General features: G+C 41.3%; 4 protein-coding genes across 9 annotated transcripts; 2 read left to right on the top strand and 2 right to left on the bottom strand.

Annotated features, from left to right (window-relative positions):
• The first annotated feature begins 357 nt into the window (after positions 1–357).
• On the top strand, positions 358–57,572 carry LOC124040665 (sickle tail protein homolog). Its single transcript, XM_046357744.1, has 20 exons — positions 358–933; positions 25,992–26,296; positions 29,502–29,699; positions 29,961–30,157; positions 30,774–30,870; positions 36,736–37,541; positions 38,376–38,503; positions 38,665–38,834; positions 39,638–39,822; positions 41,456–41,592; positions 41,832–41,979; positions 42,071–42,513; positions 42,764–42,786; positions 42,864–43,155; positions 43,361–43,617; positions 43,883–44,050; positions 48,672–48,791; positions 52,237–52,320; positions 52,915–54,546; positions 55,177–57,572. Exons 1-20 carry the CDS (start codon positions 708–710, stop codon positions 55,327–55,329), a joined length of 5,769 nt encoding a protein of 1,922 aa, XP_046213700.1. The 5' UTR covers positions 358–707; the 3' UTR covers positions 55,330–57,572.
• Positions 57,573–62,736: 5,164 nt separating this feature from the next.
• LOC124041832 (PAX-interacting protein 1-like) lies at positions 62,737–72,928 on the bottom strand. Of its 3 annotated transcripts, XM_046359891.1 has the most exons (20): positions 72,697–72,928; positions 71,682–71,816; positions 71,517–71,560; positions 71,335–71,398; positions 71,103–71,213; positions 69,926–70,561; positions 68,967–69,765; positions 68,666–68,760; positions 68,445–68,540; positions 68,000–68,137; positions 67,670–67,791; positions 67,281–67,465; positions 67,039–67,150; positions 65,436–65,538; positions 65,080–65,248; positions 64,553–64,653; positions 64,229–64,363; positions 64,046–64,121; positions 63,871–63,931; positions 62,737–63,127 (listed from the first exon to the last, which is right to left on the bottom strand). In XM_046359891.1, exons 1-20 carry the CDS (start codon positions 72,775–72,777, stop codon positions 63,112–63,114), a joined length of 3,279 nt encoding a protein of 1,092 aa, XP_046215847.1. In that variant the 5' UTR covers positions 72,778–72,928; the 3' UTR covers positions 62,737–63,111. The 3 variants fall into 3 exon arrangements, 1 of the variants encoding a protein (XP_046215847.1); XR_006839994.1 differs by lacking the exons at positions 62,737–63,127; positions 63,871–63,931; positions 64,046–64,121 and having other exon boundaries at positions 64,315–64,363; positions 64,553–65,250; XR_006839993.1 differs by lacking the exons at positions 62,737–63,127; positions 63,871–63,931; positions 64,046–64,121; positions 64,229–64,363 and having other exon boundaries at positions 65,080–65,250.
• LOC124041833 (homeobox protein engrailed-2b-like) lies at positions 72,240–87,202 on the top strand. 2 transcript variants are annotated; one of them, XR_006839995.1, is made up of 4 exons: positions 72,240–72,311; positions 74,569–74,615; positions 75,048–75,204; positions 84,623–84,753. XR_006839995.1 is itself a non-coding variant. In XM_046359892.1 (2 exons), the coding sequence occupies exons 1-2, from the start codon at positions 82,211–82,213 to the stop codon at positions 84,949–84,951; spliced, it is 798 nt and encodes a 265-aa protein (XP_046215848.1). In that variant the 5' UTR covers positions 82,165–82,210; the 3' UTR covers positions 84,952–87,202. The 2 variants fall into 2 exon arrangements, 1 of the variants encoding a protein (XP_046215848.1); XM_046359892.1 differs by lacking the exons at positions 72,240–72,311; positions 74,569–74,615; positions 75,048–75,204 and adding an exon at positions 82,165–82,679 and having other exon boundaries at positions 84,623–87,202.
• Positions 87,203–87,275: 73 nt separating this feature from the next.
• LOC124041830 (protein canopy-1-like) lies at positions 87,276–108,778 on the bottom strand. Of its 3 annotated transcripts, XM_046359889.1 has the most exons (7): positions 108,657–108,778; positions 108,446–108,548; positions 101,900–102,002; positions 98,995–99,110; positions 95,178–95,387; positions 94,171–94,267; positions 87,276–93,281 (listed from the first exon to the last, which is right to left on the bottom strand). In XM_046359889.1, exons 3-7 carry the CDS (start codon positions 101,991–101,993, stop codon positions 93,241–93,243), a joined length of 558 nt encoding a protein of 185 aa, XP_046215845.1. In that variant the 5' UTR covers positions 101,994–102,002; positions 108,446–108,548; positions 108,657–108,778; the 3' UTR covers positions 87,276–93,240. The 3 variants fall into 3 exon arrangements, with proteins under 3 accessions (XP_046215845.1, XP_046215844.1, XP_046215846.1); XM_046359888.1 differs by lacking the exon at positions 108,657–108,778 and having other exon boundaries at positions 108,446–108,648; XM_046359890.1 differs by lacking the exons at positions 108,446–108,548; positions 108,657–108,778 and adding an exon at positions 108,202–108,312.
• Positions 108,779–121,896: the final 13,118 nt, after the last annotated feature.

Below are 121,896 nucleotides of genomic sequence, written 5' to 3'. Positions count from 1 at the left end.
GCTGGGGAGGGCATGCAGATTTCCAAGAGGCAGCCTATCAGAGAGCAGAGCTCACTCCTCTACAGAATATATCTGCCTCTGTGTTAGTGAGGCTGTAGCTGCCTGCCTGCGCTGGAATCCATGCCTTCCCAGCAGAAGCATTACAACTGTCAACTGTAATCATCTGTGCTGTTTGCAGCCTTGTGAATTAATATGGTGTAGGCTAAACATTCTGCTCTGAGATTACCTTCATATTGATGATGGGTTTAACTTTTACCCCTGGCAGCCGTCTCACTAGATTAGGGGTCATTTGTTAACAGTGTGGGATCATTTAAGGATCGTTTACTATAAGCATGTGAAGAGATTAACAGAGAGAGAGAGAGAGAGAGAGAGAGAGAGAGAGAGAGAGAGAGAGAGAGAGAGGGCTTGTGCCTCTCCCAATGCAGACCGTACTGCAAGGCACAGCACAGCGCGGGAGAGTGCACACGTGGAATCGACTCTCAGCTGATGAACTACAGTCTATCTAACTAAGGAGCTGGGCTTTGTCTTAAAATACATTTTTCTTGTAGGCGACAGACAGCTCAGCTTTCGCGTCCAGTCAATACTTGACACTCACCCAGAGAGTTTGATTACCAACTGGATTGACTGACTGACAGAAGTGTGTGAGAGAGAGAGGAGCAAGCCGGAGGGATATACAAGACGCCCTGGAGTATCTGACCGGTGGAAAGATGACATCCAAGTCATCCAGGCAGGGCAGACCCTCCTCGGCAGGGTCCAAGCAGCCCTCTCAGAGGAAGGAGTGCCCGGCAGGTAATCGCTCCTGTATGCTGCGGGTCGGGGAGAGGCTTATGAGGGCTGGGAGTGAGGGGAACCTACATGCTGTGAGACCCAAACCCGCCCAGCAGACACCACTGGAGGGGGGACACCAAAAGTCTGGCTCCATCACAACCAAAGGTAGGAAGTCTTAAAGGTCCAATTCAGCTGATTTTATTTCAACAACAAAACATTTTTGGCTAACAATTCAATTCCTTACTGTGATTATTTTCAATTAAAATTTAAATTAAAACAAAAATATCTTAGTAAAAAGCATTTTCTCAAGCAAGAATTTTGTTCAACTGTCTGGGAGCGGTCTGTGTGGGGAGGGGAAAACTTATTGCAGAAAAGGTTTGGAACTCTCTTACTTATTGTTCTATTAACTCATTTACCACCTGGTGATGTCACCGTGGAGGTTAAAACTCCATCCCACCAAAAATGGAGAGAAAAAAGTATTACACATACACTACCGTTCACAAGTTTGGAGTCACTTAGAAATGTCCGTGTTTTTCAAAGAAAAGCAAACATTTTGTCCATAAAAATTACATCAAATTGATCAAAAATACAGTGTAGACATTGTTAATGTTGTAAATGACTATTGTAGCTGGAAACGGCTGATTGTTTATGGAATATCTACAGAGGCCCATTATCAGCAACCATCACTCCTGTGTTCCAATGGCATGTTGTTTTAGCTAATACAAGTTTATCATTTTAAAAGGCTAGTTGATCATTAGAAAACCCTTTTCCAATTATGTTAGCACAGCTGAAAACTGTTGTGTTGATTAAAGAAACAATAAAACTGGCCTTCTTTAGACTAGTTGAGTATCTGTAGCATCAGCATTTGTTGGTTTGCAAACTGGCTCTAACCAGAATAGAAGGAGGAGTGGGATGCCCCGGTGCACAACTGAGCAAGAGGACAAATACATTAGTGTCTAGTTTGAGAAATAGACCCCTCACAAGTCCTCAACTGGCAGCTTCATTAAATAATACCTGCAAAACACCAGTCTCAACGTCAACAGTGAAGAGATTGCTGGCCTTCAAGGCAGAGTTCCTCTGTCCAGTGTCTGTGTTCTTTTGTCAATCTTAATCTTTCCTTTTTATTGGCCAGTCTGAGATATTGCTTTTTCTTTGCAACTCTACATAGAAGGACAGCATCCCGGAGTCTGTTTCTCAATATAGACACTCTAATGTACTTGTTGTCTTGCTCAGTTGTGCACCAGGGCCTCCCACTCGTCTTTCTATTCTTGTTAGAGCCAATTTGCACTGTTCTGTGAAGGGAGTAGTACACAGCATTGTACAAGATCTTCAGTTTCTTGGCAATTTCTCACATGGAATAGCCTTCATTTCTCAGAACAAGAATAGACTGACGAGTTTCAGAAGAAAATTCTTGTTTCTGGCCATTTTGAGCCTGTAATCAAACCCACAAATGCTGATGCTCCAGATACTAAACTAGTCTAAAGAAGGACAGTTTTATTGCTTCTGTCACAGTCGTCTGAATAAATATCAGACCAAGCTGCAGAGCGATATGGTTTCCACATATTATTTATTAGAAACGCAGAAAACAACAAAGAAAGAACGAAACAAACAACAAACCGTAACAAAGAGGTGTAACACACTAACTCAAAACAATATCCCATAAAACACAGGTGGAAAAATGCTGCTTAAATATGATTCCCAATTAGAGACAACGATAGCCAGCTGAGGCAGGGGAATTATTTGGGAATTATACCAAACACCAACATATAAAAACTAAACTAGAACCCCACATAGAAAATAATAACTAGAAAACCCCCCAGTCACGCCCTGACCTATTCTACCATAGAAAATAAGGGCTCTCTATGGTCAGGACGTGACAGCTTCTTTAATCAGCTCCAGAGTTTTCAGCTGTGCTAACATAATTGCATAAGGGTTTTCTAGTGATCAGTTAGCCTTTTAAAATTATAAACTTGGATTAGCTAACACAACGCGCCATTGGAATACAGAAGTGATGTTTGCGGATAATGGGCCTCTGTACGCCTATGTAGATATTCCATTAAAGATCTGACGTTTCCAGCTATAATAGTCATTAACAACATTAACAATGTCTACACTGTATTTCTGAACAATTTGATGTTATTTTAATGGACAAAAAATTTGCTTTTCTTTCAAAAACAAATACATTTCTAAGTGACCCCAAACCTTTGAATGGTATTGTATATATATAAAACTGCACTGGTCCTTTAATGTCTATAGACTTAAACTGAGTATACCAAACATATACCGGACAAACACCCCTTTTTGCCCTCAGCCTCAATTCGTCAGGGCATGGACTCTACATGGTGTCGAAAGCGTTCCACAGGAATGCTGACCCATGTTGACTCCAATACTTCCCACAGTTGTGTCAGGTTGCCTGAATGTCTTTGGGTGGTGGACCATTCTTGATACACACAGGAAACTGTTGAGTGTGAAAAACCCAACAGCGTTCTGGTTCTTGACACAAACTAGAGCACCTGGCACCTACTGCCCTACCCTGTTCAAAGGCACTTACATGTTTTGTCTTGCCCATTTACCCTCTGAATGGCACACAATCCATGACTCAATTGTCTCAAGGCTTAAAAAAACATATTTAACCTGTCTCCTCCCCTTCATCTATGTTGATTGTAGTGTATTTAACAAGTGACGTCAATGAGGGATCATAACTTTCCCTTGGATTCACCTGGTCAGTCCATGTCATGGAAAAAGCAGGTGTTCTTAATGTTTTGTAATACTCAGCATGCAGTCTAAGGCGCTCACTGCTGTACTACAAGCCTTTAGTGGCAATTTACTAACTCTTTGTTTTCTGTTGATGTACTGTATCAATCATAGGATGCTGTATCGGAGTTCTGTAGAACTTTCTCTGCACCACAAATTAATAATAGATCTGATGATGTACAGCCAGTGTTACAGTGCTACGGTAGCCGACAGTACAATCGTGGCCAAAAGTTTTGAGAATGACACAAATATGAATTTTCACAAAGACTGCTGCCTCAGTTTGTATGATGGCAATTTGCATATACTCCAGACTGTTATGAAGAGTGATCAGATGAATTGCAATTAATTACAAAGTCCCTCTTTGCCATGCAAATGAACTGAATCCCCCAAAAACATTTCCACTGCATTTCAGCCCTGTCACAAAGGGACCAGCTGACATCATGTCAGTGATTCTCTCGTTAATACAGGTGTGAGTGTTGACGAGGACAAGGCTGGAGATCACACTGTCATGCTGATTGAGTTTGAATAACAAACTGGAAGCTTCAAAAGGTGGTTGGTGCTTGGAATCATTGTTCTTCCTCTGTCAACGACGGTTGCCTGCAAGGAAACACATGCCGTCATCATTGCTTTGCACAAAAAGGGCTTCACAGCAAGGATATTGCTGCCAGTAAGATTGCACCTAAATCAACCATTTATTGGATCATCAAGAACTTCAAGGAGAACGGTTAAATTGTTGTGATGAAGGCTTCAGGGTGCCCAAGAAAGTTCAGCAAGCGCCAGGACTGTCTCCTAAAGTTGATTCAGCTGTGCGATCTGGGAACCACCAGTACAGAACTTGCTCAGCAATGGCAGCAGGCAGGTGTGAGTGCATCTGCACGCACAGTGAGGCAAAGACTTTTGGAGGATGACCTGGTGTCAAGAAGGGCAGAAAAGAAGCCACTTCTTTCCAGCAAAAGCATCAGGGACAGACTGTTATTCTGCAACAGGTACAGGGATCGGACTGCTGAGGACTGGGGTAAAGTCATTTTCTCTGATGAATCCCCTTTCCGATTGTTTGGGGCATCCGGACAAAAAGCTTGTCCGGAGAAGACAAGGTGAGCGCTACCATCAGTCATGTGTCATGCCAACAGTAAAGCATTCTGAGAACGCTCATGTGTGGGGTTACTTCTCAGCCATGGGAGTGGGCTCACTCACAATTTTGCCTAAGAACACAGCCATGAATAAAGCATGGTACCAACACATCCTCTGGGAACAACTTCTCCCAACCATCCAGGAACAGTTTGGTGACGAACATGCCTTTTCCAGCATGATGGAGCACCTTGCCATAAGGAAAAAGTGATAACTAAGTGGCTCGGGGAACAAAACATTGATATTTTGGGTCCATGGCCAGGAAACTCCCTAGACCTTAATCCCATTGAGAACTTGTGGTCAATCCTCAAGAAGCGGGTGGACAAACAAAAACCCATATATTCTGACAAACTCCAAGCATTAATTATGCAAGAATGGGCTGCCATCAGTCAGGATGTGGCCCAGAATTTAATTAACAGCATGCCAGGGTGGATTGCAGAGGTCTTGAAAAGGAAGGGTCAACACTGCAAATATTGACTCTTTAAATCAACTTAATGTAATTGTCAATTAAAGCCTTTGACACTTATGAAGTTCTTCGTAATTATACTTCTGTATTCCATAGTAACATCTGACAAAAAAATTCTAAAGACACTGAAGCAGTAGACTTTGTGAAAATTAATATTTGTGTCATTCTCAAAACTTTTGGTCACGACTGTACATGACAATGTGCCGTAGCAGTCATACACCCCCCCCCCCTTCCCAGTTTCATTCACACACCCACACACAGCCACACACACACACACACACACACACACACACACACACACACACACACACACACACACACACACACACACACACACACACACACACACACACACACACACACACACACACACACAATTACTGTACTTACTGTCATTTTGTATTGTCATGCATTCCTGGGTGAAGCACATGAGTCTGACCACATTGTTCTGCCTAGGCCCCCTCAGCGGCCAGCGGATTAAGCCCTCGGGTCAATCCTTGTAGCTCTCATTGTGCTGATTAGTTACATTTGCCCTCTTATCATCACATTCCCTTTCAGTAGAGTTGAGCTAATCTCCTGCCCCTGTTCAAAAGCAACTGCTGCAGCAGACCGTCTGGTTGCAAATTGAATTTGACTTTGCCAACTCTGCAGCTGAAATCAGTCACAAAGATAAAAAAACATTTCTCACACTATCCAGGGTACAAATGAGGGTGTGAGAGAATTCAACTCACAGGTGCATGTGGCCTATTCACACTCATAGAAGTAGAAAAGTAGAAAAGTAGAAAAGTATTTTTGCTTTCCACTTTCATTTTTTATTTTCCTTTTCTTTGCAGCTTTTTATTGGGATGTTTTTAGTCAAGTGGGATGTTCCAGAAACATCCTAACAAAGTCATAGGAAAACTCGCTCAATGTCATAATTCAGCATTTAAGGAACTTCCTCTTGGAGTTCTGAAAATATTACTAGACTTCCAAGCCCAGTTGTCAGTGTATTTAATTCTGGCTTCATGCATGCATGGAGAGGCTACTCCCCAGGTTCCCTAGGTCGTTTGAGCTGACGAATAATGGCTGCCATACATGTCCTATGACTAACAGATTACATTTGTTGTGGCTGTCTATCTATCGTCAGCTGCTGCCAGTGGCAGACTTAACACCATCGGCCAATGAATTCGGAGAAAGATCTGAACACTAATCCTCTGTTCTCCTTTCGGGACATGATACAAGACTGTTGCGCTAAACCACCCTTAAACCATTGCTATTCAAACTTTTTCAATGGGGACTCAATTTTTTCTTCCAGAATTTCTGGGTACACCATTTTTCCCCCAATAATTTCACCCCGCTGAAAATCTAATGACACAACCTTAAAATCTGTCATTTTTCATTTTTACATCAATAATTTTTACTCAGTGAAATTGTATCTTTCCAATTATATTTCTCAAAACGTTTGTATATTGACTCATACAATAATCTATATGTACAGTGCCTTGCGAAAGTATTCGGCCCCCTTGAACTTTGCGACCTTTTGCCACATTTCAGGCTTCAAACATAAAGATATAAAACTGTATTTTTTTGTGAAGAATCAATAACAAGTGGGACAAAATCATGAAGTGGAACGACATTTATTGGATATTTCAAACTTTTTTAACAAATCAAAAACTGAAAAATTGGGCGTGCAAAATTATTCAGCCCCTTTACTTTCAGTGCAGCAAACTCTCTCCAGAAGTTCAGTGAGGATCTCTGAATGATCCAATGTTGACCTAAATGACTAATGATGATAAATACAATCCACCTGTGTGTAATCAAGTCTCCGTATAAATGCACCTGCACTGTGATAGTCTCAGAGGTCTGTTAAAAGCGCAGAGAGCATCATGAAGAACAAGGAACACACCAGGCAGGTCCGAGATACTGTTGTGAAGAAGTTTAAAGACGGATTTGGATACAAAAAGATTTCCCAAGCTTTAAACATCCCAAGGAGCACTGTGCAAGCGATAATATTGAAATAGAAGGAGTATCAGACCACTGCAAATCTACCAAGACCTGGCCGTCCCTCTAAACTTTCAGCTCATACAAGGAGAAGACTGATCAGAGATGCAGCCAAGAGGCCCATGATCACTCTGGATGAAATGCAGAGATCTACAGCTGAGGTGGGTGACTCTGTCCATAGGACAACAATCAGTCGTATATTGCACAAATCTGGCCTTTATGGAAGAGTGGCAAGAAGAAAGCCATTTCTTAAAGATATCCATAAAAAGTGTTGTTTAAAGTTTGCCACAAGCCACCTGGGAGACACACCAAACATGTGGAAGAAGGTGCTCTGGTCAGATGAAACCAAAATTGAACTTTTTGGCAACAATGCAAAATGTTATGTTTGGCGTAAAAGCAACACAGCTCATCACCCTGAACACAACATCCCCACTGTCAAACATGGTGGTGGCAGCATCATGGTTTGGGCCTGCTTTTCTTCAGCAGGGACAGGGAAGATGGTTAAAATTGATGGGAAGATGGATGAAGCCAAATACAGGACCATTCTGGAAGAAAACCTGATGGAGTCTGCAAAAGACCTGAGACTGGGACGGAGATTTGTCTTCCAACAAGACCATGATCCAAAACGTAAAGCAAAATCTACAATGGAATGGTTCAAAAATAAACATACCCAGGTGTTAGAATGGCCAAGTCAAAGTCCAGACCTGAATCCAATCGAGAATCTGGAAAGAACTGAAAACTGCTGTTCACAAATGCTCTCCATCCAACCTCACTGAGCTCGAGCTGTTTTGCAAGGAGGAATGGGAAAAAAATTCTCTCTCTCGATGTGCAAAACTGATAGAGACATACCCCAAGCGACTTACAACTGTAATCACAGCAAAAGGTGGCGCTACAAAGTATTATCTTAAGGGGGCTGAATAATTTTGCACCCCAAAAAAGTTTGAAATATCCAATAAATGTCGTTCCACTTCATGATTGTGTCCCACTTGTTGTTGATTCTTCACAAAAAAATACAGTTTTATATCTTTATGTTTGAAGCCTGAAATGTGGCAAAAGGTCGCAAAGTTCAAGAGGGCCGAATACTTTCGCAAGGCACTGTACTTCTATATTGTATTTTTTTTAAACATTTTGGAAACCCCAATGCAGTTCCACCGCTATGGGTAGAGGCCACTGCCTTAAACCATCCTATTTTTTAAATGTCTTCCCTTTCTCCTTACTTTGTGAGAACTATCTTTCTCACACTGAGCCCTCGGCTTAAATATTCTCACACATCTTCTTGCACTTGCTGTGAAATGCAAATGACATACAGTAGAGTTAAAATAGGATACAATAGAATAGTACTGGTCTTCTATTGTGAGTGATACGGTATTTTGCTATTTAGTTTAGAGTAAATAACCTGTTGCGTTTCTTGTGTGTATGATTAATTGTCACAGATGTTTGATGTTTCACAGTTATTAGAGCATAGTTAATATAATTGTATCTCTAAATGGTGGCTTGAGGCTCGTACCTGCCCATTTCTAATTGTTTGTCCGGCCTCAACACTCCCAGTAATCTGTGAATGGTGTATATAATCATAGCTGTCGTTTTCACTTTTAATGTACTTTTTTTTTGCGCCTCACAAAGACTTGCAGTGGACACCGTCTGGTGGAAATCATTCCTGCAGTTCAAGTGTCTGTTTCTGATGTCAGAAAGGGGGGTTTAAGTGAATCTCTAAACCACAAGATCACCCAAAACTGTAGTATTAAAGCAAAAACAGATCTCAAAACTCTTTCACGGGTTTCAGCTTCAAAGTGATGCCTTTTTTTCTCTATAAAGTTGATGTTGTCCTTATCAACACCTTGTTTCCAAAGATAGAGATCTGTTTTTAAGTATTGACGTGTGAAAGTTTATGCTTTTAAACAGCAACAGTCAGTAGGCTAGATTCAATTGATGGCCACATCTGATGGTATCACTATCAGATTAATGATCCACATAATGAGCAAATTGTACCCAAATGCTCTCTGTCAATGGAAACATGAAGAACGTTTTTTATGATGTGGGGTAGAAATGGATTCAGGATGTGAATAATATTCTCTGCAAGACATTACATTGTATACCTTATTGCCCTCAAAATGACTTATCTGTGCCTAATTAGACATAACAGACTTTTTTTCATTTGGACTAAGTCACTTCATTTTCAGTTATGTAACCCTTGTGAGTGTGCTTCCAAAATTGTTTAAAATGTTCATTGCAGGCAGCAGCCTAGCTAGCAGTCCCTGATTTGCTCTGACAGCTGCGTGATTTCAGATCAGACGGAATTCCGCCCCATCCTATCCCGTCAGTCCCAACCCCCACCTCCCACTGCTACAACCTCTACACTACAGGTCCAATGACATTTGTCTTTTTATATAGTCACAAACTGTGATGCGTGCTTCGATGAACACAATACAAAATCTGAAACAGCTGCATAGTCCATTTAGACTTCATGTTGATCCCTTGTTGAGAATGATTTAGGTGATACTGGCATGACATGGCTATTTCTGTGGCTTTGGTGTAGTCTTGGGATGAGATGCATACAGTTGGCATCATGGATGCCAGTGTCCCCGTAAACAATATAAATCGTTCCTGCTCTCCCATTTCATGCTCTCCCACATTCCCATCCTCAATTCTCCAAATGACGCACATATCACTGGAACTCCTCCTCCTCTCTTCCAAGTTGATGGTTGACTCAGATTGATTTGCAGTAGCTACCCATCTAACCTGCAGATATGTACCTATTTAACTTGAAAATAACCCTTTTGAATGAAAGTTGTCTTTGGCGTTTGTTTATCTTTCCTCTGGTAGATTGACAGGCCAATAGAGGAGCATAGACACAGCCTTTCATTATCTGTAGCTACAGTGCCTTGCGAAAGTATTCGGCCCCCTTGAACTTTGCGACCTTTTGCCACATTTCAGGCTTCAAACATAAAGATATAAAACTGTATTTTTTTGTGAAGAATCAACAACAAGTGGGACACAATCATGAAGTGGAACGACATTTATTGGATATTTCAAACTTTTTTAACAAATCAAAAACTGAAAAATTGGGCGTGCATAATTATTCAGCCCCCTTAAATTAATACTTTGTAGCGCCACCTTTTGCTGCGATTACAGCTGTAAGTCGCTTGGGGTATGTCTCTCTCAGTTTTGCACATCGAGAGACTGATATTTTTACCCATTCCTCCTTGCAAAACAGCTCGAGCTCAGTGAGGTTGGATGGAGAGCATTTGTGAACAGCAGTTTTCAGTTCTTTCCACAGCTTCTCGATTGGATTCAGGTCTGGACTTTGACTTGGCCATTCTAACACCTGGATTTGTTTATTTTTGAACCATTCCATTGTATATTTTGCTTTATGTTTTGGATCATTGTCTTGTTGGAAGACAAATCTCCGTCCCAGTCTCAGGTCTTTTGCAGACTCCATCAGGTTTTCTTCCAGAATGGTCCTGTATTTGGCTTCATCCATCTTCCCATCAATTTTAACCATCTTCCCTGTCCCTGCTGAAGAAAAGCAGGCCCAAACCATGATGCTGCCACCACCATGTTTGACAGTGGGGATGGTGTGTTCAGGGTGATGAGCTGTGTTGATTTTACGCCAAACATAACGTTTTGCATTGTTGCCAAAAAGTTCAATTTTGGTTTCATCTGACCAGAGCACCTTCTTCCACATGTTTGGTGTGTCTCCCAGGTGGCTTGTGGCAAACTTTAAATGACACTTTTTATGGATATCTTTAAGAAATGGCTTTCTTCTTGCCACTCTTCCATAAAGGCCAGATTTGTGCAATATACGACTGATTGTTGTCCTATGAACAGAGTCTCCCACCTCAGCTGTAGATCTCTGCAGTTCATCCAGAGTGATCATGGGCCTCTTGGCTGCATCTCTGAACAGTCTTCTCCTTGTATGAGCTGAAAGTTTAGAGGGACGGCCAGGTCTTGGTAGATTTGCAGTGGTCTGATACTCCTTCTATTTCAATATTATCGCTTGCACAGTGCTCCTTGGGATGTTTAAAGCTTGGGAAATCTTTTTGTATCCAAATCTGGCTTTAAACTTCTTCACAACAGTATCTCGGACCTGCCTGGTGTGTTCCTTGTTCTTCACAATGCTCTCTGCGCTTTTAACGGACCTCTGAGACTATCACAGTGCAGGTGCATTTATACAGAGACTTGATTACACACAGGTGGATTGTATTTATCATCATTAGTCATTTAGGTCAACATTGGATTATTCAGAGAGAGATCATTCACGCCCAATTTTTCAGTTTTTGATTTGTTAAAAAAGTTTGAAATATCCAATAAATGTCGTTCCATTTCATGATTGTGTCCCACTTGTTGATTCTTCACAAAAAATACAGTTTTATATCTTTATGTTTGAAGCCTGAAATGTGGCAAAAGGTCGCAAAGTTCAAGGGGGCCGAATACTTTCGCAAGGCACTGTATATATTATGGCTAATCGTGCCATACAGTCGGAGATACAAAATCCCCCCCCCCCTCTGTGCTTTCATTGTTGTTGTAAAGTTCTGCTGCACGCCACATGCTTGACAGCCCCCACCAAGCCAGTTATTGAAAACACTCCCCCGCACATTAGTACATTAGTACTGAGTACTGATAATATGAGATGTAAATCATGCAACAAGGGTGTCTAAGCTAGGGGGAGAAGACGTAAGCGCATTCTGTATGAGCTGATGCTAATAACCCATTAGATTAGTGTACCCTAAAGCCATGTTGGGGCAAGTTCACACAAGGTTACTGAAACTATTGTAATTAACCTAATCCTTCTTGATAGCATGCCAAATGACCTTATATGCAACAAAAGCACAGCAAAAGAAGAGCAGTCATTTGGAAACGGTTGTTGGCTAAGTTAATAAAAGCGGATATTGAGCATAATAGGGCATGTCTTATTATTAAACAGTACATAACCAGTTTAGACTTTAATTCTATTTATAGTACCCTGAACCAAGCAACAGGTTGCTGTCATGTGAGGCAGCTATTATTGTGAAAGTCTGTCTGTGATATTAGGTGTTTTATTGCTACAGGATGCCATCAGTGTTATATATAGGCCTAGTAGGCTATACCAGGCAGCACATTAACACCACCCTCTCAACATCTTTCAAAACTGACTGAAGGGTCAAGTTAATGACTTTGAACACAGGTTTTGATTTCAAGTGGGTGAGGTGTACCTCCCCACATCTTTACATGAGATGGATACAGGGTTTAGGTTTTTTGATTAAGTTGCTGGGCAATCTAGATACTTAAAAGATAAGTGAATTTTCAGTGTCAGCTCTTAACAGACACGCCACCGTCCTTCAGGAGTTTCAAAAGGTGGAGGGGGAGCGACATAACTTCTGTTATTGAGTCAGTGAGGAGGGCTGGGCTGTATTCTTGACAGAGCGAGGTAGTGTCCCAAATGGCACCCTATTCCCTACATAGTGCACTACTTTGACTAGTAAATGAGGAGTCTGAATATGATGGCATTGTAGTCTTAGGAGCAGATAGAAATGGAGAGTAAAACATTATTACAGTATGGCTTTGCTCTCCCAGGACTCCTTCACAATCGTCACATTTTTCTTTTCTAGCTCATGAGGTCATATGAACCTTGTCACATACCATATCATAGCATACTTCCGACTCCGTGAAGTGCATTATATAAAAAAAACATCAACAATATGTGGTCTTCCTCCTCTAGACCGGACACTTTTATCACCACCTCCAACTCTGATTGTCGTTATACCCTCTAATGTTTAGTGCTTTTTCATTTTTACCTTGGATTTATTTAGTTTGGAAGTCCACATTTGTGAGTGAAGTGTCCATGTGTTATTGTCTTGGAATATGACATGCTACTCAACACATTGAGAGTTACTTTTAAGAAAATCTGTGTACTTCTGCCCACCAATAGGGATCTTTTGCCAGAGCAAACCATCTCATATTGTGCAGGGACGGCCACGGGCTCTGGGGGCCCCCACCCAATGGTTTGCCAGTGCTGTGATAAAATATTGCGTTAAAATAATGAATTTGAATAATTTATCTGTACTGTATATTTGTTAGCTAGCTAGGCAGGCAGTTTTAGAGGAAAAATTCCATACCTTTTTATAATTAACTGCCAATGTGCCAACATTCTATTCAAACAATGCTGTCCATCCACAGTCATACACTGGCTGAAATCAGGACTTAGACAAGTTGTAAAAGAAACTAATACTGATATTGTATCATATAATAGCATTCTCAGCCTTCCAAGAAAACAAAAATGTTGACATTTTGGTCTGTTTGCATATATTTTAGAGGCTATAGAGAAAATGTGTATAAAACCCGCATAAACTGTATTTATGATTATATGACAATATTTTAGGTTACAATAAATGTATTTCATCAGTTCTGATATATCACATGCCTTTGTTGTATTTTCCTGCATAAGTAGAATCAGGGTTATGCCTCTACTGCCATTCATTCCAATGAGACTGATTTGGAATTCTCCCTGACCAATATGGCTCCCATTTTCACCCCATTCTGGAACTTCGAGGCAAAAATCTGAGGGGGCACAAACTACATGAGGATGGTCTGTAGGGGGGCTAGACTTCTAACCCCTGAAACAGCCATTTAAATGCAATATAGAGCCATAATCATTATGTTTAATCAATTATTTGTTTAAAAAAATGTACAGTATCTTTTTCTGCATATCTGAGCATACATCTTGAGCTGTCTGTATCCTCTTATATATGCCATTTAGCAGACGCTTTTATCCAAAGCGACTTACAGTCATGTGTGCATACATTCTACGTATGGGTGGTCCCAGGAATCGAACCCACTACCCTGGCATTACAAGCGCCATGCTCTACCAACTGAGCTACAGAAGGACCACACTGGTGGTTCTTTTTTGAAAGAAACTAAATATGCTTCTCTCCATCTCTGCTAAAATCTGGGTAAAAGATTGAAAGGACTGTGAGTCTTATTCAGTATATCTAGTTATTGCTTGCTTTTCTATGGTCTATTAACCTTGCCAGTAGGCATGCCAGCTAGCTGGTCTAACTTGATGGATAGCCTGAAATGACTTATTTTATTTATGTGTTACATTTTTTATTGTACCCTTATTTAACCAGCAAAGTTAACTGAGAAAGCATTCTCATTTACAGCAACAACCTGGGGAAGTTACAAGGGGGAGGAGAGATGATAAATGAGCCAATTGGAAACTGAGGATGATTAGGTGGCCATAATGGTATGAGGGCCAGATTGGGAATTTAGCCAGGACAGTGGAGTAAACACCTCTACTTGTACGGTAAGTACCATCTTTAGTGACCACAGAGAGTCAGGACACCCATTTACCATCCCATCCAAAACACATATTACAGGCTTCTTGGTAGCTTGTTATGAGATTCTGAACCTATCTGGGCTAGCTAAAGATAACTTCATAACATTGCTAGATGGCTAGTAGTATTACAGAGAAACAACAAAAACTGAAATGAAATTAAAACAAATAAAATAAAATAAATACAAATATTTGTTAAGCATGAACTGCCTCTGTGCCCCCTATGGGCATGACACCTCTGCTTCGAGGGTTTATGACATAGCCCCTCTAGTATGTTCAAGCCTAATAGGGGCCCCACAAAAAAAACTGCAGTACGCCACTGGCATTGAGATGCAAATCTCAGAATGTTCATGGTTGTGCCACACGACCCTAAGATAAGGATACAAAAACCCATCCAGAAAAAAATCCTCCTTATAACCATAGTGGCATTTTCCAGCATTGTACAAAGCGATATGTAGTTGAAGCTGAAGCATTCGCTTGCTGGCAGTGTAGAGTGTAGTCAGTGAACCAATGCAGCATGGCAGACCAGAGATCCACCTTCGGGGCTGAAGTGAACTAGATCAATCAGCTCAGCTTTGTCAAAAGGAGAGCGAAAGACTAGGCTTCCTCTCTTCTTCGCAGCTCTATCTGCTGCTTCCCTTACTCTCTCTCTCTCTCTCTCTCTCTCTCTCTCTCTCTCTCTCTCTCTCTCTCTCTCTCTCTCTCTCTCTCTCTCTCCCTCCCTCCCTCCCTCTCTGTCTCTGCCTATCTCCACTTGTGCGGACTGTCACACAGTGGACCTTAAGTGACACATTCACTTGGCAGGCTTTTCATGTTGAATCAATTCAACTGCTGAACAAAATGTGTCAGTTTTTTCTATATATTTTTTTGTTTTTTTTGTTACCATATACAGAATGTGTTAGCTGAAATATCAGATGTTCTGCTATAGGATAATTAAATATTATTTATGAACATATAGGCTACATTTCCAATCATCATGATGATGTGATTATAGTCATTTGAGCTTTTTAAATAACCTAATACAGTACACACGTATATAAGCTTGTTTACCATGCAAAAGCATTACTATATGAAATTATACATTTTATAATGTCGAATTTTGTTCTGTTCTTATGAACAGTCAAATATTAAATGTGACACATCAAATATCATAGCCTGATGCTCAGTCTTGGAAAAAGTACCCAATTGTCACACTTGAGTAAAAGCAAAGACACCTTACTAGAAAATGACTCAAGTAAAAGTGAAAATCACCCAGTAAAATACTACTTGAGTAAATTCGAAAAGTATTTGGTTTTAAATATATTTAAGTATCAAACGTAAATGTAATTGCTAAAATACAGTGTATTCGGGAAGTATTCAGATCCCTTGACTTTTTACACATTTTGTTACATTACAGCCTTACTGTAAAACATGTTTTTTTAAATGCAAAAATCTACACACAATAACCCATAATGACAAAGCGAAAACAGGTTTTTAGACATTTTTACAAAGGTATTAAAATAAAAAACAGAAATAACTTATTTACATAAGTATTCAGACCCTTTGCTATGTGACACGTAATTGAGCTCAGGTGCATTCTGTTTCCATTGATCATCCTTGAAATGTTTCTACAACTTCATTGGAGTCCACCTGTGGTAAATTCAATTGATTGGACATGATTTGGAAAGGCACACACAGTTCACAGTGCATGTCAGAGCAAAAAGCAAGCCATGAGGTTGAAGGAATTGTACCTAGAGTTCCGAGACAGGATTGTGTCAAGGCAAAGATCTGGGGAAGGGTACCAAAACATTTCTGCAGCATTAAAGGTCCCCAAGAACACAGTGGCCTCCATCATTCTTAAATGGAAGAGGTTTACAACCACCAAGACTCTTCCTAGAGCTGGCCACACAGCCAAACTGAGCAATTGGGGGAGAAGGTCCTTGGTCAGAGAGGTGACCAAGAACCGTATGATCACTCTGACAGAGCTCCAGAATTCATCTGTGGAGATGGAATTACCTTCCAGAAGGACAACCATCACTGCAGCACTCCACCAATCAGGCCTTTATGGTGGCCAGATGGAAGCCACTCCTCAGTAAAGGCACAGTCCGCATGGAGTTAGCTAAAAGGCACCTAAAGGGCTCTTAGACAATGAGAAGCAAGATTCTCTGGTCTGATGAAACCAAGATTGAACTCTTTGGCCTGAATGCCAAGTGTCAATTCTGGAGGAACCCTGGCACCATCCCTACGGTGAAGCATGGTGGTGGCAGCATCATGCTGTGGGGATGTTTTTCAACGGCAGGGACTGTGAGACTAGTTAGGATCGAGGGAAAGATGAGCGGAGCAAAGTACAGAGAGATCCTTGATGAAAACCTGCTCCAGAGCACTCAGACTAGGGCGAAGGTTCACCTTCCAACAGGACAACGACCCTAAGCACACAGACAAGACAATGCAGGAGTGGCTTCGGGACAAGTCTCTGAATGTCCTTGTGTGGCCCATCCAGAGCTCAGACTTGAACCCCATCAAACATCTCTGGAGAGATCTGAAAATAGCTGTGTAGCGGCAGTCCACATCCAACCTGACAGAGCTTGAGAGGATCTGCAGAGAAGAATGGGAGAAACTCCCCAAATACAGGTGTGGCAAGCTTGTAGCGTCATACCCAAGAAGAGTCGAAGCTGTAATCACTGACAAAGGTGCTTCAACAAAGTACTGAGTTAAGTGTCTGAGGACTTGTGTAAATGTGATATTTTATATTTTTTATGTATTAGCGACATTTTCTGATAACCTGTTTTTGCTTTGTCATGAAAAAGTAAAAGTCAAGAGTCAAGTCTGGAACATGTTATGTTGTAAATATATGTACAGTTGTAGTTGGAAGTTTACATACACCTTAGCCAAATACATTTAAACTCAGTTTTTCACAATTCCTGACATTTAATCCAAGTAAGAATTCCCTGTCTTAGGTCAGTTAGGATCACCACTTTATTTAAAGAATGTGAAATGTCAGAATAATAGTAGAGAGAATGATTATTTCAGCTTTTATTTCTTCCATCACATTCCCAGAGGGTTAGGAGTTTACATACACTCAATTAGTATTTGTTAGCATTGCCTCCAAATTGTTTAACTTGAGTCAAACATTTCGGGTAGTTTTCCACAAGCTTCCCACAATAAGTTGGGTGAATTTTGGCCCATTCCTCCTGATAGAGCTGGTGTAACTGAGTCAGGTTTGTAGGCCTCCTTGCTCGCACACACTTTTTCAGTTCTGCCCACAAATTTTCTATGGGATTGAGGTCAGGGCCTTGTGATGGACACTCCAATACATTGAATTTGTTGTCCTTAAGCCATTTTGCCACAACTTTGGAAGTATGCTTCTGGGGTCATTGTCCATTTGGAGAGCCATTTGCGACCAAGCTTTAACTTCCTGACTGATGTCTTGAGATGTTGCTTCAATATATCTGCATAATATCTGAATAATTTTAAATTCCTCATGATGCCATCTGTTTTGTGAAGGGCACCAGTCTCTCCTGCAGCAATGCACCCCCACAACATGATGCTACCACCCCAGTGCTTCACGGTTGGGATGGTGTTCTTCGGTTTGCAAGCCTTGCCCTTTTTTCTCCAAACATAACAATGGTCATTATGGCCAAGCATTTCTATTTTTGTTTCATCAGACCAGAGGACATTTCTCCAAAAAGTGTGATCTTTGTCCTCATGTACAGATGCAAACCGTAGTCTGGGTTTTCTATGGTGGTTTTGGAGCAGTGGCTTCTTCAATGCTGAGCGACCATTTCGGTTAGGTCGATATAGGACTCGTTTTACTGTGGATATAGCTACTTTGTACCTGTTTCCTCCAGCATCTTCACAAGGTCCTTTGCTATTGTTCTGGGATTGATTTGCACTTTTCGCACCAAAGTACATTCATCTCTAGGAGACAGAACACGTCTTCTTCCTGAGCGGTATGACGGCTGCATGGTCCCATGGTGTTTATGCTTGCATACTATTGTTTGTACATATGAATGTGGTACCTTCAGGCGTTTGGAAATTGGTCCCAAGGATGAACCAGACTTGTGAAGGTCTACAATGTCTTGGCTTTTGATTTTTCCATGATGTCAAGCAAAGAGGCACTAATTTTGAAGGTAGGCCTTGAAATACACCCACAGGTACACCTCTAATTGACTCAAATGATGTCAATTAGCCTATCAGAAGCTTCTAAAGCCATGACATAATTTTCTGGAAGGCACAGTCAACTTAGTGCATGTACACTTCTGACCCACTGGAATTGTGATACAGTGAATTATAAGTGAAATCTGTCTGTAAACAATTGATGGAAAATTACTTGTGCCAGGCGCAAAGTAGATGTCCTAACTGACTTGCCAAAACTATAGATTGTTAACAAGAAATTTGTGGAGTGGTTGAAAACGAGTTTTAATGACTCCAACCTAAGTGTATGTAAACTTCCGACTTCAACTCTATATTAATTGGTTCAGCCAAGTATTCTCCAACACGCAGGCAAGGGCTGGAAAAAAAGGTGTCTGGAAAAAGTGAGGACAGCTTTGCAATGGAGCTTCCTCAGGAACACACACAGACACGTTTTAACCATAACTTTCCATGTATGTACTTACACAACAGAAAGACCTGAACACCGTGTGCTCTGTCAATGTAGACTTCATATTGTTTAAGAGAATAGGGCACAAAGTAATGGAGTATCATGACATCAAACATCACTGGAGAGGGAGAAGAGGTAAGGCCGTAGCGTCATATAATCGTGGTGAAGACTAAATGTTCTTTTCATGATTTTACTTTCTCTGCTGATTCGTCTCTTGCTGCGTGTGGTCTGTGCAATATTCTTCTGGTGGATGTGTTTTGATACTGTCACTGTCATGTTAGGGAATAATTATCCAAGGTGTCATTGAGGAATCACCAGTAAACTAAACCTGAACAAAAGCAGCAGCCAGAGGTTGCTATAGTTATAGAGATACTTAATAATATTCCAAGTATTAGCTGACTAACACCCAGTTTTAGCCTAATTAAACACTCTCAAGTGGGGACCGCTAAGCTTAAATATTTGAAACAGGATAAAAGACAAGGGGGAGGACAAGGTTCTCGAGTGGTATTACTATATAAAACGCTATTACATAAGTGGATTACAAACCCATTTCTCGTAAACTCATCAATTAGTCAGCAGAGAAGATGTCTGAACTCTGAAGTGTTTAAGTCTTACAACAAACACTAAGCATATTTCCTGACAACTATGACTACATCATGATGAACTGTAGGTCTGGGCTATAATCCAGAATTACATACTATACACTATAGTGTCAGATTATATTAGGCTATGTGTGGACTTTCTGTATCGTATTTTGTTTCTTCAAGCAGCTGCACATCGAAGTAATAACATCATGTGAGCTGAGATTTGATACAGCACACACCCCCTAGTGAATAACAGGTGAATAACTTGATACCAACTGACCTAGGGTCTATTTTGGGTTTAGGAGCTACTGTGCACTCAAATGATACAGCAGAAAAAAAATATTCCTGCCTATTTAACTGGTTATGATAAATCAACAATGAATAGGTTTCAAATCCAAGATAGAAGCACTTGGGTGAAATTCTCAACAGCTGTGTACATGTGCATCCCTGCCTTCCCCGCCCTCCTCCTGAGGAGGCTTCACAGCACATTGCACATGCCAGAATGGGTTCCCTCTCGCCCTTGGCTCCTCTTACCTAATTCCAGTAAGGTAAATAGTCCAGCTTCACTACAACAGGACTCGTACGTGTACATGGGTCTCTGACATGCCACTGTCTCTGCCTCCTGTCTCATGCTTTCTTCCTTTATAACCTGACTATAATAGGACGTCTTGCTGATTTAAACTCACACACAGTTGATATCTAACTGGGTTGAAATTAGAAAAGCTGTTGTAGAGAGGACCTGAATTAGCTATATTCTGGTTACAAGCCCAGCTTTCCTCTGGAATCAAAGAAGGACCCTCCATGAACTTAGTCTGTGTCACACCCTTTGTTGATGTATTTTTCCTCCATGCTGGGTAGAGGACATCCTCTGGGCTATGCTGCTTGTATACCCTTTGTTTAAAATCTGAAAAGGTTAGGGGACCATTTCCGGACTTGCTCCGGACTTGGCTGATTACTGCTTTCGGGCTGCCTGTGTTAGATTGGAAAGATAGCAATCATCTCCCAGCAAACATCACATGCATATGGGAGTCTGTTTTCCAGCAGAGCCTTAACCAACGAGGGATGGCTTTCTCGTTGGATAGGCATTGTTTAGAGCAGGAAGGAAATATATGTTGAACATAACCTATAAGAGTCTTCTCTTGGTGATGCTTTTGTCCCATCATTGAATTCTTTCCTATATAAGATTTGCAATTATACTACAACAGGTATGTTCTTACAACACTGCAGCTTTGTGTAAATCTATGCCACTTGTTTCCTGTGACATCATCTCCCGTACAACCCGCGCACGCACACTCCGCCCTTCTAGCAGAATTCTAAAAGTCATTTCTGCTTAACCAAAATGGCCTTCATCAAAGGCATACCTTTAGGTCCACTTAAAATGTCAACTTCAATGTTTCACAGCATTCTTTGCCTGAAGTTGTGCTAAATACTACACAATAATGTGGACAGGGCATTAGTCATTAGTCAGGATGAAGTAAACACAGCTTTTGCATGTTCTGATTAAAGCATTTAAAGCATTGTAAGTATATTTATCATTTTGTCAAACTGCTCACCTACACAGCCTGCAATAACAGAATGTTATCTACCTTACAACAATCTCTCTAGAGACGTTCCAAAGTCGAATGCCTGATGTAGGGCAAGTGTTCCGTTTTTACTCAATCATAAGAAGGATATTTGCTATTGATAAGTAAACCTATTGCATTCACATTTTGTCAACTCACAACCAATGAACGTGGCATATTGACCATTGCATATCATAATACTGTGGAGTGCTGCAGAGATTTTTGTGGAGTGCTGCAGAGATGGTTGTCCTTCTGGAAGGTTCTCCAATATCCACAGAGAAAATCTAGAGCTCTGCCAGAGTGACCATCGGGTTCTTGGTCACCTCCCTGATCAAGGCCCTTCACCCCCGATTGCTCAGTTTGTCAAGGCGGCCAGCTCTTGGATGAGTCTTGGTGGTTCCAAACTTCTTCCATTTAAGAATTATGGAGGCCACTGTGTTCTTGGGGATCTTCAAAGCTGCAGAAATGTTTTGGTACCCTTCCCCAGATCTTTGCCTCAACACAATCCTGTCTCGGAGATCTACGGACAATTCCTTCGACCTCATGGCTTGGTTTTTGCTCTGACATGCACTGTCAAATGTGGGACCTTATATAGACAGGTGTGTGTCTTTCCAAATCATGCCCATTCAATTGCATTTACCACAGGTGGACTCCAATCAAGTTGTAGAAGCATCTTAAGAATAATCTATGGAAATAGGATGCACCTAATATACATTTTTGAGTCTCATAGCAAAAGGTCTGAATACTTATGTAAATAAGGTATTTTTTTCTGTTTTTTTTAAATGTGTTTTCACTTTGTCATTATAGAGTATTCTGTGTAGATTGATGAATCCATTTTAGAATAAGCCTGTAATGTAACAAAATGTTGAAAAAGTCAATGGGTCTGAATACTTTCCGAAGGCACTGTAAGCAATATAACAATTGAGATGTACAAACCACGGCATAAGGCCGTAATTTAATAAACCGTCATTTAGATTAAAACTTTAATGAGCGAGCGGTCGATATAAATACTTATTCATCACTTTTGAAATGTACAGCGACAAAATTGATAACACATGTTAATCTTACTGTACTCTCCCTGTACACCAAGTCAAAACCGTAGGATAAATTCTGAGGGGGAAAGGGACCAAATTCTTAGGTTAAGACACATGGGCTGCTAACAGTTTGCTACACAACATACACTTAGTCTTTCTTTATTAGCTACTGATCACCCTGGCATAATTCATTTAGCAGAATACAACACATATTTTTGGACTCACCGTTGTTGTACTGTGCTCAGTTGAAAGTGGCGCGGCGGTCCTTCTTGTGTGCAAACTTTGTCATCAAAGTCTTAGATTATCTGGTGCTTTCAAGACAACTGGGAACTCGGAAAAAAACAAAGTCGAACCATGTCGTCAGTGATCTTCAGATCGGAGCTCTAGAAAAAGAACAGAGTTCCCGACTTGGAATTCCGAGACGGAATTTTCCCAGTCCAAGTTTTTTTTCTTTCACAGTTGTCTTGAAAGCACTGAAGTCTAAGATTTCCCAGTTCAGAGTTTCCAGTTGTTTATAATGCTGCGTGTGAATGTTTATCCTTTAAGCTTGGAAAAGCGACCCTTTCAGACACGTTTTAAATCCTTAAACCCAGACTTGGACCACATACCCTCTCCACCAAATAGCAATCAGGGGAAGCAATATAGTGATTGCTTGCAGTTAGCCATTGTTTCCTTCCAAACCCTTCATTGTTGAATTTGCGATTTCCGACTTGTTGTGTAATGTTTATGTCCAATTGACAATAAGCACAGATACATTTTACTCATAACTTCTCTTCATCTGGCAAGGATTGAAAATTATTTGCCAGTAGATTGTCAATGTGATTCATGATGATAATTGCTTGTTTAGCTTGCTAGCTAAGATTGTGAAAGTATGATGTTGACATGATCAGTCCAATCAAAGCTATGGTAGATATAATGTGATTGGAGGTCATATTATCTGCAGCCAATGACCTTGAGCCTTCCTGGATGGGCACTTCTATTGTAAATCTATGGCAGCACCCAAGAGTGCTTGAACTGCCTAGCTTGCCCTGTAGTTTCTGCGGTGACGTTTTGTCCCCATGAGTGACAGAACACTGAGCCAATCACGGCGCAACTAAAGAAGATTATCAATGCCTCTGCTATGTATTTTGGCTGGCTGACCTTTTACCACAAAAAGCACTGAGCTAGGCTAAAACACCTGCATTTTGGAGCTACCTTACTCACGAAAGACCACATTTGTATGCGGCTTTATTATCTCAAGTATTTTATTTTTGTTTTACATTGTTTGCAAACTGATATGTGACACAAATGAATGTCTTGCAAAACAGGTAGGGCTCTGCCTACAGACAGTCTGACTCCAGACTAAATCAACACTGAGTGATATAATGAATAAAGTGGATTAGCACTGCTCTCTCATTGGGGCTGCCTGTTTTGAGATTCTAAGCCCTCATATTCAAAATGTTTAGGTGATAACACCTTTCATAAAATCAAACTCCATGGTAGCCTTATCATTCTTAAGCCATACATAGTCAAATGTTTTCTTTTTCTATCCACATTTCTGGATTTACAACATATGTAGTAAGGCACATGCCTGAGTTCAGAGTTATGTGTTGTGCATCTTCAGGCTTCTTGCTGATGGAGGTAATTTAGGTAACATATATACATACCAATGCTGAAGTGGTCTGTACTGCATCTTTGAATACAGTATACAGGGACAGTTAATGTTGCTTTTGTATTCGTGTGCTCGCTGCATGAATAAACAAATGTGCTGAGTTTTGAACTCATGACCGGAGATGAGTGCAGCTTAGACTGTCACCCATTGAATTTTTCAGGACAAAACAACTTTCTGAAGGTTCATGGAACAAGACAGCTATGATTACTCATCACGTTAAATACTGTTGTACACATCATGCATGATCATCAAAATCAAATCAAAGTTAATTGGTTGGTTACACAGATTTGCAGGTGTTATAGCAAGTGCAATGAAATGCTTACAGTGGGGAAAAAAGTATTTAGTCAGCCACCAATTGTGCAAGTTCTCCCACTTAAAAGAATGAGAGAGGCCTGTAATTTTCATCATATGTAAACTTCAACTATGACAGACAAAATGAGAAAGAAAATCTAGAAAATCACATTGTAGGATTTTTAATGAATTTATTTGCAAATTATGGTGGAAAATAAGTATTGGTCACCTACAAACAAGCTAGATTTCTGGCTCTCACAGACCTGTAACTTCTTCTTTAAGAGACTCCTCTGTCCTCCACTCGTTACCTGTATTAATGGCACCTGTTTGAACTTGTTATCAGTATAAAAGACACCTGTCCACAACCTCAAACAGTCACACTACAAACTCCACTATGGACAAGACCAAAGTGCTGTCAAAGGACACCAGGAACAAAATTGTAGACCTGCACCAGGCTGGGAAGACTGAATCTGCAATAGGTAAGCAGCTTGGTTTGAAGAAATCAACTGTGGAAGCAATTATTAGGAAATGGAAGACATACAAGACGACTGATAATCTCCCTCGATCTGGAGCTCCACGCAAGATCTCACCCCGTGGGGTCAAAATTATCACAAGAACGGTGAGCAAAACTCCCAGAACTACTCGGGGGGACCTAGTGAATGACCTGCAGAGAGCTGGGACCAAAGTAACAAAGCCTACCATCAGTAACACACTATGCTGCCAGGGACTCAAATCCTGCAGTGCCAGACTTGTCCCCCTGCTTAAGCAAGTACATGTCCAGGCCCGTCTGAAGTTTGCTAGAGAGCATTTGGATGATCCCGAAGAATATTGGGATAATGTCATATGGTCAGATGAAACCAAATTATAACTTTTTTGTAAAAACTCAACTCGTCGTGTTTGGAGGATAAAAAATGCTGAGTTGCATCCAAAGAACACCATACCTACTGTGAAGCATGGGGGTGGAAACATCATGCTTTGGAGCTGTTTTTCTGCTAAGGGACCAGGACGACTGATCCGTGTAAAGGAAAGAATGAATGGGGCCATGTATCGTGAGATTTTGAGTGATAACCTCCTTCCATCAGCAAGGACATTGAAGATGAAACGTGGCTGGGTCTTTCAGCATGACAATGATCCCAAACACACCGCCCGGGCAACGAAGGAGTGGCTTCGTAAGAAGCATTTCAAGGTCCTGGAGTAGTCTAGCCAGTCTCCAGATCTCAACCCCATAGAAAATCTTTGGAGGGAGTTGAAAGTCCATGTTGCCCAGCAACAGCCCCAAAACATCACTGCTCTGGGGGGAGATCTGCATGAGGGAATGGGCCAAAATACCAGCAACAGTGTGTGAAAACCTTGCAAAGATTTACAGAAAACGTTTGACCTTGTCATTGCCAACCAAGGGTATATAACAAAGTATTGAGATAAACTTTTGTTATTGACCAAATACTTATTTTCCACCATAATTTGCAAATAAATTCATTAAAAATCCTACAATGTGATTTTCTGGAGAAAGAAAATCTCATTTTGTCTGTCATAGTTGAAGTGTACCTATGATGAAAATTACAGGCCTCTATCATCTTTTTAAGTGGGAGAACTTGGACAATTGGTGGCTGACTAAATACTTTTTTGCCCCACTGTATGCTACGAGCTCCAACAGTAGAATGGCTCACAAATACACAAATAATCAAAAATTGAAACAGGAAATCAAGAAATCACAGAATGAGTCCAATTAACAATCCAGGGGTAGATATATATATATTAGTGAGCATGTGTCAGAATCCATGTAAGAATGGTTGATGTTGTTTTTTTACCTTCATAACAACATAATGTGTTTGGTGTGTTTCAATCCAGATATCTTCATATTTAATATCTGTTTTACCAATAGAGTCAGGAAACAACAACCGAAGACTGTCATCACCTGAGGATGTAAAGCGCCTCCACAGACATCAGAACCTAGAGAACCAGAACCACCACTCTGAGCCACACTCCCCTAGCACTGTCCCCAGGAGGTACACCATCGGAGGGCAAGGGCACCGCAGCACCAGGGACCCCCTGACCATGCAGCACGCTGACATAGAGAGGAAGAAAGAGGTGTTCCTGGAGCACCTGAAGCAGAGGTATCCTCACCATGCTGCTGTCATCATGGGCCATCAGGACCACCTCATGGGCCATCAGGATCGCCTCAGAGATGTAAGTGAATATGTTACAAAAAAATGTGTTGGTTCTGATTTCCCTGCATGTAAATTATGTAAATAGACAGGGGAATAAACATTCTCAGTACTGACAGCATAAACAGCATAAAGAATGGACCATAGGATTAGCCTATTGTCCATCCTACCTGAAATAGCAGACGCTCTGTCTGTATACATAACCGTTGCCGCGTCAGGGGGGAGGTGCCGTCATGCACTCTCCCATGTGGTAAAAATAAACTTTGACTGTTCTGCAAGTTTGACGGGTAAATCCAGACCCGCATGTGGGCTAGGTGGGGTTTGTTTCCATGGCCACTTCATGGAAGTGCAAGTTCAAGGAGAGCTCATTTTACAAACGAACGCCGTTTTGTTGGAGTCATTGCGAAAGAAGCCTCCTATTTTGTTCGGAATTAAGTAGAAGGGCGCATCGCATGTAGCGCGCTCTCACCTTGACACATTTCAAATCAAGAGTCGACATTTTAAAGATGGATGTTAATCGTTTCTGAATGAGGCTTTGATATTTACGTTCAGGTAATTTATCATTGAAAGTACATAAGACTACTTTACCTACTTTACTATTAGTTGTGCAATTATAGTAGGTATAGTGCATATGTTTTTACAGTAGGCTAGTGATAGCTTGTTGGTGGTTTGCAGATTAACGTAAAACTTGTTCGATATGAGGATAACAGATACCCGCAATGGCCTGCCCTACACATTTCCTAGTCAATGTAGCATTTGCTACCAGTAGCGTAGATCTATTATTTTGTATTTTGTATTTTTCCCCCATTTCAATTTAGTCTAGCGCCTGTATTGTATAACTGCCTTAATTTTGCTGGACCCCAGGAAGAGTAGCAGCAGCTAATGGGGATCTATAATAAATACAAATACACCCCAAGCACATCACTGTATATTTGCATTAATTGTTTCAGCTGCTGATTGGCTGCCCGCCATTGTTTCGTTAAAAGCTGAGGGATGAGGCTGTACAAATGTAACCGCTCTTACAATTAATAGACAGAGCTATGGATGCAAGGACTGACCATCCGTGATATACTAATTATAGTTTTAACCATGTTTTGAGTCTCGTTTGTCTATATTTACTTTGTTTACAAACATTGGAGTAAAACAGGTACCACAGTTGAACTAAGCTCATAAGGCATTTATAAATTATGTTCAAGAGTCAATGGGTACATATTATAAAGTCCAAAAATTGAGCAGTGTAACCATAGCCGTCTTCTTATGTGGGAAAGTCAACATTGCTGTGGGACTAAAATCATCCACCTGTTACCCAGTGTGATCATTCTAGTGGTTTGCACTAAAAGGGAGGGGTTGAGGATAAAACGTTTTTACAATTGCATTCAAGGACCTGGCATCTCACCAAAGCAGATGGATCATGGTCTGGTCTCTCAGAAGCCCGTGCTTCTGCCACTGATTAGAGGAGATCAAAGTGGGCCATTTGAGCAAACTAATGCTTGGACCCAGCTTTCTTCCCTTAGTGGGCTCACTGTGCTGCGTTCTCCCCACTTCACTATTAGTAACATCTTGAATAGTAACTGAGTGCTACCTTATGGTGGAAAGGTATGCAATTGTAGATGGGGTCCATATGTTTTGGGGGCACACATGGAAGTGTTTTGTTCTAATGAACTCTTGACAGGCTGAGTCCATCTTGGTCTGAGAGGCTTTGTAGCTGAACAAAGTGGAGCCTTTGTTTTCACCCCTCAGAAATGGCAAGGTCCTTCTAGAGGGGACCTTTTACAAGCTTTAATAATCAGATCGGTGAGTCCCACTTTAGTGACACTGGCTTTAACATGTACTAGCTACAATGTGCTACATTTACTTTGTTGCATTATTGTACAAGCTGTAAGCACTATCACAATGTGAACCTGTCATTACACTGTAGTTACACTGTACCTGTCTGTAGTTATTATGTGTGATACATGGTTTTAAATCAAATCAAATCAAATGTATTTATATAGCCCTTCGTACATCAGCTGATATCTCAAAGTGCTGTACAGAAACCCAGCCTAAAACCCCAAACAGCAAGCAATGCAGGTGTAGAAGTGTGTTTTACTCCCACTTTTGTTATTTTTTTATTTAAAAAAAATGGAACCTTTATTTAACTAGGCAAGTCAGTCAAGAACAAATTCTGTAATTCTGTAATGTAATGCTTATTATGCCAGTCAAAGTGAAGTGGACACTCTCATTTTGGATTATTTATCTCGATCCTTTGATAGAGTTCTAGCCCCAGACCCATTGACCGCTCTGTTTGGTACAATTGATGGGAATAACCACGAAGGGAAAGCTGTCTCTCTGTGTACTGTATTAGCCAAAAGGCTCATATTGCAATTTTGGAAACTGGAGACTGTACCCACCTTTGAAATGTGGTTACGGGATTTAGGGAATGTAATACATATGGAAAAGATTCGATACAATACCTCCAACAGAAGTCCAATGTTTTACAAAATATGGCAGCCGATACTGGATAAATGGTCTAGTCCCGCTTCATAACTGGGTTGACGATCTGCTGCTACTCTGTGCTGTACTCCACTCAATATCTATTTTTGGCTTAACTACACTGCTTGTAATGACTATATGCTGTCTTCTTATACATGTACCACCTAATAGGATTTTGTTTTATTTTGTGTATGTGTGAGTTAAGTTTTGTTTTGTCCTCTAAATTGGCCATCCCATTCATCAGTACAATGAATGTCATTGTTAGTATTGCTGTCTTTTTTATTTGATTTTTTATTGTAAAATAATAAACATATTATAAAAAATAAAATAAAAAGTGAAGTGGACAGGGCGCTCTGATCCATAGAGCTGCCTGAGGTGGTTATTCACCAGTGTGTCACCATAGCCCAGTCAGTGCCAAGCATAAAATGTAAATGCAGTGAGTGACTCAGTGTGTGTGTGTGTGTGTGTGTATCAGGTTGCAGATGTCCCCAAAAGTCCCGCTACAGATGCAGGATGCATCAGGGACACATTCACATCACACGTGATTATATCTGGGGGGGTTTTTGTTGCAAGAATTTCAAATTTGTAGTTGACTTAAAGACTTACTGTGTGTGTGTCTGTGCATGTTTCACAGTCATGCAGTGGAAGTAGACATTGCTTAAGGTTGAATACACCACATCTTTGACTACAGGATTTTAGTGAGTGTGTGCTGGTGACTGATCCTCAATTTTTCATTTCTCCTTCTGCCTCTCCAGGTCAGGAGCCCCCCGCATTCTGTCAGCCCCCCGCCCGGTGTAGGGGAGCAACTAGAGCACCTCTCCGTGGTCTCTCTGGAGTCTAAGGAGACCATGTCAGAGGGAGATGGTCCTGCTGCCTTCACCCGGGGCTGTCGGGCACGGGCCAGCCTGCCGGTGGTCCACTCTGCCAACCAGACCAGGGACAGATCACTAGGTAGGTACTATGGAGCTGTCAGGACTTGTCTTTCTTGCAAGCTCTGTGTCACACAGGCTCTCAGTGTGTGATGACATGCTTTCTCTATCACTCAATTTCTCACACAATCACTCTCCTTGAGCACTCACATGTTCTCTCTCTCTCTCTCTCTCTCTCTCTCTCTCTCTCTCTCTCTCTCTCTCTCTCTCTCTCTCTCTCTCTCTCTCTCACTCTCACTCTCACTCTCACTCTCACTCTCACTCTCTCACCCTGACCTCTCCAGGGTGCTGTACCTGCAGTACGCAGAGGAGACCAAGCAGATCCGGATGCCCAATGAAATCACCAGTGGAGACACCGTCAGGGCTCTGTTTGTGAGTGCCTTCCCCCATCAGCTCACCATAAAGATGCTGGAGTCTCCCAGTGTGGCCGTCTACATCAAGGATGACACAAGAAATATATACTACGAGCTAACTGATGTCAGGTGAGTTCATCTCGCTATATTTATGACTTTACTTTTTTTAATGACTTTTCCCCTCCAATAAGCATGTTATGCTAGTCTATAGTGCAACACTGGAAGGATTACAGGGTACAGTAATATGATACTACCTAATGCTACTCTATGTTGAGGTTGGGCAAAAAAGGGATTGTCAAGATTTGTGTACAGCACCATGTATACTACTATATAGTAATAGAGTAAATTATGTCCTATCTATGCTGTTAAAACAATCCATCTTTTAGTATGGATCTTAAAATTACAGGGGAGGCTTGCAATTCATTTTGTCTCTACTTTGGCATTTCAGCGTCCAAAGCGCTGCATGAATAATACTCCACCTCCTGCTCTTTCAGTTTAGGCAGGGAGGCATTAAACGTGGTATTGTTGAGGAAATTAGAGAGGAGGCCAATGTCTGAGCGTGTGCTGCTGATAACAGGGTGTCTGTCTTGACCACACCCTAATCTGCACAGACACTACAGTAGACTGATGAATATAGTACCGGAAGGGTTTCCAGTTATACAGTGGAGTGGAGTTCGCTGTTAGATGGCGACGACCTGTGTTTACTTCAACCAGTGTAACTTTGACGTGTCTTTCTTCTTTCCAGAAATATCACACCTGGCTGCTGTCTGAAGGTGTACCACAAAGACCCTGCACACGCCTTCAATCGCAGCAACGCAAGGTCCAACAATGCCGACGGCGGGGTTAGTGAAGCCTGACCTTGCACGGCAACACAGCCAAGCGCACAACCTCCCCTAAGTCGCCTAAATCTAGCTGTCTATATATTTTGCACCAAGGAAGCTTCCTCTCCTAAATCCCTAACCAGGGGACAGTGGTGGAAAAAGTACCCAATTGTCATACTTGAGTAAACGTAAAGATACCTTAATAGAAAATGACTCAAGTAAAAGTGAAAGTCACCCAGTAAAATACTACTTGAGTAAAAGTCTAAAATTATCGGAGGACAAGTACATTAGAGTGCCTAGTTTGAGAAACAGACGCCTCACAAGTTCTCAACTGGCAGCTTCATTAAGTAGTATCTGCAAAACACCAGTCTCAAAGTCAACAGTGAAGAGGCGACTCCGGGATGCTGGCCTTCTAGGCAAAGTTGCAAAGAAAAAGCCATATCTCAGACTGGCCAATAAAAATAAAAGATTAAGATGGGCAAAAGAACACAGACACTGGACAGAGGAACACTGCCTAGAAGGCCAGCATCCCGCAGTCGCCTCTTCACTGTTGACATTGAGACTGGTGTTTTGTGGGTACTATTTAAGGAAGCTGCCAGTTGAGGACTTGTGAGGTGTCTGTTTCTCAAACTAGACACTCTAATGTACTTGTACTCTTGCTCAGTTGTGAACTGGGGCCTCCCACTCGTCTTTCTATTCTGGTTAGAACCAGTTTGCGCTGTTCTGTGAAGGGAGTAGTACACAGCGTTGTACGAGATCTTCAGTTTCTTGGCAATTTCTCACATGGAATAGCCTTCATTTTTCAGAACAAGAATAGACTGATGAGTTTCAGAAGAAAGGTCTTTGTTTCTGGCCATTTTGAGCCTGTAATCAAACACACAAATTCTGATGCTCCAGATACTCAACTGGTCTAAAGAAGTCCAGTTTTATTGCTTCTTTAATTAGCACAACAGTTTTCAGCTGTTCTAATATAATTGTAAAAGGGTTTTCTAATGATCAGTTAGGCTTTTAAAATGATAAACTTGGATTAGCAACGTGCCATTGGAACACAGGAGTGACGGTTGCTGATAATGGGTCTCTGTACGCCTATGTAGATATTCCATAAAAAATCTGCTGTTTCCAGCTATAATAGTCATTTACAACATTAACAATGTCTACACTGTATTTATGATCAATTTGATGTTATTTTAATGGACAAAAAAATGTGTAAGTGACCCCAAACTTTTGAACGGTGTTGTACGTATCAAAAGTAAAAGTCTAAATAATTTCAAATTCCTTATTTTAAGCAAATCAGATGGCACCATTTTATTTTTTATTATGGATAGGCAATGGCACACTCCAACACTCAGACATTATTTACAAACGAAGCGTGTGTTTAAACACATGCAGAGGAAGTAGGGATGACCAGGGATGTTCTCTTAATAAGGGCATTAATTGGACTATTTTCCTGTCCTTCTAAAGCATTCAAATTATAACAAGTACTTTTAGGTGTCAGGGAAAATGTATGGAGAAAAATGTACATTCATTCCAATTTGTAAGTCGCTCTGGATAAGAGCGTCTGCTAAATGACTTAAATGTAAATGATTTATATAGGAATGTATTGAAGTAGAAGTAAAAGTTGTCAGAAATATAACTAGTAAAGTACAGACACCCAATATAACTAGTAAAGTACAGACACCCCAAAGAACTACTTAAGTAGTACTTCAAAGTAATTCTTCTTTGCACCTCTGCAGGGGCCCGTAGCTCATCATGTTGAGACACACAGGGATAAAAGCAGCCTTGTTTATTCTCGACTGTAGCAGAAGCAGGATCAGAAGCAGGGTTTTTCTTCTGTGTTTGGGTATACCCTGATAAGCAGTTATGATGCCCCTCTGCATTGGTTTCCTGCTGATGTTCAGATTCCTAGTCAGAGGAACCAATATCCTGGAGCCTATAGAATCCACTGGGCAGACGATCTTGATTAAATTTGATCCTTTTTAGGAAATGTCAGTCTTTTTACTATTAGCATTTTTTTTTCTCGTTTTTACTCTGAGGTAACACGATCAAGATTTCTGTTTTCAGGAACTCCTCTCTCACATGACAGGAATCCCCTGTAGTACCAGTCAGTATACCATGATCCTGGTAATATGATAAACTCACTCTTCTCGTAACTGTCTTTTATCCAATAATCACATTAGCCATGTTATAGGATCACTACATTGGACTGAATTGAAACCATGCTACATGTACTAATGTAATATCTACTACGTTGATCCTTTCGAGGCAAGCTCCCATTCTGGATTAGAAATTACAAGTATTTACAGTAGAATTGTCTGTACTTCTATTACAGCAACAAAATGTCAACATTAGGATATTATTGACCACCACTGATTTAGTTAATATCATATAGAAAGAAAGCCAGAGTAAAGTAATACCATAGCCACATAAGATGTGTCTCAACAAACTGTTGAAAGTCATATGATATTGTATCTTGATTCTTTCTCCAGATAGTGGCTGTCTACAATATAGTGACATAGTCCATATGTACATATTACCTCAATTACCTCGACTAACCGGTGCCCCTGCACATTGACTCTGTACCGGTACCCCCTGTATATAGCCTCGCTATTTTTACCTTACTGCTGCTCTTGAATTATTTGTTACTTTTATTTAATAGTTTTTTTTGGTATTTTTCTTAAAACTGCATTGTTGGTTAAGGGCTTGTGAGTAAGCATTCCACTGTAGTATTCGGTGTATGTGACAAATACAATTTGATTTGATTCGATTTGAAGCTGTGTTTGGATATGTCTGACAAAGAGTACCGTGTGTTATTCATATCCTGCTGCGTTACACAATGGCATATTTGCATCATATTTCTCAGCAGCTGTCAGGGACTGGGCACTGGATGGGGCCGTAGAGGCTTGAGAAGAGTCTTTCTTTTCCAACTATCAGCTTTATCACAGAGCCAGGGTGCCATGAGGATTGGGAGGCATGTAATCCTACTGGGAAAGCGCTCAAATTCCTTCGGTGGGTGTTGTTTTCAGCACGTTGTTTTGTGGTCTGAGGAGAAGTAATGCCTAGGGATCCGATGTCCTGTTGCTCTGCTGTTTCCAGAGCGTCCTGTTAGATTGATGGATAGACGTACCGCGTCGAACCTCCACCAGAGGAAGAGCCTGCCTGATCATCCTCAGATTGATCCTCCGATCTACTTGATTTAACTCGCACCTTAAATCAGGCTCACCTCACTGTATGATCAGAGTATTTATGTGAGTTTAGTGGTAGCGCAGATCTTCCTCTCCTATGAGAGATCACCTCAGATATAGATAGACAGAGACCGTTAGGCCCCATGGATGAAAGATGATTCACTTTTGCACTGGTCTGGAATGCATCGCAACTTGAAAATGTGGCTTTGTTTAAGTTTATTACTGTACCCACTGGTGGTCAGCCTAGCATGTTGTTCCATAGATGGGGTATGTGTTTTGGGGTATTTCTGAGCAGATAACATTGATAATGCCTTGCTCTAAAAATATTGTTGTTGTTTTATCACAAGACGAGCAAAGGTTAATGGGGGAAACAAGATAGAACATATTTCCATTGTAGCAGGCCTACAGGGTTTTTCAGCTGTCCCCGTAGGAGAACCCTAAGAAGAACCCTTTTTAGTTCCAGGTAGAACCCTTTTGGTTCCAGGTAGAACCCTTTCCACAGAGGGTTCTACATGGAACCCAAAACAGTTCTACCTGGAACCAAACAGGGTTCTCCTATGGGGACAACCTCAGAACCCTTTTGGAAACCTTTTTTTATAAGAGTATGTTAATTGTCTATGTATGTGTGCTTTGTTGTGGAAATATTGTGGTATCAATGTTAAGCTCAAAAGGTCATGAAGATAATTCTGCCAGAATTATGCACAAAATACTATAACTATAGCAAACATAGCAGATGGCTTGTTGTGTATGAATGTGCTGCTCTCTTATTTGCATAAAAATACAATCGGTTTAATACTCTATTTCACTTTATTTGCGGTCGTTGTAAATGAGGTCACCTCTTTGACTCTAGGGTTAATACTGGAATATTCAAATTGCAGTTGTATCTGTTATGACACGCCACCTTATGAAGGGGGAATAAACAATCCCTATGAAATAGCAGAGAGCCAAGTTAGCCCACACCTCTCTTGCATCATGCAACCATTGTAGAACTCTCTTATCTCTGTTCAAATCTGCTGAACTGCTGAAGGTAAAGCATGTAGCACGAGGACTAAGAAGAGTGTGAGTACTATAAGAAGTATATTCTTGAGACTACAGTCAACTATCAGGCTACTGTACTTTTGCTTAGATTTGCTACAGTACATGATCTGAAGTGTATGTACACTCTTTAAAAAAGGTGCTATCTAGAACCTAAAAGGGTTTTTCGGCTGTCCCCATATGAGAACCCTTTGAAGAACCATTTTTGGTTCCAGGTATAACCCCTTTGGTTCCAGGTTTAACCCTTTCCACAGAGGGTTCTATATACATACAACCTAAAAGAGTTCTACCTGGAACCAAAAAGGTATCTACTGAAGAACCCTTTTTAAACCCTTTTTCTAAGAGTGTACAAAAGAAAACTCAAATATTAGCCTACATTTGCTTAGATTAGCTGCAGTAAGTACTCCCGGGTGGCGCAGTGGTCTTAGGCACTGCATCGCAGTGCTAGCTGTGCCACCAGAGATTCTGGGTTCTAGCCCAGGCTCTGTTGCAGCTGGCCGTGGCTGGGAGGTCCATGGGGCGATGCACAATTGGCCTAGCGTTGTCTGGGTTAGGGAGGGTTTGGCCGGTAGGGATATCCTTGTCTCATTGCACACTAGTGACTCCTGTGGCAGGCTGGGCACAGTGCACGCTGACCAGGTTGGTGTGGCTGGCTTCCGGGTTGGATGCACGCTGTGTTAAGAAGCAGTGCAGCTTGGTTGGGTTGTGTTTCGGAGGAAGCATGGCTCTCGACCTTCGTCTTTCCTGAGCCCGTACTGGAGTTGTACCGATAAGACAGTAACTACTAACAATTGGATACCATGAAATTGGAGATAAAAGATTAGCTGCAGAGGGCTCTACAGTGCAACCATTTTACTCGCATATGTGCCTATTTAAAAATCACCCAGATGATAATTGTTACAATGATTACTTCACTGTACCGCAGCCCGTGAGTGCCATGAAGAATACACTGAGCGCAGATTCATGATTGCCATGCTTGCACCATTACTACAAAGATTACTGTGTGCTCTTACATTTTTCAACTTTGGCACACACTTGCTCCTTGTAAAAAAGGTCATCGTAAAGCCGTGCTGTATGTTTAAACATCAAGATTAATTGACTGTTTCACGGAAAGGAGTCCATTTTATTTGACAGTATGATGATGTAAACAATCTTTTTGGATTGTTGTTGTGAAAAGGATCGGAAGTGAGTACAGACAAAGAGGCAGATCAGGGAGAATTATATGTCAATGCAATGGTCATGTTAGGAGTTCCTCATACTGCATATTGATCTTGTCCTGCACTCATAGTGAACACAACAAACGCTCTGTGTCTGCTCTGTACATGGCGAGGCATGACAGTGTTGTTTAGCTATGGTACCATTCAACCTTTGTGGATGTGATTTTCCTCTCTGTTTCTCTCACACCCTGTATATGGCCTTTGTCAGAACAGATCCTCGTTCTGTCTGTGATTTGTCATTTTGAAGGTAATATTTTGACATGTATGACAGTCAGGGAGGGACAACAGAAGATGTTTTTTATAGATTAATTGTTGAGGACACAGACATACCGCTAACCTAATGACTGAGAATCTCTCTGCATAGCTCATCAAGTTTTGTATTAGCAGGCTTTTCTGGTCTCTTTCCATTGACTTTAAGATGATATGTTCTCTGAATTTCCTCCTGTCTACAGATACCAAGAGAGATACTGTATGGAAGTCATAGCCCTGTCCACACTTTACAATCCACCCGCATTCCTACCCACGCCATTCAGGGGTCCATGTCTCCCCCCATGGCCCGCTCCATGCCCTCCTCCCCCTCCAGGATCCCCTATGGTCGCCAGGCTGGGGGAGGGGTGCCAGGCAGTGCCACCCTCCCCAGGGCCAGCATGTCCAGCGGGCCACCCAGCAGGTCCGTCACCCCCTGCCCCAGCGCCATCCTGGAGAGAAGAGATGTCAAACCTGATGAGGACCTGAGCAGTAAGAGTATGGCGCTGGTGCGTGCCGGCGGGTTGTATGTCAACGTCACTGACCCCTATGCTGTCCAGGAGGGCCGGCTGAGTATCGCCTCCTCACAGGGGGGCAGCCACATGGGGGACGTGGTCGACATGGGTGGTGGCCTCCTCCGGGCTTCGGGCAAGTCCACAGCTTCCTATTCAGAGAACCCAGAGCAGCAGCACTCCCTCTACAGGCAGAAGTGCCGGAGATATGGTGAAAACCAGGGACTACCGACGTTCGGCACCAAAACGCCACCACCTTCCCCTCACAGAGTGAATGAGGTCAGGATGATTGACAACCATGGCCCTGTGGCCCCGGAGAGAGGGTCTCCTATTCGCCGGTCCCTGCGGAGGGAGAGTAATGGTAATACTGTGGAGGTGGTGAACAGGACCAGGGGTGGTGTGTCCTCTGTGTCCTCTCCTGTGTTCCTGGAGTTCCCCCCAGGGCACCATGGCGACAAATTGTTCCAGGGTCCCCTCACCCCCAATGACCCTCAGACCAGGTGAGACAAAAAAACAGAGAGAAGGGCTGGGCAGTCTGAGGCAAACTACCACTTGAACTTGGGGTTTTATGAACATAGCACATAGCACAGTACTACATAACACAATATTGTTATACACTAGCACAGTATTATGAACTACATAGCACAGTATTATGAAACTACATAGCACTGTATTGTGAACTACATAGCACAGTATTATGAACTACATAGCACAGAATTATGAACTACATAGCACAGTAACGAACTACATAGCACAGTATTATGAACTACATAGCACAGTATTATGAACTACATAGCGCTGTATTGTGAACTACATTGCACAGTATTATGAACTACATAGCGCTGTATTGTGAACTAACGACACAACACAGTATTATGAACTACATAGCACTGTATTGTGAACTAACGACACAACACAGTATTATGAACTACATAGCACTGTATTGTGAAGTAAATAGCACTGTATTGTTAACAATGTATTGTAGTTAGGCGAGTGGTTAGAGCGTTGGACCAGTAACCGAAAGGTTGCTGGCTCTAATCCTAGAGCTGAGATGGTAAAAATCTGTTGTTCTGCCCCTGAAAAAGGCAGTTAACCCACTGTCCCTAGGCCATCATTGTAAATAATAATTTGTTCTTAACTGATTTGCCTAGTTAAATAAAAAATAAGAAAATTATAATAATTACATAGCACAGTATTGTGAACTACGTAGTTGCCTAGTTGAATAAAGGTTAAATAAATATTTTTAAAATTATAATAATTACATAGCACAGTATTGTGAACTACGTAGGTAGCACCGTATTGTTTTGGGCCAAACATGTATTGTTTTTTGGCAGTGAGAGAATGAAGGCCATGGAACAACAGATCGCCAGTCTTGCTGGCCTTGTTCAGCATGCACTTTTTATTGGGCCAGCTGAGAGAGATGGGAGGACTGCTTCTCCTTTTCATGTAAACAACAGTGCAGGTAACTGTTATTACACAACTATATTAGTGTTACAAAGTCAGTGTTGTATTCGTTTTTTTGTTGTTCCATACATGGTTAATCAAAGTTATTTTGTATCTTCCCTATTTTAATCCCACATTACAGTTACTCATAGAGTTGTGTCTAACTGATCTGATATGTAGGAGTGTCACCAGTTCCTGCAGCCAGAAGCCCTGCCCTCCTGGCAGACGCCGCCAGTGCTCTAGTCTCTCAGGCCCATCCCCCTGATCCCGCCCTGCAGGTCACACTGACCACTGTCAGGAGGAACGTCACTGATCTGCGACAGCAGCTGCACCATCTCAGACAGCTACAGGTAGTCAAGCCACCTGCACATTACATTAATCCGTTATCTGCATAGATACAATGTACAGGTAACTCTGCCAAAATAAAGGGAACTCCAAAATAAAGTGCCTTGATGAAGTGACAGAACAGCTTCAATGCACCTTAGCATAGATTCTACAAGTATCTGGAACTCTATTGGAGGGATGTGACTCCATTATTCCACCATCATTTGGTGTTTTTTTGATGGTGGTTGAAAACACTGTCTCAGGCGCCAGTCCAGAATCTCCTATAAGTGTTCAATTGGGTTGAGATCTGGTGACTGAGACGGCGATGGCATATGGTTAACATCGTTTTCATGTTCATCAAACCATTCAGTGACCACTCGTGCCCTGTGGATGAAGTCCTTGTCATTGTATAGCCATGGTAGCCAAAATAATGGCCTGCCCAGCATTTTTATACATGACCCTGAGCACGATGGGATATTAATTGCTTTATTAACTCAGGAACCACACCTGATTGGAAGAACCTGCTTTGTTTACTCAAGTGTTTCCATTATTTTGTCAGTTACCTGGACATGTACACAGCATATTTTTATGAGGTGTATTTTTGTATGTGATCAACAGATTTGGGTACTCAAGCCACACATCACGATCATCCAAATCTGCATATATACAGTACATCTTAATTAGGTTTTTATGTCGTCCTCCAAAAACAAGTTCAGCCATTACATTCATCACATTCATCCATCAAATAGCTGTATATAAGTCATTAGATATACTGTTTGTAATACCACTGAGAGTCCTGAGACCAGTGGGTGTGATGATCCATCCACAGATGCAGAACCAAGACAGTGTGAGGGTGATGCTGAAGAGAGCGGAGCAGGAGCTGACTGGGGTTATGTCTGAGACCTTACAGAGACAGCAGCATGAGACAGAGCCTGCCCAGAGACAGAGGACCACAGTGGATGAGGAGAGACACAAGTACCTGGCCATGGAGGAGAGAGTACTAGCCCAGCTCAGGTAAGGGTTTGGAAGTATTGTAGAGCCCCACAAACTGATTGACAGGATAGACATTTAATGAGGGCATTGACTTTATTTTGCCTATCTTACTTTTGCATACTCTTTGGTGCTAGTCAAAAAAGAGTAAATAATATGATCTTAGTTTCCAAGTTCGAGTTTCAAGTGTTATTAGTCGTATGAACAGGATACACATGGTATACACCGACCAACCAAATGCTACCTTGCATACTTAAATATTATGATTTTAAGGCATTGGATTAGAATTCTAATTTGATGTGCTATGGTAGCCTTTCAACATTCACAATTGGAACAATAAACAGTAATCAGACGATAGCAATCCGCTCCAGATGCCATATTTGTTTTTTTATGTGGCAAAACTGCAGCTGCTGAAACTAACATTGTGAACTAACTGCGTTATCTCATGTTGAAATGTGAAGTAATATAATTACGCAATTAGTTTCAGCTAAAGTGGGATTAATAAATCAACTGTGGTTATGCAATCGGTTTCCAGTGATATAACAAATGTTATGCAAAAATGAGTCATCCTCCTATAGCTCCTCCCACCAGCCTCCTCTGACCCGGAATGTGGTACATACAGTATCCCAGCTATGGAATGAGTCATTGGTGTTCTGCCAAAAATGTCTAATAATGTTGCACAATGTTTAAATATGCAAGTGAGGCTGTTTCCCTTGTGATCTGGGGGGACTGTGTTACAGACTGTGATAGGAGAGATAAATAATGGAGTCAATGTCAGCTCATTGGACTAAATTCATCTTGGAGATAGGCTCACTGGGGGCGTTAGAAAAAACCTGTTGAACAACTGTTATCATATACTGTATGTAGCTGTTATGTAATCTTGAGAGCACTTTTTGGATGGGAAAACAGATATTGGGAAACAGCTATTTGTCACACTTTGTCACGCTTACCGTAGTTATTTTGGATAGTGAGTCCCTTTTAGGTCCAGACACGCATGTACTTGCTGTGTGACTTTGGATGAAGCATTGTTGCTTCAGAAGAATCCAACCGCTATGGTCATTTTACATTCGACCATTTCAGCAGGAATTTAATTGACTAAAATAAGTTTACATTAGTCATGGTCATTGTTCTGCATCTGGTTGTTAAACACCTGTTTTGAGTATTTTGATTGCAGCAGCTGACACAGAGACTGCGCTTGTCAGACTGTTGTCAACAAATAGCTTCTGACTGAGCATGTCAAACAGGTTTCTACTCTGTCAGCAACACTGTACTGTATCTTTATGTTTGAACTTCCCTCCTGGCATAACATCAGGGCTAGCTTAAAACTGTATCGAAGGGTAATGGGAAGCTTAGGTTTTTAAACATGATCTTATCTATAACATTATACTGCAAAAGTTTGAAATCAATTGCATGTCATGAACTCAATGTTTTCTGCCATCTTGTCTATTGCTGGTTATTACATTAAGAGAAATCACCATGCAAAAACTACGGAGGCTATGAGAAGTGAAAAACTGAACTATTTATTTGTTGCGCGGTGAACACAATCACAGCATTGGGCCAGGCCAATCTCCAATGTCTTTCCTTGTCATTCCAAGCATGACAATTATTTTTACTGTAATGTAATGGCCAGATGTGTAACCTAACCTATGTCTCTCAGGGAGCTGGAGGAGTACGTAGACTGTCTGAGAAGAGACGTGTCCTCTTGCCCAGGTCAGCTGTCAGTCACCCTCAGGGATGTGGAGGAGGGAGCTGTCAACCTCAGGAGGGTGGGAGAGGTCTTGGCTGGGCTTAAAGGTGAGCACTGTCTGGGGCTGCAGCTAGAGGTTAGCACATCACTGACCACAGGTAGAAGATGTTGTGCAAGCAATTCAGAGTTACCAATAGCAGGAGTTATTCCACAGCCACAGTAGCAGCATTAATCAAATCCAATAGTTATTCACAGCCAGTTATGTCATGTTTTAAGGTAAGGGTTAGCTGATGCCTCTTTGAATGTGTGACAACATTTGGATTGATGGCCCAACTTCCTTCGTCAGGTGAGTTTCCTAGCCTCCAGGGGAAGATGCGGACAGTTCTGCGTGGGGAGGTAGAGGCAGTGCACTTTCTGAAGGAGGAGCCTCACAAGATGGACAGCATGCTTAAGAGGGTCAAAGCCTTGACAGAAGCTCTCAGCGGTCTCAGAAGGTACATGCTGCCCCTGTATATCCTCCATAACATGTAAGAGGATGATTGATGATCTGAGTAGTCGAATAAAGTCATGTTGCGTTCCCTTCAGATGTGTCACAGAGAATCATCCTCACGATCCCGAGCCTGGAGCAGCCAAAGCATTCATAGAGGGGGCTGTAGTAGAGCCTGCCATTGCCCAGTCCGATCCCCCACTGAGGAATCGCCCCACCGTGGAGTCCCCCAATCCCCAGCCCAGGTCCTCTGTCAGACCGCCCCTACCCCAGCTTCAGGGCCAGAACCCCGCAGTCAGGCCAGACATGGCCCCCACGTCTCCTGTCGTCATCCACCGTGTGAAGAGCTCTCCCGTCGATATGCAACCGTGTCAGCACTCAGTGGCCCTGCCGCACCACCACCACCCCAGCCCCCCCGCTGACCCCCACCCATGGCCGAGACTCCCCCACCGTGGCCAAGGTCAGTCCCCGCAGTCGGGAGAACAGCCCAGCCCTGCAGAAGAGAATGATCACCTGGTGCGGAGATGGACCGGCCCCCACGGCTAGCAGCACTGAGACCACCACACAACCACCTGGCTCAGCGGAGAACCAAACCAACAGGGGCAGCATCAAAAACAAATTCATGGACATTGAGGTAGTCATCCGTCTGTTATATATTCTCAGCAATTATCTAATTGACTTCAATGAGACAAAGTGTCTTAGGTTGAACTGGAGAGTGTCTATAAACCACAGTGGTCTGTTACTTACTGTGTAATATAATCATAGAGCATAGTATAACTGATTAATCATAGGCTTCTGCCAGTTCTCTCAGAAAGTAATCTCAGCAAAGTGCGTCTAAATTTCAGATTGGTATGAGTTGAGATGTCTGGGCCTCTCTCTCCCACCATATAGGCTGCAGAGAGAGAGGGGGACCTGGATGAGGGGAGGCCACCACAGAGATCAGCCACCCCTGCTGGGAGTCAGTTTGAGCAGATTCTCCAGGAGGCCAAGGCCAGCCTAATGATGGCCATCCCTGACTTAGAGTTTTCCGAGACGGGGAGGAGTGAGTCTCAGTCTCCCAATCCACACCTAGCTCCAGACCAGCCATCTATCCCCCAGACCCTCCCAGACCCAAAGATGCCCCTCAACACTCCACTGCTAGACAAGATGGATGTTCCTGAACCTACTGAGGCATCTCTTCCAGGTAAGAAACTTTGGAAGTTAATAGATCCATTAAAATGTTGGAAACTATGGAAGGACATGTGTTCTGTTTTATTTGGGTTCAGTTTAGGATTAGTATCTTAACTAAATGCGAAGATATATCAATATTATTTTCTGTTTTGTAAAGTACAGTACATTCTATACAGTATACAGTACATTGTCTGTGTCTGTGTGTCGTCATCTGACAGAACCCACTGAGCCAGCTAATGTGGCTTCTGAGATGACTGTTCAGGGCAGCCCTGAGCGACCACACAGGCCTATGGTTGAGAAGCCTCGCAGGCCCAGTGTGGAAAGAGAGATGAGGAACAGCCCAGAGAAAGCAGGGAAGTCCCCTCCACCGCCCCCACCACGGAGGTTCTTCACCTCACCATCAAGCCCAGGGCTGACCACAGGGAGGTCTGGAGAAGTCGTCTTTACTACCAGGAACGAAGCTGCCACCACACGGGTGTGTGACTAATTTGTTTGGCAGTTTCCCTAGTCAAGCAACATTCCAAGACATTTGTCTTCAAAAGGATAACCTCAGTGTCTAGAAATAAGCATTCAACATGTGACCCAACATTCATATACATAATATTTGTAACACTGCAAGTCAAATGGAATCTTTAGTAGTGAATGCAGACTATGCACATATGACCTAGTGGGGGATAGAATGTCAATTTATTCAAGACAGTTTTCAAGTTTCCAAGTCAATGTTTTACTATCCCCTTCAGGACGATGAAGAGGAGGTGTTCCTTCAACCCAGTCCCAAACCCACCAGACAGCCCCCAGAGGTCAAGCCCAAGCCCCAAACCACATCTGTTATCACAGCCTCAGCTGAGCCAGAGGAAGAGGAGGATGAAGAAGAGGATGAGGAGGATACATTCATGAAGGAACTACAGGTAAATAAACACTCTGTCAGATACAGAGTGACATTTCCTGACATTTAATCCTAGTAAAAATTCCCGGTCTTAGGTCAGTTAGGATCACCACTTTATTTTACGAATGTGAAATGTCGGAATAATAGTAGAGAGAATTATTTATTTCAGCTTCATCACATTCTCAGTGGGTCAGACGTTTATATACACTCAATTAGAATTTGTTAGCATTGCCTTCAAATTGTTTAACTTGGATCAAATGTTTTGGGTAGCCTTCCACAAGCTTCCCACAATAAGTTGGGTGAATTTTGGACCATTCCTCCAGACAGAGCTGCTGTAACCGAGTCAGATTGGCAGGCCTCCTTACTCTCACATGCTTTTTCAGTTCTGCCCACAAATTGTCCATAGGATTGAGGTCAAGGCTTTGTGATGGCCACTCCAATACATTGACTTTGTTGTCCTTAAGCCATTTTGCCACAACTTTGGAAGTATGCTTGGGGTCATTGTCCATTTGAAAGAGCAATTTGCGACCAAGCTTTAACTTCCTGACTGATGTCTTGAGATGTTGCTTCAGTACATCCACATAATTCCCCTGCCTCATGATGCCATCTGTTTTGTGAAGTGCACCGCTCCCTCCTGCAGCAAAGCAACCCCACAACATGATGCTGCCACCCCCGCACCGTGCTTCACGGTTGGGATGGTGTTCTTTGGCTTGCAAGCCTCCCCCTTTTTCCTCCAAACATAACGATGGTCATTATGGCCAAACAGTTCTATTTTTGTTTCATCAGACCAGATTATATTTCTCCAAAAAGTACAATCTTTGTCCCCATGTGCAGCTGGAAATGGTAACCTGGCTTTTTTATGGCAGTTTTGGAGCAGTGGCTTCTTCCTCGCTGAGCGGCCTTTCAGGTTATGTTGATATAGGACTTCTTTTGCTATGGATACAGATACTTTTGTACCTGTTTCCTCCAGCATGTTCACAAGGTCCTTTGTTGTTGTTTTGGGATTGATTTGCACTTTTTGCACCAAAGTACATTCTTCCTGAGCGGTATGAAGGCTGCGTGGTCCAATGTGGTTTATACTTCCGTACTATTGTTTGTACAGATGAACGTGGTACCTTCAGGCATTTGGAAATTGCTCCCAAGGATGAACCAGTCTTGTGGAGGTCTACCATTTTTTTCTGAGGTCTTGGCTGATTTCATTTGATTTTCCCAAGCAAAGAGGCACTGAGTTTGAAGGTAGGCCTTGAAATACATCCACAGGTGACTCAAATTATGTCAATTAGCCTATCAAAAGCTTCTAAAGCCATGACATCATTTTTGGGAATTTTCCAAGCAGTTTAAAGGCACAGTCAACTTAGTTTATTAAACCTCTGACCCACTGGAATTGTGATACAGTGAGTTATAAGTGAAATAATCTGTCTGTAAACAATTTTTGGAAAAATGACTTGTGTCATGCACAAAGTAGATGTCCTAACCGACTTGCCAAAACTATAGTTTGTTAACAAGAAATGTGTGGAGTGTTTGAAAAACTAGTTTTAATGACTCCAACCTAAGTGTATGTCAACTTCCGACTTCAACTGTACATACCACAAATACACTACATGACCAAAAGTATGTGGACACCTGCTCGTCGAATATCTCATTCCAAATTCACGGGCATTAATATGGAGTTTGTCCCTCCTTCGCTGCTATAACAGCCTCTACTCTTCTGGGAAGGCTTTCCAGTAGATGTTGGAACATTGCTGCAGGGACTTGCTTCCATTCGGGGACTTGCTTCCATTCAGCCACAAGAGCATTGGGGAGGTCGGGCACTGATGTTGGGCATTTAGGCCTGGCTCGCAGTCAGCGTTCCAACTCATCCCAAAGGTGTCCGATGGGCTTAAGGTTAGGGCTCTCTGCAAGCTAGTCAAGCTCTTCCACACTGATCTCAACAAAGGGGCATTGTCATGCTGAAACAGGAAAGGGCCTTCCCCAAACTGTTGCCAAAAAGTTGGAATCACAGCATCGTCTAGAATGTTATTGTATGCTGTAGTGTTAAGATTTCCCTTCACTGGAACTAAGGGGCCTAGCCCGAACCATGAAAAATTGCCCCAGACCATTATTCCTCTTCCACCCAACTTTACAGTTGGCACTATGCATTTGGACGGGTAGCGTTCTCCTGGCATCCGCCACACCCAGATTTGTCTGTTGGACTGCCAGATGGTGAGCGTGATTCATCACTCCAGAGAACGCATTTCCACTGCTCCAGAGTCCAATGGCGGCGAGCTTTACACCACTCCATCCGACACTTGGTATTGCGCATGGTGATCTTAGGCAGCCCGGCCAAGGAAACCCATTTCATGAACCTCCTGACAAATAGTTATTGTGCTGACGTTGCTTCCAGAGTAGTTTGGAACGCTGTAGTGAGTGTTGCAACTGAGGACATACAATTTTTATGCACTACATATTTCAGCACGGTCCCATTCTGTGAGGTTGTGTGGCCTACCACTTTTCGGTGCTGAACCATTGTTGCTCCTAGATGTTCCCACTTCATAATAACAGCACTTACAGTTGACTGGGGCAGCTCTAGCAGGGCAGAAATTTAACAATGACTTGTTGGAAAGGTGGCATCCTATGACGATTCCATGTTGAAAGTCACTGAGCTCTTCAGTACGGGTCATTCTACTGACAATGTGTGTCAATGGATTTCATACACTTGTCAGATATGGGTGTGGCTGAAATAGCAGACGCTGTCGTACAATCTACTAATATGAAGTGTTGTCCACATACTTTTGTCTATATAGTGTATGTACAAAGCATTTGTCCATTTTGGACCTTTTTAACATAAACATTAACACTAGTGTACATGCATTACTACACTGAACAAAAATTGAAATGCAACAATTTGCATGTTGCAATCTTTCCTTCTATATTTCTTTATCCTTTATTTAACTAGAAAAGCCAGTCTATAACCAATTCTTATTTACAATGACGGCCTAGGGACAGTGTGTTAACTGCCTTGTTCAGGGGCAGAATGACAGATTTTTCGGTTACTGGCCCAACGTTCTTAACCACTAGGCTACCTGCCACCCCAGTTACAGTTCATATAAGGTACTGAGTCAATTTAAATAAATTCATTAGGCCCTGACCTATAGATTTCACATGACCGGGAATACAGATCTGTATCTGTTGCTCACAGATACTTCATGCAGAGCGACACATCTCCTTCGCATGAAGTTGATCAGGCTGTTGATTGTGGCCTGTGGAATGTTGTCCCACTGCTCTTCGATCCCTGTGCGTAGTTGCTGGATATTGGCGGGAACTGGAACACGCTGTCGTACATGTCGATCCAGAACATCCCAAACATGCTCAATGAGTGACATGTCTGGTGAGTATTGGGGCCATGGAAGAACTGGACCATTTTCAGCTTCCAGGAATTGTGTACAGATCCTTTCCACATGGAGCTGTACATTATCATGTTGAATCATGGAGCTGTGCATTATCATGCTGACACATGGGGCCGTGTATTATCATGCTGAATCATGGGGCCGTGTATTATCATGCTGAATCATGGGGCCGTGTATTATCATGCTGAATCATAAGATGATGACAGCGGGATGGCATGACAATGGGCCTCAGGATCTCGTCACAGTATCTCTGTGCATTCAATTTGCCATCGATGAAATGCAATTGTGTTTGTGGTCCGTAGCTTATGACTGCCCATACCATAACACCACCATGGGACACTGTTCACAATGTTGATATCAGCAACACACTCGCCCACATGACGCCATACGTCTGCCATCTGTCCAGTACAGTTGAAACCGCAATTCATCAATAAAGAGCACACTTCTTCAGCGTGCTAATGGCCATCGAAGGTGAGCATTTTCCCACTGAAGTTGGTTACGACGCCAAACTGCAGTCAGGTCAAAACCCTGGTGAGGATGACGAGCACACAGATGAGCTTCCCTGAGCCGGTTTCTGACAGTTTGTGCAGAAAGTCTTTGGTTGTGCAAACCCACAGTTTCATCAGCTGTCTGGGTTAGCGACAATCCCGCAGGTGTAGAAGCCGGATGTGGAAGTCCTGGGCTGGCGTAGTTACACGTGGTCTGCGGTTGTGAGGACGGTTGGACGTACAGCCACATTTTCTAAAACGACGTTGGAGGCTGGCTTATAGTAGATAAGTTAACACTAAATTCATGTCAAATGCACACTCCCTCAAGACTTGAGACATCTGTGGCATTGTGTTGTGTGACAAAACTACATGTTTAAAATTGGCCTTTTATTGTCCTCAGCACAAGGTGCACTTGTGCTGAGTTTAATCAGCTTTTTGACATGCCACACCTGTCAGGTGGATGGATTATTTTAGCGAAAGAGAAATGCTCACTAACAAGGATGTAAACAAATTTGAGCACAACATTTGAGGTAAATTAGCTTTTCGTGCATATGAAAAATTCCTGAGATCTTTAATTTCAGCTCATGAAACATGGGACCCACACTTTACATGTATGTCACCTTCTGTTGTTCAATGAAGGAATGTCTGTGTGAACAAGAATAGCCAAATACATCAGATAGTGTGATATTTAACTCAGCATTTGTTGTACAGAGCCCTTGTCATGCAATCTGGAATCTGTGATCTAATCAGTGCACTTTGACCTCCTCAGGTGTTTCAGAAGTGCACTCTTAGAGATGTAGGCACAAAGTGCGTTGTAGACCTCACAAGCACTGCATCACAAGTCAGACAGATAGAACCAGAGCTCTCCCTTTCACCCAAAGTCCCTAAGGTAACAGATGCCTTATTACTAACCCCTTGTGTGTGGTGTGCCTATGGTCTGACCTGAGGCCTGCACTCATTGCTTATATAGTGCATTTGGAAAGTATTCAGAACTCTTGATTACGCTACAGCCTTATTCTAAAATTGAGTCAATTGTTATTTTTCCTCATCAATCTACACACAATTCCCCATAATCACAAAGCAAAAACATTGTGTTTTTTATTTTAGCAAAACTGAAATATCACATTTACATAAGTATTCAGACCCTTTACTCAGTACTTTGTTGAAGCATCTTTGGCAGTGATTACAACCTCAAGTCTTCTTGGGTACTGAGGAGTGGCTTCCATCTGGCCACTCTACCATAAAGGCCTAATTTGTTGAGTGATATAGAGATGGTTGTCCTTCTGGAAGATTCTCCCATCTCCAAAGAAGAATTCTGGAGCTCTATCAGAGTGACCATCGGATTTTTGGTCACCACCCTGACCAAAATCAAATGTATTTATATAGCCCTTCGTACATCAGCTGATATCTCAAAGTGCTGTGAGAAACCCAGCCTAAAACCCCAAACAGCAAGCAATGCAGGTGTAGAAGCACGGTGGCTAGGAAAAACTCCCAAGAAAGGCCAAAACCTAGGAAGAAACCTAGAGAGGAACCAGGCCATGAGGGTTGGCTAGTCCTCTTCTGGCTGTGCCGGGTGGAGATTATAACAGAACATAGCCAAGATGTTCAAATGTTCATAAATGACCAGCAAATAATAATAATCACAGGCAGAACAGTTTAAACTGGAGCAGCAGCACGGCCAGGTGGACTGAGGACAGCAAGGAGTCATCATGCCAGGTAGTCCTGAGGCATGGTCCTAGGGCTCAGGTCCTCCGAGAGAAAGAAAGAAAGAAAGAAAGAAAGAAAGAAAGAAAGAAAGAAAGAAAGAAAGAAAGAAAGAGAGAAAGATAGAATACTTAGAGAGCATACTTAAATTCACACAGGACACCGGATAAGACAGGAGAAGTACTCCAGATATAACAAACTGTGGATCACTTGTCCATCACCTGGGGACATGCCCTCCAGGACACCAGATGGGAATATTGACGAATACGCTGACCTTAGCCCCCCGACACATAAACTACTGCAGCATAAATACTGGAGGCTGAGACAGGAGGGGTCAGGAGACACTGTGGCCCCATCCGATGATACCCCTGGACAGGGCCAAACAGGAAGGATATAACCCCACCCACTTTTCCAAAGCACAGCCCCAACACCACTAGAGGGATATCTTCAACCACCAACTTACCATCCTGGGACAAGGCCGAGTATAGCCCACAAAGATCTCCTCCACGGCACAACCCAAGGGGGGGCGCCAACCCAGACAGGAAGATCACATCAGTGACTCAACCCACTCAAGTGATGCACCCCTCCTAGGGACGGCATGAAAGAGCACCAATAAGCCAGTGACTCAGCCCCTGTAATAGAGTTAGAGGCAGAGAATCCCAGTGGAAAGAGGGGAACCGGCCAGGCAGAGACAGCAAGGGCTCCAGAGCCTTTCCGTTCACCTTCACACTCCTGGGCCAGACTACACTCAATCATATGACCCACTGAAGAGATGAGTATTCAGTAAAGACTTAAAGGTTGAGACCGAGTCTGCGTCTCTCACATGGGTAGGCAGACCATTCCATAAAAATGGAGCTCTATAGGAGAAAGCCCTGCCTCCAACTGCTTGCTTAGAAATTCTAGGGACAATTAGGGACAATTAGGAGGCCTGCGTCTTGTGACCGTAGCGTACGTGTAGGTATGTACGGCAGGACCGAATCAGATAGATAGGTGGGAGGAAGCCCATGTAATGCTTTGTAGGTTAGCAGTAAAACCTTGAAATCAGCCCTTGCCTTAACAGGAAGCCAGTGTAGGGAGGCTAGCACTGGAGTAATATGATACAAAACATTTGGTTCTATTCAGGATTCTAGCAGCCGTATTTAGCACTAACTGAAGTTTATTTAGTGCTTTATCCGGGTAGCCGGAAAGTAGAGCATTGCAGTAGTCTAACCTAGACCAACGCTAGACCTGTCACGTCTAATCAAGGTGGGTGGAATCAGGCGCAGAGAGCAGATAGCGATAATAAAGTTTATTCTCAGGTGAACAAAATAAACACGGACAACCCAAATACACACAGGGTGAAATTATCCAACACAGGATAACAGACTAACCCGAGAATAAGAAACACAATAACACCGACAGACGAAATGAATGACAAAATAAACAATTCCGCACAAAACAAGGGCGGGACAACCTACATTATATACAGACACTAATTAACTAAACAACACACAGGTGAAACCAATCAGACAAAACCAACAGATACACGAAAAGGGATCGGTAGTGGCTAGTAGGACGGTGACGACGACCGCCGAGCACCGCCTGAACGGGCAGGAGAGCCAACCTCGGCGGAAGTCGTGACAAGACCAAGGCTCTTCTCTCCCGATTGCTCAGTTTGGCCAGGCGGACAGCTCTAGGACGAGTCTTGGTGGTTCCGAACTTCTTCCATTTAAGAATGATGGAGGCCCCTGGGTTATTGGGGACTTTCAATGCTGCAGAAATGTTCTGGTACCCTTCCCCAGATCTGTGCCTCGACACAACCCTGTCTCAGAGCTCTACGGACAATTCCTTCGACCTCATGGCTTGGTTTTTGCTCTGACATGCACTGTCAACTGTAGACAGGTGTGTGCCTTTCCAAATATTGTCCAATCAATTGAATGTACCACAGGTGGACTCCAATCAAGTTGTAGAAACATCTCAAGGATGTTGAATTGAAACGGGATGCACCTGAGCTCAATTTCGATTGTCATAGAAAAAGGTCTGAATACTTATGTAAATAAGGTTGGATTTTTAATTCAATGCTTATCTAGGCCTCTAACACTAATTTGATCTGGGGCCTGACTGTTTGTGCTTTCAGCTTCATCAGCCTCTGAATCTGTTCTAAGCTTGGATCTAGAGCTTGCTTGTGATTGAATGTGCTTCTGAATACTGGTCTGACTGCCACTCATTGCTGTGTTTTGCTATTGCTTCTGGAATGGCCTGGGGGCGGAGGTTTGGTGTTTCTCATGTTTTCTTCTCATGAAAATGTTATCTCTGCTTTTCAAAGAATTGACTGATGTCTCATATAAAAGATGTATGGTGTCTCTTGGTGTTGGAAAATATTTGCTCTTGATTTCCAGTTCCCTTCCACTTTGAGATTACGGACTAATCATTCACACTGTGCAGTGTGCTTGCCTGGCTTTGTGAATGAATCTGCATCTGATATTTTGTTCCCTTATCACATTCGTATCACATTGTGCTTGACTCTATTTCCCTTAGTGTTCTACGCATGATCTCTTGGCTGCCATGGCTGGTCTCGTCACTGTAAATGAAAGTGTAAACTGAATTCAAAGAGCTGTTGTGCAATGATGTTATCCCCTAAACTGTCCTAGGAGAGTCAGGAGAACCAGGGTAAAGACAAATGTGTGCTCAACACCGATGAAAACAGATTTGACACTGTACCAAAGTGTACCAGGGTAAGTCTTTCATCCCCATATTACCCATGTTCCTCAGTCTGAATACAGTATATACAGGTAACTGCCAAAATAAAGGAAACACCAACATCAAGTGTCTTAATAGGGCATGGGACCACGAGTGGCCAGAACAGCTTCAATGGGACTTGGCATAGTTTATACAAGTGTCTGGAACTATATTGGAGGGATGCGACACCATTCTTCCATGAGAAATTCCATCATTTGGTGTTTTGTTTATAGTGGTTGTGGAAAACATTGCCGCAGGAACCGCTCCATCTCCCATAAATGTTGAATTGGGTTGAGATTTGGTGACTGAGACACACAAAATGTCTTTAAACCCTCTATGCTCCTTTGAGACCCCTTTTTTAATGTCACTGAGATCTCTTCTTCTAGCCATGGTATCCAAAATAATGGTCAACTGACCCTAAGCATGATGGGATGTTTTATTTCTTTAATTAACTCAGGAACCACACCAATGTGGAAGCACCTGCTTTCAATATACGTTGTATTCCTAAATTACTCAGTGTTTCCTTTATTTTGGCAGTTACCTGTATATATTTTTTAATGTTAATAGATATTTCCCTCCTTTTTTCCCAGGTCATGTATTATGTTATGGGACAGATATCCAATGAAAAGCTTCCATCGGGAAGAACAGACCAATCGGAAGGGAGAGAGGGAACAGTGTCCCCCTCACAGGTGGCAAACACAAATATGCTTGACTCCCAGCAGCTAGAGTTACTAACAGCAGATGAGTCACCTCTAGTGGTGGAGTGCGAAGATTGTCCTCCTGAAACACAAAAGATAGCAGTTGGAGAAGATAGTGAGAAGGCGAGCCTCGTAGATGAGAATGAGCTGAAGGATCCTGTTGAGAGTCAGAAAGAGGAGGTGGCTGAACCTGTGTGTTCTACAATACCTGCAGAGAAGAAGGACTTACCTGCACCTACCGAATTCAGCACTCATCCTGCTAACAGTATACCATCATCTCCACCAGTACCAGTAAATCAGTCTATGACTATTATAGCTCAGGAGGGTTCAGGTAGTCCAGTGTCTCCTCCACCAGTAGAGAGTGTGAACCTGGATGACAGCCAGAGCCAGCAGGTAGTATTTAGGTCATCCAGAGGCAGAGCACCACGGTATGTAGAGGAGAGCAGCAGCCTGAGCCCTGACCTCCCCGACGAGGAGGGCTCTCCTCCCCCTGAGAACATCTCCTTCATGATGATTACCAGCAACAGAGTGCAGGCTCTGTCCACCAGGCAGTACCAGGAGATAGTAAGTAGGACCAACGGGTCCGAGGTTCAGACCGTCAAGGTGGGGAACGACACCACTACCAGCGTCAGCCAGGAGGAGCACTGTGGCTTCGATAGGAAGCCTGTGATCATCATATTCGATGAGCCCATGGACATCCGGTCGGCCTACAAGCGTATGTCCACCATCTTTGAGTGTGAGGAGGAGCTGGATGTGATGCTGCACCAGAAGAGCATTGAAGAGGAGAACGAGGAAGCAGAGAAGAATGTACCTCAGGTAAAGCCTAACACTGATCTCCAACAGGCAAATAAGACAGCAGTGACAGAAAACACTGCAAACGGTCACAGTAATTCTCCTGCTGTGGTTGCGCAACAGACAAGTACATCAGAGTGCTCATCGCCAGAACAGTCTAAAACAGAGTCCTCAAATGACAGCAAACCAGAGTCCAAAAATAAGTTCAAATTCAAGTTCCCAACAAAAAAGCTGGCGGCCATCAGCCAAGCGATTCGCACTGGGACCAAAACAGGCAAGAAGACGCTCCAGGTGGTGGTCTATGAGGACGGGGAGGACGGACACATGAAGGAGACCAAGAGGTTTGAGATCAACAGCAGCAAACCCCAAACTGACTCCAATCACCTCACCACTGTGAATAACGTAATGTCATCAAGCACTCTCGCCTGGTCAAACTCTAAACACAGAACAGAGGCGATCTGTAAGAACACCTACGAGTCCAGAAACAGTTTAGATGAGACCATTAAAAAGCGGGAGATCATCGTGGATAATATAAGCCCCTCTGCACTTAAGATAGACTCCTGTGAAGAGTCTCCATCCACTATGAAACTCAAACAAGAGAGGGAGGGCAGTCCCTCCAAGAGGTCTGCCCCTCCTCAGGTCTCTAAGTCCCTTAATCCTCAGAGTAAGAAGTCCAAACCACAACTTCCACAGCTTCCCAGACCGTCCATCACGAGCAGCTCCAAGAAACAGGTCTCTCTTAAAGTTGCTTCCCTCTAACTGCACTGGTGGCTGGGTCCCTGGTAGATTTCCAACCTCTAACCAATAAAGATTAACATGTTTTTCAGGTGTTGCTGGGGATACAACTGGGATCTACCTCTGCTTATAAGCTGTCTTTGTGGTGTCAGCTGACATGATTGTTGTCCCTTGGGATCTGGATTGCTATGATGTGTTTTTGTGAACTTTGAACAGTTAACTTTGTCTGGGTTAAAGTGACAGGCTTTAAAATGACTGGCTTTATACTGTACTTGTGGTTCTGTTGTGCATGCTCTGCTCTCAGAGTTGGTGCAGGTTGGTCAGTGGTTCCCAAACTTGGAAAAAAGTTGTGTACTCATAAATTGACCCACCAGCTCCCTACATATACAAAATAAAATACAGGTGAACACAAAATCCACCATTACAGATAATGTATCAGGCTATGCCCTAGAGCTACCCCTGCTTGTACCCCAGTTTGGGAAACACAAACCTACTGTAAGCATGCTGGAATCTTATTTCTGGATACAGGTTTTTCTTTGTTGCTTCGGCTCTTAGGTGTTTTCACAATCCGTCCCTAAAATACAGTATCATTTTTGTGTTTCTTTTTGTCTGTTTGAATATTTACAGAATACCAGTGGCTCTCCTTCTTCAAGTCAGATGTCACGTTCTGCATCTGCAAAGTCCTGGCAGCAACCAGCCGGGTCAGCTGACAAACCAGGAGGAAAAGCTCAGAAGCTCCAGGGCAATCAGAAGCAGTTTCGACAGGTAGTTTTACTATAAGATGGCCTGTGTCAGGAAGTATTGGAGCAACCACTTTCATGATGTAGAGAAGTGCGTTCATGTAAAGCATTGGAAACTGTACAATTATGAGATGTTTGTTGAATCCATGCGTTCTCTGTCTTGTTCTCCTATGTCTTCAAGACCTTTTGACTTACCATATGTACCCTCTTCACGTCTATATGCTCCATGAGCATGCTCAGCATGTAACTTTCAGTCCCTTGGAGATGGAGACAAGGATAGAAGATTGCCAAGGACATATTTACTTCACTTTTTGAAGATCTCCTTGAATTAAGCATTTTCATTTTTTTGCAAACAAATGCGATTCTCTAAACTTAAACTAAAGCAACTCAAATGATCCATGTAAATTCACCCTTTGTCAGCTATCCAAGTATTCTTTAACCCTCTTCATCTCACCCTGAGTAGCATGATATTTATGTCATAAACATTGCGTGTGCTTGATGAGTAAGTGCATTTAATTGGTTAATTAGTGGGCATCATTAACCCTTCAGATCATTTCCTGACTTCATCTGTTTCCCTGTGGTTGTTTATATTTTCAATTAATCATATATTTTTTTGTGTATTTTAGTGCCATCTGTTTGCTTTGTAAAATTGTTTATTTATCTTTGTATAATAACACTTCTTTTGCCTTTCTTGACATTCCATGTCTCCTGCCATCTTTGTTTCGCAGGCCATCAGAAGTACTAAGAAAGCAGGTGGGGATAGTAACCATTCTTTCCTTGCTTTACCTGCTTCTAAGATCCCAGCCTTTTGTCATAGCTCTGGAAAAAACACGTCATCCCCAGATCCTAACTCAGTGCCTAACCCTATTAAATCACCTTCATCCTTCCCATCCTCCTCACACAAGTCTTTCATCCCGTCTCTTAATCTGAGTCGTCTCGTCCCTCCTAGCCCGTCTCTCAATGACAGACGTCAAAATCTTTCCCTCTCGTCTCAAACCCAAAATGGCCGACCCAGCCATTTCTCTTACTGCTCATCTTCCTCTTCCTCCTCCAACTCCCCCTCTTCCAACTCATCCTCTTTGTCCCCCACATCCACGTCCTCCACCTCATCCTCCCCTCCCTCCTCTCCCCGACTGCCATGAGTCAAGGTGCAAGGAGTATCCACCGCATTGCACATATACCCAGCTTCACCGGTCACAAGATGCAGTGTGGACACAGCGGCAAAACCACACAAACACCAGCAGCTTCTTTATCCAAGGACACATCATGTTCTTTTTATATCTATAAATTACAGTGGAGGGAAATGCTGTTTTCATGGCAACATAATACAATTGCAGGGCAGTCTTGTTTCTCTCTATCTCCATACGTTTTTGATAATGAACAGTTTGAAAAAGAAAATACATTGACCTTGTTTTCATTCAAAACTCACTTTGAGCAAGAGGATCTTTTTATTTCTGCCTCAGCTTTTGTATGATGATAACCATATTAACAAGATAACTACTTTGCATTACAAATGATCAACACAAAAAGGTGCAAACATTCTAGAATTAATGCTAATGCAGTTTAGTGGTGCTGGAAATCTGTATTTTATTTTTATTGCTGTGAGAAATCTTTGGTTTAATTGATGGTGTTGAATATAATGTATATTTTATAAGAATTTGAGTGACAGATAATATGCAGATTTGATCTAAAATAACAATTTATTATATAAGGAAATCAAATGATTTTGGGGATAGATATAGTATATTGCATCTAGCATCTGTCATTCGCTTGTCATCTGTCAGAATCTCTTCTATGCAATGATCTTAGATTTGTAGAGTGTGAGTGGAACTTGGTGATTTCTTAAGCTTCCTATGCACTGCCAAATTGTTTGAGCTAACAAGATAGCTATAGAGGACTTTTATGGCAGTAGATGTGGTAAATGCCAAAGTATTTGGTTTTATTTGGTTTTACAGACCATGTATCTAAGACATGCACTGTGTGGATGTTGTAATGTTTTCCTTTGGGATGGCACCTACTTATTTTAACCAAATAGCTTACTGTGATACTCTTATATTCATATCAGTAACTGGTGTTTACATTCATACTTAGTGACAGAAGTTTACATACAAGTACATTATAGAGATTTGACATATTTATCTGTAATATTAGAGAACTATTGTGTTTGCACAATCTATTTAGTGTTCTCTGATTTTGTAAAGCTGTAAACCATGTTGTAAAAATGTATTGTGGAATGAAATACTTGTGAGGTTGAAAAACTAATAAAGGGCTTTCTGTTAGTGATTTGCTGTAGGCTTCTATTTGTTCATGTTATATTCATTTGTTATATATTCATTTCATTTGTATAATTGTATGAGAATATGTTTACTGGCGTAGGTATTGATGCAAAATAAGTTTGCACTTCCTATTATTGCCCAAAAGAGGGCAATGTACACATGCAATTTTACACAGGAAAGAGGGCAGCCAGACAGCTTTTGCGTAGCAGTATTTTTCAAATGTTCAGAATAATTTACATAAAATAACTATACATAAATGTAATACAGATTTCAAACAGATTTTGAAGCAATTATTTTCTTAAAGTCCAAAATAAATGTGTGAAATTCTAAAAGAGCTGAAACAATAGATCTTAAATATGGTCTCTGATTAGGTCATGGATATTGCTCTGACAAAGAAAGAAACATTACATAAAAACACATTTAGACTTGACAAATATCTGAGAGAATGTCATTAACACATTTATCACAGAGGGAAAGAAACATAATGAGATATATCATCCTTTTAATTAGTAAATTATTAGTAATTAGTTTCATTAAATGATAATTAGCTCATATGTAAATTCCAGACATAATGAATCCCAATGCCCATCTACTGTAATTAGCATATCATCATTCTGCATCATATTTAACACAGGAAAGTTGAAGAGAGTCCAGATTGTGAGATGCAACTCAGAGGGAGGGATGGCTGGTAATTAAAAATAACTCATTTTAGCATCATAGGGTTAATTATTATATCTCCCAATACATTATGGTAGAGCTACATCAACAGCACACGTCTAGGAGGACATCCACAAACCAACAAGGAACTTTCTGTCAGTTAATCAAAGATGTGGCTCCCTAATTTGCATTTCTAATTGGAATTACTGTAATGAGGATGTGAATTAGTATGCTTGCCAAATTAGCCAAGTAGTTTTCTGTAAGTAAAGTGGCTTGTAATACTAGAATTGTGAATTGGTTTGCCATGTTGTTAGATCTTCAGCAAAGGTAGAAGGCATGATAGAGGAGAAGTCAAGCTGTTAACCCAGTAAGAATCTGTATTTACAAATACCAACATATCCAGTACTGCCAAGAATGACAATTAGCCTATTAAATCACACCATAGAGCAGTGGACACTAACCCTGGTCCTGGCATGTACAGGCTTTAATTCCAATCATCAAGGGCTTGATCATTAGTGGAATGAAGGAAAATGTTAAAGTATTGCTCTTTGGCACAAACAGAAGTCTACATATGACCCTGTAGCTCCCCAGGACAAGTGTTGGTGACCAGTGTTGTGTAAAGAAATGTTTCCTATGGTCGGGCACAGTCAATGGCCACCATCTATTATTGTGGCTAAACATAGATTAGGGTAGAATATGTTAAAAACTCTATTGTCTTCAGTTTTAACACTGTTGCCCTAAATCAATAGAAGTGCATCACGTGTGTGGTGGACTTTTTTGGTATAAATCCATATCGCGGAAGTTCAGCATTAGAGCGTGATTGAAATTTAAAGGCAATATTCCCGCGTTATCAGAGACTGAATTCCCGGTAAACGGTGCATATCTTGGCTCAATCGGAAATGACATATACATTTCTATAGCACAATCTGAAAGGTTTAAACGATGCAGATTAAATAGAGCCTTTAGATGGGTCATCATAGCAAAGTTTAGTAGCTAAAGGGCGTATTCATTATGCAGATACTTTTGCAAGACGTTTCTTAAAAAGGAAGCAAATGTGACAAATATTTCCAATATAAACTCTCGTTTTAGTTGCAAAACACAACTGTTTGGACTAATGATTACACACCAGTACTGCAAGGAGCATACAAATAATCATTTGGGGGGGTGACAGTAAGTGACACTAAGTTGTAGTGGGACACTTAAGTAGATGAAGTGGGGCACTATTTTCTCGTTAGAAATACATTAGTGTCCCACTTCACCTGGCACATTAGAGTATCAATGAGATTTTGTAGAGGTTTATAGATAACACAGTGTTTTTACCATTTTGGGGACATTCCAAGCTCCTGATGAAAATATAACTAAAGGAGTCTGCACAGCTTTTACACCTCTATTATTCCCTAAATGCTGTCCCCTTTCACAAATTGAGCATATTTTCTATCCTAAGTTTCATTCAGTGTCCTTTCTTTCCTACCCTTGTTATTTCCTTCCACTGTCATCCTATACGGTTTATGTGTTATTTAGACTCAATTTTGAAATGTTATGAACAACATAATTCAATGTACAGTACTTTAGAATATTGATTAAAGGTTTATTTTGTGAATTTTTATAGCTTGAAAGGTCCCTGTCCCACTACTGTAACACCATTCAGGGGAAGAGAGACAGTACTATCAATCTAAATGTCATAAAATATAAAAGCTGTTAACATGAATGGTTATCATATTTTAAAACAGTCTACTATTCATTCTAGTACCAAAAGCTAGATTGTTAAACTATAATTGACAGAATGACAGCCTTAACATTCTAGTGCAAGGTTTCATAGTATGTCGGTTTTTCATGATTTTCAACGGGTCACCCCATCTAAGAAACCTGTACACAAACATACACTACAGTAAGGTCATACTAACCAAACCAATTTTTTTAATTCCAGAACACATGCAGCAACAACCCAATAACATTTGTTGTGGTTAGTTATTAAAATGACCATAGTACAGTACCCTCATACACAGATGTGCCACAACACCTGATGACTTAAATCAATAATGAAAGTGTGTGCAATATACTTTAAGTCCAGAGGCTTTATGCAATTCATTTCAGGAGGGCACTGATGGTAAGCTCGGGCTTATAGAGACATGTATTTTAGTTCAATAATAGCTACTAACTATTCATCAAACTGCAGGTACCCTCTGTCTTTGTTCTTTTTTTTTATTCAATGGACTTTCCTCTTGTAGCCTAATTCCGTTGTTACTGATTTGGTACATCCTTTGTTCGATTAGAGCTAGGTTTATTTTTAGATTACTATGAATCCCTGTACAGTGCAAGATTTCATCAAACCCAAGGGTCTCAAGAAAGAGGGTCTCCTGTCCATAGTTACACATGGGTCCAGACAACAGGCATATCAAGGTTATTATTATACAAGTATGAACAAATGAAGGTTATTCAAAAGAGAACGATATAGTCAGTAGAAGATAATACCATTGTGTAAGTCGCTCTGGATAAGAGCGTCTGCTAAATGACTTAAATGTAATGCAATGTAATGTGTACAGTACAGGATATCTAATATGACACAAACCATATTTATAAACCAAAAACTAAAATCAACAATGCACCAAAAATTACTTGGTTCCAGATTCCCAAACTTCAACTTCTATGGAAAAAAATGTACTATACATGCTCAGCTCCCCAAAAGCGTTTCTGGCACACGACCTTGGCTGTGGCATTAATTCAATTGAGTCTTTTTGAGGGCATCACCTCAGGCTATTCACTCACCAGAGGGGCCAAGAGATAACTCCCGGCACTTGTCTGACAGCAAGCAATTTTTATCACCATTAACTACTTTAATACTTCATTAACAATTAATTAAATCAAGTCTTTGAGGAATTATGTCTTAAAAGTAAGATCAAGAATAAAGACCATGTTCATTTTCAGAATTACCTGTATTCACCAAGTACTGTACATTTACGCATACCCAGAATTTGCTTCATTGTGAAGGTGCTGCCAGCAATAGACAATATACAAACAAAATAGACAAGTCCACATAAACATCATACAGCATATACAGTATCGGTACAGTAAACATAACACTGGAGTTTAGGCTGATCGCAGTGGGAATATATATCTATATAAACAGAGGGATTTACACAGTGCATATACAGCGTTGTGAGGAAGACCAGAGGTGTACATAATGAAAATGAAGTATAGTGCAGATTGGTATTTGAGGTCATTGATGACAAGGTGCAGTAATCGTCCCAATGCAGTCACTTAATCCCCATGAGCCTGGTTGATGAGGGCCACAGCAGGGAAGAAACTGTTCAGGGGGAGGGCGGTATTGGTCATGATTGGCCTAACCTGTCTGCCAGAGTGGAGTCTTTGAAAGATGGGGGGTCTGGAATGGGCAGGGTAGGAAATTATCGTACCTGCATGCTTCCTAGTCCTGGAGCTCTGCAGGTCCTTGATGGTGGGCAAGTGACAGCCTACGAACTTCTCCGCAGACCGAACAATGCGCTGCAGTTTGCACTTGCAGCACGCAGACCCAAACCAGATGGTGATAGAAGAGATGAGGATTGACAATGATGGACGTATAGATCCGAACCAGAAGAGTTTGTCCAAGAGTTTGTTTCCTCAGCTGTCGCAGACAGTACATCCTCGGTCGAGCCTTCTTGGTCACCACTGTGATGTTGTCCTCCCAGTTGAGGCTGAGAGATGATGGTCCCCAGGAATTTAAATATGACTTGGCTGTGCTGACAGCTGAGCAATCAATCTCGAAAGGGGAGATGGTGGAGGGGGGGGCATTTCCTGAAGTGTACCACCATCTCCACGGTTTTGACTATGTCGAGTTCTAGGTCGTTGCGACTGCACCAGGCCACCAACCTTTCTACTTGGATGACCAGGTTTACGTCATCAGCAAACTTTAGTGTTTTGACAGATGGGTCGTTGGAGGTGCAGTCATTGGAGTAGAGGGTGGAGAGCATGCAACCCTGTGCTGACAGGGATTCTGAAATATGTTGTCCCATCTTAATGTGCGGTGTCCTGTTGGTCAGGAAGTCAGTGATCCACGAGCAATTGGGAGTCCGATACGTTCAGCTGGGGGAGTTTTGCTGTAGCAAGTCCAGGATGACTGTGTTGAAGGCTGAGCTAAAGTCCACAAACAATATCCTCTTGCATGTCCTTGGGACAGCGTCGTCTACACAGATCTATTGGCTCTGTAGACGAAGGAGGGTGTAGATGGTGGTTTTGAGATGGGACAGGAAGAGATGCTCAAAGGTTTTCATGATGACCGAGGTGAGCGATGCAGCACTGTAGTCATTCAGGCTGACTGAATATGTCAGTGAAAACAGGGAAAGCTGGTCAGTGCAGTGGTTTTGGTAGTCAGTGCTGTTTGGTTCAATACATGAAACGAACAAACTCCGCTTCTAGTTTTGCGATTGTAAATTTGCCACTGACATAAGAGTTTCAGCGCTGTGCCATGAATATCTAAAGAGGTATATTTGTGAGAAAGCAAAGAAATCTAAGATTCATTTTGACAACAAACTTCTGATTTTATTCCAAAAGTGTTGAATAATTGCTAGAAACCTTAATACAATTTTTAAAAATTAAAACCAATCCATAATTTAAACATTCAGTACACAAAAATAACATCAATTTATGTATGCATTATTAGCGATTGTTACAAAAACCTACAAAACAACGATTATCTATTCACAGGGTACAAAATCTTGCAAAATATCAAGAGCAGTGTGACTGTACAGCAGTGTGACTGTACATTGCAACTTGTTTCAGTCGTCTTCATTGTTTCCTCCGGTACAGGACCTCAGTCAATGGAAAAATGCACTTCACTAAAACCCTCATCTTCACCGGACTTCTTCTAGTCTTCTCCTCCTTGGTCTTTGCCATCATGTGAATTTATTTGTGAGATTGTTAAGGAAAGTGGTGAGCAGGGCTTTAAATATAGAATCCTTAATGGCTACATGCATTTTTTGACTTGTAAATTAAAGATATCTATTCTTGAAGAATAGAACTTACAAATGACTCATGAGGTTAGTTCAACTGTCGTACCTCAGAAAGCAAAATATACACTTGTTTTACTCTAATGGTAAATAAAATACTAAAATCACAAGGAATTCAGTAAAACATTTGTTAAATTTAAGAAATCCGTTCCCAAGTATTCCCACAAACAAACAAAAAGGCGTATGTGATCATGCCAATATAATCAAAGTATGATATTATTGTATTTGAAAAAACACTCTTTTTGGGATTAGTTGTTGTCAATTTGCAGTCTACAAATTATAATTGTTTTCTGTCCCCCCAGACAAAAATCGTCCCGCAGCTGAATCTAGTGACCTACCCCTGCCGTATAACCTCAAAACATGGTTAAAATGATCATTTTGACCTCATGGAGGGTCAGTCCTGAAATTGAAGGTGGTAACATTTTACCAGGCCCATCACTCAGCAGAGGTGGGGTGGACACTTTGTTATGGTTTCAATTAATCACAATAAGAATCATTACAATCAATTGACACTCTTGTTTTTGGCTGTGCTTGGTGGAATCCGAAAGGCAATCCCCTGTAAAGCATGAAAAACACAGAATCTCACTGCTGATAGGTACTTATCACAGTGGGAGACTGTTCCTTCTCTTGCATTTAAAAGGATATGATTCATAATCCAAGTTCTGTGTCAATACTCCAGTCAATATAAACTCAGCATTGTGAACATCTGTAAGGAAGAAACAGGGGAGACAAGAGGCAGGTTTAGCCTCGAGTCAAAACAGGATGCCATAACAATCAGCCATATTCATAGCACATGTCCACATTGACAGGTTCCTCTTACCAATGTTCTTCAAGAAGTACTCTCTACATAGATGAAGATCATTCTCACAGGATATCAGAATGATCTCAGGAAGGTTCTGAAAATAACAGAAAACATTCCATGAGTTCAGTAATAGAAGATCACCTCCGTCATTCTTCAAGTACAGTTATAACAGTTATGTGACTACATGGAGATGACCAGTACCTTATTCTGCTTGTGCTCCATTATTTTGCGGAAGGAGGGCTGCTTGGGAAGCACCTTGCCTCCTGCGCTCTCTATGATGGCTTTCATAGTGGTAAGGCTGGGACAGATCCCAGGGGTAATATAGAAATATTTGCCCTAGGGAGGGAGAAGAAAACAGAAGATGTTTAATTGGGAATCTAATGCATCCAATCAGACAAATGGACTCTTTATCACAATCTGACTCAACAGAACAATTAAATATTTCCAAATATCCACACATGGGTGTCCACTAACCAGGCAGATGGATATTGGGGATAGATTCCACAAGTGTATGGGATCACTAACCTTGAAGAGTGGTGCAGCGTGGGCCCTCTTCAGTGACTCTTCCAGACTGAAGCCGAACAGCACCTCTGCTTCTGCATCTTTTAGCATGTAGTTCTGCTCATCTGAATGAACAAACACACACATACTCTAAAGCCAAACAGACTCCCTCTAAGAACATACACACAAAAAGGATGACCTCTCAACAGTATCCTGCAACATGGAACTCCCTCCCACAGATCGCTTATTTAATAACTGAATGCCAACTTAAAACAAGAATCCTTAGTTGCTACATACATTTTTGGACGTTATGATATGTACCCATTGATTCTTCAACAACATAACTTATAAATGCCTTATGCGCTTAGGTGAATTATCATATAGCCTTAAAACATGGTTAAAACTATATTTGTCCTTGCATCAATAGCTCAGTCTGCGAATTTGAGAGTGGTTACATTTCTTCAGGCATATCCCTCAGCTTTTTTTACTAAAGCAGAGGCGGGGTGACCACTTTGTCATTGTTTCGATTAAGGATTCTCGCTTTAAAGTACCAACAAACTTCTGGCTCTTCCAGCTCTCTTCTAACCACTCAGGGGTGACGATGTGCTCGACAATGGACATCGCCGTGAGGAACTTCACAGTCCTCGTCACCTTGTTGGCCACCAGATGGGTGCACTTTTGAGCACTCTTTGCGATCTCCCCCCCCCAAGGTTGTGCAGCCTCTGAACAGACAGAAAGGGACATTGGATGCATTGTTAGTGGCAGAGTGATGCGAATCGGATGTGAGCCTGTAAAAACTTTTACCTAAATATCGGTGATTGATATTCTTGCCAACAGTAATTCACAACAAAGGCTGTTTCCTGCAGACTCTTGCTCAGCTGTGCACAAACATAGAAATAACAATTACCTTCATGAATTGTTGGACCTGTGTTGGCTCAAAGCCAGTGAAGAAAATGTACGGTGTGGATTCTGTTGGAAGCTTCTTGGTTGGGGCTTCGATCTCCTCAAGTCTACAATTGAGAGAATATTTGGGTCATTGGGAGATAAACTTTGAGTTGTATCTGTCATGACTGTCCTGTGAGGATCCGAATGGGTCAGATCAGCTTGGCAATGGCTGACAGTAACCAGACCTTCTCCCACCCACAGAGGGGGGAGGAGGGAGCTGCCGCCGGGGTGACGGCTCACACCCTGTCTTAAATTAAAGGAGAGGAGATCTAGAGGCTCCCTCGCCAGTATTGACCAAAGGATTGTCTTTGTTAACAGACTTTCCCCGACGAAACTAACACGTTCAAAAAGTGAATAGTGGAAAAATATTTGTAACACAAGAATGTGGGGAATGGTCAGTGGTGATCTATAGAAAACTAATGTCATATGGGTTGATATTTTGTAATGTCATTAAAATGTTATAAAGGAAATAACAGTACATGTGCGAAGTCTCCATCCTTTACGTTGTATATGAAATAAGACCTGAATGCAATTTTAGGAGTCATGAGATCATTATTCTCCTATAAAATTTTGCACAGCCACGCCCCGAGTGAGGTCAGAAAGCGTCAGCCTGACAGAACCGTCCCCTTCGACTAGTGTACATAAAAGGATTGGTAAGGAAATTAACATTTAGGCAAGAGAGGCGTGTAGCTGCAGCACACGTCCAAAGTGGTCGAACTCTGAATATCAACACGATTTGGAGAAGAAAACTCCCCTCTCAGACAATTACTGGTACAGCTAATTAGCTGTCCTAAGAAAGGTATCTAGAAAAGCGAATTTAAGTGGGACCACTCTACTACTCTTCTCAAATCACTGTAGTACACTACTCTCATCACCCAATGGGAACCCGTCGACACGGCTGGCTAGCCTACCTTCCAAGGGGCATCTTCCAGAGTGAACAACAGTAGGAGGAGGAGACCCCTTTTGGACAATCAGAGCCTTACAAGCGTGCCGCTGAAAGGCCCATCACCCTTCCTAGGGAGGGCTGGTTCCGACAAGAGATCCACAGCGAACGAAGGCATTCACACGTGAATACATTCATGATTTCTTCCCCCATCGGACGGCAGTTCGTGTACAAAGTATATGATTACTGTGAGAAAAGTTTCTCAAATGTATCAACGGTAAGAGTTAATCTTTTCTCTCTCGCTCTCCATGTCGTTGTGTAACAAGCCGTCATATGTTGTGTCAGTCCGCTAGGGACCTTTTCCTAATGTATTAAGTGTGTAAGTTATCCTGTGTAATCATTTAGTTAATTTGGGAGATGGTGACCCTTTAAACAACCACTCTCGTGGTGCCCCAAATTCCTAATGAGTTAATTGTTACATGATTAATTTAAATCGGATAACAATTAAAACAGTTAGTTGATTAAATAGATAACAGTCATAAGATCAATGAAAGTCACATATCCCTATATACAAAGATGTATTTTTAGAAACAAATATTATTACAAACAAATTCTGCAGATTGTCTAACTCATCTTTATACCATGCTACACACCACTGAAAACTAGGGTGATGGAGTCTCACCGTGGTTTCTTATTTGGATGCTGGGAGTTCGACTCAGACGGTTTCTGCTTTTGTTGCAACTGCAATGCCGCCAACGCGTCAGGCGAAACCTTCACAGGAGCCCGCCAAGCACCTAAAATTAAGTCCAAAAGGAGAAAAAGTAATTATATTCACACCTATGTTTAACAGATGGCTGTCCAGCTTAACAAAACCTTCCATTTCAAGTCCCCTTGCCCCCACTGTAAGACTTCTGAATCCTGTACCCAGTAGGTTTTGAACCAGATGCTGGTTGGGGATGAGTGGTTCCTGCAGGTTGAAGTTGGAGTATCTGCTGTGCTGGACCTGCCGGAGGACTTCAAAGTTCCCCAGGAGAATGTCACAGAGCCACTGGGCATTGACGCAGGGGATCCTCCACTCCTTGGCCTTCTCATACTTCAGACCACTGGGCCTAATGAGACAGGGAGGGAGAAAGGGTTAATAGATGGGTTTAATAAAGTAGAGTAAAACGGACATGATTACAAGCATTAACACACACATTAATTAAACCTGACACCCATCCACACAAACATGAATACGTCAATGACTTGATTTTGCCAAACAACATTTACATGCCATTCATAATAGGTGAGAACATATCAAGGTCATCTCTTACTCTTTACAGATGAGCACAGTGTTACTACGACAGAGGTAGCCTGTGTATCTGGCTCCTGCCAGGTAGGCCATCAGTTTCAGGTCGTCGCGTTCTGAGTCCACAAAGCCAGTTACGGAGATGATCTGAGGAATGATAGCAATGTCAATGACTTAGTATAGAAGCTAAGCTATAACGCCATTTATGAGTCATAGGCTTGCAAGTCTAGTCATTACCTCATGATACACCAAAGCATAATGTATCCTTGTACCATTGTTTCAAATTAAAAACATACGACTGCAACCCATGTTAGATGTTTTTAACGGGGTGCGATAAAAAGGAAGTGATGCATACGTGTTGTGAGCAGGGCTTGGCTCCTGGTGGGAAGGCGAAGGGAAGGTGTAGGGTTCTGTGAGGAGGAACCATCTTCTTTTTCTTCAGGATGGTGTTCAGCCAGTGGGCAGTGACACAGCGCCTCCCCTCTCGTAGGGCCTGAGGTACAGCAACAAGAGATTACATTTAAAACCTAATCTAACTGACATACACACAAACAGATTTTGGCCTTCAAGCAGGCCTTTTAATTTTTTATTTAACTAGGCAAGTCAGTTAAGAACAAATTCTTATTTACAATGACGGCCTACCCCGGACGACGCTGGGCCAATTGTTTGCCGCGCTATGGGACTCCCTATCACGGCCGGATGTGATAGTGACACCTCTTGCACTGAGATGCAATGCCTTAGACCGCTGCGCCACTCGGGAGCCCTTTAGCTGAGATGAAAAAAGATTTAGTGATGCTTACCTGGACATACATGCTGCTGACTTGAGTTTCACAGAGCAGGTGAGTGCAGCGGTTGCTGAGAGAGGAGTCCACAATTCCACCATAGGCCTGGATAATCTGTGATTGACAAAATACAACTCAGCAATGCAAGGGGCAAAATAGTAGTTGAACAAATGCAGTTATAATGCTGTTTGCTCAGATACAAGATAAGGCCGTGAAAAGACTGAAAGTCTCTCTCTTACTCTCTTCCACGTGACTAGGAGCTGCTTGTCTGCCATCTGCTCTGGGTAGTCAGCGATAGCAAACACACAGCCCACCAAGAAGCCATCTTCTGGAACTACAGCAGCAAATAGAAAGATGATTGGTTAGTCAAAAAAATCAAAATCACAACCATGAAAAACATAATGATGATCATTGGCTGTATTTCATCCGATCACAATTGTTTCATGTATTTTTATGTATTTTTCTAATAGATTTTTTTTGTAATGAACTGAAACAGAAGGTGAAACTGACTGATATCTATGTCAGTAAGAGTGAACTTACTCTCTTGGCCTGGCTCGTGGCCAAACAACTGGTGCACTTGAGGAAGCTGAGGCTGTAGTGACCCTTGCTGCTGCTGGCTCGGATGCTGCTGCAGCGACTGCTGCTGGCTCTGGAGATGCTGCTGCTGTTGTTGAAGCTGCTGCATGTGCTGCTGCTGCATCTGTTGCTGCAGGAAATGCTGCTGCTGTTGGAGGTGTTGTTGATGGAGTTGCTGCTGCTGGTTCTGCTGCTGTTGGAGCTGTAACTGGAGCCTGTGCTGCTGGAACTGCTGTAACTGCTGTTGTAAAGCATGCTGCTGCTGCTGTTGTTGGAGCTGCTGCTGCTGTATGGGCGGCCGGGGGAGCTGCTGTGGTCGCAGTTGTTGCTGCGAGAATGCACGTGGCGGTTGCTGTTGTTGTTGTTGCTGGGGGAAGATCTGTTGTTGGTGGATCTGCTGTTGGTGCGGCTGCTTCTGCTGGATGAACTGATGGGCCGGTTGTTGTGATAACTGAGGAGGGAAACCTGGCTGAGGAACCTGCGGTTGCTGTTGCTGCTGGTGGTGCAACTGCATGAGTTGCTGTGGTGGAATATGCTGCAGCATGGGGTGCTGTTGCTGTGGCAGCTGCTGAGGTGGGTGTTGTTGTGGCTGTTGGGGGACCTGGTGGGGCTGCTGCTGCAGTAACTGCTGCTGTGCTTCGACTGTGAGCTGCTGCTGGCCTTGGGACTTCACTTGGTTGAACAGGAGCGGGTTGGGTTGGGTGTTGGGCTGGCCCTGGTTCGTTTGCTGCTGCTCCAATGTCTTCGTTGAGGCAGAGAGACTCTGTAGGATCCGTGGTAAGAAACCAAACAATTTACATTTTAGCACTGCTTTTAGAAATGGACTAGGAAATATTGACATCCAAGTATTTTATACCACTAAAGCAAAAAGAAATCAAGCAAGAAATAAAGCTTTTGAGCACATTAAAGGACAATATTCTTACATGTGCAACGTTGGAGGGTCTGGTGGTCTGCTGGATGTCAGAGTTGTTGGTAATGTTCCGTAGCGTCCTGGCCGCTGGGCTCCAGCCTGCCATGCCCTCTGGCCTCTCTGCCCCCGGCTGGGCACCACTGGGTCCCAGGGCAGCCCGGGTGTCTGGTGGCCCTGCACTGCCCGGCACAGGGGGCACGCTGGCACAGAGGTTGATCAGGCCAGAGTCCTTCCCTGGCTGCAGTCTGCGTTTGGGACCCGGGGGTGGCCCGGTAATCTCTACTGGGGTCCAGTTCAGGTTCCGTTCCTCCTTCTCTGTGGAAGAGTCATCCGAGTCATCGAACATGAGCTCATCTCTTCGCTCGGCTTTGGGCGAGGTCCCTCCTCGGCCACTAGCAGGGGAGTCGTCTCTTGAGGAGGAGCTGGATCTCCGGGACCTGGGGCCTGGGCGCCTGCGGCCTGGAGGGCTGTAGCTGCCCTCGGAGAGCGACTCATACTCACTCTCCTCATCCTCTTCCACCTCCTGGTAGGTCAACCGGGGGTGGTACAGAGCCTCGTCCTTCCGGCTCTTGTCCAACGCCGAGTGTGTGATCCACTCCGGCGTGACGATTTTGATGCTGCTGTGCTTCAGGGCGACCTCATACTTTTCCTGGAACACACAATTTACACCATGGATCTACAGACATACACTTCCAGTGTACAATATTTTACTGTGTAACTTACTGCAAAATTGGTGTTGTGGTGTCATCTGACCAACACAGTATTGCTATCAATATTGCAGATGTCAAGATGAATCGTTTTATTAGAATACAACCTGAAGTAATAAAGATGTGTTGTGTCCAGTGGTTAAGCAAGGACTAGACAACCCACAGACAAGCTCTACCTCCTGGTGCCTGAGCACAAAGACAGCAGTAAAACAAGCCAAAGCAAGGCTAATAAAATATCCAACACAAGGAAGGCTTCAGCAGGTGCCTCAAAATATCCTAAAAATACCAACATGCAGACATTCTTTCTCAAAAGACTTTTCAATTCACCAATTTGTCCATGTGCTCCATGTTTTCACCCCTATATTTGCCTTTGAGTCAGGGGAGCATTGGAATTGTTTTACATGAAAAAAAAAAAACTTATTCCATAACACAAGAATGTCAAAGCAACTTTTTATGGCTCTTATAGAATTGAAAAATAATTACCCCTTTTGGCTCTGGAACAATCAAATGAGTGCATTTCTTGTTTAGGTTGAGTTGACAGTCACCGCCATAAAAAGTGATCAAGGCCCAAAGAGTGTTGAGATCTTCTCGTAGCTAAACAAAGAAATGCATGAGAAAGATGTTAACATTCTATAAAATACTCATCCTATAAATCCATAAACCATTTCATAGATATGTGCACAATAGTTAAAAGGTAATATGTAAAGGCACATACCTTTGGCAGACATGCCGTGACACCGAAGAATATTTGTCCCGACTCTGGGGAGAATCCTGTAACTCTGTATTATCTTTTGTCAAGGAAGTCATTCAACTCAAGTGTTAGGCTATTCGTTCAGCTTAAGTGTCAGAATATCAAATCAGAAAGACAAATCAATTGCTCGTAAAAAGAAAGGTTACGGTAGCAGGTCTCCACATCTTACGGACAAAGTCACCCAAGACGGCTGAAAAACAAAGAAAACAGAGTTTAATGGTTGAACTGTTCCTCTTCCCTTCGCACCAACAAGGCTACAGGTTTGTTAGTGAATTGACTATATAAAAGGGATCTACAATTCACACCCATACCTTGACAACTGGAAGGTCAAAGACTTCTCGTGACTCCCCAACCTCTGGGTTATCCCCATCCTCTGCTATGATGTGTGTAGCCAAGGCATTGTATGAGACCTCTTTTCCTTTCCCCGCTTTTAGGAGCTGGACAACCTATAGTGCACATGAAATCACACCAATGAAACAAAACAGAACACCTGGGGTCGATTGCACCAGTTATAGGCACATCATATGTCCATGTGTAAAATCCTGTCTCAAACCAAAGTGTGATAATGTAAGCCAGTAGGTTTCCAAGATGTTATTCATAAATCATGGGGTGGCCTGAAATGGACATTATCAATAGAAGATACTGTTGATTGCAGCTGTATTAGTAAATGACACAAAAAAAAAATTGCAAACAAAAGCGCAATCGAGAAACAATTACATTTTTCAAGACGTAATTTATTTTTAATATACCCTATGTACACGATTGATCAAATTACAGGAGTTACTAGAGACTAAATTTAAGCAATTATTTGGCAGGAATTTAGAACTTGTAGCTCTACAATGGCGGGCATGTCCTCGCACATGCGCAATGTCAGGCGCACAATGCAGCAAGCGGACGATGGGCTCTCACCTCAATATATTGTCAATCCATCTCGTTCTATGGTAATCCATACACATACAATTCAAACATTAGGACATTTATGTGTTTTTGTCTTGCTAGCTAGCTTCATTGAATTGGATAACAAAGTCCCTAGAATGCCAGGGTAATGGTTAGCAAGCTAGGTAGCTATCAAAACTAGCTCGCTAGCATCCAGCTGGCTATGGTAGTTCGGTAACCTCATCTGGATCAATGACAACTACATATCTATTTGTAAATCGCAATAAATGCATTAATTCAAACGGCACATCCGCAAACTATTCGGGTTACAAATGATCAATTTGAGGTGAAATTGGAACAGTAGACTGGTCGTTAGCTTTTCGTTAAGCTAAACGGCTATCGGTAAACATTGGTTGGCTAACGTTAACTAGCTAACGTTGAGCTCTTCACCTTTTGGTCAATGTCCCCGACCACGTAGAATTTAACATCTTTGAATAGCTCTTCTGGGACCTTCGGTTCTTCGCCCGACATTACTATCCATAAAATGCTAATCGGTATATGTAAAACAAGATAACTAGCAAGTTAAAGGACATGAAAAAGTTATTCCACTGCAAATGTTCATCTCAAGGCAACACTAGCGCCAAATCTCACTGTGCGCGCGCCATGGACCGGAGGATGTGACGATGAGGGGAGTGTGACAGAATAACATTCTTGATTCAAAAGGGGCGCACAGGGACAACAATTAAGTTAACACATCACTGAGTACCACACTTCACATTTTCAAGCATGGGGGTGACTGCATGATGTTATGGGTATGCTTGTCACCGGCATGGACTAAGGGGTGTTTTATGATTTTAAAAAATAAACGAAAGAGAGCTAAGCACATGCAACATCCTAGAGGAAAACATGCTTCAGTCTGGTTTCCAACAGATACTGGGAGACAAATTCACCTTTCAGCAGCACAATAACCCAAAGCACAAGGCAACACTGGAGTTGCTTACCAAGATGACATTGAATCCCTTGAAAATCGATGGCTAATATTAGAAGCTTACCCAGAAAGTCACATAGCTGTCATCGCTGCCAAAGGTGATTATAACATGTATTGACTCGGGGTTAAACACTTATCTGATCAAGTGTTTTATTTAAATTTTTATTTTTTTACAAAAATCGTTGACACAAAACGACAATTAAATCCATTTTAATCTCACTTTGTAACACAACAAAATGTGGAAAAAGAAAAAGGCAGGCAGCTCCTAGACAGCGCTTGATGCAGATGTAGTGACGATGGCCTTTTATTTAGCCTAGCTGTGGCAGGGCAGGAAAAGAGCCATATTATCAGACTGTAAACAAAGACAGATCATAAGTGTGGACATGCAGAATGTTTTAAAGGCCTTCCCCCCCCCCGTGAATAAAATGTATATAAACGTACTATATTCATCTTTAAGGGTAATAATGTGTATGTAAGATTGTGACTGCTATCAGGCTAACATCTACTATAGGCAATGATGTAGTGCAAAACAATAGGTGGGTAAACTGTTGGGCAACAAAAAAGGTGGGTAAACTGTGTTAACTTGCATTTACCCTGCACTACACCACTGACTGTAGGACTGATAAAGACAGTTATTTTCTATAAAAAAGGTGAGTAAACTGTGTTTACTTGCATTTACCCTCCACTACACCACTGACTGTAAGACTGATAAAAAGTTATTTTCTATAAAAAAGGTGAGTAAACTATGTTTACTTGCGTTTACCCTCCACTACACCATTGACTGTAGGACTGATAAAGACAGTTATTTTCTATAAAAAAAGGTGAGTAAACTGTGTTTACTTGCATTTACCCTCCACTACACCACTGACTGTAGGACTGATAAAGACAATTATTTTCTATATTCTTGAGACCGTAACATGGTTTCCCTATATTTCAAACACGTGTAATTCACATTTTCAGAGATGTCTTCTACTCTGGAAATAATTCCTACACACAGTTCTTAGCTAATTGGCCTAATTACTTCATTAATTAGAAGGTGTCAAATTGAAGTCCTGTCAAACTGGCCACAGCGGGTGTGTATGAAATAGCCTATAGTTAAATAGCCATAGTGAATTATGGACATCTGTGTGAAAAGACCTCGACAAACTCTGAAATGCATCCAATTAAATCTGTAATGGGATCACTTAATTGACAGCTACATTACATATGAAAATGTGACCTTGTGACCTCAGAGTTAGAATTTGACGTCCTTTATCTGAAGTGTTTGACAAGGTGAAGCAGTTTGATTAAAGTAAATTTTACCCATGCGAGCATATTGTCTTTCTCCTTTACAGGTATAGCATGCTCAAGAGGATTATATTAATCAAGCATGACTATTGAGGTAAGTACCTGTTCAATTGCAAGCACATCATGTCAGTTCATAAATGAAGTGTAGTGAGCATTATGGCTCTATGATTTCATGACAGGGAGTCCATCTTGAAGCAACAGCTAACATGCTGTTCCGAGGTCCTTGGAAACATTTTGGACAGTGAAAATGTTTCATATTTTCGACATCAGAAACATCTGATCATTCATAGAGCACATAAACAAACCCAATTGTTGGGCCACTGATTCTCTGGTTCCATAGATTACTTTCTATGAGGGAAATTTGGGTGAACTATCCATTTAAATAATCTGTCTTCTTCGTATTCACAATGTTTTTCCCAGGACTACAACAAGCTGCCACTAAGCATCACAAGTAGACCTTGTAGTCTATATTTTATTTGAGTTTTTAATTTTAATTACACTGATACGTCTATTTTCTCACTAACAGGTCTGCCACCAGGCTCACCAGCAGCAACCATCCAGTATCAGTCCCTTCCCTTCTGAGGCAGCTTCTTATACAGTCCTGGTGGGGTACTGACAGTCAGCCTTCCGCCCAGAAATTTCTGGGAGCAGGGCCAACATTTCCTCTCTGGATCAACTCCATGGTAACGGTTCTGTTTCTTATACGAGCTGTGCCTCAGGTCATGAAGATACGTGTGTATTCCATCCATGAATCATGGATCACATGTGGCCTATGTTGATCATTTTGTAATGACAATTATTAATTTTATGGACCTATTTACATAACAGATTGTTTGGACAATTACCATAAACCAGGTTTTTAGTTTAGCATGTTAACATGATTTTTAAAAAGTATCTGATATGCCAAAATGTTCTTTGATTACAGTTGGAAAATCAACTGAAAGAAATGTTATAAAATCCCATGTGTACCCCAAATATCTTAACCCAAATGCACCACTAGATGGCACTGTTTACGCTTTCTGTTTATATGCCGGCTGGTTATCAGAATAACTCTGGATAATGGAAAGCAGAGACCCCTGGTGGAAAGAGATATTATTACTTATTTTGCCCGTGAAAATAAATTCAATAACTACTTTCTTTTTGAAATCACAGAATCACTCACACAAACGCATATGCATTGTGCACACACTTCAAGGCACTTTCAAACATTTTCTAGGGCCAATAGGTCAAACCAACTTTTATGGTACAGCATAGGCTACCTATTGTTCATTTCAATATGGGGGTAACATAAATTAAATTATGGAACTATTCTCTGAAGAAAAAGTGAAATTATCAGGACTATTACATTTTGATAACATTCTGTTAATTGAAATCCTGAAAATGACCTGCTGGAGCAAAAAGGAAAGAGCCAACATGTCTAATAAAATATCCCTGGGGTCCATATACACTAGTACTTACATAGGGATTCAATCAGTGGTATCAGATTAATAAAAGGGAGCAACACATTTTTTAATTGGGGCATTGTTCCCTGATAATCTATCAGATCAATACTATTTGGTCGATGAAATAACACATCACTAAGGTACTGTCAAGGAGATAGCTTCTAAATGTTATTCTACATTAGGTCAAGGTCTTAAGTTATCAATGCATATTATGAGAAGTAATTGAAAACAAACATATGTTATCTCATAGTCAATTATAATGCTGGTTATTCAAGCCAGTTACACCAAGCACAACACAGTGGTCTCAGTCTTTCAAAAGTTCAATATTTCTAAGTCAATGCATTTCGTGACATGCGTATTTGAACGGAGTACAGTATAGGCTATTGTTGACCTCCATGCTGACAAATGATTAGTCCTCAGGACATAGATTATTTGTTAAATAATATTTAACATCAAGCAAATGCATTTACTGCACTTCGAATGAACCAATTTTGGCACCAAGGTTCAAACATTTCTGCTTTCCACCCATTTTCCTATTTCCTTGTCTCTAGCTCTGAGAGAGTGTGAAGCTCTTCATGAAGTATTCTTGACAAAATGCATTATAATGGGAGGCCAGGTATTTTATCAAATCAAATGTCTCATATGAGCCATAAAAAGATGTCACATAACAGTTGTGTGTATTGTAAATTCACTATTGAATGTACGTGCGTATTTCTACAGGGCTAAATTAGTGTCAAATGTGAGTTTACGGATTAAATCATCTTAGAATATTAGAATGTATTATTGTTTAACTTTCAATTATGATCAATGACTCAAACTTAATATACTGTATCATAGACTACTGAAGACAAGTAAAAGTAAATTCGTATTATGCACATGAGAACACAACCCTTGTCTGTAAATGGATCAAGACACTTTTGCTTAGCATTATCAAGTGGTCCTAAATTGCACGGCTGGTGTCAGTTAAATTCCATTAAATTAAAGATCCAAATCATTATATAGGCCTATAAGAATTGATCAAGTACTCTATTTCACTGAATTACGCCATAATGTCTTTACTGAACTGACCGAAATTAAAATGCAATGGACCAAAACCCTCTTTTGTCGCTGTAGCCTGGTAGTTGCTGCAACCACGGTACCCCAAAAAGCAGAGGAAAAGACTGGAGTGGAGTTGACTGGAGAAACCCAGACTGGCTCAGTTTCAAACACCTATTCAGATGGGATTTGTCCACGCCAGGGCGATGAGGGTGATGAACCAATAACCAGTAATTAAACCCCAAAAGCAATCGTCTCCTTGGCCTTTCAACGTCTCGTCACTGGTCAAGGAGACTTGGCCACTTTAAAGGAAAGTGCGGACAGTGGGACAGATCGATAATCTAGGCCCCTCAAACTCAACTCCGGACCTCGAAACCAGCTCCATTGCATTTTTTCATTGTTCCCCTTTAATCAAGGATTTGTTTAGACCTGGGACACCAGATATGTGCAATTAATTATCAGAACAGAAAACCAGCAAGCTCCGGACCTCTTAGGGTAAGAGATGAGTTCCTCTGATCTAGGCTATAAGTAGATAACCAGCATGTCCTAAACTAGTTTCACTCTATTTCTCCAATAAGTTACATGTTTATGGACAAATACATGTGTAAATGACACGTAGCCTATACCTATATTAAAATTACATCCTTGACAACAAGCAATTGAGTTTTGTAACGGATTTATTTTACCGTTATTCACGATTAATTTCCCTGGGATATGACATGATGTGATGTAACATCGTTGTACTTTAATGGGTTATATAAGGGAAAATCAACGAGGGGCTATGCGTTCTATGGAAAATAATATTGAACGACGTGTACGGTGTGTTCCACGACGCGCACCCCCACCCCACACCGGGTGAACGTTTTGTTTTTTTCCTTAGCACTACGCAGCTGATTCAAATAATCAAAGCTTGATGATGAGATGGCTATTTGATTCAGCTGTGTAGTGCTAGGGCAAAACAAAACAAAACGTGCACGGGAGGGGCCTAGGACCGACTTTGGGAAACCTTGGTCAACTGATCAAATGTGTCGGGAATATTTAGTTATTAGGCCTATACAGTATGTTAAACAGATCTACATACTCTAACCTAAAGGAAAACACAATGAAAGTTGGATATGTCCTGGCCAGAAAAACCTTATCAGAGTCGAGACCAGTGTGCCGCACAATTTTCACCAACAGCTTTCCAGACTAAATAGGAAGTGGTCAGTAGCCTAACCTTTATCCGCATCCTCGGGGACCCCCTTAGTGTTTTCTCCCTCCGTTTGTTTTTCAAAGGCCAACAGGAAGCAGCAGTATCCCACATGACCCCTGCATTGTTACAGAGCAGATATCACAGCCATTCAATAGAGCACATCTGTGTGCTGCTGATCTGAGACTATGATCTGTGAGCTGCAGCCAACGCTTTAGCGTTCATTCACAAATCCCTCTGACCCTCTAGCGTATAACCCTTTCTGAAGGGGAAGATAAACCAAATAGAAAGATACATTTACCCGAATAGAATGTTTTGGCTGGGCTAGGAGAGCTAGGATGGAAGTAACGAAAATGGGCATCAGGTAAGCCTAATAAATATGGCTGGAGATTATTCCGTTCAAATAGGCGAGACTAGCATTAGTAGACTCATAAGGCAATATTTTCCCAACTGTTTAGGCTAAGTCATGATGCAGAATTTGTATTTATTGAGTTGAATAATCATAATAACCTATACATAAAAGTGTTTAAGGAAAAGGTGCATAGAGGTTGGTTGAACTGCGATGTTTTAAATATGAGCAGTTAATTATCATTTTGAAAGAAATATGAGTTGGCCTAAGACCAAGACCAACTCTGTAAAGGGACGGATTACGCCTAATTGTATTTCTGTTTTACAGACAGATTTGCAGATTGTGAGAGTTGAGGATGTCACCATGAAGCACAGAAATGTCCATGAAATCTATTTCAATGGCTAATATTCACATCTCTGCACATTGGTTCATCTTTGCACTTCAATTGCAATATTAGGTTATATAAGATAAGGTTTTGGTCAATTATAAGGCATAGTCACCATTTCAGTAGGCTATCGAATCTGCATGAGCTTAATATAAAATAAACATTACACCCTTGTTGGGGTTTATTAATTAGCTAAAGTTACTGCTCAAAAGTGAAGTAAGTATTTGGACTTTTGACTGTAAATCCTCGGGAAAGCGTTTAATAAAAGGTAATTGAAGGGAGGATCTACTTTCTATCACCTGCCCTGATTTAAATGACGGAAAAGTAGGCTAGGCCTATAGAATGTCCTTCTAGGATCCTTGTTTTGTCTGAGAAGTTCAAAGCAGGTTAAACGACATTTCGAATAATGGAGTAGCCATAATACAGGCTCAACAAAACCCATCTGACATCTGCTTGGACCTCTGACAACTTCAAGCTGTCTTTTCGATTACAGGCTCCGACTTCACCAATGAGTTCTGGTAAATGTGCAACTAAGCATTGTAGAACAGCGTAAATCATTTCAAATAACGGCAACACGTCTGCGGCACATCAGTTTCAATTGGAACACGAATGCAGTATTCCCCCAAAAGTTTTTCAGCCAATTGGAATTTCCGTGTTTGCTTCGTCACATGTAGCCTATACCTCACCGTCCATGATAAAAGTGAGCGTTTCAAAAGCTGTTCATAAGCAAAGCACGTTGTCCTTTTAAGTGCTATTAAATGTTGCATTTAATGTTTGTTGCAGGTGTACTTTGCTTTAATACCTTAATCAATATGGCATCAATATGATAACATAGTCATAATATCACGACAGAAATACCCTGTATCACGACAGAAATACCCTGTATCACGACAGAAATACCCTAAACAAAACTAATCAAACATATGAGACACTAGGTCTACAAAACAATAGGCCAATATTTTGCTGAATTACATTTTTTTTTTTTGGGGGGGTAGAAATTATTCAAAACCTTTTATGATTTAATACAGCCATATAACGCCAAGATTTGACGCTATTTCGTGAACACATTTTTCCCCGCCTGTTTTTGATAGACCTATATGCAAAGGTATTCTATTCGTGATGTATAAACCCGTAACCTCTACATCCATCTATTAAGACAATGAAAAGGGGAAAATAGATCAGCTCAATCCAACTCAATATTCTCAAACAGCAGCCAGTTTTGGACATTTCATATTTTAAAAGTAGCAGTCGAAAACATATATTTTCGTATTAGTTGGACTTACAAGCACTCCCATCAAAACGCGACAGCCTTAGGTCATCATTATCAATAGGCTATTCTCGTGCATTATTTTTTGTACAGTAATCTTTTGCGGATCGTTGATAACATTTGGAGTAACTTCTGTCTTCTACATCCCCCAACTATAGGCCAACAAACACAAAATATGGATTCAGGTATATGACCTATTCCAACAATAGGCTACATCGAGTTTTTTGGTGATGCTATAGGCAATAGTTATCAAAAATAGAAAATAACGATGTGCTCAATACGGCTCTATTAGTATAACCTACTGCACACCTATAGTGCACCAATTTTGAAGCGCAAGATGCGCTCTTGTTAACAGGAGTTAATTTCGCTCGGCATATGTCGAAATGACCCACTTCGATTGTAGGCATATATGACAGTTAGACAGTATATAGACTGTCAAAAATGCCATGTGGGACTTTTGCAAATAATCATAAGATATAGTTATTTGGCCATATAGGATTTAGGTTTGTCTTTAAAAAATAATAACAGACACTGCTGAAACAAATTTGCATCCCACTTAAGAGAGAACGAGTTGGCCTATGTGGGCTAGCCTAGGCTATGCTGCTCTGCAAAATACCTCACCACAAACCTTGATTGAGCATTCATGATTATTCATTAGCCTATAGGCTATCCTGTTTGGGCTTATGGCTGCATTTTACCTAAAGACTGGACCTGAGGACATCACCCATGGCTTAGGCCACTGAGAGAAGACTGGGCTTCAATTCTTAACCGCAACATGTGAAATCACAGCATTGTGTTGCATCGCCAATATTTAAAGCGCCACGGTCCTTTTTAAGCGCAACCCAATTTTGGCTCATGAATGGACTTAAAGACCAAACAGATAGTCAGCGTCCACTAGGGCAACATTCTTTATGTAGAATTGTAGCCAATCAGTTAATTAGATAACCAGACACCAACGACGGATGACTATTATGCACCATCTTTGATTAGTCTACTTTGACACCATAGGCGAATATGAAATTCCCCATGTAATTTGAAATATAGGACTACTTCAAGTGCAATAGCCGAAAAAACGAGTAGCCTCGCAAGTGAACCACCCATCATGTGCACCTAGTCGGGAAACACCGCTGGGAACTTATTGGTAACGTTGGGGACTGCTAAAGCGTTTAGGGAGTGCTGGCTCATCCCTATATGTTTGGTAATCGTCCCCATCAATATGATGCAACTATTTTCAATTCGAAAAACATAGGCCTATTTGAGGTTTTCACACCCCACCCCCATTCGGGGATACCCCTTTTCATGAGCATGCCTAGTGCTCTTTGAACCGAGAAACCAACGAAATGATTTCTCTATAGCCTTACAAAAATCTCTGCAGAAAATACTTTGGTTTTGATTATTAAAAAATGACCTGGGATGGATGGCTTACTGAATCGGAAATAGTGTCCTACTTGTTTATGTTTTTTTAATACTAGAGTTTTGGGAATTGGAATATGGGTGCTGTCAAGTGTAGAGTCATCGGTCATGTGGTAACATTTCAGGAACTCTATTGGTCCAAGGCACGTGTCTTGGATACCGGACGGCAACGTCACTGGGGGGACTCGTAGCCTATTAAAAATAAGAACCAAAATCCATAGTGGAAGTATTTCAGGAGCAGTTAGCACCTCTATCTACTCGTAGTTTAAAAGTTGAAGCATTAATGTTGGATTTGTCCTAAAAGGGAACCACTACAACTCAGCATTTTATATGGTAGGCTACTTCCTCAACAAATATCAACCATAGCCAGGCGGAGAAATACATTTTAAAGTATGTTTTTTCTTTGTGAAAAAGGCAAGAGGCGGATTTTCAGTAGGCCTACTACCACAACTAGATACTGAAACAAACTGAACTAGTTTTTATTTCCTATTCCGTTTTATTGAAAAACGCATTGGACGAGGAATAAACTAGAAACCTCATAAATTAATATTTATACTTTTGTGTGGGAGAGCGAGAAAAGTGCCACAATTGGACATTGAGTATTTCACTATGGAAGAAAATTCTAATGGCAATAGAGAGCATCAAGATTCAGGCGAAGAGTCCAACAGAGCTATTCTTCCTCTTCTCCAAGCACCTGGGAACCAGCAACCGCACCGGATCACCAACTTTTATATTGATAATATTTTACGACCAGACTTTGGACGGAGGAAAGATGGGACTTTTAATTATGATGAGAATCACCTCAATGGACGAGAGAATAGTCCTGGCCTTCCCCCAAAATCTGGGCAGTTCGGTGGGACGGTGTCAGGGGAAGGAACTTCGAATTCTCGTTCAGTCAGTGAGTTAAAAAAAGCAGATATTGTTGCAGATACGCTTCTCAAGCCCGGAGAAGAAATTGGAGATCAGTGCCTGAGCTCCGACTCGGAAAGTTCTCATGCCAATTCTGCACCTTCGTCGAAACCTATGCTCTGGCCAGCCTGGGTGTATTGTACAAGATATTCGGACCGACCATCATCAGGTAACGTCTAGTATTCTTATTGCCTTATTATCTAGTCCGAATATGAATACCACGAGCCATTGGATCGCTTGAGTGCAATATAAACTGACTTGGTGAACTAAATATGTCGAAAAATAAACCTGAAACCACATCCTGCAGCCACATAATACAAGGATTTAAAGTATCCCTTTGTGTAACATATTTTCAAGGCTTTGTCCTGAACTTTTAGGAAATTAATAAAATAATATTCTACATCTTTTTTTTAACCTGCCAATTAATGAAAAATATTCAGAATTTATCCATAACTACAGAATACCTCGATTATCCTAGGAATTCTGATTGGATAATATTGGCGGTTACAAACCAAATAGCCTATATATCAGGCTACTACAAGTACATTTTATTTTTACTGTTAGCCTATTATAAGTCTATTGTCACCATACAAATATTTGGCTAGTCATGCAATTATTATCAAGCTGACAATTCCAGTTGAGTTATAAAGAGAGAAAAAAAGAAAATGAAGAAGAAAAAATAGAAGTAAATCATTTTTGGAGAAAAAAAGGTTTGAATCTATCGAAATATTAAAAATATCGAAGTAGTAAACTTTCAAAGTAACTTTTAAAGCAGTAGTGAAACGTTTACACCATTGTTCCTCAGTAGTCTTTAGAAAAAAATGTAATTTGAATTTTGTTTACAATGGAGCGAGGCAAAAAGTGTATTCTGTCCACATGCAATATAATGAGTGCAATCAGACAATTAGAGTGCAACGTTTGGAGAAAATAACTGGGGAAAATATTAGGAATAAAACTTTAGCTACTTTTACTTCTCTCCTGATATATTTAGCCTGTAGTTGTCATAATATTCTCAAACTATTCTCATATTAGGTCTAGGCCTAGCTGCTGGTTGTGATTATTAATGTCAATCTTCCATTATGGCCTATAGCCGAATGTTTATTTTATTTATTTTTTCTTCAACTTCAGAAGTGTATCAGAGCAACTATTATAGTTGGCCATTTTCATTTAATTTCTAGTTACTAGTTAACATCGTTTATTAAACTTAGGAATTGTCATATTGCACAATTAATTTAGCTTTAGAAGCACTAACAAAGTTAATATTGTTAATATCCCATTGTCGTATAACATGTTGCCTATAGTCCCTATATTAAGCATAATGGATTGAATACATTAACTTCTCCGAACAATTCAAAAATAATAGGCAAACAAAATAACGTTTCATTATGCTACAAAACAAAAAACGTTCCCACTGTTTAAACTTAGTCTTAAATAGCATAGGCGTGCATTTCACGAAATAAACGGTATAAAAACCATTCCAGAAAACGGAGGGTATTTTGCAGTACGAAAAAAATATGCTTCAATGGAAGATGGGCCAATTGAGCATAATAATATTCAAATGCTATATTGTGAAGCCAATAAACGTGTTGCTGCGAATCGATCTCTTATTTGGTGTAGAACTAGCCTACTCCAAACAGCAGAGTTTCAAAAAATGTTTACAATATTCATTACACATTTATGAAAATGCAAGCTTCTAAATGTAGTTCCTATGGTAACAGTGAGAAAGGGGAGCCTAACCGCCTCCCTCCAACCCCACCCCAATCAACACCATCATCGTCTACTATGCACACTAAACCCCGCACCCTTTTAGAATAGGCTACACTAAATTATACTGACATTGAGGCCTATAGCTTATTGTGCCTATATTGGAAATGTGGCTCATATTAATACCAACACAATACTTATTCTACTAGCCTGCTACTAAAGGCCCATATGGCTTACCAGGCCTCCTTGGCTACTAGGCCTACAACTAGGCCTATTCTTGCATGTTACTAGGTTCTGATGATCATCATATTAATTAGTCTGACATTAGTGATCATGTTATTGAGGACGATGAAGGTATACTTTTTTTTCGTTTCAAAGTTTGGTCATTGAATGTATTCTAATCTACAGGGCCAAGATCTCGAAAACCAAAGAAGTCGACCACGACAACGACACCAAGCAAGGATGACAAGCGTCCAAGAACGGCCTTCACAGCAGAACAGCTCCAGAGACTAAAAACGGAGTTTCAGACTAATCGGTACCTGACCGAACAGAGAAGACAAAGTCTGGCACAAGAACTCGGCCTCAACGAATCTCAAATTAAAATCTGGTTTCAAAACAAGAGGGCCAAAATAAAGAAGGCTACTGGAAATAAAAACTCTTTAGCCTTGCACCTGATGGCACAAGGACTATACAATCATGCCACATCATCTAAGGATGAAAAATCAGACAGCGATTGAAGAAAAATAAACAATGCAATAAATAACTTTAAAGGGCCAGTGTACATAATACCAGCAGATATTTAAACATGAATGAGACAGGATTTTGCAATTTTCTGTAGCCTATATACAATATATAGGGACTAAACCATTTTGTGTTGTAACACTTGCCATGCACTCACTGAAACTTTAGAATGCTTCATCATCATTAAAGTTTGTTGGGTTTTTAGCAAGTTTTTTTTTTTTTTTGGTAGGCGTACTTGACTTTGTGGACACGTTTAACGAAATAATGAAAACAGGCTGAAGTCCAAAGATTTTTTTCTGCTGCATTTTGCAAACTGTGAATTTAAAAATAGCCTAAATTGTGTTTATCTATGATTTTAATTTTTATCACACTGTTTCGTTGTATTTTGATGTTTATGTTGAAAATACATTTGAGGTTCCTTTGTTTTGTGTAAAAAAAATACAGCCTTTCTGAGTTGATATGGAGGGACCATACGTATTGAAATTATGCGTATTATCTGATAAGAATGTCTTTTTATATTCGAATTCTGCATTAGCTAGGCTATAGTTCTCGTGAGCATTACATTTGAATTATTTCAGCAAAATAATTCCGCTTTGGGTAGGCCTAGACTACTTATAGGCTATTGATATGAGACAGATTTGATAAAAATAAATATATTCAACAGGCCTATACGTTACTTTAAACTTGACCCAAACTATAAAAATGAGTTGAGGCTTAAAAGGAATGTAACCTAACTTAACTTTTACTAAAGGACCTCTGTTGAAATAGATAGCATATTGTAAGAAAAACAAAAGAGTATTATATAAACCGAAATGTGTGTCTGGTATGCAAGCGCATAACACCAACTTCCATTGGTTAACAATGCTACGATGCAACCAACAGTTTAAGTCATGCGCGCTTAGCTCATATCCAATGGGTTTTAAATAGGGAGGAGTGGTGGATGGCAACAACTGGAATTGAACAGATATCCATTTTGAAATTATCATGGAAATGTAATCGTTTTGGGTCAGTTCCACTACCAACAAAATACATTTTTACCCCGGCTAAAATCAGGATTTCAGTGCCAAGTGAAGCCTATGCGGACTGTATGTCTTCATTTCAATCATTATAGTTTTATTAACAACTTCAGGGATGAAGTACCGTCAACGGGAGTCATATATAGGTTTACTGTACAAATAATGTAGGCAATAGATACGGTAAAGAGGTCAATCGAACTCGACCAAATCACTGGAATTGCCATGGAAACGATTAGGGGAAAGGGCAATGGGGTCAAGATCCCGAGTCTCATTGTCCCCCAGCAAAAGTAGCCTACATTTAGGCTATTGTTTATGTGTATTTCACACTATGTTGAGGTAAAACTCGGAGTATAATGCGTGTATGAATGTCAACCACAAACACATGTTCATGTAATCGTTACCAATCAACTGCATTACAGTTACAAACGAATTTGACTACCACCACCGATTGCTGAACGCTAGCTATGCTAACCAGTTTATACGAGCAGGAGTTAGCATTTAGCAGTCACTTCTTCTAAACCTGAAAAGGGACAACTTCTACATGTTATGCAGCGAAAACAGCCAAATATATCCAAAATCGGACTTAAGTAACCACATTGTGGGCCTGTTACAATATATGACGGATTTAAATAAAATTCACTTTGTTAGAGCAGATCTTTTGAATGTGCGCCAATCTGGTCTGCGTTCCATTGAATCCTTTACCGCACCTATCTATATCAAATAGTCCATGCGTTCTATAGTATGAAATCCATATTATTTGCAAATAACATAACATTCATATTTATGAACAATACTCATAGTCTACGTGGTCATGTTTCTCGAAAAGATACTTCTGGAATGTTTACATAACTTATTTATCTTGCAATACCTTGTTTTTGTGAATGAAACGTTTAGAGGCCTTTGCATGAAAGCTGCAATCTGCAATCTGTCACCTGTATATCATGTGAGACAAACGTTACTGTACCCATACCAAATTGTGGTCTTATGATGTGAATTTATCTTTCATTGTCAATATTAAAGTGTGTGTAAATTAAAATCCAAACTTAAAACACACTTTGCCTTAAAAGTTCCGTAAATGAACTTTTCTTATGAGTACACATTACATGTTTCTATCAGGAATGGGCTATTACCATTAGAGATGGTATACAACGTGAATTTACAACATCATTTTGAAACCTGTATAAAGAAGGACAAAGTTTTGGTTGTGCCCCCCCCCAAGTATTCTTTGATATCAGACAAATGTAAATAATTTGTATCATAACTGTGTATTTAACTGTACGTAAATAAACCACAAGAATACTAACACAATTTAAAATCCTTTATTTTCTTTTGTGCTTATAAACAATAAACAACATAATCAGTACTCTAAAAATACAGGCTGACTAATAGCCTACTGTTAATTCAGAAACATCCACTCTGGGAATAATTTCTGAGGCATAAATGTGATATGGCCAAGTCACATGTGTTTTGAAACAATGTACTATCAATTAGCATAACAATTACTGGCCTGTCTTGAAGGTTAATGAGACAGCAAGGGAAATTTCATTCTGCTAAACAGTACAGAACAAAATGTGGGCAATAGGGCAACTTCAAAATATTTTCCTCTAATAAGCAGTTGGTAAGTTTTTGGAATATACTATGATGTGAGTTCACTGTTGGGCTAGTTGGATGGGCTAGCTCTCAATAGACATATGTGGACTTGTTTTCTCATAAAAGAGTAAACAGCATTGTGTAATTGGCTATTTGCAGGTGGTCCTCAGCTAAATAAACCTTGAAAGAATACATGATTTCATGCATCAAACTTATGGTTATACTTTATTTCACAGTCTGCAATTAAAGTGGTGTTTACATAGACATTAAATGCTAGTAATGGCCTACTGTAATAGGGCTACTTGCAGAGTTCAAGTTCCTTAAAAAAAGTTTAAATGTTAAAAATGAACAGAATTCAAACATGGTATGGTATATAGAGAAAGTATCTTGTCCCCAATGACAATGCAAAATATGACTGTTAGTTTCACCAGGCAAACAGTCTAAAATGTATTTACTAAATGAAAACTACTACCGAAATGTTGACCACAAAAAAAGTTACACATGAACTTGCACCAAGGTGCACCATGCTGTTATAGACAGCCTAAGTGATATGCACCATAGTATACCTAATTGTAGTCGGGTGACCACCCCACAAGTCATAGCGAAGTCAAAATACAGATTTCCATTTCTCAAGTCAACGGTGCACTATGCTGAATGCAAGCCACCTATACTTAGTAGTCATGAATAGAGCTTAGGAGCCTAACATGAAGACCCAGCATCTCAACAGCAAAATGTAGTACAGTTGTACACATTATTTCTGTATCCCAGAAATAGCTTAAAAATGTGCCAAAACTCTTTAAGGATCTCAAAGTGTTGTAGGAATCCCATGACAGCATCTTCACTCAGTTGCTACAAATAACATTTACCTTGAAATAATTTGCTCGGTCAGACATGTCCACAGCAGATAACAAAGTGGGAATTAAAAGCTTATGGAAACATTCAAACTAGTAGGTTCAATAGGATACATATCCTCATTAAATGAATATTGAGACTTTTCTGTGTCGTTTGGAAACAGAGAAGTTAATAACCCAGAATGTTGAGAGCTATCCCATGCCCAGTTTCTGCCTGTAACGGAGTCTCTTATCAACAAGATCAATTTCCCCTAACATACATCAACCAAGTAAGGTTGGTCAAATCCAGATCACAATGACACCTTTTCAATATGATCATAATACACTATACTCATGTTGATTTCAAAACTGCCATACATAACCAAGCAATTCAAACGCAATCAAATATGACTGAACTTCAGTCACCAATACAGGTTACAACACTCTGCGGTCTCAGTATTACCTGATGCTTAAAAAAAAAAAAGAATAGAAAATGATCCAAACACAAAAGGGAGAATTATCTGTGCGGACCATTCGCAGTATTGACCTGCTCCTCAATGCCCCAGAACCTCATCTGCATTTCTATTCTTTCCCAGCTTGTATGTGGAAGTAACACCCAACGGTCACTGACTTGATGAGCTCTCTGGGTTGAGAAAAGCTGGTGCCTCTCAGACGCTGAGCTGAGCAACTTGGTTGGTTCCTCAATGGAGTCTGTGGCCGGGAGCCCGATGAAGGTCAAAGCCTTCGGTCACAGCTGCAGGAGGCTCATTTCCTTTAACCCATCACTTCTTCTACACATCAGAATTCAAAATGTCCCTAAAAAGGAGTCTCATAAAATTATGTAAATATCAAAATGTTCTAAAAAAAATCCATCCTCAATAAGCTTGTACCTCAACTCTCGATAACAGTGATGAATGATGTCTATTGAGCACCTCAAAAATATGATGGGGAACAAATTACGCTAGCCCCTCCCCACCCCAGTCCAAAATTTGAGAATTTAGCAGTACATTTTTTTTACTGAAATCTAGAGCCATAATCATTATGCTTAAGTCTACAGATGTAGATGTTTGATGACTATTTTGATGCTGATAATTTTCTTGTACATCAGTAAATGCACATTTGTAGTGTATCAAAAGGCTTCTAAAGTGTGTAATTTCCACTTTAAAAGTGTCCGAATTGTTTTGCCCTAACAAAAATACATCAACCCTTACAAAAGAATCTCCATTAATTTTCATCCACATTTCCTGTCGCTGCAGGATTATTTTGTTGTTGTAGCAAACTGGCTAAATTTAAGATCTGTCAAAAATTGTGTATTTTTCTGCATATTATTCTGTATCCTCCTGACTTGTAGTTACATTTTTTTTGTAGAATTAAATATGCTTCTCTGCACTAACGTGGGTAAAATATTGAAAGGAATGTGAGTCATGCCAGCTAAGATAGTTCCTTTGCAGTATGCTGGGGCACGTACCATGAAACAAGTTAGCTATTCTAACAGCATTGATAGCCTGAAATGGCTTCTTGGTAGCTAGTCATGAGTTTGGGAACCTAGATATCTTAGGTAAAGCCAACTTCAAAAAACGGCTAGGTGGCTAGTAGTATTACAACAGGACCAATCTGAGGGAGCACGTGCCCCCTATGGGCATGACACCTCTGCATCTGAGCATCAACAACACAACTGAGCATCAACAACACACAAGTGGTCAAATCATTTCTGAATTAGATAGTCTTCCTGGACCATTGAAGTTACATTTGAGAAATAGTTTATCATAGTCCTTATTACCTGTGTGAGGGTTGCATTTCCTCTGAGAAACCCCCTCCAGGAGTCCACTCAGCATACTGCAAAGGAACTAACATGCATAGGAAATTAGCATTTAGTGGTCCAGTTTGTCCAGCCATTTTGAGCCCCTTGCCAACAGCACCTTGGTAACCCTTGATCTGTCATGAAGTTAAGCTCAAGCCCTAGATACCCAGAGACAGCTATACACATAAAGCTGACACTTTCTTAAACCAGAATAAACTCCCAAAACACAATTTCTAGGAAATTGCAACAAGTTGACTTCTGTTTAGGGAGATTGGGAACCTATATGTGCTAGCTAAAGCCAACTTCATACAATTGCTAGGTGGTTAGTAGTATTAGAGAATAATCTTTTGAAATATATTTATTTTCTTCAACAGGACAAATCTGTGCATCAAGTACACAACAAGTCCATGGAGAACTCTTCATGTTGGTGAAAGTTAAAGTTTGGATAGTAAGTTCTAATACATTTTCATTGCCTGCCTGGACCTGAAAATTATTTGACCACTCCAGCCACCACTAGTCACAAGACCTAAAAAAGGTCCACATTCAAATGCCCAAAGGCAACTAAATAAATAGCTTGCCCTACGTGTTAGTTATCATAAGTTCACATATCCTGTGTCATAAAATGTAACCTCTTCCAATTGGAAGAGGCAAAGGGCAGTCTGATTAAAAAAGAACATACATATCAGAAAAGTATTGGATGCCTCGTGTGTCTCTCAAACAAAAGACCCATCCTGTCCCTTCCCCCCACTGAGTTATTCATCCATAGTTTTTAAACGCTTCCAAGTCAAACTTGAATATGGAATGAAGAGCTAGGGCTTTGTGGCGGAAATATAATTAAGCTGGTGAAAGATGTATATGGTGAAGAATAGGGATGACATCAGGCCAATTTCACACTTGGCACTCGGATGGCCGGGCCCAAGCTAGGCTCTTGCCACGCAACACAGATCAAAGCACACTGCCACTACCAAAAAGGCAAAAGAGGACTTAAGTATGCTAATCTCCAGGACAAATATATTTTAATCTTGTTAGAATACAAGTTAATGCCGCAGCTCAGTGACTGAACTTTATAGAGACAAAGGGAAAGATTCACTTTCACAACATTTCTGAATGAGATGGTCTTCCTGGACCATTGAAATTACATTTGTGAAATTGTACAAATAGTTTATCATATAGTTCCCATTACCTGTGTGAGGGTTGCATTTCATCTGAGAAACCCCCTCCAACAGTCCACTCAGCATACTGCAAAGGAACTAACATGCATAAAAAATGAGCATTTAGTGGTCCAGTTTGTCCTGCCACTTTGAGCCCCTTGCCAACTGCACCTTGGTAGCCCTTGATCTATCATGAAGTTAAGCTCAAGCCCTAGACACTCAGAGACGCTATACACACAAAGAAAAGCTTACACTTTCTTAAACCAGAACAAACTCCCAACACACAATGTAAAGGAAAATGCAACAAGTTGAAGACTTTTGTTTTGAAAGAACTGGAAGTGCAGTATGGGGGAAATGCTGTAATTCCTGATGGTAATGAAAATTATATATTGTATCTTGTTTGTATTCAACTAGTCTGGTTCATAGGGTTTCATTTGTCACATGTAGCCAGTGAAAGCTTGACCCATGCATTTGTTCTTTGGCCAAAGGTCTGACATGTTTTTCAAAAACTGACCCAAATATTTCCACAAAAAAGTATAGATACATTTTGTGTAAAACTGTACCAAAATGATCAATTATTTCCCTTGAAATTAAAATATTTAGATCATAAACCCCCCCAAATTGTCATTATATGATGAAGCTGTGAGGGTCATTATATGAAAAGTGAACATTGTCCATGAAGTTGAGCTTTTTCCTGGCATATATAGCACAAAGACATCTCCTCTGGAGAAAGTGTTCAATCTGTAGGTGAATTTACAACCGGTGTGCTCTGAGATATGAGTGTTATCACAATTGGGACGATAATTTACTTGATTTAGGCACTTAGACTAATTTGTGTTATAGGGAGGTGGTTATATCAGGCCAATGTATAACTATTAAGGCTCTCATGAAGGTTTTTCCCCCCACTGCAAACATTTGGTAACATTGCAAATTCACTGATAGAGGGAGATCCCGTTGGATTCATTTTTCACATGTTCTGATCTAAAGCTGGGCAATATGGACAAAAATTAATATTGTGATAAATTGCCCAAATTGATGTGATAACGATAAATAGAACATCCCAGGTCTATTCTGATCTATATCCTTTTAAAGAATTGGTCATAACATCAAACGTAAAGTTCAAATAACAAAATACAAAACATCTAAAAATAAGATCAAGCAAAACAGGTGTATTTTTTGGGGGAGGATACATTTTTTAGGATAAATTGTTATAACATTTGACATACTCGCACAGATTTTAAAGCTCAAAGGTTTAAAATGATACCACGACGAATTCAATTGTTGCAGATGACGGGACGTAAAGTGACTGCCCATTTAAAAATCAAGAATCAACTCCCTCCATCTAAGAATTCCTCGTGCAAATCAAATGCAATCTGCCATGCAGAAATCCACCATCTCCAACGGTGGACTTCTGGACCAAGAACAGGTCTGGATAATCAAGAGAGTTGGAATTCTATAACATTACAAACAATTCTAGAACTGTTTAGCTAAATAGACAAAAATTGCTGATCCAGCTCACTTTGACATTGTCTGTAGGTTGCCACGCCATCTTTTTTTCACATGGCGGCCTCCTCAGTCTCTAACAGCTGAGTACAGCACATTCAAACTTAGCTTTTTCATTTTTTACACCCATGTTATTATTTTGAGTGCCACTTCTTCCTCCTGCATTTTAAAGAAATTAGGCCTACTAGGATTACCTAAAGAAACAAACCTGACTTTCTATCTCATGATACAATTCTGTGTATCTGACATTATACGAGCATCCCCATTTAAAATAGAAAACTTTATTTAAAAGAATGCAACTTGATTGACACAATATCCTTCAAGCATTATTTCTTCATTTGAAATATATATATCTAAACTGGTCCAATCACCCGCAGCAGAGACGCATGTAAAACTATAGTTCGCCACTCTGGAATTTTGTGCCTTTACAGTGATCTGAAAATGAAATATTGACAAATATTAGACCGCCATCTTGTCAGTTGGCCTGCTGAAAATAACTATCAATATTTGCAGACATCCAGTATGTGACACACCATTTACTGCAATGACACTCGCAGAAAAACAAACTACATCATATTGACAAACATACGAGGTGGTTTCTATTCGGATGATAAATTCCAAATAACTCATACTTCACGTAGCACATTCAAACTATCGGCCTACAACCGCAATCTTGTTAAACAAAAATGGCTATTTTGCTCATCTAATAGAGTATCAGTGTCATATAAATTCACAACATCATCCTCCGCGACTCTATACCGATTCAAAAACAAACTGCTAAAAATGTTACGCTGCTCTGTTTCAGAACCGTCAGTTAACAGGGTTGAAACAAAATGGCGGATCAAAGACGATAGTTACGTAAGGGGGAAATCATGACACTACAAATAGAGTTGTTTTAAATGGTAATTGTCTGTATGTATCCATTATCATATTCTATTTTAGGATGCATAATAAACAAGTGGTCATGTTTGTATTCCCTGGTAGGCACACACGGTACTCATCTAAACATGTTATGGGTAGCGCCATGAAAAATTGCGATATTAAAATGTTACGATATCCAAATTGAGAATTCTCAGGGCATCTGTACTCTATTCTTTACAAATCAAAGCTCTCCAAAGCCCAAACACCCAGATACTATTTTCTATGAACAAATAATCATTGTAAGTAATTTAAATAAATTAATATAAAAAAGCTAATCAAAACCCAATGTTGTTATACATTTGGGTAATAATGTGAGTAATAACAGTTCTAGTTAGTATCTATGCAGAAAGGGGCAAACAGGAGGCCTGGTGAGTGAGAAACCACAACATGTCTGAAACCGTACCTGATACTTCATTGCATAACTTGTCGACCACATGGTCTGTCTCTTTGGCAAAAAGAGAGATGATATCATCTTCAAATTCCTCCACAATGCTTTCACACTGTAACAGAAGAGAGGGGATAGGTTACCACACAACAGACAGCACACCAGGTCCTCTGCACATGAGAGGTTCACAAGCATGTAGTTTCACACAATAGTGGGCACAGCAGTGAGTGAGACTGCCATTTTTCCTCTCGCCATGCTGTTCAGCCATCTTGGATGACTCATGTAACATAGATAGGCAACACGATTCCAAGTTAGCGATTCCACACACACCTCTTTGCGCATCATAAGATTACTTGCTTGTGGTGCCTAACTTGATCTTAAATATGTGCAATTTACATGCAAGAGCTCAAGATAATTGTAAAGGAACAAAGGAAAATACGTTATCGTCTGCATTTTGGGTTAACCCCTGGCACGTCTCCCGTATGAAAAACTTCAACACTGAATGTTACTGTAATAACTGTAAAACAAATTATAATCATAATAATGACCATTTAAAATGCAAGCTTTAATACACATATTTCCAGATATTTATTGTCTTTCTATATTATAGACTACGGTGCATGCAATATACCTTAACTAAAGTAAAGTGGAAAAACAACATCAACGTACAGTTTAAAAAGTTACGGGCCCAATTATTAAGAACGCAACTGGATTTTCAGATAGAATGAAACTGTGATATCAACGACCAAGGCATAACATTGACTTCTGTGCTTTCAAAATTCTAATTGAAGTTTACCTCAGTTAACCAAACATAAGAGGCAGTTACCCACCGCTACCAATATTTCAATAGACTTTTGAAAGACTAATACTTGAAAAAGTATGTGGACATGCAGAACATAGGAAATAATTTAGCTACATCACATACTAATCTGAATGTTATATGAAACCATGTATGAAAGCATGACTGAAAATAAAAATAAATACATTAATATGTGAGTAAATTAATAAATGATTGCCAAACTAACCGCAAATTGTAGGGCATTGGATCCCTCTGGGCCATCAAACTTGAAATTGTTAAAATCAGGAAAATCCCCGGCATCAGAACTTCTTGGAGCAAATCTTTTGTATTGCTTTTTCTTGGTGTCTGGGTCCACATGAAGAGCATAGTCACTCATGCTACCACAAACTCCATCCAGAAGCTCACTCAAGTTGGTCTCAGATCTAGCAAGAGGGACCTGGTGGATAAAAAGACACAAAAGTATATATATATATAAAAAAAATGTATCAGGTTTAATCTAAATTTAACTTAATTGAGTCCAGTTCTATGACGTTGCTTAGGATCCGTCTGGGTCATGTTGGTGACCCCTAACTACTATTCCCATCACACAAACAACCCCTACTTCCCCTATGCTGGAACTATGACATTTAACCTGTAGAAGTATACCCCTTCCCCTTGGAAACAGAACAAAACATGCAGTAGTGTCTAGACAGGTCAAGGTGCACTATGCTCCCGCCCCCGTGGCCTCCCCAGAAGGAGAGAGGGGAAAGGGTGACCGGGTGCAGTGAAAGTGCCGGGGAGGGGGGCTGAGTTAAGGAGCAGGGGGAGGCCAAAACAGCAGCCAAGTGCAGGGTAAACAGTTCAGTCTCATCCTTTGGTCTCTTTTGGTGGTTCATCTCCTCCACCCTCGAATGATCAAAGCAGGAAGTTTTCCTTGTCAATCCCGGTCAAAAGATGCTGGGTGAGGGGAAGGGGGAGGCATATTGCAGATGAACTGGATTTTGTGCAATGTAGATATATCCCTGACCCTATTGTCCCCTTTCATCCTCAGTATGGACCCTTCCGGACCCACTGATTACATTACAGACGCATTTCCCCCTCCTCCTTTTTTTTATATCTGACTCTTAGTGACACAAAGGGGCTTCCATGGCTCACTGCCATCTGCTCACAAATAAGATAAAAAGGTTTCAGGGAACTGCCTGAGTCCTGCCACACATCTCTCCTTTTTCAATGTAAAGGACAGGAAGCTAGTTGAATGTAGAGATAAATAGTTAATATTGAGGATGGTCTATCAAAGAAAACAAAGGCTTGACGACTTCAACATGAATGCTGAACTGTTAACTAATAGGTTATTGCAAAACAAAAAACAAACAAAGTGGAATTTCAAGTGTGCACTGCATTCAACCATAACAGCAATTATTGGGCTAAAGATGCTAACATGCAATTTTGATATTCTTAGTTTCTATATTTTTATTTTACACCATTAGTGAATTTTATGAAAATGTATGATGAGATCTTGACTTAGTTGTTAAAGAATGTTAAAGAAACATCTACCTTTTAAATGTAAAAAAAATATATATAAATAAAAATAAAAATGTCCAGTATTAAAAAATCCAACCTAAAGCAGAACCTTATCAAGCAATCCTGAAAATGTTGTGGAATTAAATTCCTTCCTTACCAGTATGAGGGATTTGAAAGGGACCAGTCAATCACACATTTCCTGAAGAATGAGGAGGGGACTAGGCAGGCCTGGTAGAGAAAAGGCTTCTCAGGGATGCTATCTTCCATTGAATTCCCATTTGAAAACCAGCCATTATTGTAACACTGAGGAAAGGGGCTTTCAATTTCTTGTGAGAATAATATGGACCAATGAAAAACACAAATTCATAAAAACTAGAATCTAGTAATGCCACCATTTACAACAATGTGTAATGTTGTTATAGTCTTCAGAAAAGCGATTGCCACAGTATGTACCTTTATCATGACAATCCAGAAATGGAATTTAATGAAGAGTGACAACAATTTCTCTCTATGGTCCAACCAGAATAATTAAAAGCCATTAATTGAGAATGAATAAATGAATGAAGAAAACAAATAAATAAATAATAAATACATGTGTGTGTGTACAGAAAAAGCTAAGACAAAGGTAAGACATTAACAACTTCCATCAACTTATTCAATTAAGTTCAATGTCTTTGGCTTAATGATTCATTGTTGTAGGTTTAACATTGTGGTGTGAACCTTGCCTTCAGGGAGCCCCACTGGTTGCTGGAGAGCAAAGGAGACTTAAGACCAGCTAATCTCGTATGATGGAATCTAAGCTTGGACACCCCTCCCTCCTTGATTCAGACAGGGTCAAAAGCCAGTGCGGTGGGGGAGGGTTTCTTTGATTTATGCTCAGAAGTCAAAACAAGCCATTGATTAGCGCAACAGGTAGGCCTACACTTCAATAGGGCTGTTAGTACAGAAGTTGATCAGCCATCACTGTCTGTTGGCCGTTTCACTTAAAGGGCTAATCATCAGTTGAAACAATAACAAAGCGTTTCCCCACCACTGATTAAGTAAAAAACTAAGAGATGGGGCTGGAGAAATGTAATCACTCAAATTCATATAAACAGACCTATGGATGCAAGGTCTGACCATCCATGATATCAAAATTATAGTTTTAACCATGTTGAGGATAAACAGTGTTTGCTTATATTTACTTTGTTTCTAAACATTGGAGTAAAACATGCTTTTATTTGGGGTTCTGATGAGTTACGACAGTTCAACTAAGCTCATGAGGCATTTTTGTTATATTTTTCAAGAATCAAATGGGTACATATCATTAATTTATAAATCCAAAACGTGGACGTAGCAACTGCTGATTGCCCCTTTAAAAGTCAGTGTGCTCATTGTTCAGAGCACTGTAATACCAAACTACTTAAGTCATTACTTAACTCTTCTCTTACGGACATTCATTTGCACTATATCATTGCATTCATACACTCTCTCTCTCTACTAACAACAAGAGGGGTAATGCAGAGGCACACTCCCACAGCTTGAGGGCAAACAAAATGGAATATGAACAAGACTCACATGGGTATACAAACTGTAATTAGCATTTTTCAAATGAATCCTCTTTTAGAAAACACTTAATGAGAGTCTGTGAATATGACATACACAGTTGATCCATAGATTGAGCATAATGAACAGGAAGGAACGAGACAACTTGATGGCAAGAGAAGACCAAGACAAGTCAAATGTTTATAATAGTATGTTTGATTACATTCAAACCAATATGAATGAGAGAACTGGAGTTGTCATATTAGGAAATATGTCATAATCCCTTTTACTTGAAAGTTAACTTAAGGGGAAGAGGAAAACATGAAGCAGCCAGAGGTAAATAAACAGCATGTTATTTGCTATCAATTATCATCAAAACGGAATTAACCCCTGAGATCAATAGGTGAGCTGACCAGCTAATGACAGTCCCTGGACACTAGGATATGACACTGGAACACCACCAGGCATGACCTCTTCACACTACAACAATGCTTGGTTAGGAAAAGAGGAGAAGACCGTGGTTTGAATTTCTAGAGGGTTAACCAATAAGCAAAGCTTCTGATTTTGGAAATGTAGGTGAAACACGGTGATAAAGCATTTACCAATGCTTACAATGACACAAACTGACATGAAGTTACATACTGATGTTACTTTTCTTATTTTCTTCTGCCGGGATATTTCACAATACACTAAATTCCATTTCTCAAGGTACGAGATTCAGGAAATCGACCAGACAATTACCGCTGTGCAGCGAACATTCATGTGAGCTCACGAGATCAGGTGGCTTGCGAGGCTACAGGAAACCAGGAACTACTATAAAACCCACTAGGCCTAGCCTAAGTTTTGTCAAGTATTTTAGGTATAAATTTGCATTCTATATGAATGATGCATCTATCCAATCTCTAAATTCATAAAATATTTTATTTCTAGGAAGTTCAATCAATAGCCGTGTGTGTACTATGAGATGTTTGGCTTCAGCGGAGTGCACTTTGGCAACAAGCTTTTACTTAGGTAGCTACCTTTTTATCAGTCAGGCTCCCATCAGGCTTGAGTCTGAAGGCTCCCACATTGATGGTCTTCTTCGGATCAATCTGACTGATTGAATAATTGAGCTCATCAACAATAGCCCTGCATGCTAAAAGAAACAGATATAGGTTAGAACAATATAGGTTAGGGATATATACAGTTGAAGTCAGAAGTTTACATACACTTAGGTTGGAGTCATTAAAACTCCTTTTTCAATCCACAAATTTCCTGTTAAAAACACTATGGTTTTGGCAAGTCAGTTAGGACATCTACTTTGTGCATGACACAAGTAATTTTACAAATAAATTGTTTACAGACAGATTATTTAACTTATAACTCACTGTATCACAATTCCAGTGCGTCAGAAGTTTACGTACACTAAGTTGACTGTGCCTTTAAAATGCTTGGAAAATTCCAGAAAATGATGTCAAGGCCTTAGAAGCTTTTGATAGGCTAATTGACATAATTTGAGTCAATTGGAGGTGTACCTGTGGATGTATTTCAAAGCCTATCTATATCCACAGTAAAACCAGTCCTATATAGACATAACCTGAAAGGCCGCTCAGCAAGGAAGAAGCCACTGCTCCAAAACCGCCATAAAAAAGCCAGACTACAGTTTGCAACTGCACATGGGGACAAAGATCGTACTTCTTGAAGAAATGTCCTCTGGTCTGATGAAACAAAAATAGAACTGTTTGGCCAAAATGACCATCATTATGTTTGGATGAAAAAGGAGGAGGCTTGCAGGCCAAAGAACACCATCCCAACCGTGGAGCACGGAGGTGGCAGCATCATTTTGTGGGGGTGCTTTGCTGCAGGAGGGAGTGGTGCACTTCACAAAATAGGTGAGATCACGAGGAAGGAAAACTATGTGGATATATTGAAGCAAAATCTCAAGACATCAGTCAGGAAGTTAAAGCTTGGTCGCAAATGAGTCTTCCAAATGGACAGTGACCCAAGTATACTTCCAAAGTTCTGGCAAAATGGCTTAGGACAACAAAGTCAAGGTATTGGAGTGGCCATCACAAAGCCCTGACCTCAAGACTATAGAAAATATGTGGATAGAACTGAAAAGGCGTGTGTGAGCAAGGAGGCCTACAAAACCTGACTCGGTTACACCAGCTCTGTCAGGAGGAATGGGACAAAATTCACCCAACTTATTGTGGGAAGCTTGTGGAAGGCTACCCGAAAAATTTGACTCAAGTTAAACAATTAAGGCAATGCTACCAAATACTAATTGAGTGTATGTAAACTTCTGACCCACTGGGAATGTGATGAAAGAAATACAATTAAAAAACAATAAATCAATCACTCTCTACTATTATTCTGACATTTCAAATTCTGTAAATAAAGTGGTGATTCTAACAGGGAATTTTTACTAGGATTAGACGTCAGGAATTGTGAAAAACTGAGTTTAAATGTATTTGGCTAAGGTGTATGTAAACTTCCTACTTCAACTGTAGATCCATAGTATGCCCACAGGTAAAGAAAAGTAAAACTGTTCAAATGAAATAAGCTTGACAGATGGATGATTAACAGAATGACAGCAACATTGAGATACTACTAGAAACACAAGTAAATAAGCAATTACATTTATAGAACTGTTGATAAGAAAACATACAGTATATAGCTCAAAATATGATAACAGTTTAATAAAATGTTACTAAAATGCTACTTGTGTTACTTTTTCATTTAACAAAAGTCTTAATACTCACAAAAGCATCAAAGGAAATGCAAAAACATGACTAGAGCCATGCAATACTATTTTGTATACTGATATCTCCTTATGTGTCCACATTCCACACTCTCTATTCAGCTATCCATTACATTTTTTTCAAGACCATTTCAATGATTAAGTGTTACGATCAAGCAAAGCTCAATTCAATGAGTATGTATTTTACTGCTGTAAAAAGTGTTAAAGCCTCGTCCTTTGACGAGGTCCAAATAAAATGTATATAAATTATATCAACACCAAAGTACATTAACCTTTTAACCATGAGAATGGTAAGTTAGATAGCATCCAGTCACTCTTTAATTAAAAACCGAGGCTGTGGTCGTTGTGGTTTAAAAAAAAAAAAATCTGATCTACAATTGGGGGTAATGCTTCACTAAGAATTGTACAGGATTTTCATGCCAGATGTCAGACTGTATGACTGGAGGGCTTCTAACAGTCCTTAAAATGTCATCGATACTATGACGCACAGTAGGATACACTAATGGCGTACCGTGCTGAGACTTTGTATTGGTAGCTTGACAAGTGTTACATAGTCATGCAAGGATGACTCCAAGGTTTGGTAAGACTGTAGTGTTGGTGTCGCTGTAGTGTTCACAGAAAGAAAATGGCCATGTGATGAGCTGCCTTTCACCAAGTTCAATTTGGCTTTGTAAAATAAAATTACTAAAACTATGTATTAACTGAAAAAGTTGAATTATGAGTAAATGTTTCCATAGTGATCCTTCTTTATTTTTAGATAAAGATCATTGTAACTTGTCTCTGTCATTCGTACACTTTTGAAATTCAACAGAAATAATTACAAACTGTACCAAAAAAACACTTCTAAATATTTTGACAAATAAAATGATTGTCCAGAATTGTACGTGTAAATTGTGTTTAGCAAAGGTTAAAAAACGAAACGGTTGATAATCAAGAAAATTATCAAATCTAGAATAGGAAACTGCTGCCCTGGCAGGTCAAATGACATGAAACGAGCTTACAAGACTTTAGTTTGCGTGACTCAACTTTCACAAAAGTTTATATTTTATGACAATACTTGTTCACTATGCAAATCTATAGTCTGCATTTACTATCAATAACTATTGCATTACATGTACATCCTGAAAACCCCATATCTAATAGATAAAAAAGGACCAACTGGACGAATAAACATCACAATTTACCTGAACAATACAGCACCTTGTCTTTTTTCCCTTCTGTAGTTTCGATTAAGATACTCATTGCCATCAAGGCCATTTGTATAATCCATGATGCCATGTTTGTTGCCTGAGGGAAAGAGATATGTATAAAGCAAGCAAGAAAAGCCAATTCATTATACGAATACAAAAAAGGTATTTGCCATTCAGCCTCCCACAGTCTATATAGCAAGTCATATTCTGAAATCAAGTTGGGAGGCAAATAACTGTAAAAGTTGCCTTTCTTAAAACTTGTTAGGGATTTGGTTCCGCTGTCGGGATCAAATCAGCGGAAATTTCAAGAGCGCCACCTATAGTTTTTGATAAAACTCAAACTTTCATTAAAACACACATGAAAGGTACTGAATTAAAGCTACACTCGTTGTGAATCTAGCCACCAAGTCAGATTTGTAAAATGCTTTTCGGCGAAAGCATGAGAAGCTATTATCTGATAGCATGCTCCCCCCTAAATACCGCAACGTCACCTAAACAACAGATTTTGCGGTAGCCGGCGCTACCCAAAACGCAGAAATAAAATATAAAACATTCATTACCTTTGACTAGCTTCTTTGTTGGCACTCCTATATGTCCCATAAACATCACAATTGGGTCTTTTTCCCGATTAAATCCGTCATTGTATAGCCAAAATGTCATTTGCTGGAAGCCGGTCTGATCCAGGAAAATGCCCTTTTCCAAGACGCAACATCACTTTTAAAAATTACAAAAGTTTCCTATAAACTTTTACAAATCACTTCAAACTACTTTTCTAAACCAACTTTAGGTATTAATAAACGTTAATAATCTATACAATTGATCACGGGCCGATCTGTATTCGATAGCAGCAAGTCTTGAAATCACCGTCCATGTTTTCCATTTTCACAACATACTGTGGAGAGACTAAAACAGGAAAGGCCAAAATGTCATAGCACCAAGTATAAAGCAAACTTTTAATGCCAGGACTGGCGACATCGTGTGGAAGCTGTAGGTGTTTTCAAGGGATCCTCATTTAGTTTCCTTCGCCTTAGACAATACATTGAATGGCGGATGAATATTCTTTTGGTGTTTTTGGTGATCAGTTTTACCAGGGATTTTTACTCCTAAACACATTATGTAATAGCCACAGACACGATTTAACCAGTTTTAGAGACTTCAGAGTGTTTTCTATACACACATACTTATCATATGCATATACTATATTCCTGGCATGAGTAGCAGGACTTTGAAATGTTGCGCGATTTTTAACAAAAAGCTGCGAAAATTCGCATCATCCTTAACAGGTTTTAAGAAAGAAAATGTTTTTTAAAAAATAAAGAAAAGATTTTCACAAACTGTCTAGACATAAAAAAAAGAATGTGTAACGCTTCAATGTGTTACTCCATCTGTGAAGGGGTATAATTGTACAGAGGCCGAGTATAAGTAGGTTTAAACATGGCCACAAAACTGACTGCCTCTCCACAAGTGTGTCAGAGGTTGGCCACAACTTGGCCAAGTTGTGTCATCTTTAGACAAAATATTCAAACAGAACTTAGTCAACAACTTCAAGCTGGTAGTGAAAAGCCGGCTATTGAAAAATAGCGGCACCGGAATAGAGTGGCCATGGATGTAAACAAATACTGAATACCAAATAAAATAAAATGGTTATTTGTCACATGCACCGAATACAACAGGTGTAGGTAGACCTTACCGTGAAATGCTTACTTACAAGCCCTTAACCAACAATGCAGTTAAGAAAATAGAGTTAAAAAAATATTTTTAAACTAAAGTAAAACATTTGTTTTTATAAATAATAAAAAGTAACACAATAAAATAACAAAAATGAGGCTATATACAGGGGGTACCGGTACAGAGTCAAATAAAATAAAATCGGTCACATATACGTGTTTTTCAGGCTCTATCACATCTGGCCGTGATTAGGTGTCCCATAGTGCGGCGCACAATTGGCCCAGCGTCATCCGGGTTTGGCCGCGGTAGGCCGTCATTGTAAAGAAGAATTTGTTCTTAACTGACTTGCCTAGTTAAATAAAAGTTACACACATTGCGGGTGTAGCGAAATGGTGGTGCTTCTAGTTCTGACAGTGCAGCAATATCTAACAAATAATATCCAACAATTCGAAAACATATACCCAATACACACAAATCTAAGTAAGGAATGGAATTAAGAATATATAAATACAGTGCCTTGCGAAAGTATTCGGCCCCCTTGAACTTTGCGACCTTTTGCCACATTTCAGGCTTCAAACATAAAGATATAAAACTGTATTTTTTTGTGAAGAATCAACAACAAGTGGGACACAATCATGAAGTGAAACGACATTTATTGGATATTTCAAACTTTTTTAACAAATCAAAAACTGAAAAATTGGGCGTGCAAAATTATTCAGGCCCTTTACTTTCAGTGCAGCAAACTCTCTCCAGAAGTTCAGTGAGGATCTCTGAATGATCCGATGTTGACCTAAATGACTAATGATGATAAATACAATCCACCTGTGTGTAATCAAGTCTCCGTATAAATGCACCTGCACTGTGATAGTCTCAGAGGTCCGTTAAAAGCGCAGAGAGCATCATGAAGAACAAGGAACACACCAGGCAGGTCCGAGGTACTGTTGTGAAGAAGTTTAAAACCGGATTTGGATACAAAAAGATTTCCCAAGCTTTAAACATCCCAAGGAGCACTGTGCAAGCGATAATATTGAAATGGAAGGAGTATCAGATCACTGCAAATCTACCAAGACCTGGCCGTCCCTCTAAACTTTCAGCTCATACAAGGAGAAGACTTGGCTGCATCTCTGATCAGAGGCCCATGATCACTCTGGATGAACTGCAGAGATCTACAGCTGAGGTGGGAGACTCTGTCCATAGGACAACAATCAGTCGTATATTGCACAAATCTGGCCTTTATGGAAGAGTGGCAAGAAGAAAGCCATTTCTTAAAGATATCCATAAAAAGTGTTGTTTAAAGTTTGCCACAAGCCACCTGGGAGACACCAAACATGTGGAAGAAGGTGCTCTGGTCAGATGAAACCAAAATGGAACTTTTTGGCAACAATGCAAAACATTATGTTTGGCGTAAAAGCAACACAGCTCATCACCCTGAACACACCATCCCCACTGTCAAACATGGTGGCGGCAGCATCATGGTTTGGGCCTGGTTTTCTTCAGCAGGGACAGGGAAGATGGTTAAAATTGATGGGAAGATGGATGGAGCCAAATACAGGACCATTCTGGAAGAAAACCTGATGGAGTCTGCAAAAGACCTGAGACTGGGACGGAGATTTGTCTTCCAACAAGACAATGATCCAAAACATAAAGCAAAATCTACAATGGAATGGTTCAAAAATAAACATATCCAGGTGTTAGAATGGCCAAGTCAAAGTCCAGACCTGAATCCAATCGAGAATCTGTGGAAAGAACTGAAAACTGCTGTTCACAAATGCTCTCCATCCAACCTCACTGAGCTCGAGCTGTTTTGCAAGGAGGAATGGGAAAAAAATTCAGTCTCTCGATGTGCAAAACTAATAGAGACATACCCCAAGCGACTTACAGCTGTAATCGCAGCAAAAGGTGGCGCTACAAAGTATTAACTTAAGGGGGCTGAATAATTTTGCACGCCCAATTTTTCCGTTTTTGATTTGTTAAAAAAGTTTGAAATATCCAATAAATGTAGTTCCACTTCATGATTGTGTCCCACTTGTTGTTGATTCTTCACAAAAAAATACAGTTTTATATCTTTATGTTTGAAGCCTGAAATGTGGAAAAAGGTCGCAAAATTCAAGGGGGCCGAATACTTTCGAAAGGCACTGTATATGGACGAGCAATGTCAGAGCGGCATAGACGAAGATACAGTAGAATAGTATAGAATACAGTATATACATAGGAGATGAGTAATGCAAGATATGCAAACATCATTGTAACATTATAAAAGTGACTTGTGTTCCATTTAATAAAGTGGCCAATCATTTAAAATCTGTGTATGCAGGCAGCAGCCTCTCTGTGCTAGTGATGGCTATTTAACAGTCTGATGGCCTTGAGATAAACAGCTTCTTTCAGTCTCTCGGTCCCAGCTTTGATGCACCTGTACTGACCTCGCCTTCGGAATGATGGTGAACAGGCAGTGGCTCGGATGGTTGTCGTCCTTGATGATCTTTTTGGCCTTCCTGTGACATCGGGTGCTGTAGGTGTCCTGGAGGGCAGGTAGTTGGCCCCCAGTGATGCGTTGCGCAGACCGCACCACCCTCTGGAGAGCCCTGTGGTTGTGGGCGGTGCAGTTGCTGTACCAGGCGGTGATACAGCCTGACAAGATGCTCTCAATTGTGCATCTATAAAAGTTTGTGAGGGTTTTAAGTGACAAGACAAATGTATTCAGCCTCCCGGGGTTGAAGAGGTGCTGTTGTGCCTTCTTCACCACATTGTCTGTGTGGGTGGACCATTTCAGTTTGTCAGTGATGTGTACGCCGAGCAACTTAAAACTTCCCACCTTCTCCACTGCTGTCCTGTTGATGTGAATGGATGGATGCTCCCTCTGCTGTTTGCTTTAGTCCACGATCATCTCCTTTGTTTTGTTGATGTTGAGTGATAAGTTATTTTCCTGGCACCACACTCCCAGGGCCTCGTTGTTGTTGTTGGTAATCAAGCTTACTACTCTTGTGACGTCTGCAAACTTGTTTATTGCGTTGGAGGCGTGCTTGGCCACACAGGCATGGGTGAACAGGGAGTACAGGAGGGGGTGGAGTACGCACCCTTGTGGGGCTCCAGGTTTGAGGATCAACATGCGGGGATACAGGGTAGTTGAGGTAATTTGTACATGTAGGTAGGGGTAAAGTGACTATGCATAGATAATAAACAGCGAGTACCAACAGCGTAAAAAAAGGAAAGGCAAATAGTTCAGGTGGCCATTTGATTAATTGTAGAAGCTGTTTTGGACCTTTTGGACCTAGACTTGGTGCTCCGGTACCGCTTGCTGTGTGGTAGCAGAAAGAACAGTCTATAACTTGTGTGACTGGAGTCTTTGGCAATTCTTAGGGCCTAGATATTATCTAGTGTGTCCTGTGTTGCATATAATCTGACTGAGCATACAAACATACAAGTATCTAAGGATCTGACTGAGCGGTGGTAGGCAGAAGTAGGCGCGTAAACATTCATTCAAACAGCACTTTCGTGCGTTTTGCCAGCCGCTCTTCGTTGTGCATCAAGCATTGCGCTGTTTATGACTTCAAGCCTATCAACTCCCGAGCTGAGGCTGGTGTAACCGAGGTGAAATGTCTCGCTAGTTAGCGTGCGCTAATAGCGTTTCAAACATCACTCGCTCTGAGCCTTCTAGTTGTTGTTCCCCTTGCTCTGCATGGGTAACGCTGCTTTGATGGTGGCTGTTGTCGTTGTGTTGCTGGTTCGAGCCCAGGGAGGAGCGAGGAGAGGGACGGAAACTACACTGTTACACTGGCAATACTAAAGTGCCTATAAGAACATCTAATAGTCAAAGGTTAATGAAATACAAATGGTATAGAGGGTAATAGTCCTATAATAACTACAATCTAAAACTTCTTACCTGGGAATATTGAAGACTCATGTTAAAAGGAACCACCAGCTTTCATATGTTCTCATGTTCTGAGCAAGGAACTGAAATGTTAGCTTTCTTACATGGCACATATTGCACTTTTACTCTCTTCTCCAACACTTTGTTTTTGCATTATTTAAACCAAATTGAACATGTTTCATTATTTACTTTAGGCTAAATTGAATTTATTGATGTATTATATTAAGTTAAAATAAGTGTTCATTCAGTATTGTTGTAATTGTCATTATTACAAATAAAAAAATAAAAATTGGCCGATTAATCGGCATCAGCTTTTTTGGTCCCCCAATAAATCGCTAACGGTATCGGCGTTTAAAAAAAAATCACAATCGGCAGATTATTTATTATTTTATTTATTTATTTGTAATAATGACAACGTTTGAATGAATGTTTACATGCCTGCTTCTGCCTACCACCGCTCAGTCAGATACTTAGATGCTTGTATGCTCAGTCAGATTATATGCAACGCAGGACACGCTAGATAATATCTTGTAATATCATCAACCATGTGTCGTTGTGACCTGTCCCCAAATTAATATAGTTGGTTCAGAGTTTTGATATTTCAACCTGCGTGTCCTGATCGCGTCTGGTGTTGGTCAAAATAAACATGCACGCCCGCGAGCGGTCACGCAGACGCGCGCGAGCATTGTGGGTGCAATGATTAAATAACATTAATGTGTAATGTTTATTTTGCGACGCAAGCGATGTGGTCCATACATACTGATCAACATGTCACTGGCGTCCAGTCGGCGTTTTGAAAGCGTCAAAATACGTTGACTGCGTTGAATGCAGCATAGAGAAACAAAATAAAGTTGTCGGGCAGCCTTTTTTCATGTAGCCTACGTAGGGTAAAAACATTATGAAGACAGACCAAATGCTATCCCGACATGAACTAACAATTCCATCAGTCAGAAGCATAATAGGCGACTAGCTTGCAATAGACCCTTGGCTAGACGTGAACTTACCTGTTTCAACGGTCAGGTGAGTGAGAATGGGGAACAACTTTTCAGGACCGTGGGCTATATCGGTGAATTCGGACTTCAGACCCCTGAGACAACGTTGTGGATTCTGATTGAACATAAAACAAACGGCTAAAGTGAAGTTCTTTTTTTGCTCTTCATCTGTTTTGAATGAAACATGATCATCTACCTTAGTCTACTGACATTGCATACTTACATGCTTGTTCCAGGAGTTGCCACGTTCAGCTAGGAAACAACAATGACATCTGAGTGAGCCAATAGTATTGTGTAAACTCAGCACATTATAGCCAATGACTGAACGCTGCCTCTTGAATGTACATGCTGAGAACACTGGCGTCTAGTTGCTCTGAGGTGTGTTCCAGATCGACCAAACAATCGCATGCTTTTGAGATAACTTTAAATTGATGCTTGTGAGTGAGTCATTAGCTAGTGATGCGCGGGTTGACTCATAACCCGCAGTCTTCGCGGTTATAACTGACCGGGCAGAAAAAGTCGACGTGAATCCAAGGAGGCAAAAAGGACAGTTTCTGAATTTAATTCAATAAGAGAAAATCTGCGAAAGGAGATTTGAAAATAAAGAGAAGGTTGGGCCAGAAAAGTAATGTTAAGGAACGACTTGGTGAAGTGGTAAACAATGTTGACAGTCATACGATGTTGACTTCAAATAGGCCTATGGCATGTCAATTGAACTGTAGCCTACTGTCCAGATGGGTTAAATGGAGACTGAAATCTGGACACTGACTGTTAGGTCTAACACCTCTCACATAGCCTCAAATAACCCCTGCAGAATTAAAAATGTCTTGCAGTAAAATGATACAGAAAATGTAGACACAATTTGGACTTGGGAACAGGAGTGGAGAAATATTATTTATTTATTTCAGCATCTTGAGAGAATGGGAATGCACAGTTAGATATTATCTGTAGAGGTGCTATCTTCATCAGCATCATAAAAGCTGATAGTATTTCAACCACATAAAATATGCATCCAAGCTGAACTGAAATCTTATCAGAAACATGTTGGGTCATTTTCCATAGCATTCTATTTTCTTACAATTGGATGTCATTTTGAAATTTTGCAAAGAAAATCTTTCCAGTTTATTTGTTGTTGGGTTTTTGCATTTTCTCCCCTAAACGTCTTTGCTTCACGAAAGATGACGGAGAACTTTACCTATGTCAACTAGATTGAAGCATTCAATCTATCAATTTATGACATTCTGGTGAGCAAGGGTTTATTTAGTCTTCTAGGGAAACATATAATGACATGAGAAGCTGCATGTAGGCCTATATATTTATAGACAGGCTGACTAACAAATAGGCTACCAAAATGTTGGAAAATATAAGCAGAAACATATTTAAATCAGGCAACAACAAAAAATCCTACACCCCTTGTCAAAGATTTGACTGTAGCCTATAGTGCATTATCTTTATTTGTGGGTTAGGCTCGGGTGCAGGCCTCAGATTTTCACTTCATCACATAGCCTGTTAGGGCGGTTGCAGATGGGTTATTAACAATTGCGGGCAGGTGCAGGTAAACAAACCTAACTTGTATCAGTGTCATGGGTGACCTGCCTGACAATTTCTTTGGGGGGGAAACAGCTAACCTCCTACAATTCTACACATTTTGCCATGGGGCAAATAGAAAAATGTACAATTATATATCTAATCTCATGCTATTCTACACATTTTGCAATAAGGCTGAGAGAATTTGGCATTTTTAAAGATCATTTCCTGCAATTCTACAGATTGCCATGGTGCAGAGAGAAAAATGTGCAAAATTCTGTAATTCTCAATATTGTTGTCATGCTTATTACCTGTTCATATGCTATCTGGGGAGGGGGGGATCTCCAGAGAGCCCATGCCCCCCCCCCCCCACCTTGTGGGGGCTACGGGGGTGTGTTGTATATCAGTGAGTAGCTCCTCAGTCAATAACAATAACACAATTTCAACAATGTGCTATAATAGTTTGTTTACATCTTATAAATGAATAATTAACCATTTATAAACTTTTTATTAACCCTTTATCATTCATCTTACGGGTAGTGGTCAATACCGTAACCCTCATTTATTGTATAATAACCATGGGTGTGCTGGTATCATTCTTCGTTGCAGGCTTTTAGGATAACCCTTTCACCCTAGTCCATTCTATTAGAAATGAACAATTAGTTATGTTAGCTTAGCTTAATTCTGGGCCCGTGATAAAGGAGATTTTCATTGCTTGTGTTAATTTAGACATCATTGTTTTGCATTCATGGACAAAGTGATGATATCATGGTGCTTCTTTTCTATACATAAAAATGTTTTTTTGTCTCTTAATTTTGGTGGTTAGTAATTCAAAGTAGTCAAGCACTATCAGCAAACTAGAGGTGTGCTAGAATGACTGTTGGTTTCACATTGTGCCTCCAGTTAGTGACAGGTGGTCCCTTCACAGGGGAATTCAACCTGGTTTTCTGACCAGTAACAGCATATTATCCACAAATCCCCTTCTCTTATGAATGGGGAGTATGTGTAGATTGAGAAGTCTCAATAGAAATGAAACATTGTGATAGATATGATAGAGTTAGTTCTTTATTCTGAAAGAGAATAGTATTATTACTCAACTATTAGTTGAAATAGACACTTTTGATATATTTATATCCATCAATGTGAAGCTTTCTACAGAGCCCCCATAGAATGGATCTTGAATTGCATTTCAGCATGTACTGTATATAGTGTGTAAAAATGGCTGATAGTGATACAATTCTGATGGTAAATTATTATCTACTTGGTCTTCAGTAAGGACTGATAGTGATATACTGATAGTAGGTCTTGCTCCCCAGAACTGTGTTGGTATGTCATATGAAGAGCTGAATGATGACCTTTAGCACAATGGGCAGGAGGCCCAAACTAAGAGGTTGGATGAACTTTTCCCCCATCTGCAGCCGTCAGTGGTAAAGGTAAGCATTTAGTTGAAAGGTTGCTTTTTGATGTCCCAGAGAGCTTCTGGATGAGAACAAGGTCAGAGTAAACATACAATACGATGTGTTATCTACTCCTGACAAATCAGCAAACAGGGATTACGTGACTGCGTTGACCAACAGCCATTGGGAAAACTTGCAACCAGCTTGGCACCGCAGTAGCATGCCAGTGCTCAGTTTTCACATGGATTGATAGTATTTTGGGGGGAAGTTAGTGTACGTCACTGGAGTTGAATTACAGCATAATGAACAGGTAGGTGTCAGTGATGTCCCCCCTCTTCTAGCCATGGCCTAACAGTAGGCCGATAGCCCACCTTTGGTCTTCGTAGGACCCGAATAGGCACCTTTGGGGTACACATATTACTAGATGTCTATGTGAACTGGGGACTAACGATGGGAATATTCTGGAAAATACTGAATATTGAGATGTGAGGACGATGAGGCAGAGGGGGGTGGAGACCAAACTACTCACACTGAAGGACAAAATGTCCAGGCCAGGGTGAAACCCATCATATATGTATTAACCCTAGATGACTGATAAGGTGTGCTGTTTTGAAACCACCGCACATTTTTTTTTGTATTGGCTATAAAAAAAAATGCAATTCTGAACACATTTCCATTTGTTGGCCATCTCAATTGGTGTACTTTTTTTTCAACTAAATTTGTTTTATCTTAGTGTGACCTGGAGTCTGCCAATCATATTCATCAAAACAGGATGTAAACAAGCTCAGCGAAGAAGGAATGAAGTACTTTCAAGTAAGGCGTTTTAGGATCAGTTGCAAACTGTAGACTGGCTTTTTTTATGGCGGTTTTGGATTAGTGGCTTCTTCCTTGCTGAGTGGCCTTTCAGGTTATGTTGATATAGGACTCGTTTTACTGTGGATATAGATACTTTGTACATGTTTCCTCTAGTATCTTCACAAGGTCTCTTGCTGTTATTCTGGGATTGATTTGCACTTTTCGCATGAAAGTACGTTCATCTCTAGCAGACAGAACGCGTCTACTTCCTGAGCGGTATGACGGCTGCGTGGTCCCATGGTGTTTATATCTGCGTACTATTATTTGTACAGATGAACGTGGTACTTTCAGGCTTGAAATACATCCACAGGGACACCTCCAATTGACTCAAATGATGCCAATTAGATTATCAGAAGCTTCTAAAGCCATAACATCATTTTCTGAAAATTTCCAAGCTGTTTAAAGGCACAGTCAATTTATTGAATGTAAACTTCTGACCTACTGGAATTGTGATACAGTGTATTAGAAGTGAAATAATCTGCCTGTAAACAATTGTTGGAAAAATTACTTGTGTCATGCAAAAAGTACTTGTCCTAACCGACTTGCCAAAACTATAGTTTGTTAACAAGAAATTTGTGGAGTGGTTGAAAAATGAGTTTTAATGACTCCAACTCCAAGTGTACACTACCGTTCAAAAGTTTGGTGTCATTAAGAAATGTCCTTGTTTTTGAATGAAAAACACATTTTTTGTCAATTAAAATAACATCAAATTGATCAGAAATACAGTGTAGACATTGTGAATGTTGTAAATGACTATTGTAGCTGGAAACGGCAGATTTTGTATGGAATATCTACATAGGTGTACAGAGGCCCATTATCAGCAACCATCACTCCTGTGTTCAAATGGCATGTTGTGTTAGCTAATCCAAGTTTATAATTTTAAAAGGCAAATTGATCATTAGAAAACCCTTTTGCAATTATGTTAGCACAGCTGAAAACTGTTGTCTGATTTAAAAGAAGCAATAAAACTGGCCTTTTTTGACTAGTTGAGTATCTGGAGTATCAGCATTTGTGGGTTCAAGTACAGGCTAAAAAATTGCCAAAAACAAAGAACTTTCTTCTGAAACTCGTCAACTCTTTTGAAACTCGCCAGTCTATTCTTGTTCTGAGAAATTAAGGCTATTCCATGAGAGAAATTGCCAAGGAACTGTACCGTGAAGACTCCCTTCACGGAACAGCGCAAACTGGCTCTAACCAGAATAGAAAAAGGAGTGGGAGGCCCAGTGCACAACTGAGCAAGAGGACAAGTACATTCGAGTGTCTAGAGAAACAGATGCCTCACAAGTCCTCAACTGGCAGCTTCATTAAATTGTACCTGCAAAACACCAGTCTCAACATCAATAGTTTATTATTTTTATTTCACCTTTATTTAACCAGGTAGGCTAGTTGAGAACAAGTTCTCATTTGCAACTGCGACCTGGCCAAGATAAAGCATAGCAATTCAACACATACAATAACACAAAGTTACACATGGAATAAACAAAACATAGTCAATAATACAGTAGAACAAAAGAAAACAAAAAGTCTATATGCAGTGAGTGCAAATGAGGTGAGGTAAGATAAGCAATAAATAGGCCATGGCGACGAGGTAATTACAATATAGCAATCAAACACTGGAATGGTAGATGTGCAGAAGATGAATGTGCAAGTAGAGATACTGGGGTGCAAAGGAGCAAGATAAATAAATAAATACAGTATGGGGAGGAGGTAGGTAGCTAGATGGGCTGTTTACAGATGGGCTATGTACAGGTGCAGTGATCTGTGAGCTGCTCTGACAGCTGTTGCTTAAAGCTAGTGAGGGAGATATGAGTCTCCAGATTTCGAGATGTTTGCAGTTCGTTCCAGTCATTGGCAGCAGCGAACTGGAAGGATAGACAACCAAAGGAGGAATTGGCTTTGGGGGTGACCAGTGAGATATACCTGCTGGAGCGCTTGCTACGAGTGGGTGCTGCTATGGTGACCAGTGAGCTGAGATAAGGCAGGGCTTTACCTAGCAGAGACTTGTAGATAACCTGTAGCCAGTGGGTTTGGCGACGAGTATGAAGCGAGGGCCAACCAACGAGAACATACAGGTCGCAATGGTGGGGTCACCTTCTGACCTTAGTTCCTTTTTTATGTCTTTGTGTTAAGTTGGTCAGGGCGTGAGTTGGGGTGGGTAGTCTATGTTATTTTTTCTATGTAGTTATATTTCTATGTGTTTGGCCTAGTAAGGTTCTCAATCAGAGGCAGGTGTCGTTCGTTGTCTCTGATTGAGAATCATACTTAGGTAGCCTGTTTTCCCCATTTTTTGGGATGTGGGTGTTTAATTTCTGTTTAGTGTCTGTTCACCTGGCAGAACTGTTTCGTTTTCGCGTTATTTTGTGTAGTGTTCAGTTCTTCAATTAAAATATGACAAACACTTACCATGCTACATTTTGGTCCTCCTCTCCTTCCACCAATGAGAATCATTACAGGTGGGTAGTGTATGGGGTTTGTCAACATAATTTTCCTATTCAAGAGCAGATCAACTTTGTCACTGTCATGTGATAAAGGCTACACTTAGATGTGCAGTTTGCACAGTTCACACAAAGACACAGATCTGTACATGGAAGCTTGTTTGATTTGCAGGTCCATCTCCCTTTTACACATTGAGTTTTCTTGCAGGAGCAGTGCACAAGCTCCAAGATGCTAACTGGGGCTGGAGGGAGTGTTATCCAGTTGACCACAAAGAAGTCTCCCTCAATCTTCCAGCCATGGCCCATTGGTGGAGATGTCTGGCTGGCTTTGCAGGCTTCTACTGTAGGCTTCTCCTGCTTGGTAGTTTGTCCATTGGATGTGTTTATGCGATGAGTCTTTGTTTGGTTGTAGTCTTCTGTCTGAGCATAAGGAAGTGGATGGCTGCAAACTTTCTACTTTTAAACTCGGACAAAACAGAGATTCTTGTTCTACGTCCCAAGAAACAAAGAGATCTTCTGTTGAATCTGACAATTAATTTTAATGGTTGTACAGTCTTCTCAAATAAAACTGTGAAGGACCTCGGCGTTACTCTGGACCCTGATCTCTCTTTTGACGAACATATCAAGACTGTTTCAAGGTCAGCTTTTTTCCATCTACGTAACATTACAAAAATCAGAAACTTTCCGTCCAAAACTGATGCAGAAAAATTAATCCATGCTTTTGTTACTTCTAGGTTAAACTACTGCAATGCTCTACTTTCCGGCTACATGGATAAAGCACTAAATAAACTTCAGTTAGTGCTAAATACGGCTGCTAAAATCCTGACTAGAACTGGCTTACTGGTGCTCTTTCATGCCGTCCCTAGGAGGGGTGCGTCACTTGAGTGGGTTCAGTCACTGATGTGATCTTCCTGTCTGGGTTGGCGCCCCCCCCTTGGGTTGTGCTGTGGCGGAGATCTTTGTGGGCTATACTCGGCCTTGTCTCAGGATGGTAAGTTGGTGGTTGAAGATATCCCTCTAGTGGTGTGGGGTTGTGCTTTGGCAAAGTGGGTGGGGTTATATCCTTCCTGTTTGGCCCTGTCCGGGGGTATCATTGGATGGGGCCAAAGTGTCTCCTGACCCCTCCTGTGTCTGCCTCCATAATTTATGCTGCAGTAGTTTGTGTCGGGGGGGCTAGGGTCAGTTTGTTATATCTGGAGTACTTCTCCTGTCCTATTCGGTGTTCTGTGTGAATTTAAGTATGCTCTCTCTAATTCTCTCTCTTTCTCTCTTGGAGGACCTGACCCCTAGGACCATGCCTCAGGACTACCTGGCATGATGACTCCTTGCTGTCCCCAGTCCACCTGGCTGTGCTGCTGCTCTAGTTTCAACTGTTCTGCCTGTGATTATTATTATTTGACCATGCTGGTCATTTTTGAACATCTTGGCCATGTTCTGTTATAATCTCCACCCAGTACAGCTAGAAGAGGACTGGCCACCCGCTGGGTTTCTGTACAGCACTTTGAGATATCAGCTGATGTACGAAGGGCTATATAAATTGATTTGATTTGAGCGCTTTCTGTTTCTGAACAACTTTCTTGAACACGTGAAAGCTTCTATGGATTATAGGTCTGGTGGCTGTTGGAAAGCTGTTCCCAACTGTATGAAGGTAGAGCAATGTTCATGGCTAGAGTCGTGTATTTGCTGCCTTCACTTTGCCAATGCAATGCAGAGTGCTAGAGCGCTCACTGTGTCACAGCCGGAGAAGCAGTGGAGATCGATCAGTGCATTATAGACTTCTTCTTCCAGGTGGTCGTTTGTCCTTTGGACATGTATAGTGCGTGTGTTATCCCCTTTCCCTGTGTGAAGTACAGGTTTTCTCCAACCTTGCAAACATTGACTGCCAGTACAAACACATCAGTGTCAGGACTCTTGATCACTACATGATGCATGCTCGCAATCCAGTAATAGCCAAGTGACGGCCTCCTGCTGTATTGTGAACAGTGCTGGTAGTGGTAAAACCACAAGATCTGTGCCGCTGCTGTTCATTCTGAGCGCATGGCACTCAGATCCATGTCCATCTATTAGGGTAATGTCCTCAATCAGATCTTTCCTGGTCTTGGATCATGTCACAAAGACAAACTGTTGCAGACATTCTTTGTTATTGCAACACAACAAGAATTTGGACCATTGTTTGGGGGTTTTCTGGTCGTCCAAATATATTTTAGTCACCTGACACCCTTTTGTTGCTCAACGACTTCCTTCAGCGTTCCTGATGCCCATTGTTTTGTATGTGTCTGGGACAAAATGCACCACTTTAGATTAGCTGGCTTTGTCTGTAGTTATCAGGAACTTTAGTGCCCTGTTGGCAAACATCCCAAATGTATCTTGCTGTTTCATAACTTGAACAAGTGTAGTTGCATCCCACACCCAGGTTGAGCCATCAGGGATGCTTTCAACTGTCTGCTGGTGGGTTTACTGATCCCTCTAGAAAGTACATGAACTTTGCTTTATCGGTTTTCACGAGGGAGCCATGCATGTTGGCAATTGCTGCAGGCAAGGGCCCCAGACTATTAGATGAGCATTTCACTGTTGATCTTTCTCACTGTGCCTACCACAATGAGCCTTGCAAAAAGATCTTGAGGAACAGTGCCCGGGAAGAACAGTGCCTGAGACCATTCAATAAACGGATCAGCTAAGCTGTTCCTGTCATGTGTCGAACAGCCATGGCTAATGAGGAATGCTTGGGCATGAGCCATCTCCCTTTCATTGTGCGGTTCATAAAATCCTGGCAAGTTGTATACAATCTTCTGACTCTCCTCCTGTCATGTTTGTCATTTATTATCATGTCTTGTCCCTGTGCTCCCCATGCTATTCGTTTCCCTCTGCTGGTCTTATTTGGTTCTTTCCCTCCTTCTATCCCTCTCTCTCCCCCTCCCTCTCTCACTCTCTCGCTCTCTCTTCTCTCTATCGTTCCGTTCCTGCTCCCAGCTGTTCCTATTCCCCTAATCATCATTTAGTCTTCCCACACCTGTTCCCGATCCTTTCCCCTGATTAGAGTCCCTATTTATTCCTTTGTGATCCGTTCCTGTCCCGTCGGTTCCTTGTTTTGTATTCACCATGCTGTGATTGTGTTTCGCCCTGTCCTGTCGTGTTTTTTGCCTTCATCAGATGCTGCGTGTGAGCAGGTGGCTCTATCAACTACGGCCTGCGCCTACCCGAAGCGACCTGCAGTCTGTGGCCGCTTCTCTAGTTATTCCCCTCTACAGACTAGAGGATTTTTGTTATTCCCTGTTTGGATTTAAATAAACTCTGTTTCTGTTAAGTCGCTTTTGGGTCCTCTTTCACCCGCATGACAGAAGGAACCGACCAAGGAATGGACCCAGCGACTTCAGACGCTCGTTACACTGCCGTCGAGATCCAAGGAGCCATGCTCGGCAGACACGAGCAGGAATTGTCTGCTGCTCGCCATGCCGTGGAGAACCTGGCCGCTCAGGTTTCCGACCTCTCTGGACAGTTCCAGAGTCTACGTCTCGTGCCACCTGTTACTTCCTGGCCTGCCGAGCCTCCAGAACCTAGGGTTAATAACCCACCTTGCTACTCCGGGCAGCCCACTGAGTGCCGCTCCTTTCTCACGCAGTGTGAGATTGTGTTCTCTCTCCAACCCAACACATACTCTAGAGAGAGAGCTCGGGTTGCTTACGTCATTTCACTCCTTACTGGCCGGGCTCGAGAATGGGGCACAGCTATCTGGGAGGCAAGGGCTGATTGCTCTAACAAATTCCAGAACTTTAAAGAGGAGATGATTCGGGTTTTTGACCGTTCAGTTTTTGGTGGGGAGGCTTCTAGGGCCCTGGCTTCCTTATGCCAAGGTGAACGGTCCATAACGGATTATTCCATTGAGTTTCGCACTCTTGCTGCCTCTAGTGAGTGGAACGAGCCGGCGCTGCTCGCTCGTTTTCTGGAGGGACTCCACGCAGTGGTTAAGGATGAGATTCTCTCCCGGGAGGTTCCTTCAGATGTGGACTCTTTGATTGCTCTCGCCATCCGCATAGAACGACGGGTAGATCTTCGTCACCGGGCTCGTGGAAGAGAGCTCGCATCAACGGTGTTTCCCTGCTCCGCATCGCAACCATCTCCCTCCTCTGGCTTTGAGACTGAGCCCATGCAGCTGGGAGGGATTCGCATCTCGAATAAGGAGAGGGAACGGAGGATCACCAACCGCCTGTGCCTCTATTGCGGAGTTGCTGGACATTTTGTTAATTCATGTCCAGTAAAAGCCAGAGCTCATCTGTAAGCGGAGGGCTACAGGTGAGCGCAACTACTCAAGTCTCTCCATCAAGGTCCTGTACTACTTTGTCGGTCCACCTACGCTGGACCGGTTCGGGTGCTACATGTAGTGCCTTGATAGACTCTGGGGCTGAGGGTTGTTTCATGGACGAAGCATGGGTTCGGAAACATGACATTCCTTTCAGAGAGTTAGATAAGCCTACGCCCATGTTCGCCTTAGATGGTAGTCATCTTCCCAGTATCAGATTTGAGACACTACCTTTAACCCTCACAGTATCTGGTAACCACAGTGAGACTATTTCTTTTTTGATTTTCCGTTCACCGTTTACACCTGTTGTTTTGGGTCATCCCTGGCTAGTATGTCATAATCCTTCTATTAATTGGTCTAGTAATTCTATCCTATCCTGGAACGTTTCTTGTCATGTGAAGTGTTTAATGTCTGCCATCCCTCCCGTTTCTTCTGTCCCTACTTCTCAGGAGGAACCTGGCGATTTGACAGGAGTGCCGGAGGAATATCATGATCTGCGCACGGTCTTCAGTCGGTCCCGAGCCAACTCCCTTCCTCCTCACCGGTCGTATGATTGTAGTATTGATCTCCTTCCGGGGACCACTCCTCCTCGAGGTAGACTATACTCTCTGTCGGCTCCCGAACGTAAGGCTCTCGAGGATTATTTGTCTGTGTCTCTTGACGCCGGTACCATAGTGCCTTCTTCTTCTCCGGCCGGGGCGGGGTTCTTTTTGTTAAGAAGAAGGACGGTACTCTGCGCCCCTGCGTGGATTATCGAGGGCTGAATGACATAACGGTTAAGAATCGTTATCCGCTTCCCCTTATGTCATCAGCCTTCGAGATTCTGCAGGGAGCCAGGTGCTTTACTAAGTTGGACCTTCGTAACGCTTACCATCTCGTGCGCATCAGAGAGGGGGACGAGTGGAAAACGGCGTTTAACACTCCGTTAGGGCATTTTGAGTACCGGGTTCTGCCGTTCGGTCTCGCCAATGCGCCAGCTGTTTTTCAGGCATTAGTTAATGATGTTCTGAGAGACATGCTGAACATTTTTGTTTTTGTCTATCTTGACGATATCCTGATTTTTTCTCCGTCACTCGAGATTCATGTTCAGCACGTTCGACGTGTTCTACAGCGCCTTTTAGAGAATTGTCTCTACGTAAAGGCTGAGAAGTGCTCTTTTCATGTCTCCTCCGTTACTTTTCTCGGTTCCGTTATTTCCGCTGAAGGCATTCAGATGGATTCCGCTAAGGTCCAAGCTGTCAGTGATTGGCCCGTTCCAAGGTCACGTGTCGAGTTGCAGCGCTTTTTAGGTTTCGCTAATTTCTATCGGCGTTTCATTCGTAATTTCGGTCAAGTTGCTGCCCCTCTCACAGCTCTTACTTCTGTCAAGACGTGTTTTAAGTGGTCCGGTTCCGCCCAGGGAGCTTTTGATCTTCTAAAAGAACGTTTTACGTCCGCTCCTATCCTCGTTACTCCTGACGTCACTAGACAATTCATTGTCGAGGTTGACGCTTCAGAGGTAGGCGTGGGAGCCATTCTATCCCAGCGCTTCCAGTCTGACGATAAGGTTCATCCTTGCGCTTATTTTTCTCATCGCCTGTCGCCATCTGAGCGCAACTATGATGTGGGTAACCGTGAACTGCTCGCCATCCGCTTAGCCCTAGGCGAATGGCGACAGTGGTTGGAGGGGCGACCGTTCCTTTTGTCGTTTGGACAGACCATAAGAACCTTGAGTACATCCGTTCTGCCAAACGACTTAATGCCCGTCAAGCTCGTTGGGCGTTGTTTTTCGCTCGTTTCGAGTTTGTGATTTCTTACCGTCCGGGTAGCAAGAACACCAAGCCTGATGCCTTATCCCGTCTGTTTAGTTCTTCTGTGGCTTCTACTGATCCCGAGGGGATTCTTCCTTATGGGCGTGTTGTCGGGTTAACAGTCTGGGGAATTGAAAGACAGGTTAAGCAAGCACTCACGCACACTGCGTCGCCGCGCGCTTGTCCTAGTAACCTCCTTTTCGTTCCTGTTTCCACTCGTCTGGCTGTTCTTCAGTGGGCTCACTCTGCCAAGTTAGCTGGTCATCCCGGTGTTCGAGGCACTCTTGCGTCTATTCGCCAGCGCTTTTGGTGGCCGACTCAGGAGCGTGACACGCGCCGTTTCGTGGCTGCTTGTTCGGACTGCGCGCAGACTAAGTCGGGTAACTCTCCTCCTGCCGGTCGTCTCAGACCGCTCCCCATTCCTTCTCGACCATGGTCTCACATTGCCTTAGACTTCATTACCGGTCTGCCTTTGTCTGCGGGGAAGACTGTGATTCTGACGGTTGTCGATAGGTTCTCTAAGGCGGCACATTTCATTCCCCTCGCTAAACTTCCTTCCGCTAAGGAGACGGCACAAATCATTATTGAGAATGTATTCAGAATTCATGGCCTCCCGTTAGACGCCGTTTCAGACAGAGGTCCGCAATTCACGTCACAGTTTTGGAGGGAGTTCTGTCGTTTGATTGGTGCGTCCGTCAGTCTCTCTTCCGGGTTTCATCCCCAGTCTAACGGTCAAGCAGAGAGGGCCAATCAGACGATTGGTCGCATACTACGCAGCCTTTCTTTCAGAAACCCTGCGTCTTGGGCAGAACAGCTCCCCTGGGCAGAATACGCTCACAATTCGCTTCCTTCGTCTGCTACCGGGTTATCTCCGTTTCAGAGTAGTCTGGGTTACCAGCCTCCTCTGTTCTCATCCCAGCTTGCCGAGTCCAGCGTTCCCTCCGCTCAAGCGTTTGTCCAACGTTGTGAGCGCACCTGGAGGAGGGTGAGGTCTGCACTTTGCCGTTACAGGGCACAGACGGTGAGAGCCGCCAATAAACGCAGGATTAAGAGTCCAAGGTATTGTTGCGGCCAGAGAGTGTGGCTTTCCACTCGCAACCTTCCTCTTACGACAGCTTCTCGTAAGTTGACTCCGCGGTTCATTGGTCCGTTCCGTGTCTCC

This window comes from Oncorhynchus gorbuscha, linkage group LG08 (genome assembly GCF_021184085.1).
Source record: "Oncorhynchus gorbuscha isolate QuinsamMale2020 ecotype Even-year linkage group LG08, OgorEven_v1.0, whole genome shotgun sequence".
NCBI lineage: Eukaryota > Metazoa > Chordata > Actinopteri > Salmoniformes > Salmonidae > Oncorhynchus > Oncorhynchus gorbuscha.
This window is presented reverse-complemented; position numbering and strand designations above follow the sequence as displayed.

Bases quoted from the DNA above. Each gene is read 5' to 3' on its own strand.
- LOC124040665 (XM_046357744.1), top strand. From the start codon at position 708: ATGACATCCAAGTCATCCAGGCAGGGCAGACCCTCCTCGGCAGGGTCC. The intron at 26,297-29,501 runs GTAAGTGAATAT...CTGCCTCTCCAG, and splicing joins ATCAGGATCGCCTCAGAGAT to GTCAGGAGCCCCCCGCATTC. The intron at 41,980-42,070 runs GTACATGCTGCC...CGTTCCCTTCAG, and splicing joins GCTCTCAGCGGTCTCAGAAG to ATGTGTCACAGAGAATCATC.
- LOC124041832 (XM_046359891.1), bottom strand. From the start codon at position 72,777: ATGTCGGGCGAAGAACCGAAGGTCCCAGAAGAGCTATTCAAAGATGTT. The intron at 71,561-71,681 runs GTATGGGTGTGA...TTTGTTTTTCAG, and splicing joins TTGACCTTCCAGTTGTCAAG to CCGTCTTGGGTGACTTTGTC. The intron at 68,138-68,444 runs GTAAGCATCACT...GCTGTACCTCAG, and splicing joins TCAGCAGCATGTATGTCCAG to GCCCTACGAGAGGGGAGGCG.
- LOC124041833 (XM_046359892.1), top strand. From the start codon at position 82,211: ATGGAAGAAAATTCTAATGGCAATAGAGAGCATCAAGATTCAGGCGAA. The intron at 82,680-84,622 runs GTAACGTCTAGT...TCTAATCTACAG, and splicing joins TTCGGACCGACCATCATCAG to GGCCAAGATCTCGAAAACCA.
- LOC124041830 (XM_046359889.1), bottom strand. From the start codon at position 101,993: ATGGCATCATGGATTATACAAATGGCCTTGATGGCAATGAGTATCTTA. The intron at 99,111-101,899 runs GTAAATTGTGAT...TGTTTCTTTTAG, and splicing joins CAAGGTGCTGTATTGTTCAG to CATGCAGGGCTATTGTTGAT. The intron at 93,282-94,170 runs GTACGGTTTCAG...TTTCATTTTCAG, and splicing joins GTTATGCAATGAAGTATCAG to ATCACTGTAAAGGCACAAAA.